The following is a 144,179-nucleotide window of genomic DNA, read 5'->3' on the forward strand; positions in this document are numbered from 1 at the left end:
GCCGCATTTTGGTCCTCCGATCCTTCTCGCCTCTCCTCTTCAGATGAAGAGGAGGACGACCGTGACAGAGTCACCCACCACAACAGGACCAAGCGGCGTGGTAAACAGCAGCTGCAGCAAGAGCAGCAGCAGGAGAAGGGACAGCAGCGGCAACAGCAACAGCGGCGCAATGAGGAATGGACATGGGACGATGTATTGGATGGCAAGGGTTGCTACACATGGGAGGAGATCCTGGCGGAAAAGGATCGCCTTCCATGGGAACAGGTGGAGGCAGCGAGGAGAGCAGAGGCAGCCGGAGAGAGGAGCCGGCGATATGAGGAGGCAGCACGGCAGTGCGACAGGTACGAGAGGCAGCCCCCCCTAAACAATTTGGGGGGGGCAGATGAGGTGTGGTACTAAGCCAGGTAGCAGACCTGAGCTCACTCCTCGAGCTTATTATAAGCAGCGCGTTACTGGGAAGGCACCGTGTTATGCGGTTAAGCTCACGGTGTCGCCAGTACGTGTCCATAGCCCGGTGCGCTATAGGGCAGCCCCCCGAGAGTGTCATGCGAGTGTGGGCTTCGAGCCAGGGCGTATGGTGCCTGCTCAGTGTGTCTGGTCGCCGGTGCGCAGTTTTGGTCCAGGGTAGAGTAGTTGTCCAGCCTGGGGAAGTGGTGCCAAGGTTGCGCACCAGAGCTCCAGTGCTCCCCCACAGCCCGGTCCATCAGGTGCCTCCTCCTAACACCAAGCCTCCTGAAGGTCTCCCCAGCCTGGTGGTTCCTGTAGCAGCCCCACCAGGCTGTCTCTCTGTCTCCTCCCTGCAGGTGGTCCTGTCTGTCCGGCGCTGCTGCCGGAGTCTCCCGCCTGTCCGGCGCTGCTGCCGGAGTCTCCCGCCTGTCCGGCGCTGCTGCCGGAGTCTCCTGCCTGTCCGGCGCTGCTGCCGGAGTCTCCCGCCTGTCCGGCGCTGCTGCCGGAGTCTCCCGCCTGTCCGGCGCTGCTGCCGGAGTCTCCCGCCTGTCCGGCGCTGCTGCCGGAGCTTCCCGCCTGTCCGGCGCTGCTGCCGGAGCTTCCCGCCTGTCCGGCGCTGCTGCCGGAGCCTCCCGCCTGTCCGGCGCTGCTGCCGGAGCCTCCCGCCTGTCCGGCGCTGCTGCCGGAGCTTCCCGCCTGTCCGGCGCTGCTGCCGGAGCTTCCCGCCTGTCCGGCGCTGCTGCCGGAGCTTCCCGCCTGTCTGGCGCTGCTGCCGGAGCTTCCCGCCTGTCCGGCGCTGCTGCCGGAGCCCCTCAGCCCAGAGGCGCCAGAGCCTCCCGCCTGTCCGGCGCTGCTGCCGGAGCCTCCCGCCTGTCCGGCGCTGCTGCCGGAGCCCCTCAGCCCAGAGGCGCCAGAGCCTCCCGCCTGTCTGGCGCTGCTGCCGGAGCCCCTCAGCCCAGAGGCGCCAGAGCCCCTCAGCCCAGAGGCGCCAGAGCCCCTCAGCCCAGAGGCGCCAGAGCCCCTCAGCCCAGAGGCGCCAGAGCCCCAGCCCCTCTGTCCCGAGCTCCCGCCCCTCTGTCCCGAGCTCCCGCCCCTCTGTCCCGAGCTCCCGCCCCTCTGTCCCGAGCTCCCGCCCCTCTGTCCCGAGCTGCCCCTCTGTCCATTGAGAAGAGTTGCCATGGTTAGGAAGCCACGGAGGCGGACTAAGACAATGGTGAAGTGGGGTCCGCGTCCCGCGCCAGAGCCGCCACCGCGGACAGACGCCCACCCAGACCCTCCCCTATAGGTTAAGGTTTTGCGGCCGGAGTCCGCACCTTTGGGGGGGGGGGGTACTGTCACGTTCTGACCTTTTATTTCCTTTGTTTTGTAATTATTTAGTATGGTCAGGGCGTGAGTTGGGTGGGCAGTCTATGTTTGATATTCTATGATTTGGGATTTCTATGTTTCGGCCTAGTATGGTTCTCAATCAGAGGCAGGTGTCATTAGTTGTCTCTGATTGAGAATCATACTTAGGTAGCCTGGGTTGCACTGTTTGTTTGTGGGTGATTGTCTATGTTGATGGCTTGTTTCAGCGCAGCTCGCATTAGCTTCACGGTTGTTATTTTGTTTACTGTTTTTTGTGTTTAGTTCTTTCTTTAATTAAAAATTTCAACGTGAACACATATCACGCCGCATTTTGGTCCTCCGATCCTTCTCGCCTCTCCTCTTCAGATGAAGAGGACGACCGTGACAGATCTACACATCTGGAGATCAAACTCATGGAGTCAGGGGCAAGGTTCATGAAAATATACAGTTCGCGGGCAGGTGTAATTGCCTCAATTTGCTATATAAAAAAGCAAACAATTTCTTATCGGAAGATAAGTTGGGGTGTGGCTAGTTACTGTGCAAAGTATTCTCAAAAACAAGTACCATATTAGAAAACTCAAATCAGATTCCTATCTTAACAAAGATATGCTCATACTTGTTCATGTTGTCTACACTACATATTGGATGGAGACTTCATACCTGTAGTGCAATTACTTTTCAAGTTACGAATGAATTCGAAAAATGAAAAACAATATGACATGATTCTTCTTTAGGTCCTAACTGACCATTCCCCACATTCTGATTTTAGGAATATTGTTCCAGTGTTCACTTTTTGGATGTTAGAGTTTTTGGCGGTAAAAGTCTTCTGGAGACAAAGTACATTCCAATCCCAATACTAGAGAGCCAGAGAGAGAGTTCTCTCCTGCTTAAATTTACGACCGGGTGTGGAGGTGTCAAAACCCCCACCGTTCCCTCCTCCCCTCTTTTGTGGTTGGGAGAGGGTCTGCTGATTGTCAGCCATTGCCAAGCTGATCTGACCCATTGTGATCCTCATGTGTAGTCATGACACTATATAAGGACCCACAATTGACAACGCATGTCAGAACAAAAACCAAGCCATGAGGTCGAAGGAATTGTCCGTAGAGCTCTGAGACAGGATTGTGTCGAGGCACAGATCTGGGGAAGAATGACAAAAAAATGTCTGCAGCATTGAAGATCTCAAAGAACACAGTGGCCTCCATCATTCTTAAATGGAATAAGTTTGAAACCACCAAGACTCTTTCTAGAACTGGCCATCCGGCCAAACTGAGCAATCGGGGGAGAAGGGCCTTGGTCTGGGAGGTGACCAAGACCCCGATGGTCCCTCTGATAGAGCTCTATAGTTCCTCTGTGGAGATGGAAGAACCTTCCAGAAGGACAACCATCTCTGCAGCACTCCACCAATCAGGACTTTATGGTAGAGTGGCCAGACAGAAGCCACTCCTCAGTAAAAGGCATAAGACAGTCCGCTTGGAGTTTGCCAAAAGGCACCTAAAGACTCTCAGACCATGAGAAACAAGATTCTCTGGTCTGATGAAACCAAGATTGAACTCTTTGGCCTGAATGTCAAGCGTCACATCTGTAAGAAACCTGGCACCATCCCTACAGTGAAGCATTGTGGTGGCAGCATCATGCTGTGGGGATGTTTTCAGCGGCAAGGACTGGGAGACTAGTCAGGATCGAGGCAAAGATGAACGGAGCAAAGTATAGAGAGATCCTTGATAAAAGGTCTGAATATTTAGGTAAATGTGATATTTCAGTTGATATTTTTTCAGAATTAACAATGTCTAAAAACCTGTTTTGGCTTTGTCATTGTGGGATATTGTGTGTAGATCGATGAGGGATAAAACAATATATATCAAACATTTTACAATAAAGCTGTAACGTAACAAAATGTGGAAAAAGTCAAGGGGTCTCAATACTTTCCGAAGGCACTGTGTCAATACAATACAAAATATAAAAAGATGAGTCTTACAGACAGGCATACGGACATCTCTCTCTCTCTCTCTCTCTCTCTCTCTCTCTCTCTATTCCCTTATCCACCCTAGCTCCGTCTCTCTCTTCTCTCTCGCCCTCCCTCCACTTCGCTCTACCTACTCTTTACCCCCCTCTCTCTTCTCTATCGCTCTCTTTACCCCTCCTACCTCCCTATCGCTCTCTCTCCCCTTCCTCCTTTCTCTCCCCCTCCATCCTTTACCCTCTCCTCACTCTCCCTCCTTCATCTTTCCCTCCTCTCTCTGTCTGTTGACTCTCTCTCCCACCTCCCTCCTTCACTCTCTTCCTTTCAGTTCAATTCAAGGGCTTTATTGGCATGGGAAACATATGTTAACATTGCCAAAGCAAGTGAAATAGATAAAAAACAATTCCAATGAACAGTAAACATTACCCTCACAGAAGTTCCAAAATAATACAGCAGTGGGGAGGGCATAAGGATATATACTAATCTGTATATATTTTTATATATTATCATTTGTAATTTCTTCAGTTTGTGTTGGAAAAAGAAGGGTTAATATCCAATAGAAAAATATATTTTTCTTTGGTAGTCTCTTGGTAGAAATCATTTAGCTGGGCTCAACACTCATTGGCTAGGGCCTCGGGCTTTGAATAGAAGGCACCAGCCAACGTCATTGACATTTTGGAATGACAGTAGAATCAACCAATCACAAAATGTCTTGGGTGGGACAATTGTATGACGCCTCAAGGCCCTCTAGAAGCCTAAGTATACATCACTAATTCAGAGCCAATAGAGAGCCTTATCTTGTTTTCTCACGCTTGAGCCTGGCTAGCTGGCTAGCTTTTTGCAGTGCATGTAAGTGCATGTAACAATGGCAATGGCAACTGCAGAGAGAGTAATCCTGGACGATGTGGTGGCTAAATTATTAGCATCACCCTTTTCAAGACTAACTTTTATGAAAAGTTCAATCTTACACAGGCCAGGAGACCAACGCCTGCACTGCATGATTTGGTGCATTGAGGAAAGAGTTTTGAAAGGCATTTTCAAGTGAATAATTACAGCGCTATTCGTGGATAACCGGCTGTGAGCTGACAAAAAAGCTTTACTGATGGAATTGCCTACTCTTCAGCACTGATAATAGCTCAACCTGGACAACTGGTTTCAAAGATTTAGCTTGTTTGACAAAGTCAGCACTTCAACACCAAAACTCAACTTCACACCTGAGAGCTATAGTGAGTTTAAAAACACTTGGTGAAACAAGAGCAGACCTTGGACTTAACGAGCAGCGGCGCAATGAGACACTTGCTCACAATGATAAAGTCAGGCATAACAGGGAGATTCTAAAGCGCCTTATTCATACGGTTGTGTTTTTAGGCAAGCAGGATTTAGCATTCAGAGGACATGATGAGGGTACTTGGAAATACTGGATTGCTTGGCTGAGAATGACAGCATGTTAAACTGCCATTTGGCTATGGCTATGTCTCAGGCACTTCCAGCTAAATCCAAAATGACCTGATACACGCGGTAGCGAATGTAATGACAGATGTCATGAAGGAAGAATGGAAGAAAAACCCCTTTGTGACCATCATGGTTGACGAGACGACAGACATCAGCAATGTAGCCCAAATCTCTTATGTGTTGCATTACACGACCGATGGTGGTGTGAAGGAAAGGTTTTTCAAATTTGCGGATGTAACTGAGGATAAACAGGCAGGCAGGAGCGGTTGCTGCCCGAATTGTCAGCTTTTCAGAGGAGTGTGAATGCACGGCCAAAGTTGTGGCACAGTGTTAAGATGGGGCCGCAGTCATGGCCTCTGGTATAAACCGAGTACAAGCCAAGGTGAAAGAATCTATCCCGCAAGCTCTGTTCATTCATTGCTATGTGCACACTCTTAATCTGGTGATGTCACAAGGTGCTGGTAAACTTAAAGAATGCAAGATTTGTTTTCCTTATCTCGGTAGCCTAGCATCGTTTTTCTCGAGATCTGTCAAAGCAAACAAAACTAATGGATGAAATATGCCAGGGAAGACTACCCAGAGTGGCGCCAACACGATGGAACTTCTCCTCACGCTTAGTTTGCGCTGTGCATGAAAAAAAGTGGATATATAGTGGAGCATCACGGTGACTTTGATGGAGACACCGTTCACAACGCAGATGGATACATGATACACCTGACAAGCTTCGAGTTCTGCTTCCTGCTATCCGCGTTCTACTCCATATTTGCATTCTCCGACGCGCTGCTTGGAAAATTTCAGAACAGAGAGTTTGACATGCACTTCTACCTGTCCAGGGTGGACGACTTCTACAACACCACAGAGAGGGGGAAAGGGAAAATTCGATTCCATCTACGAGGACACTGTGAGTGAGACTGGAGTGCCAAGGGACACATATGCAAGAGACGTTCGCGGGCAGTAACAACAGCTGCACATTGCGATCATCGACAACATTGTCACTCAGCTAAGAAACAGGTCCAATGACAATGAAAGGCTCATGTTCCTTGCCCTCCTTGACCCCCAAAGGGAAACCCCAAACTTTCCAAACGCTGCGTTCTCAAGCCTCGAGGAAAGCTATGGCCCTAATTTTGATTTGCCACGGCTTAAAACAGAACTCACCATTATGTACTTGTAACGGATGTGAAACGGCTAGCTTAGTTAGCAGTGGTGTGCGCTAAATAGCGTTTCAATCGGTGACGTCACTTGCTCTGAGACCTTGAAGTAGTAGTTCCCCTTGCTCTGCAAGGGCCGTGGCTTTTGTGGAGCGATGGGTAACGATGCTTCGTGGGTGACTGTTGTTGATGTGTGCAGATGGTCCCTGGTTCGAGCACGGGTATGGGCGAGGGGACGGTCTAAAGATATACTGTTACATTGGTGCCGTGACCCGGATCACTGGTTGCTGCGGAAAAATGAGGAGGTCAAAAGGGGGGTGAGTGTAACGGATGTGAAACGGCTAGCTTAGTTAGCGGTGGTGCGCGCTAAATAGTGTTTCAATTGGTGACTTCACTTGCTCTGAGACCTTGAAGTAGTAGTTCCCCTTGCTCTGCAAGGGCCGCGGCTTTTGTGGAGTGATGGGTAACGATGCTTCGTGGGTGACTGTTGTTGATGTGTGCAGAGGGTCCCTGGTTTGTGCCTGGGTATAGGTTGAGGGGACGGTCTAAAGTTATACTGTTACATACTCAATGTCTGACTTCGAAGGTAAGAGCCCGGCTGATCTGCTCCACTTGATAGTATGCACCAATTGATAGTATGCACCAATTGTATCTTCTTACCTGTCTAGTTTTGAATATTCCAGTGTCCACTGCATCAATAGAAATAATATTTTCTGAATTAAATAGGATCAAGACATATTTCAGGAACACCCCTGGACAGACCCGGCTGTCAGCCCTTTTTCTCAATTGAAAAATAACTTATTTCGTTTTTAAAATCAAAAGGCAAGCTATATGAACCTGCCATTGCCCATTTCATAAAGAAGGACAGTATAATGGACTTGGTTTTTAAATTATAGTCATAATGGTGAGTGGACATTTTGTTTACATCTACAGCTTGCTTTTTGTTGCTATCTCGTTCATATAATTTTGAATACAATGTGTAAAATATTATTTTAACTTTAGATCACTGATTGTGTGGTAAAAACAAAGGTAATGATGTTGCAATTGGATGTACTGGGTACATGACATTTCGTGTTGTGGTGCATTTTAAAAAAATTGTTGAATGCTGGAGATTGAACATCGAATACAACTCTTTTCTCTCTGAAAGCAAATACTGTCCGTGGTCTTCAAACAACGTGAGTCGTTGTGTGGTTGAATTTATTCCGCCACTATTTGAGTGACTGTTTGTTTTGGCAAATGTTTCTTTGAAACGACGCAACCGTATTTTCTTCTAACGTGGTTCCCGCTATCGATATTTGCAAACGTTGTGTACGTGTGCTGCTTCTGTCAGCCACAGCCGAGGTGTGGCTTAGGACCGTTTGACTCTGTCATTAAAGAATTACAACTCCTACAGAGGTCTGCAAAAGAAAGGTCTCAAGTCATGCTCTGTATACACAGGCATCCGAGTTCTCTATATGTATGACGTCAGATCTGTTTCCGCAACTGAGGGCCTAACTCCAATAGTCACGATTTGCCACTGGAATAAAGACAATTCAAATGTCATATTATGCCTATATACAGTGTTGTAGCAATGTGCAAATAGTTAAAGTACAAAAGGGAAAATAAATCAACAGAAATATGTGTTGTATTTACAATGGTGTTTGTTTCTCTCTCCCCTCTCTCCCCCTGTCTCTCTCTCCCTCCTCCACCCCCATTCTCTTTACCTTCTTCTTTCCTTCCCTACCCCTCTACTCATCTTTCTTCTCTTCTCTCTCCTCTCTCTCCCTCCTCTCTCCAACCTCCACAAACAGGACAATGACGCATAAATATGTGTCAAGGGGTTTGACACAGAGTAAGTCAAAAATGATATTCAATGCAAAACAGTTGGCGATAAAGATGCAATGGGTAAATTGGTGAAAGACAGACAGGCAGAAGGTTAGGCAGACACACAGGGAGACCGACAGAAACATGCAGGCAGGCAGAAGCAGGCAGCCAGGCACAGACAGACAGACAGACAGACAGACAGACAGACAGACAGACAGACAAGTAGATGCAGACAAACTGACAGACAGACAGGCAGTTTCAATCTAAATAAATGTGACCAATATCCTCTTCAGAATTCATTCTAACAAGGAACTTAGTTTCTAGAACTGCAAGACCATTGTGTGGAGGTCAAAAATGATTCTGGGTCAATTAACCCTTCAAAACCGCCCCTATTACCCCCAATTAAAGTCACTTCCTGTAATTGTGTAATGGCAGGAAGCTGAAATTCAATGTAAGGCCTCCTGGGGACACTCTTGAACAATGCCCTGAGTTAGTATGTTTGATTTGTATAGTTCCAGCCCAAGCAGCAGAACCATCAGGGGGCAATACCCACTGGGAACAGACTTCAGTTCAATGTCTAGTTTTGATTTACATTTGGTTGAGTTGTCAACTAATGTGAATTCAACGTGAAATAAACAAAACATTTCATTGTATTTAGGTTAAAGGTTGTTGAAAAAAGACAAAATGCAAGAGCTCCAAATATGTTCTCTCTGTAATTCCCACCACCGGGACCAAGTGACAGCTAGCGAGAAAGAGATTTTAAAAAAAAACTTTATTTAACTAGGCAAGTCAGTTAAGAACAAATTCTAAATCTAGGAACAGTGGGTTAACTGCCTGTTCAGGGGCAGAATGACAGATTTGTACCTTGTCAGCTCGGGGATATGAACTTGCAACCTTTCAGTTACTAGTCCAACGCTCTAACCACTAGGCTACCCTGCCTCCACAAGAAAGAGATGGAGGACTTGAAGAGAGAGAATGCAGGTAAGAGGCTTTTATAGTGTGATAACTTGGTCACAGTGTTGATGCCAACTAATTCTACCAGAAACAGAAACATTTTCACAAACTGTGTATCTATCATTTCCAGAAGTGGTTGGTGACAATCTATTTATCACCTCATCTATTATCATCCGAGAGTCACGTGATGCTACATGTGTTGTTTCCATTTTTCTTATAGAAGTCGGAAACAATTTATGAATGTATCTTTCAAAGTGTAGCAGCCTTAGGCTCTTTAGGTCAACAATATGAATGCTGTGTTGTTGGGAGCACTGGTTGGAATCTCAGGTACACCGTGACAGACATGGATCACATTACAGTAACACAGTGTATTGTATGCTCGATGGTTCTGTACAGTGTACAGTGTAGCTGAAATACTGTGGAGTTCACAGACCATCTGATGATTTAATTTGCGAAGGTAGGACCTTTCACTGATGATACCACTATGGTCTTCACCAAAGTCATCACAAACATCAACAATGATGTTAACAAGCTCAGTTACAGGTACTATTAACACATGTATGTACACATCATATCCAAAGAGTCCAATGTCACTAACAGGCTGTCTGAGAGAATGCCAGTGACATTGTTAATCCTTCCATGCAATTCCTCTGATGCAGGTACCTTCACAGCACCAGTTAGAGGATTGTAAATGACATTGCGAGGGTATACGAGGGTATGTTTGGCAGCATGAGTGAAGGAGGCTTTGTTGCGAAATAGGAAGCCGATGCTAGATTTAGTTTTGGATTGGAGATGCATAATGTGAGTCTAGAAGGAGAGTTTACAGTCTAACCAGACACCTAGGTACTTGTAGTTGTCCACATATTCAGTCAAAAAAAAAGAAAAAAGGTCAGAACCGTCCAGAGTAGTGATGCTCGTCGGGCGGGCGGTTACGGGCCGCAATCGGTTGAAGAGCATGCATTTAGTTTTACTAGCATTTAAAAGCAGTTGGAGGCCACGGAAGGAGTATATATATGGCATTGAATGTGTATATACATGCCATATATATATATATATATAAAGAAGGGCCAGATGTATACAGAATCGTGTCGTCTGCGTAGAGGTGGATCAGATAATCACCAGCAGCAAGAGCAACATCATTGATATACACAGAGAAAAGAAAATGTTCTAATGTTCTTACTTGATCTGATTTTAATAGCTAGCATTTCGATGACCATAAAGAATAGATAAATATGGTGACAGCGGACACCCTTGTTTAAGTCCTCACGTCAATTCAAAACTCTCTGAGAAGTAGCCGAGAGACCTTTACATGGCTATCAAAACGTCACGCCAGGGTAAGCCTACACAATACACAGCCCTTATTTTAAGTGTTTCTAAAATCCCCTATGGGAAAAATGAATGGTATCATTACCCTGTTTGACCACTAGGTTTTATGGGTATTACGACACTACTTTTTTTCAGACACATTCTGAAATTGCACCCCTCCAGTGTTATCATTGGAATGTCATACAAAAAAAAAAAAAAAAGCCAACTGTGTGCTTTAGGACCATGCGGATGCCTCCAAGCGGGTTGGCTGTTTAGAGTGTTTATTCGACAGGATTAAATAATAATAATGCCCCCCCCCCTACTTCGAAAACGAAAATTGCACCCCTGGAATGAAAACTGATATGAAACTGATTTTCATTCAAATACTTGGCGGCATGGATGTTTCACTGGTAAAACTTGAATTTTTATTCACGATTGACAGTGAGAACTGTTTAACGGCAGTTACCTTCAGAACCAAAGCCTCTGCCGTTAAATAACATCTGAATTATCATCTGAGAGAGTTGATGAAACGACAACGGTACAGACATAGCCTTACACGTTTTAGTGCCAATTGCACTTATCATGAAGTAGAACCCATCTACGTAGGCTACAACATTAAATATAACGTAATGATTCATGCCACAGGAGCGGGCACAGGTCAATGTCACCTCAGTTGTTGTTAGGAATTTACAACAAAAACCTGTGTCTGAATTTACACAGCCAAATGTTTTTGGCAGAAAGGAATTCCCGACCATGATGTTCTTGAACATGCAATTTTACTGTTAAAACAGAAGCGCGTGCCTGTATTTTCACCTCGAGATCGCGCATGAAGAGGGCGTAGTTAGAGGTGTTGGGGGGCAACATTTGTGCAAGAGGGAGGGCATGGAGAGGAGGGAGAGGTTCTGCAAACGGAAGGGGATGAACAGGAAGAGCAAGGGCCGTGCACACAGAGGAGAGGGGGAAACTGCAGTCTGTGTGGATTTTTCTAAATGTATTTATGCACCTCGTCTCCGTTCCACCTATGTTAATGATTTCTGTTAGCTATGTAAATGTCCCTTTAGTTTATTGGCGCCACCGTCAGCTCTTCCTTCTACCTCAACAGTAAGCGTATTATCAAGCTATCTTGACTGGATCCAGCCTGCCACTGAACTTCCCGTCACTGAGAAGAACGCAGACGGAGAGATCGAGCAGCTGAATAGGGAATATAGGGGTTGTCAATGAGAATACAGGTCAATCTACACGAAGACCAGATGGGTAGACAAATCGATATCATTGTCTTCTTTTAGTCGACGAGACGGGTCTCGACTGGCTTGCTTACCAACCTGCGTTGTATTCCTTGCTGAGCACCTAGCTGCAGTTTGCCCCACTGTCGTCGAGGCTCGATACAACCACTGGTGGGGGGGGTTTAATGGGATCCCTGTTTCAATAGAACTCCCTTCTCCCACCCCACGACGGACCTTCGCTCGAATCCGACTCGGGCGCTGTCTTCCCCGGGGGGTGCCGGTTTTTGCTCAGTCTGACTGGGGAAGGAGGGCGGCCCCCCCCCCAGCATTGACTGTCGCTCTGGCCGACCCCAGTGGAGCCTAATATGGCAGGAAATCTGAAGAAAGGCGGAGGACTGATCGGGATGATGAAGGACGCGTTTCAGCCCCATCACCACCTCCATTCCCATCACCAACCTGGGGCCGTGGACAAAAAGACGGTGGAGAAATGCTGGAAACTAATGGACAAGGTGGGTGACTAGCAGTCGGAAAACTATCTATCTAGCTACAGTACCCAGTTGATGATCAGTGGCCCAGGAAGTTAGCTTAGCTAACTTTAGCTAATTTGGTGGCTAGCTTCCTAGCTAACGAGACTGTTTCTAGCCAGCTAGATAAAAAAATAGTTAGCTAGGGGTACACCGACCAGCTAGGCTACGCCGAATAGTAGAGAAGGTGGTAGCTAGCTAACGTTAATGATCTATAATATATTGTATTCATCTGTAGAATATGTAGCTAGATGAAGGTAGCTAGAACTGGCTATATGGTTGTAACTAGTTAGCTTAATGCTGGTGTCTGGATTGCTAGCTACATTGGCCAGCTACCTTGGCAACTAGCTAGCCAATTCACATTAGTTAGCAACATTGACCAATATAATCTCGTGTGCATGGGGATGGTGACTCAATCATCATCCCAGATTAGGGTCATGAAAATAGTAGCTAGCTGAGTAGTAGCTAGCTGAGCAAAGTTAGGCTTGGGTTTTGATCATACCCACCGAGCTATATTTTACTGTTTAGAACAAGATCCATCCCATTGACAAAGTTGTTCAATAAGGTTGTAAAATGTGAGATTTAGCTAGCTAAATGAGATTTGAATCTGTCACTTGTATGATCAGATATTACACACAATCATTGTCTAAACAATGTGCCAACAATCTAACTGCTCGAGTCCAACACTTAGCTGTGGCCCCTGAAATCCAGAGTAAATGTGCAGCAATGAAATTAATACATGTGAGCATAATAAAGAACTAACTACATTTACAGCATCACTTCTTTGAAAAATGTAGCTGGCTGACCCCTAGTTTCCTGTGTAATTCACACTGAATTATCACAGTGATTCAGAGGACAAGACAGCCTTTCATGTTTGTTTCTCTAGGGGTAGTCTACAAATCTGTCATTCTTTTCTCTTATCCGTAAGAACCCAAGCCCCTGAAGATTGTCATAATGGCACTTTTTTGGGGGGCCAATTTGCATTTCTTTCCACCAGACAAGCACATCTGCATTGACTCATTATGAAGAAGAGGTCACTTCACACAAAGAGAAAAACAGAAGTGACACTGCAATGTCAGTTCTCCTTTTCTGTTTCAGAAAGTAGCCTGGGCTTTACAATCAGTGGCACAATGTCTAGTCTTTATGAGGCCGAGTTGAGGAAGAGGTGTGTGTGTTTCCACAAGACCTTTGAAATACAAGAGTTTGTTGAAAGGTTTTGTTGAAAGGAAAACCTCGGTGGAACCTGCGATACCTGCGATATGTGATCTTTGGCCTGCTGGCCTGCTGATTTTAGCAGACTGTTACCCAGTATCAACAGGTCTCTGTCAAATAGTGTGTGAGTGCTTCAAGGCATCAGGTTTAACCAATGATTAAAGCTGGTCTTCAGACAGTTAGGCTCCATGCACAAGTTGGCCTATCTGCTCATTCAAATATCATGAGGACAACCCGAACAACAGTGCATGCTTGTCATAGATCTCCCTAAGAACGTCAAAGTTCAGCAAAAGTGTTTGAATAGAGTATAAGTGGCCTTTAGGGTTATTATGGGCGTATTACTCTTCCCATGTTGATTGTGTGTGTCTCTCTCTCTCTCTGAATTAAATGACAATTTAAGGGGCTTTATTGGCACGGGAAACAGTCAATATTTTAGTGGTTTTATCATAGCTGGAACGTGCAGTCATGGGTTACGTCCCAAATGGACTCCTATGTGGTGCTGATCAAAAGTAGTGGGCTATATAGAGAATAGGGTGCCATTTGGGATGTACCAATGATAAAGAACACAGTGGTGTAGAGCTGAGGGAGGTCAGCTCAGCCCTGCAGTATTGGGGGGGGGGGGGGGGGGTTGGTTCTCTCCCAGTCTTCAATCCTGAGGTTAGCGAGAGAGCAGAGAAGGGGAATAAGGCAATCTTCTCTTCGTTTTTGGTTCAGTCCAGTCCACCACGACTGAATGTATCTGCATTATGCGTCTGTGCACGTTTAGCCGAGGGCTTATCTGCTCTCTGACAGGACTCATATTCTTGGGTTGGAAGCGCATTAGGGTGTACTGTGACCCCCTCTGTCTGACGTAAGCAGTGCTGCTGCTCAGCCAACCCCCCTCCCTCCCCCTCCCATTCTCAGCTGGCTACACTCAACACATAGCATGCTTATCCCTGTATCCATCTATCTCTGTTTCAATTCAAGGGCTTTATTGGCATGGGTAACTTATGTTAACATTTCCAAAGCGAAGTAGACAAATAACAAAAGTGAAATGAACAGTAGTTCCAAAATAATATTCCATATTACGTCAATGTACAGTGTTGTAACAATGTGCAAATAGTTCAAGTACAAAAGGGAAAATAAATAAACATAAATATAGGTTGTATTTACAATAGTGATGCACGATATGACATTTGTGGCCGATATCCAATATTTTCCTGGCCCCCAAAAAAACGATACCGATATTTAACATTTTTGCAGCCTTTTAAGAATTCTAGTATAGTTAAATAGTTAACACACACACATGGACGCAGCGGTCTAAGCCATTGCATCTCAGTGCAAGAGGCGTCGCTACAGTCCCTGGTTCGAATCCAGGCTGTATCACATCCAGCCGTGATTGGGAGTCCCATAGGGTGGCGCACAATTGGCCCAGCGTCGTCCGGGGTAGGCCGTTATTGTAAATATGAATTTGTTCTTGCCTAGTTAAATAAAGGTTACACACACACACACACACTGACCAAAAATACATTTTTTGGGCGTTTTATGTATGTCCCCATTACCAGTAAAACAATCATATTCTTCCTTCACTTACTTGCTGTGCTGTTTTGTTGTTCATTTGTTCAGTTGTTTCATTCTCAACCAGGATTTCATCATACATGTCAAGCAGTGAAGTTTCAGCTCTCTCTGTCCGTGGCTTCTCTTCCTCGGTGCACACTGTCACTGTGTCCGTTTCCATATTGTTCAGCTGTGTATGTAACAAGGTCCTTGTACATAGTATCGAGCATGGTGGCGACACAGTAAAGAGAGAGTGCCACCAAATCGCTTTGTTGAGCAGGCGTTTCAAGGCCATGACCGGGGGTATCACGTCTGCTTCAGGCGCGGTTGATGCGCTTATTTCTCATAGTCAGTTGTTCGGCTGGAGCTAGCTAGTGTGTTTATGTTCTCAAATGCCATTGAAATGGCAGCAGCGGTATGACATTTGATCATACATTTGGCAGGAGATTAGCAAGTGCAGCAGTTTCCACCTCATTTTATGGGCTGTGTGCACATAGCCTGTCTTCTCTTGAGAGCCAGGTCTGCTTATGACGGCCTTTCTCAATAGCAAGGCTAGGCTCACTCAGTCTGTACATAGTCAAAGCTTTCATTAAGTTTGGGTCAGTCACAGTGGTCAGGTATTCTGCCACTGTGTACTCTCTGTTTCGGGCCAAATAGCATTCTAGTTTGCTCTGTTTTTTTGTTAGTTGACACATTGGAAATAATTATCTTTTTGTTTTCTCATGGTTTGGTTGGGCCTAACTGTGTTGCTGTCTTGGGGCTCTGTGGGGTCTGATTTGTGTTTGTGAACAGAGGACTAGCTTGCTTAGGGGACTCTTCTCCACGTTCATCTGTCTGTAGGTGATGGCTTTGTTATGGAAGGTTTGGGAATTGCTTCCTTTTAGGTTGTTTGTCGAATCTAACCACTCTTTTCTAGATTTGGGTAATTATTGTGTATCAGCCTAATTTGACTTTGCATGCATTATTTGGTGTTTTACATTGTACACTGAGGATATTTTTGCAGAATTCTGCATGCAGAGTCTCAATTTGTTGTTTTTTTTCCCCATTTTGAGAATTATTGGTTGGTGAGCAGACACCAGACCTCACAACCATATAGGGCAATGGGTTCTATAACTGATTCAAGTATTTGTTTTTTGCCAAATCCTAATTGGTATGTCAAATGTTATGTTCCTTTTGATGGCATAGACGGCCCTTCTTGTTTAGGCCAAGCTATGTGTAGTTTTTTGTGTGCTTTAGGGCAATGGTGTCTAGATGGAATTTGTATTTGTGGTCCTGGCGACTGGATCTTTTTTAGAACACCATTATTTTTTGTCTTACTGAGATTTACTGTCAGGGCCCAGGTCTGGCAGAATCTTTGCAGAAGATCTAGGTGCTTCTGTAGGCCCTTCTTTATTGGTGACAGAAGCACCAGATCATCAGCAAACAGTAGACATTTGACTTCAGATTCTAGTAGGGTGAGGCTGGGTGCTGCAGACTTGTTCTAGTGCCCTCGCCAATTCGTTGAAATATATGTTGAAGAGAGTGGGGCTTAAGGTGCATCCCTGTCTTACCTCATGGCTCTCTCATGTGGAAAGATATGTTTTTTTGCCAATTTTAACCTCACACTTGTTTGTGTACATGGATTTGATAATGTTGTATGTTTTTCACACAAACCACTTTCCATCATTTGTATAGCAGACCCTCATGCTAAATTGAGTCTCAGGCTTTTTTTTAAATCAACAAAGCATGAGAAGATTTTGCCTTTGTTTTGGTTTGTTTGTTTGTCAATTAGGGTGTGCAGGGTGAAATTCATGGTCTGTCGTACGGTAATTTGGTAAAAATCCCATTTGAATTGTACCCGCAAAACACCAGTCTCAACGTTAACAGTGAAGAGGTGACTCCGGGATGCTGGCCTTCTAGGCAGAGTTGCAAAGAAAAGCCATATCTCAGACTGGCCAATAGAAATAAAAGATTAAGATGGGGAAAAAAACACAGACACTGGACAGAGGAACTCCCACTCCCCTTTCTATTCTGGTTAGAGCCCGTTTACGCTGTTCTTTGAAGGGAGTAGTACACAGCGTTGTACGAGAAGTGATGGTTGCTGATAATGGGCCTCTGTACGCCTATGTAGATATTCCATAAAAAATGTGCCATTTCCAGCTACAATAGTCATTTACAACATTAAAGATGTCTACACTGTTTCTGATCAATTTGATGTTAATTTTAATGGACAAAAAATGTGCTTTTCTTTCAAAAACAAGGATATTTCTAAGTGACTTCAAAATTTTGAACGGTATCTGTGTGTGTGTGTGTGTATATATGTATATATATATCTCACACACACTACATATAAGTACAGGTAAAAGAAAGGATAGTTGTAAACAAATTAGTAAGAATGGAATAATTTTGCACACAAAAATAAGTGCGATGCAATCTGTGTGTGTGTGAATTAAAGGGTGTTTCCAGCCAAGTAGTCAGCATAGTAGATGCAGTAGTTGGTGCACCTCTCAAATCTCTGATAGTTCTAGGTGTCTTTTGCCAGAGGTTACCTCAACATATGTAGCCTGATAATCTGAATGATAAATGGTGTGGACTGCATCATGTGGTGCACTTCTCTGAAGGACTATGTTCTGCCTGACCCTAGAGTAGTGGTCAGTGCTGTGTTGTGATGGGCCGGGTCTAGTAGAGCTGTGTTGTGATGGGCCCTGTCTGGTAAATCTATGCTGTGTTTGGCCATGTCTGGCTCTTCTCTCCGAGGGACGGTGGGGGTACTGTTGTTTCGGAAAGTGGATCGGGGGGCCACTGCTGCTGTGGTGAAGGGTGTGGGTCCCTGCCAAGTGTTGCTTCCTTTTAGGTCCTTAGCAAAAGGTTCTGACACTGTCCTGATCAAGATGTACATTATCGTGTAAGTGTTCACATGTCAGAATTGGATGGTGAGCCATTCTGACATTGAGCAGTGAGGCACAGTCCACGGTGATCTGTTTATTTATTCTGTTGATCAACTTTCCTGGGACGTCTTTTCTTGGTAGGACCCAACTATATTGTTTTTTTTTGGAACATAGCCTGTGACTGTTCTGCCACTCTTCTCACTTCCCCAGATACCTTTTCACCTTTGCCAGGTGTTGTCAGGAGTGTCAATCCTGGTCTGACTGAGTAGCTGCATTGCACTCTCAGTTGTAGGACGCCAAATCGTATACTCCTGGTGTCTAGGGAATAATATTTCCTGGACTAAGAATTTCCCATTTGAATCGATAAGGATTGCAGTTGTGGGTGATTGTCTGGGGTTTACCCCCGGTGGCATTGTCATGCTGGAGGGTCATGTCAGGATGAGCCTGCAGGAAGGGTACCACACGAGGGAGGAGGATGTCTTCCCTGTAACGCACAGCATTGAGATCGCACAGACAGGAATAAATAAATCTCTGGGAAGAAAAAAGACTGGAGTGTATGTTTCATGATTAACCAATCATGGTGTGATTGTGATAACATACAAAAACTCAAGTCCTTTTGTTCACCTGACCTAGAATACCTCACAATCAAATGCTGACTGTATTACCTCCCAAGAGAATTATCTTTGGTTATAGTCACAGCTGTGTATATTCCCTGTCAAGCCGATACCACGACGGCCCTCAAAGAACTTCACTGGCAACCACATATTCTGAGGCCGCAATTATTTTAGCTGGGGTTTTAACAAAGCAAATTTGATGAAAACGCTACCCGAAGTTCTACCAACACATTGGTTTTAGTACCCGCGCTGGTAAAACGTTGGACCACTGCTACTCAATTTTTCAAAATGCTTTCAAGGCCCTCCCCCACCCTCTCTTTGGCAAATCTGATCACGACTCCATTTTGCTCCTCCCTTCCTATAGGCAGAAACATAAACAGGAAGTACCCGTGCTAAGATCTATTCGATGCTGGTCTGACCAATCGAAATCCATGCTTCAAGATTGTTTTGATCACGTGGACTGGGATATGTTCCGGATAGCCTCTAAGAATAACATTGACGAATACACTGATGCAGTGACTGAGTTCATCAGTAAGCGTGTAGGAGATGTTGTACCCACTGTGACCTATTAAAACCTACCAAAACCAGAAACCGTGGACAGATGGCAGCATTTGTGCAAAACTGAAAGTGCGAACCACCACATTTAACCATGGCAAGGTGACTGGGAATATGGCGATCTCTGAACCAACTAATATTCATTTGGGGACAGGTCAAAAAGCATTAAACATATAAGGCAATTTAGCTAGCTAGCTTGCTGTTGCTAGCTAATTTGTCAATGGATATTCAGGTGACAATTAATCCACAGATAAAAGGGTGAAGGTTTCTAGTAATCTCTCCTTCTGGCTTCTTCTTTGGACTTTATATGGCGGATGGCAACGAACTTTAAGGTGCATTACAACTACCAAGTAGACTGGAGTTTGGACCATCTTTCAATCACCCATGTGGGTTTATGCTCCTAAAAAACATTGAGGAGAAGGGAGAAGTGGGATTTGCAGCGCATCAAGCATCACAAATAGAACCAAGTTCTATTTTAGCGCCTCGCTACGCAGACGCTCGTGAGCAGTGTGGTTGCAATGATTGAATAACATGTGCAAGACAGGTCAAAAGCTTTAGAACACCTACTCTATCAAGGGTTTTTCTTTATTTTCACAATTTTCTACATTTGTAGAAAAATAGTGAAGACATCAAAACCATGAAATAATACATATGGAATCATGTAGTAACCAAAAAAGTGTTAAACAAATCAAAATATATTTTATATTTGAGATTCTTCAAATAACCACACTTTGCCTTGATGACAGCTTTGCACACTCTTGGCTTCTCTCAACCAGCTTCACTTGGAATGCTTTTCCAACAGTCTTGAAGGAATTTCCACATGCTGAGCACTTGTTGGCTGCTTTTCCTTCACTCTGCTCTCCGACTCATCCCAAACCATCTCAATTTGGTTGAGGCTGGGTGATTGTTGAGGCCAGGTCATCTGATGCAGCAGTCCATCACTCTCCTTCACTCTCCTTCTTACACAGCCTGGAGGTGTGTTGGGTCAATGTCCTGTTGAAATACAAATGATAGTTCCACAAAGCCCAAACCAGATGGGGTGGCGTATCGTTGCAGAATGCTGTGGTAGCCATGCTGGTTAAGTGTGCCTTGAATTCTATATAAATCACAGACAGTGTCACCAGCAAAGCACCATAACACCACCTGCATGCTTTACGGTGGGAAATACACTTGCAGAGATTATCCGTTCACCCACACCGTGTCTCACAAAGACACGGCAGTTGGAACCAAATTGCAGAAATTTTACACATGAAGGCTTGATTCACACAGTCTCCTCTGAACAGTTGATATGTCTTACTTGAACTCTGTGAAGCATTTGTTTGGGCTGCAATTTCTGAGGCTGGTAACTCTGATGAACATATCCTCTGCAGCAGAGGTAACTAGTTTTATCATAGCGCTTGATGGTTTTTGCGACTGCACTTGTAGAAACTTTCAAAGTTCTTGACATTTTTCATATTGCCTGACCTTCATGTCTTAAAGTAATGATAAAATGTTGTTTCTCTTTTCTTATTTGAGCTGTTCTTGCTAAAATATGGCCTTGGTATTTTACCAAATAAGGCTATCTTGTGTATACCACCCCTACCTTGTCACAACACAACTGATTGGCTCAAATGCCTTGTGAAGGAAAGAAATGCCACAAATGAACTTTTAACAAGGCACAACTGTTAATTGAAATGCATTCCAGGTGACGACATCATGAAGCTGGTTGAGAGAGTGCCAAGAGTGTGCAACGCTGTCATTAAGTCAAAGTGTGGCTATTTGAAGAATCTCAAATATAACATATTTTGATTAGTTTTTTTTTGGGTTACGACATGATTCCATATGTGTTATTTAATAGTTTTGGTGTCTTAACTATTATTCTACAATGTAGAAAATACTAACAATAAAGAAACTCTTGAATGAGTAGGTGTTATAAACTTTTGACCGGTAGTGTGTGTACATTTATTTTACAACACTCGTGCATGCTACACGAGCGGTGTGGTCAGCATGTCCGTCATGAGACGTATGTGGTCTACAGACAATCACGGACTACAAAGGGAAAACCAGCCACATCCCGGACACTTAGGTCTTGCTTCTGGACAAGCTGAACACCTTCTTTGCCACTTTGAGGATAACACAGTGTCACCGACATGGTCCGCTACCATGGACTTCGGGCTCCTTCTCCTTGGCCGACACGAGTAAGACATTTTAAGCCTGTTAACCATCGTAGGGCTGCCGGTTACGCCTGGTTACGTCGTCAGAGCATACGCAGACCAGCTGGCTGGAGTGTTTTTTTTTTTATGGACATATTCTTTATCCCAGTCTACTGTCCCCCCTTGCTTCAGAAGACAGAAGCTGTTTTTCAATCTTAAGGCCATCAGACTATTAAACAGCCGTCACGAGCCAGCTTCCACCAGGTTACGCAACCCTGCACCTTAGTGGCTGCTGCCCTTTAAACAGTGACTTAGAATCACTGCCCACTTTAATGTTTAAATAATGTTTACGTACTGCTTTACTCAAATCTCATATACAGTTGAAGTTGGAAGTTTACATACACTTAGGTTGGAGTCATTAACTCATTTTTCAACCACTCCACAAATTTCTTGTTAACAAACTATAGTTTTGCCAAGTCAGTTAGGACATCTACTTTGTGCATGGCACACATCATTTTTCCAACAGTTGTTTAGACCGATTATTTCACTTATAATTCACTATCACAATTCCAGTTTGAGGGGATTGACAATGGGAAGTGCAAACCCACACACAGCTAAGATGCCAGCTTCCGACAAATACTTGTAAAAAAAACAAGTACGGTCAGCCCCTTGCATCAACATCTGCTGTACCGTGCATTCAGAAAGTATTCAGACACCTTCACCTTTTCCACATTTTGTTATGTAAAAGGCTTATTCTAAAAATGTATTAAATACATTTTTTGTTTTCATCCATCTACACACAATACCTCAATGACGAAGGGAAAATAGTTTTTTTATTTTTTATGTTTGCATATGTAAATAAGGTATCATTAAAAAAAGTATTCAGTCCCCAATTGGGGGAGACGCGTCTTGGTCAGGGAGGTGACCAAGAACCCGAAGGTCACTCTCACAGAACTCCAGAGTTCCTCTGTGGACATGGGAGAACTTTCCAGAAGGCCAACTATCTCTGGGGTGCTCCACCAGTCAGACAGGCCTTTATGGTAGAGTGGCCAGACGGAAGCCACTCTTCAGTAAAAGGCACATGACAGCCCGCTTGGAGTTTGCCAAAAGGCACCTAAAAAAACCTCTCAAACCATGAGAAACAAGATTCTCTGGTCTGATGAAACCAAGATTGAACTCTTTGGCCCTGAATGCCAAGCCTGGAGGAAGCCAGGCACTGCTCATCACCTGGCCAATACCATCCCTACAGTGAAGCATGGTGGTTGCATCGTCATGCTGTGGGGATGTTTTTCAGCGGCAGGGACTGGGAGAATAGTCAGGATCGAGGGAAAGGTGAACGGAGCAAGGTATGGAGAGATCCTTGATGAAAACCTGCTCAGGCCCTCAGACTGGGGCGAAGGTTCACCTTCCATACCCAAGAAGACTAGAGGCTGTAATCACTTCTAAAGGCACTTCAACATATAGTACTGAATAAAGGGTCTGAATACTTCTGGAAATGTGATATTTCAGTTTTTTAATACATTTGCAAACATTTCTAAGAAACTATTTTTGCTTTGGCATTATGGGGTATTGTGTGTAGATTTATGAAAACAATTTTTAAATCCATTTTAGAATAAGGCTGTAACGTAACAAAATGTGGAAAAAGTAAACTTTTGTAAACTCTTGAAGTTAGTTCAGTTAATGTTAGGCTACTTGTCAGGGTTGTGGTCAATTCACTTCCTGAATTGAAAAGATCTTCAAAGGAAAGCAATGTGCAACTTTCAATTCAAGAACTAGCATTTTTATTCACTTCCTAAATTGTATTTAAACAGAATGGATCCCAACCCTGTTATGCATTAGCGTGCTACTTAGTCTCTTCCTCCACGGTTGCCGGCTTCTTATTTGTCTCGGTAAGCTGATTGATCATCTCCCCTAACGTGTCCTATCCTCTCTCTCCATCCAGGTGGTGCGACTGTGCCAGAACCCCAAGCTGGCCCTGAAGAACAGCCCACCTTACATCCTGGACCTGCTGCCAGACACCTACCAGCACCTTCGCACCATCTTGTCCCGCTACGAGGGAAAGATGGAGACGCTTGGCGACAACGAGTATTTCCGCGTCTTCATGGAGAACCTGACCAAGAAGACCAAGCAGACCATCAGCCTTTTCAAGGAGGGAAAGGAGCGCATGTACGAGGAGAACTCGCAGCCCAGGTGAGAGGATTACTTTTAGGGAGATTGAGGTGGCAATCAAACTCGTTGTTGACGAAATATAGTTTATTTTCCTGTAATACTTAGGTACTTTTCTCGATCTCAAAATTGCCGTATACTGATTTTTACGAGACATCAAGAGAAAGGCCTCTGTTTTTGTACATCGGGCGAGAATTGGGTTTCGTCATCCTCCTCCTGAAATTCTCTTGTGAGGTAGGTCTGCACCCTGACCTGTGTTGGGCGATACTCAGTTCACTCACTACCAGAATATCATCCCTTTCATGAGCCCAGAGCTAAGCCGAGCTGTACGGCACTGGCCTTGGTTACACGTCTACCATAGGTCCAGAAAACCGTGATTTGAAGGTACATGGTGAAAAGCAAGTATCTGAGCCAGTACGGTTTGGGATGGCACAATAGTAGGAGAAACAAATTCAGAGCCTTTGCAGACTATGTCTGAAGTGAAGTGTGGTGGGGGGGGGGGGGGGGGGGGGTTTACTTTTTGTTGAACCCTTCCCAGTCATAGCATGCAGGTGTAGGGTTGGATCTCATCGGTGGGTATGTTTCTTCACCTATCTTTAAAATGGAGCAATTTAGGCTTGTACCGAGTAACAGCCAGAGAGAAGTGTGCTGTGGTTTTCACAAGTGAGCGTTTGTGGTCAGGATCTACTTGCCTGTGACTCTGTCTCTGTGTTCACAGCCTTTTCTCCGCAGTAGCCCCCAGACTTGCAGGTTATAAGGAGCTAAAGAAACTGCAAAATGTAGTCAAACACCTTTTTTTTTTCTTTCTTAATGACATCAACAAAAGTCGGTATATATGCAAAGGTATACATAAAAATAACATACAGATGCACACAAACAATGACAACATCTCACACCCCCATCCCTAGTGCCTGCATTATTGTTTGCCAGTAGGCCTTAAATTGAATCAATTTAACTAACACTTTTTTTTTTAAATATATGAAATTGTTCAACAAAATGCATTATAACGTCATATTTTGCCACAGCCCTTGCTGTCCATTCATTCCCTTTATGATTGGTAGGTCAGGGGCCAAAGAAATCAAGCATCTCAGAGAAGGAATTGTATGCGAAGCCCATTAGCAAAGTTGAAACATTTTTGACTGCCATTTATAAATCCCGTCAGAAATGCAGGATTTGGCCTAAATCTGGGGTGGGTGGGCTATTATAGGTGGTCATTCATCTTTGCCAATGGCACCCTGTATAATTCCTACTCTGAGATGCTTGATAACTACAGCCCCAGGTTATACAGTTAAATAGGATGACAGACTAAGCTTGATTTGCACATATCTATCTTATTGCTGGCCTCTCCCAGCCCAATCGGTGACACGCAGGGGGAGCATGATTATGATGGCTTGAGTCAAGTATCAATAGCACATATTTTGTCCATGAACTGATACACCAATTAGACCCCTGAGCTCATTCAATCTCCAATCGACTCGAAACACTACCCTTTTCTTTTCCCCCAAAACTTTTTATGAAAACTGTGGTTTAATTTCCTTCTTTTAATGGAATGAATCAGAGTAGCGATGACTGCCTGCCTGTAGTTTTTGCACGGCTTCTGTTTTTTTTCGGACAACGGGTCTCCTTGTGCTGAAACTAAGGGAGATGAGGCGCCACTCACAAGTTCATCTCTGTTCTGTCTTCCTCCTAATTGAATTGGCATGGGGCCCATTTTTGAGCTGTCTTAACCACTCCTTTAGAGAAATACATGTTCATCACTTCGTTACAGAGGGAGTGGGTTCTAGAGCCGGAGCTGGTAATAACCCATGAAGCTCCCCCACACGGGGACCAGAGACAAAGAGCGCTATTGTGCCTAGGGGAGGGCTCAAATTAGTAGGCTATTGCCCGGTAGTATGTGGTTCATGTGTTAACATTTTTAGAAAATGGCTTTAGCCGAGTAACACTCCTCCCAGCTCTACGTTACCTTTTTTAAATTATTATTATTATTATTTTTTACAAGGAGCACGTGTTTGCCTAAGTTGAAAAAAATGTAGGCGGACACAACACATTTAGGAGCACAATGGAAAATATTTGAGGCGCTAAAGCTCCTAAATTGAAATTCCATGTCGTGCAGTTCAATATTTAGGGGCGTATGCAATTTTAAAATGGTTGCACTATAAAGCCCTACTTTACCACTCTCTTTCCTTCTGGACAGGATGGAGATGGTTGAAACAATTTGATACACTGTTAGCTTCAGACTCGACTGAAACAGTTTCCTGTATCGACATAATGTGAGCTATTCCCTTTCCTCTAGTTGTTAAAGATTGAGCACCATTTAGTGAAAAATGGTAGATGGTAGTTATGAATGATATGTGATGATTACATGGTCGTTTCTCCTCGGACCATTTGCAGTACAAAGAGCGATAGAGTGGGTGGATGTGGCGCTGAGAAGCAATGTAGATTTTGCCACTTACCCCTGCTAAATTTACTCCTCTGTTTATTTTAATTTTGGCATCCAGCCCTCCATATTTAGATTTGAGCAGTACACATCGTTTTTGCTTCTCTTGTACACAGACACAGAGCCCCCATAGGCTCCCAAGTGGCGCAGCGGTCTAAGGCACTGCATCTCAGTGCTAGAGGCATCACTACAGACCCTGGTTCGACCCCTCCCGGGTTTGGCTGGGCAGTCATTGTAAATGTTGTTCTTAACTGACTTGAATTTGTTCTTAACTGACTTGCCAAGTTAAATAAAAGGTTAAATGATTATATATATATATATATATATATATATATATATATATATATAATTTTAATTGTTCCCAGGAGTGTGAACTTTACATTCAGTGTTTTGACTGTATTTCTGGTTGATTACCACAACCACAGTAGACTGTGTTAATTAGCCTTGTACTAATTTGAGTTCCGCTTTTTGTGCGGCGGTGGTCTGACATGGGAGTCTAGCTGCAACGCTGCTGTGTGAGGGGGTGAGGTGTTGTCTGCGAGAAGGGACCTAATTATTAACAGTGACACACAGTCACAAACTGTGTGCCCCACAGTTTCTTCCCGGTAGCCTGCAAGCTTCCTTTTCCTGTTTCTCACAGGCCAGCTAATTCCATTTTCTAACCTGCTCAAAGAGGGAGAGGGTACACAGCGAACACTCGCCTGTCTATAACCGCAAAGTCCAGGCTGCGTATGGAGTCGATGTGTGCAGAAAACAGGCACTTCCAACCTCCCCTATATCCAGATATCGTTCTGACCTCCCTGAGCTTTGCTGTTTGATCTGGCTTTCTTGACTAAGCCCATGACGAGCGAACCATCCTGACTGCTGGTGGTTAATATATCCTGAGGGGAGAGGAAGGACCTGGAATGGCGTCCTACTCACTATATAGTGCACTACCTTTAACCAGGGCCTATGCGGATTTAGTCAAAAGTATTGCACTATGTAGGGAATGGGGTGCCATTTGGGATGCTGCCAAGAGGAGAGTAGTCCCGGTGTCTGTAGTCCGAGGCGCGGCTGTCATTTTAACTCCTGTCGCCGTTTTCATGTCCACTGGGCAGGGAACCAGAACGAGAGTCCGGCTTTCCTTTTTAGCGGTCCTGCCCTCTCATCCTTCTTTCCCTCACCGCATGGCCATGATCCCGGCCTTGTTGGATTTGACTGTGCTCAGATCAACATAAGAGGAAGGACACTCCCTCTACGTTCATGTGTCCCCGCCACAGCCTCCTGCTGCCTGCTGCAGCCTCCGCTGGTTACAGCTGAGGGTATTGGAGATGGTGACACCCCAGTGACGTTGGGAGAAGGATCTGCGTGGTTGGCCCTGGGCCTCCTACTTCTTCTTCCTCACGTCTGCAGACACCCACACCGTCTCTATGCCATCGTTTCTCTCTGCAGACAGAGGAAGAGCTATCCTCTCCTATCTTCTTGCACCTGGCAGTCTCAAGCCAGTCTGCAAGATCCTCGGCGGCTCACACAACCCCTTTTTGTTGTGTCAGTCTCTTCTAAAACCACCTTTTACTCTGACATGTTCGATCTCTTCTCTAAATAAGACAAAAATGATTTGCAAATGGTTTATTTTGATAGCTTTAGAGAATGTTGACCAAACGGTTGTCATTACAGTATGTAGTTGCTATCTAAAGGGGCTTCTCTGCCTCCTATCTATGCTGCCGGAACTCTGTGGTATTCATGTCCCTTCCAACATTAGTACCATGACCATCACTGCGTTTGCAAAGGGCACTTGTGCCAGTTACTAAATTTGTCCCTCAAAGCTCTGGCCTAAGATAAAGTATGACTTCCCTTTTTCTATAAATGTGTCTGACTAGACGGGCAGACAGCTTGCTGGTGAAACAATAGTTTCTCTCTCAGGAGCAGGCTATTGGCTTTGACTATCTCTCCCATCTTATCTGCTGGCAAAGGTCTATGTGAACGGATCTGTTCCAGCAATAGGGAAATGCACTGTCGGATAACAATATCATGCAAAAAGGATGTGTACATTTTTGGGGTGCTGGCAGAGAATGTGATATAGCCCACATTTGCATAATGCATACTGTAGCGTCACTCATTGTCTGCTTATCTGTGTTTTGGGCTGCTGAATTTGACATTCTTTGCCACTTCATTCATTCATACACCATTCATGCTTTTATATAACTGTTCTGTCTGAAATGTGAGGCTATTTCTTGATGGGTTCTGTAAGATCAGACGGAAGGTTTGTGGTTGGTTTCTGACTAGTGATGTGACAAATGGGAAAACATGAAACGTTTTCAAAAGGAAAAAAAATCTTAAAATTCCAATACAGCTGTATTGCTTCCAGCAATGGTTTGTGTCCGAGTCCCTTTCAGAGAGATACACATTGCACCTGTACCTCAATTCCACCTCACAAAGTTTACATATCCTTCTCATTTAACTTCTCAAAGTATTGCCATACAGGGAGGGCTGACCCCATTTAGTCAACTGGTCTGTTGTTTGGTGGACAGGCTGTTGGTCGACCAAGATTTTTTTTAAATTGTAGAGCAGTCCTATATATATTATTGCACATGAGACACCTGTCTCAGTTGACTAATCCATTGTGGACGCACCAGTATCACCAGTAGTACATTTACCGTTAATTCCCATAATTTCTCATCTATAATGCTTGTTTGGTTACGGTAATTTCTGTTAATGCATGAAATATATTTTGATTACAGTCTTTTACTGTTTTCATTGTCTCGGTGGACACATTTGCAGACCGCACAACCTAGGCTACACTAGTTTTAGTTAATTTCATTCCATTTAGTAGTTGTTCATTTATTCATTGACATATTATATATATGTCAATGTAATTGTTTGTATCACTTCCAATCCCCCATACATTTTTTTTGCAAATTTTCCAAGCTTATACATACTATATAAATAGTTGTCATTGTCGTTTGTTTGAAGCGATCCTGTCAGTGTTGAGTAAAGACACGCACCACATTACACATAGATGTATGCCTGCCTGGCCTGTGTGCAAATGTAGGCCTATAAATGTGTTTTTACACCCATTGAGAACAGTCCCTTAATGTAGCCTATTTGAAAAATCTTTCCAGCTCTCTTTTCGATAACCACTCAGCGTGGGGGAAAAATGGTGGAAATGTCCTAAAATACGCCTAGCTGATTACTTCTTATTCCTTGCAGTCTGTCCAGAATATTTTATACAATGTTGCAAATTTGCTAGAGCTACAGTAGCTAGGTCAGACCCCAAGTTAATAGTTGATACAATGTTTCAAGTTCTTTGCAGATAGGTCATGCCTAGCCAATGTGATTTATAGGATATTTATGTTTAAATCAGGATATTTTCTACCTCCAGGCTGCAATGTTATTATTTGTATATGCGATTATTTTTTTTTTACGTAGTTGGCAATGGCTATAGAAGTCATTTTTTACATTTTGATTAACCACATGATAATTTATTTTGAGATTCGAAGACTTTGTTATACTGAAAAAATATATACCGTGGGGCAAAAAAGTATTTAGTCAGCCACCAATTGTGCAAGTTCTCCCACTTAAAGATGAGAGGCCTGTAATTTTCATCATAGGTACACTTCAACTATGACAGACAAACTGAGGGAAAAAATCCAGAAAATCACATTGGAAGATTTTTTTAAATGAATTTATTTGCAAATTATGGTGGAAAATAAGTATTTGGTCATCTACAAACAAGCACGATTTCTGGCTCTCACAGACCTGTAACTACTTTAAGAGGCTCCTCTGTCCTCCACCCGTTACCTGTATTAATGGCACCTGTTTGAAGTTGTTATCTGTATAAAAGACACCTGTCCACAACCTCAAACAGTAACACTCCAAACTCCACTATGGCCAAGACCAAAGAGCTGTCAAAGGACACCAGAAACAAAATTGTAGACCTGCACCAGGCTGGGAAGACTGAATCTGCAATAGGTAAGCAGCTTGGTTTGAAGAAATCAACTGTGGGAGCAATTATACTGGAGGCTGAGACCGGAGGGGTAAGGAGACACTGTGGCCCCATCCGACGATAACCCCGGACAGGGCCAAACAGGCAAGATATAACCCCACCCACTTTGCCAGAACACAGCCCCCACACCACTAGAGAGATATCTTCGACCACCAACTTACCATCCTGAGACAAGTACGAGTATAGCCCACAAATGCCTCCGCCACGGCACAACCCAAGGGGGGGTGCCAACCCAGACAGGAAGACAACATCGGTGACTCAACCCACTCAAATGACGCACCCCTCCTAGGGACAGCATGAAAGAGCACCAGTAAGCCAGTGACTCAGCCCCTGTAATGGGGTTAGAGGCAGAGAATCCCAGTGGAAAGAGGGGAACCGGCCAGGCAGAGACAGCCAGGGCGGTTCGTTGCTCCAGAGCCTTTCCGTTCATCTTCACACTCCTGGGCCAGACTATACTCAATCATATGACCCACTGAAGAGTCTTCAGTAAAGACTTAAAGGTTGAGACCGAGTCTGCGTCTCTCACATGAGTAGGCAGACCATTCCAGAAAAAATGGAGCTCTATAGGAGAAAGCCCTGCCTCCAGCTGTTTGCTTTGAAATTCTAGGGACAATTAGGAGGCCTGCGTCTTGTGACCGTAGCGTACGTATAGGTATGTACGGCAGGACCAAATCAGAAATATAGGTAGGAGCAAGCCCATGTAATGCTTTGTAGGTTAGCAGTAAAACCTTGAAATCAGCCCTTGCCTTTTAACAGGAAGCCAGTGTAGGGAGGCTAGCACTGGAGCAACATGCTAAAATTTTGGGGTTCAAGTCAGGATTCTAGCAGCCATATTTAGCACTAACTGAAGTTTATTTAGTGCTTTTTCCGGGTAGCCTGAAAGTAATTCATTGCAGTAGTCTAACCTAGAAGTAACAAAAGCATGGATTCATTTTTCTGCATCATTTTTGGACAGAAAGTTTCTGATTTTTGCAATGTTACGTAGATGGAAAAGGCTGTCCTTGAAACACTTGATATGTTCATCAAAAGAGAGATTAGGGTCCAGAGTAACGCAGAGGTCCTTCACAGTTTTATTTGAGACGACTGTACAACCATCAAGATTGTCAGATTCAACAGAATATCTCTTTGTTTCTTGGGACCTAAAACGAGCATCTCTGTTTTGTCCGAGTTTAAAAGTAAAACGTTTGCAGCCATCCACTTCCTTATGTCTGAAACACAGGCTTCGAGTGCAATTTTGAGGCTTCACCATGTTTCATTGAAATGTACAGCTGTGTGTCATCCGCATAGCAGTGAAAGTTAACATTATGTTTTCGAATGATATCCCCAAGAGGTAAAATATACAGTGAAAACAATAGTGGTCCTAAAATGGAACCTTGAGGAACACCGAAATGTACAGTTGATTTGTCGGGGAGGACAAACCATTCACAAAGACAAACATATCTTTCTGACAGATAAGATCTAAACCAGGCCAGAACTTGTCCGTGTAGACCAATTTGGGTTTCCAATCTCTCCAAAAGAATTTGGTGATCGATGGTATCAAAAGCAGCACTAAGGTCTAGGGGCATGAGGACACATGCAGAGCCTCGGTCTGACGCCATTAAAAGATAATTTACCACCTTCACAAGTGCAGTCTCAGTGCTATGATGGGGTCTAAAACCAGACTGAAGCATTTTGTATACATTGTTTGTCTTCAGGAAGTCAGTGAGTTGCCGAGCAACAGCTTCTTTCTAAAGTTTTTGAGAGGAATGGAAGATTTGATGTAGGCCGATTCGTTTTTAAATATTTTGCGGGTCAAAGTTTGGCTTTTTCAAGAGAGGCTTTATTACTGCCACTTTTAGTGTGTTTGGTACACATCCGGTGGATAGAGAGCCATTTATTATGTTCAACATAGGAGGGCCAAGCACAGGAAGCAGCTCTTTCAGTAGTTTAGTTGGAATAGGGTCCAGTATGCAGCTTGGAGGTTTAGAGGCCATGATTATTTTCATCATTGTGTCAAGAGATATAGTACTAAAACACTTGAGTGTCTCTCTTGAATACGCAGATTTAAAGAGGAGTCCGTAATTTGCTTTCTAATGATCATGATCTTTTCCTCAAAGAAGTAAATGAATTTATTACTGCTGAAGTGAAAGCCATCCTCACTTGGGGAATGCTGCTTTTTAGTTAGCTTTGCGAGGGTATCAAAAATACATTTTGGATTGGTCTTATTTTCCTCAATTAAGGTGGAAAAATAGGATGATCGAGCAGCAGTAAGGGCTCTTCGATACTGCATGGTACTGTCTTTCCAAGCAAGTCAGAAGACTTCCAGTTTGGTGTGGCGCCATTTCCGTTCCAATATTCTGGAAGCTTGCTTCAGAGTTTGGGTATTTTTTGTATACCAGGGAGCTAGTTTCTTATGAGAAATGTTTTTAGTTTTTAGGGGTGCAACTGCATCTAGGGTATTGCGCAAGGTTAAATTGAGTTCCTCAGTTAGGTGGTTAACTGATTTTTGTCCTCTGACATCCTTGGGTAGGCAGAGGGAGTTTTGAAGGGCATCAAGGAATCTGTGTGTTGTCTGAGAATTGATAGCACCACTTTTGATGCTCCTCGGTTGGGGTCTGAGCAGATTATTTGTTGCGATTGCAAACATAATAAAATTGCACAGATGCAGTCTCAATGGGGATAGCTGAGCTGACTACAATGACTGTGCTAGTGGCAGACTCCAATAAGCTGGCAGGCTGGCTAACAGCCTGCTGCCTGGCCTGCACCCTATTTCATTGTGGAGTTAGAGCCCTGTCTGTTGGTAGATAAGATGAGAGCACCCCTCCAGCTAGGAGTCCGTCACTCCTCAGCAGGCCAGGCTTGGTCCTATTTGTGGGTGAGTCCCAGAAAGCGGACCAATTAGCTACAAATTCTATCTTTTGGGAGGGGCAGAAAAGAGTTTTCAACCAGCGACTAAGTTGTGAGACTGTAGAGCTCATCACTCCCCCTAACTGGGAGGGGGCCAGAGACAATTACTCGATGCCGACACATCTTTCTGGCTGATTTACACGCTGAAGCTATGTTGCGCTTGGTGACCTCTGACTGTTTCATCCTAACATCATTGGTGCCGACAGGGATAACAATATCTCTATACTCTCTACACTTGCCAGTTATAGCTGTAGCCAGCACCATCTTCAGATTGGCCTTAACGCTTTCTATCTCAGAAAACCATAAATGGGAAAGGAGAAGGGAGCAGCCAGCTGCAGGTCAGAGGTCAGCGACGTATCCAGGGAGAGCTTGGCTCATCCCCGTGGTAACGGCGAGGATCTATGCTCAATTGTCGAGGCAGCTCTGGATTGAGGTGGCATATGTATCTGCAGGTTAACTAGCGCATGCAGAATAAGAAAAGGTCTGCATCCCAAGTGACACCATTTGCCCTATATAGTGCAATACTTTTGGCCATTGGGCGCTGGTCGAAAGTAGTTCACTATATAGGGAGTAGTGTGCCATTTTGAACGCAGAAAGAAATGCCATGCCGGGGTTAGCAAAACACCCAGCAGCCCACTCACTGAGGTTGCATTTACTCAGAAACATACTCTCTTTCTCTCTCTCTCTCTCCGGCTAATGATGTCCTTGGGTTTTTCAGAGGAAAAGGAATGGACATAAATAATAAATGGATGTATTTGTGAGTTGGTGTAGTTTGTCACATATTTCTAACTTGAACTTTTGTTGGGTGCTGTTGTTTGTATCTGTGTACACTGGTTTTGAGTTAGAGCAGATGACATATACAGACAGAGGAGTAAGCCTATTTATATTTTATTTAACTCGGCAAGAACGAGTTTTTATTTACAATGGCGGCCTACCCCGGCCAAACCCGGACGGCGCTGTGCCAATTGTGCGCCGCCCTGTGGGACTCCCATTCACGGCCGGATGTGATGCAGCCTGGATTCGAACCAGGGACTGCAGTGACGCCCCTTGCACTGAGATGCAATGCCTTACACCGCTGCGCCACTCGGGAGCCCATATGCACTTGTGAGGATCCGAGAGTATTCTAGACAATGTTTTAATAGCACCACCTTGCCCTCTGATAGGAGTGTGTCGACTAAGCAGTGTGTCTACTCCACTGTCCACTAGGCTGGTCTCTGTATCAGTCAACATACAGGCGATGCATTTAAGGGTTAGGGCTCCCTTGCCTCTCCTTGTCTACTCCACTGTCCACTAGGCTGGTCTCTGTATCAGTCAACATACAGGCGATGCATTTAAGGGTTAGGGCTCCCTTGCCTCTCCTTGTCTACTCCACTGTCCACTAGGCTGGTCTCTGTATCAGTCAACATACAGGCGATGCATTTAAGGGTTAGGGCTCCCTTGCCTCTCCTTGTAGCATTGGTGCCATGCCCAGTGGCACAGAGAAATACATAGCAAGAGTCCTACCCTAGTCAGAGATATGAGGAAAGAAATCACACACACACTGTAAACTCATAAGCTACAATATCACTCTCAGATTGACAGTAACTCATTGTTTTATAGAATGTTTCACTTAATGGTGACCACACACACACACACACACACACACACACACACACACACACACACACACACACAATGACTGAGCGCAGGTGTGCTTCACCGAGGGCACTTTGCCACCTACAGAGCAATGCCCTCACACTAGCCTCGTCAAGAACCAGGCTTCCCTAAAACTGGAAGCCTGGGGGAGTTCATGGTGAAAGAAAAAAAAACGCTAAATGAGGTGGACACCCGGTGTAAATCAGTGACGCCGCACAGCATATCAAATGCCTTGCTTGGGCAGAACTCAAAGTGTTTACTACATAAGTAGATTCAACAGTGCGCGAGGGTGGCTGGGAAACCGTTCATACCATTCTTGCAATACAAAATTCTCCAGATCTCTAAGGGAGGCGTGATAGCGATGTGATTTTGGCAGTATGGCAATGCAAGACTACCCTCACAGCAACAATGTTTGTGCACGCGCGCTGATGTGTGTAAAGGTGACTTCAATTTTCTTTCTGTTTGCCATCACTGCCCACTCTGTTAGCTAGGGGCGGTAATGCCCACGGGACTTCCCCTTCTTGAAATGTGAGCACTCATTGGCATAATTTTCCAGTGGAAAATAAATTGTTAAGATAAATTAAGTCCATTTTTGTTGATGCATTTTGTTGATGCATTTAAATTTTTAAAAAGTGTAAAGGAGGGATAAGAGAATTGATTAGTAAGACAGGCTGAGTTTTGCCAGGGTTACGACGCGGGGAAGCGGCGTAGGACTGATTTCCAGCGGGGCAGATAGAATGGCTCACTCGCTCTAAGGCTTAGCTGGAAAGCCATTCACAAAAAATATTCTTTCTCTTCTCGCTTTTACAGTTGAGTGTGAGAAATGCCCCCACAGGCGCGTGCGCGCACACACACTCAACTCGCACAATTTGTCAGGGTGTCTGTGTTCTCACTCCTCACTGTCTTTTCGAGCTCATCTTTAAGTCTGTCCTCTCCTCTCTCTCTCCCCACCCTTCCCTTCCCCACCCTTCCTCTGTGCTGGCATTGTGGAGTGAGAGGGAGAATCTGGTTGGAGGCAGCTGTGACGACGCTGCTGCCGCCAAACTCGCGCTCTCTTGTGCATGTCAATTTCTCCGGCCCCAAGAGCCTCGCACAATCCCTCACTGTGCTATCCCGTAAATCACGCGCTTTTCTTTCCCACTTTCTCCCCTCTGCCGCCGCTGCGCTCGCCCGTCTGCCCCACCTCGCTGCTCATGTGCCCAGGGGCGGCTGGAATCAGAAAAATGTACCAGGCATGTCGTGGCCTCACCTCCCTCAACCAACCCTCCATTCTGCCCATCAAACCCCAGCTTGCACATCCAGGGCCTTGGCTAGCATGTGTAGCATGATGGGGGTCTGGTCCCTCCTGGCGCTCTATCTCTCTCTCTCAGCTTCCACCATGAAGCTCAGCCCCTGGCTTCTATCTATGTTGTGGCGTGGAAATTACGAAGCCATGTTAACATGACATGTTCGCTATCGGTGGCTAAAGTTAGCTGATATGTGTAGTGGCTATTTAAAGGCAACCGATCCATGGGTTTGTTTTCTCCTGGCCCATAAGACTACTTTCAGGGTGAGGAACCATCTAACCTGAAGTTGTACAATACTCTCTCTCTGTTCCTCTTCTGTAGACGGAACCTGACCAAGTTGTCGCTGATCTTCAGTCACATGCTGGCCGAGCTCAAAGCCATCTTCCCCAACGGCCTGTTCCAGGGGGATAACTTCCGAATCACCAAGGCTGACGCCGCCGAGTTCTGGAGAAGATCGTTTGGGGACAAGTGAGTCCACCTCTACTCTCTGCAAAAAGTAAACATTTGCTGCTATTCACGGTGGAAGTATTGACATCTATGTGGTAAGACTGGATATATTTATGCACCACACGATGCACAGGAAGAAAGAAATGGCTTCGACCTTTTCAAGCTATGTGAGGTAGACTAGATAAGCAGATGGGAAGTAGTTACTTGAGTAGATTTTTTTTGTTTATGCTTGTTTTATTAGTCACATTTTTGTCAGTTGCTGTAAACACCCAGAACCAGGAAAAGGAACTGGCCAAATTAAGCCCACAAGATTTCATATGGCCTGACGAAAATGTCCATAAAAGAACAGAATCGGGCCATGACTTAATGTCATTGCTGACCCCTGCCCTGAACGCTATTATTGCACTGTAGCAAATGGCATTTTTGGAACGTCCATATTAAGGGTCAAATCAGAAGTGGGATCGGACATTTTAAGTGCAATAACAGGGAAGGTTTAAACTGCATCAATGTTGCTTGTTCGGCTCAATGGGTATAGTATAGTAAACATGTTGTCCTGATGTGTTTTCAGGACTATAGTGCCTTGGAAGGTGTTCCGGCAGGCACTGCACGAGTTCCACCCCATTAGCTCGGGCCTGGAAGCCATGGCCCTCAAGTCCACCATCGACCTCGCCTGCAACGACTACATCTCCGTCTTCGAGTTTGATATCTTCACCAGGCTCTTCCAGGTTGGGCCGACACTCACATGCACACACACACATGGACACACGCAAACACACACGTACATGAGCTTGGATTAGAGGTCGACCGATTATGATTTTTTCAACGCCGATACCGATTATTGGAGGTCCAAAAAAAACCTATGCCGATTTAATAAAACATAGACTAAATAAAAAAATGCATTTGTAATAATGACAACAATACTGAATTAACACTTATTTTAATATAATACTTCCATAAAATCAATTTAGCCTCAAATAAATAATGAAACATGTTCAATTTGGTTTAAATAATGCAAAAACAAAGTGTTGGAGAAGAAAGTAAAAGTGCAATATGTGCCATGTAAGAAAGCTAACGTTTAACCTCTAGCGACGAGCAATCCCGTATCCGGGAGCGTAATCATAGCCTCAAGCGCATTACCATAACGCAACGTTTCCTATTCATGAAAATCGCAAATGAAATGAAATAAATATATTGAAACACAAGCTTTGCCTTTTGTTAACAACACTGTCTTCTCAGATTTCCAAAATATGCGTTACAGCCAACGCTAGACAAGCATTTGTGTAAGTTTAGCATGGCATAATGCTATGCTAGGCTGTGCTGGTAGCAGGCAACATTTTCACAAAAATAAGAAAAGCAACCAAATTATATCATTTACCTTTGAAGAACTTCAGATGCTTTCACTCAGGAGACTCCCAGTTAGATAGCAAATGTTCCTTTTTTCCAAAAATAATATTTTTGTAGGTGAAAAACGTCACGTTTGTTCATCCTGCTTGGCTGAGAAATCGACCGAAAATACTTCAACTATAACGCCAAACTTTTTTCAAAATTTGCTCCATAAAATTGACAGAAACACAGCAAACGTTGTTTAGGATCCATCCTCAAAGTGTTTTTAACATATGTATTCAATAATATATCCGTGGAGGCAGTTGGTTTCTCATAAGAAACTATTGGAAAAATGGCTACCTCAGTATTTTACGCAACGTTTTCTCCGGGAGACACCATGCGTCCACTCGCCCAATATTGTTTCTTACAGCCATTCTCCAATGGAAATGCCTAAAGACGTCACAATGCTGCAGACACCTTGGGGAAAACGTGGAAAACGTAAGCTTACTCCAAGCTCCTTCACAGCCATATAAGGAGTCATTGGCATGAGGCTGTTTCAAAAAATGCGCCACTTCCTGATTGGATTTTTATCTGGGTTTCACCTGTAACATCAGTTCTGTGGCACTCACAGACAATATCTTTGCAGTTTTGGAAACGTCAGAGTGTTTTCTTTCCAAAGCTGGCAATTATATGCATAGTCGAGCATCTTTTTGTGACAAAATATCTTGTTTAAAACGGGAATGTTTTTCATCCAAAAATTAAAATAGCGCCCACTATATCCAAGAAGTTAAGTTCCTTGCTCAGAACATGAGAACATATGAAAGCTGGTGGTTCCTTTTAACATGAGTCTTCAATATTCCCAGGAAAGAAGTTTTAGGTTGTAGTTATTATAGGAATTATAGGACTATTTCTCTCTCTACGATTTATATTTCATTTTCCTTTTTGACTATGGGATGTTCTTATATGCACTTTAGTATTGCCAGTGTAACAGTATAGCTTCCGTCTCTCTCCTCGCTCCTACCTGGGCTCGAACCAGGAACAAATCAACAACAGCCACCCTCAAAGCAGCATTACCAATGCAGAGCAAGGGGAACAACTACTCCAAGTCTCAGAGCGAGTGACGTTTGAAATGCTATTAGTGCGCATCCCGCTAACTAGCTAGCCATTTCACATCGGTTACACCAGCCTAATCTCGGGAGTTGATAGGCTTGAAGTCATAAATGGCTCAATGCTTGACGGATTGAGAAGAGCTGCTGGCAAAATGCACGAAAGTGCTGTTTGAATGAATGCTTACGAGCCTGCTGCTGACTACCACTGCTCAGTCAGACTGCTCTATCAAGTATTAAATCATAGACTTAATTATAACATAATAACACACAGAAATACGAGCCTTTGGTCATTAATATGGTCGAATCCGGATAACATCATCTCGAAAACAAAACATTTATTCTTTCAGATAAAATACAGAACGATTCCGTATTTCACTAACAGGTGGCATCCATAAGTCTAAATATTCCTGTTACATTGCGCGACCTTCAATGTTATGTCATAATTACATAAAATTCTGGCAAATTAGTTCGCAACGAGCCAGGCGGCCCAAACTGTTGCATATACCCTGACTCTGCGTGCAATGAATGCAAGAGAAGTGACACATTTTCACCTGGTTAATATTGTCTGCTAACCTGAATTTCTTTTAGCTAAATATGCAGGTTTAAAAATACATACTTCTGTGTATTGATTTTAAGAAAGGCATTGATGTTTATGGTTAGGTACACGTTGGAGCAACGACAGTCCTTTTTCGCGAATGCGCACCGCATCGATTATATGCAATGCAGGACACGCTAGATAAACTAGTAATATCATCAACCATGTGTAGTTAACTAGTGATTATGATTTATTGATTATTTATTTTTATTTGGGAATTTTACCCCCTTTTTCTCCCCAATTTCACCTGAGACAAGGATATCCCTACCGGCCAAACCCTCCATAACCCGGACGATGCTTGGCCAATTGTGCCTCGCCCCCGGTCGTGGCCGGTTGCGACAGAGCCTTAGCCCACTGCGCCACCTGGGAGGCCCTCCTTGATTGTTTTTTATAAGATAAGTTTAATGCTAGCTAGCAACTTCCCTTGGCTTCTTACTGCATTTGCGTAACATGCCGGCTCCTTGTGGAGTGCAAGTAGGTGGTTAGAGCGTTGGACTAGGTTGCAAGCTTGAATCCCCAAGCTGACAAGGTACAAAATCTGTCGTTCTGCCCCTGAACAGGCAGTTAACCCACTGTTCCTAGGCCGCCATTGAAAATAAGAATTTGTTCTTAACTGACTTGCCTAGTAAAATAAAGGTGTAAAAAAATACTAAATAAAAAATCATCCAAATCGGTGTCCAAAAATACAGATTTCCGATTTTTATGAAAGCTTGAAATCGGCCCTAATTAATCGGCCATTCCGATTAATCGGTCGACCTCTAGCTTGGATGCATGGTCACACGTATACATGGTTGCAAACACACACAATCACACACAGCCCCATTTGTGCTACACACCACTGCGACATCGTACACAATATCTCTTGAGCGATAAGTCGAGAAAAGGGTCTAACAATGCTCATTACCATAGCCACACTTTCTAACTACACATGAGTTTGCCAAAGCAAGACTATTGTGGCAATTTCTCTGCTGTGTGTTATTGGGTGGCAGTTGTCTGCATCCCTGCCTGCTGAGAGAGAGACAGGGAGCCAGTGTTTTGAGTTGAGTGGCTGCTTCACGTGTGTCCAGGCTGAATAGAGGCCTCTTGCCGCCCCTTGTTGTTGGCATAATGCATGCTCCAACTCTTCTTTACAGAAGTGGTTCTCAACTGGTTTTGCTTCGGGACCCATGTTGAACCAGGTTGTCTAAGTCGCGATCCAATATTCGCATCGTGATTTTATTTATTTTTGCCAAAATGCAATCTGGAAAACTGTTTTTATTCTATATTGATAGTAAATGTGCCAATTATATGACAAGGGAACAACAGTCCCATCTTTTTCATTTTAAATAATTCAATTTTACCCATATTCTGGTTTGAGACTATAAAATCAACCAAATACTCTAAATGAATAATTCTATATTGAAAATACTGTGATTGAAGAAAAGTAATTTGGAGGTTAAATTATTTAAATGTAAAGGTTCTTTGTTATTTCTACACACTTTCTCCCTGGTCTTAGTCATTTCAATTCAGACTGGCGTATATATTTAGAGAACACTCACAACCCATTCAAACCTGGGTCGCGACCCACCAGTTTTGAATCGTTGCTTTGCAGGGAGTCAGGAGACTGGATGAAATTAAGTGCCTTGGAGAGGAGTGGTGTTTTTGGGCTAATTCTATCAAGTCGTTAAGTGGCCACTGTACAGAGAGTGCTTACTGGGCCTGCTGATCAACTGTGAGGCACAAACTGTACCACAACATTCGTCCTGACACAAAGGACCTCGGAATCTGACACTTCAGATTCTATTCTAGTTGCATTGAAGATTAAGTTTAAGCCTAGTCTTGGACTGGTTTCAATATAGATGAATCTGTGTCCGGGCTCCCCCCCCCCCCCCCCACCTCCGCTGCTCTTCTTCACATACGTCATGTTTGTTGCTGCTAAAGGACCAACAACCAACTAAGTAATTGTCTCACTATAGTTAGCTTTATGATGCACAAAGCACAGGGTTGTATTCATTAGGACACGCACCGGGAAATATTGTAAAACATTTTGCGACAGAAAATGGAAATAAGGTGTTTCTTATTGTACAAGTCCAAGTAGTTGCTCCTTGTTTCAATCCATTTTCTTCTGTTTGGTGCCTAATGAATGTGACCCACGCCACTTACATGGCAATTTCAAAACCTACAAGTGAAGGATTATATAAATGTTCCCCATTTAGTCATCTGTTTCTTCTTGTTGTTTCTCAGGGACAACTAATATTTGATTTGATGGTTTCTTTATTTCATTAGGCCGTAGCTAGCTCCCTGTGATTGTGAGTGGATTGGATGCGGTTCAACCGAGATGGCTGGCTGCGAGTCATGCTGAACAGCTGAATACAGGCTCTTTATTTGGGTTTTTAGAAGCGCCCTAGAAATAGCCGCTGCGTGTTTGCCGACAGCGGCTCGTGTTCTTTTGAAGCCCATGGACATCAAGGTCATGCTTCTCATCAGCATGTGAATCAACCTGAATGATGGATAGATGGCTGAAGGAGACACTGCAGTAGGATGGAAGCATCATTTCCAGTTAGTAACACAAGACAGGGTGGTCTGTTTAGAAGTAGTGCACTATATGGAATAGGGTGCCATTTGTGACGTATGCATTTGCTACTGGCTCCCTTCCTTTATACAATAGCCAAACTGATGATAAAAATGCTGGTATTAGTAAATGTATAATTAGGACTGCTGTCTGCCATTGATGTCTTATCTCTAACTATGGCTCCTCTGTGGTATCTGATGGTTAGGTTCAGTGCAGTATGTCGTGACGTGGCTTTGATTAATGTGATGAGTGTTCTTTATAGAATCAACTAACTTATGTGTAATTGTTACCAGATGTAATTAATCACGTAACAACTAACTCATTTGGAATTTCGGGCACCACGAAAGTTGTTGTTTAACGAGTTACCATCTCCCGAATCAAACTCATTCCTAAACTAACTCACAATGTCTGTTGTGTGGATCGAGCAGTCATTTGCAAGAGTAACAAAATTTCAGCGAGACAACTCAAAGGCGAAATCCATTAACGCCAAGATAATGGATTTCATTGCCCTTGACAATCAACCGTTCTCTGTCGTGGGTGATGTTGGCTTTTGCCGACTGGTCGAGCACCAGTACACACTACCAAGTGCACTATTTTTCAGGTGTTTTCCTACCAGAGTTAGCTTGTGTAGCTTCACAACATACATACTATGGAATGCCATTTGGGTCTTTGTGTGTCAAAAAAGATACAGTAGCACTGTCAAAGCTGTACAAAAAAGTCTGCAAACTAGCAAACACCGGCCACAAACTGTGTTTACAATACCGTGTTGGTAATAAAGCATCATTTGGTCAACCGCAACTTCTGGAGTAGCTAGCTTTAGCGTGGTACCTAGCTAGCACCAATACAGCCAACCTGAAAACAATGACCAGTAGAACCTAAAGTCAATTTCATTATTCTTAGCAATGATTTAAGAATTCTCGTCAGTAAGTATTAGCTAGGTTGCCACTTGTTGTTCGCCTATTGAACTTCAGTTCATGAAAATAAATAGCTAGTCAGCAACTTAACCCTGTTGCCCAAAGCTAACGTTATAAGCAGCCAGCTAGCTTCATCTGGCTAGTGAGGCTCAACCGCACCAGGTTGGTTATGTGTTGTGACGCTAGCCACAATAAGCATTAGGCACAATAACGGAATTTGCGGTTTGCCTTCAAAATAAAAGGTTTTATTTTGAAGGCTCACCGCAAATTCCGTTATTGTGCCTAATGCTTATTGTGGCTAGCTTCACATTGATGGGTCCGACAACCATTAATCAAATAAGAACTGTCTTATAAATTAGGGTTATTTTAGATGAGACCTAGCTATATAGTTAGCTAGCTAGCTATATAGTTAGCTAGCTAACTATAGCTACTGAAGTAGATGTTGTGTAATAACACTATTTGACGTGTATCTTTTTTACACGCAAAGACCCAAACGGCGTTCCATAGAAATTCTGGTTGAGAATGAAACGACTGAACAAATTAATAACGAAACAGCACAGCAAGTAAGTGAAAGAAACAGGTTTTGATTGTTTTACTAGTAATGGGGACATGTGTAAATGCCAACAAAAATGATGTGTGTGTAACCGTTATTTAACTAGGCAAGTCTTATGGCTGAGCCAGTGAAAGTGCAGGGCGCCAAATTCAAACAACAGAAATCTTTGAAATTTAAAATTCCTCAAACATACAAGTATTTTACACCATTTTAAAGATAAACTTGTTGTTAACTCCACCACAGTGTCCGATTTCAAAAAGGCTTTACGACGTAAGCACACCATCTGATTATGTTAGGTCAGTACCTAGTCACAGAAAAACACAGCCATTTTTCCAGCCAAAGAGAGGAGTCACAAAAAGCAGAAATATAAGATAAAATGAATCACTAACCTTTGATGATCTTCATCAGATGACACTCATAGGACTTCATGTTACACAATAGATGTATGTTTTGTTCGATAAAGTTCATATTTATATCAAAAAATCTCAGTTTACATTGGCGTGTTACGTTCAGTCATGTTTTGCTTCCAAAACATCCGGTGATTTTGCAGAGAGCCACATCAATTTATAGAAATACTCAAAGTAAACATTGATAAAAGATACAAGGGTTATGCATGGAACTTTAGATAAACTTCTCCTTAATGCAACCGCTGTGTCAGATTTCAAAAAAGCTTTACCGAAAAAGCACACCATGCTATAATCTGAGTACAGCGCTCAGAGACCAAAACAAGCCATACAGATATCCGCCATGTTGTGGAGTCAACAGAAGTCAGAAATAGCATTATAAATATTCACTTACCTTTGATTTTCATCAGAGTCCCAGCTCCACAATAAATGTTTGTTTTGTTCGATAAAGTCCATTTATGTCCTTCAGTTCACAAATCCAAATTCACGACGCGCAGGCCAGACAAAAAGTTAAACAATTCCATTATAGTTCGTAGAAACATGTCAAACGATGTATAGAATCAATCTTTATGATGTTTTTAACATAAATCTTCAATAATGTTTCAACCGGAGAATTCCTTTGTCTTTAGAAATGCAATGGAACGCAGCTCTCTCTCACGGGAGCGAGCGTGGTCAGCTCATGGCCTTTCGGCAGACCTCTTACTCAATCAGCTCTTATTTTCGCCTCCTTCACAGTAGAAACCTGAAACAAGGTTCTAAAGACTGTGGACATCTAGTGGAAGCCTTAGGAAGTGCAATTGGACCAAATGTACACCGTATCTTGGATAGGCAAAGAGTTGAAAACTAAAAACCTCAGATTTCCCACTTCCTGGTTGGATTTTTTCTCAGGTTTTTGCCTGCCATATGAGTTCTGTTATACTCACAGACATCATTCAAACAGTTTTAGAAACTTTAGAGTGTTTCCTATCCAAATCCTAATAATATGCATATCTTAGCTTCTGGGCATGAGTAGCAGGCAGTTTACTCTGGGAACCTTATTCATCCAAGCTACTCAATACGGCCCCCCAAGCAATAAGAAGTTAAAAATAATTATTAATTCCAAAGACTGCACGGATGATGCTGGGCCAATTATGCGCCGCACTATGGGAATCCTAATCACAGCCGGATGTGATACAGCCTAGATTCGAACCAGGGACTGGAGTGACGCCTCTTGCATTAAGATGGAGTGCCTTTGACCTCTGTGTGTGTTTGTGTGTGTGTTTAACTGTACTAGAATGTTTAAAAGGCCGCTAAATTTGTAAATATCGGGCAGCGTTTCTTTTGGCAAGTAAAATATCAGATATCGGTATCGGGCCAAAAATGTAATATCGGTGCATCACTAACATAACATATATCGATAACTGTCATTTTTTAATCATTACCTCATATCAGTCTCATTCTGAACGTCGCAGACTTCTTGAATCGGCAAGAACCCCAGCCTTTTCTGATTTATTCAGTTCTACACAAATTGATGTAATCATTTATTTACTAACTAAATAATTACACAGAATACACATACACACTTACATGAGACAAAAGTCCCTTGTGGACTGACAAGATCTGACGGCTTGTTACACAATGGAGAGGGGGTGGGGAAAGAGGGAGATAAAGGGACGTTTATCGTGGATACATTCTATAACTATTCTCACATTAATCATATACCTTGCACATGAACCACCGTCCGTCTGGGTAAGAAATGCAATGTACAGTTGAAGTCAGAAGTGTACTTACACCTTAGCCAAATACATTTAAACTCAGTTTTTCACAATTCCTGACATTTAATCCTAGTACAAATTCCCTGTTTTAGGTCAGTTAGGATCACCACTTTATTTTAAGAATGTGAAATGTCAGAATAATAGTAGAGAGAATGATTTACATACTCACAATTAGTATTTGGCAGCATTGCCTTTAAATTGTTTAACTTGGGTCAAATGTTTCCGGTAGCCTTCCACAAGATCCCCACAATAAGTTGTGTAACTGAGTCCTTGCTCGCAGACACTTTTTCAGTTCTGCCCACAAATATTCTATAGGATTGAGGTCAGGGCTTTGTGATGGCCACTCCAATACCTTGATTTTGTTGTCCTGAAGACATTTTGCCACAACTTTTGAATTATGCTTGGGGTCATTGTCCATTTAGAAGATCCATTTGCAACCAAGCTTTAACTTCCTGACTGATGTCTTGAGATCTTGCTTCAATATATCCACAATGTTTACCCTCATGATGCCACCTATTTTGTGAGTGCACCAGTCCCTCCTGCAGCAGTTCAATTTGGTTTAAATAATGCAAAAACAAAGTGTTGGAGAAGAAAGTAAAAGTGCAATATGTGCCATGTAAGACAGCTAACGTTTAAGTTCCTTGCTCAGAGCATGAGAACATATGAAAGCTGGTGGTTACTTTTAACATGAGTCTTCAATATTCCCAGGTAAGAAGTTTTAGGTTGTAGTTATTATAGGAATTATAGGACTATTTCTCTCTATACCATTTGTATTTCATATACCTTTGACTATTGGATGTTCTTATAGGCACTTTAGTATTGCCAGTGTAACAGTATAGCTTCCGTCCCTCTCCTCGCTCTTAACTGGGCTCAAACTAGGAACACATCGACAACAGCCACCCTCGAAGCAGCATTACCCATGCAGAGCAAGGGGAACAACTACTCCAAGTCTCCGAGCGAGTGACGTTTGAAATGCTATTAGTGCGCACCCGCTAACTAGCTAGTCATTTCACATCAGTTACACCAGCCTAATCTATGGAGTTGATAGGCTTGAAGTCATAAACAGCGCAATGCTTGAAGCATAGCAAAGAGCTGCTGGCAAAATGCACAAAAGTGCTGTTTGAATGAATGCTTACGAGCCTGCTGATGCCTACCATCGCTCACTGCTGGTGCCTACCATCGCTCAATCAGACTGCTCTATCAAATCATAGACTTAATTATAACATAATAACACACAGAAATACAAGCCTTAGGTCATTAATATGGTCGAATCCAGAAACTATCATTTCGAAAACAAAACTTTATTCTTTCAGTGAAATACAGAACCGTTCGGTATTTTATCTAATGGATGGCATCCCTAAGTCTAAATATTGCTGTTCCATTGCACAACCTTCAATGTTATGTCATAATTGTGTAAAATTCTGGCAAATTAGTTCACAACGAGCCAGGCTGCCCAAACTGTTGCATATACCCTGACTCTGCTTGCAATGAACGCAAGAGAAGTGACACAATTTCACCTGGTTAATATTGCCTGCTAACCTGGATTTCTTTTAGCTAAATAATCAGTTGTAAAAGTATATACTTCTGTGTATTGATTTTAAGAAAGGCATTGATGTTTATGGTTAATGTACACGTTGGACCAACGACAGTCCTTTTTCGCGAATGCACACCGCATTGATTATATGCAACGCAGGACACGCTAGGTAAACTAGTAATATCATCAACCATGTGTAGTTATAACTAGTGATTATGATTGATTGATTGTTTTTTATAAGATAAGTTTAATGCTAACTAGCAACTTACCTTGGCTTCTTACTACATTTGCGTAACAGGCAGTCTCCTCGTGAGGCAGGTGGTTAGAGCGTTGAACTAGTAACCGTAAGGTTGCAATATTGAATCCCTGAGCTGACAAGGTAAAAATCTGTCGTTCTGCCACTGAACAAGGCAGTTAACCCACCGTTCCTAGGCCGTCATTGAAAATAAGAATGTGTTCTTAACTGACTTGCCTCGTTAAATAAAGGTGTAAAAAAATAAATAATAATATATTTTTTTTAAATCGGCGTCCAAAAATACCGATTTACGATTGTTATGAAAACTTGAAATCGGCCCTAATTAATCGGCCATTCCGATTAATCAGTTGACCTCTAGTCTGGCTATCTGTCAGCCTTTTGCCAAGCTGATCTGAGGTCTTGGATCCTCGACCAGGAGAGTCATGACAAGTAGTAGGTTTGCTAATGGCTCATATTGGTGATGCTGCATGCATGACACTTAGCACCTGGTAGCGGTTGAGGTAAAGATGAACACGTAGCTTTCTTTCTGGTCATATTGTGACTGAAGCTGAAGTCAACCCTGAGTGCCATTTTGTTGTCTGTTGGGTCACCACACGTGCATAACCCATTGGTTAACTGTGTTGAACAAGGCTAGGTCTTTGGTCATTGTGTGTCCACTTTATTTTTTTGTTGTGTTTCCTCTAAACCATCAGCATGAATTCACTTCACAATTTCTTTCACTGTTTTTGACGTGTCAAAGGACAGCATAAACTCACTGGTGTGGATCCCCCTTTGTACCGCTATGTATGCTAGCTAATTGCTAAGTACATTTTTAAAGAGGTTTATAGCGCATTAGCTTCCATTGCTAGCAGTATAACTTTCACAATCACTGGCCTAACTCTATTTCCTCTTTCCACCACGCATACATTTTAAGACCAGCCAGCTGAAAATAGTTCCTCATGGTGTGTCAGTGTACTCTGTGAATCCGTCCGTCCCTCCTCCCACTCCCGGCGGAGTAACACTCTAATTTGAGTCAAGCAGGCAGGCGTGGTGCAGCGCAGGGTGATTGACTCTTAGTACAGTACCTTCGTAGCTTCTCACTGTCGTTACCACATTACCATCCCCGGGGCCAGATCTGATATGAAGACAGGGTTGCATCTCTGCAGAAAGTAAAGGGAGCTTTAAGAGTCAGTCATGATTTCGTGCATTGCTCTCAACGTTGTACCACGGTGTTGTACCACTCCGGGACGACGGGACTCACGCTCTGCGTGTGTGTGTGTGTGTGTATACAGCCTTGGTCATCTCTGCTGAGGAACTGGAACAGCCTGGCGGTGACTCACCCGGGCTACATGGCCTTCCTCACCTACGATGAGGTCAAGGCCCGGCTGCAGAAGTTCATCCACAAACCTGGCAGGTCAGTGAGAGACGACATACGTACACGTACACAGACGCATGCAACACTGACACGATCACGTCAACACACACACACACCCACACACACATAGCATATGTCAAAGCACAAACACAGTGACAGATGCTGCTGTTTATTATGCACTTTCAAATCAAGTTACCAACTCATTATAACCATTACTCTGCATATTTACAAATAAATGATCAACTCACTGACTTGCCCGTGCTGTCGCGTACTCTCACGCTCCAATACAGCTACTTAGACAACTGTTCAGCACACTGCATTCTTACACAGTCTGTCTGTCATGAGCTTACACACCACTAACAAAGCCAACCTTGCACCACCAACCTAACACACACTTACACAATGACCCAGAAGGCGCCAGTCACCCCCCTGTCTCACGTGCCCACTGTGGCACATGGAACGGCGTGGTACCTAGCATCAATAGGACGTATTGTAGAGACTGGGCTGATGTCAATACTCGCTCCAACAGAGCGCAAGTGTGTGACACAACGCGGCCAGTATTTAGCCTTCATTCACCTCTTAGGCAGAGTTGACAAATTTGGTGACGCTTTATAATGATGTTAAAATGATAAGCTTTACTTAGCTATTTATGGATAGTGTATATTCATACTGATAATATTTGAGGATTCTGTGATGTATGAACATTTACAAGCAGTGCATATATACTGCATTGTAAGCACACTCACACTATAAGCAGTACAATTTATAACCGTATATTGTTTACTAAGCTTGTAATGCCCACAATTGCTTTATAAAAGGCTTGTTACTGAAAATATGTCATTTAGTATTGAACTCAGTGCAGGGAAGCTCACCAGGAGTTTGTTTAGGGTGGGGATGAGCTGGGATATGGCATTTTATTTCGTCCCCCCCTCCCCTGTTGTCATTAGTCCTTGGTGTGTATGTGTGTGTTCCACAGCTACATCTTCAGGCTGAGCTGCACGCGGCTGGGCCAGTGGGCCATCGGCTACGTCACTGCAGATGGGAACATCCTGCAGACCATCCCCCACAACAAGCCCCTCTTCCAGGCCCTCATCGACGGCTTCCGGGAAGGATTGTGAGTTTACTAACCTCTCTCTCTCTCTGTGTCGGTCTCTCTCTTTCTGTCTCGCCTGTCTGTCTCTCTCTCTGTCGGTCTTTCTGTCTCGCCTGTATTTCTGTCTCCTCCCTCGCCCATATAAACAATGTGGATACGTCTCAAAGTCCCTACGCCACTGAACTCAAACCAACACGTCTCATGTTGCGTCGGCCACGACTCCATGTCCGCCTCATCTGTTTTCATAAGCAACAGGAGAGTTTGGTTTGCAACGTGCAGTAGTTTGGGTGGACAGTGTATATAATATCGTCTCCTACAGCAGTGCTTCCACACACGAGTAGCCCCAGCAGTACACCTTTCTCTTGTGGTCCCGGACAAGCACACCTGATTCTACTTGTCAACTAATCATCAACCCCTTGACAAGTTGAATTGAGATGTGTTTGTCTGGGGTTTCAACAGAAAGGTGTACTGTTGGAGGGTACTCGAGGACCGGAGTTGGGAACCACTGTCCTCGAGTATGCCGGTGTTCAAACTTCAGTTTTTTTTTTTTTTTTTTATAAACGCTGTGGTAAGTATCTTCAAACCTGTAATCAAATGCTGAATTAGTCTGTGGAAAGGTTTGCTTTGCAAAGAGCCTGATACATGTGTTCTATAAAGCCACTATGAAAGTATCACTTAGGCCTCAAGGTTACATGAAAGATATAGTCAAAAGCATGCAGTAAGGCTGTGACTCAAATTACACCCTATTCCCCATATTGTGCCGTGCTTTTGATCCTATGTGGCAGCCCAGTGTGGTTCTAGTCAGTAGTAGTGTACTTTATAAGGGGAATAGGGTGTCATTTGAGACAACCTATGTGTGTTGCTTTAACCTTGTGAGTGACCAGAGTTCCATCTCCTCTGCCCAGCTACCTGTTCCCCGACGGGCGCACCCAGAACCCAGACCTCACAGGACTGTGTGAGCCATCGCCACAAGACCATATTAAAGTCACACAGGTGGGTCTCTCTCTGTCTCTGTCTCGCTCGCTCGCTCGCTCGCATTCATAACCTCACAGGACATACTGCACTGAATCTTGGGTCCTGTTTAGTAGGGAAAAAGATTTGAAACTGAGTGAAACGCATATGAACTTGCCCAGTAGAAAATTCTCATTTAGTTGTCTGTTTCAAAATGTTTTGCCGTGCTGTGTCCTCCTGAACTTGACCCTGGCTCTTTTCAGTGGCCGCATACGGTACGAACCAAACTCAACTAAGGGTGCTTTAATGTGCTCTGTTTGTATGAATGTGTTACCCTGTGCTCAGGGAGGCCTCCTGAAATCCCATGGCTGACTGTGTGCATGTCCTCAGGAGCAATATGAGCTGTACTGTGAGATGGGCTCCACCTTCCAGCTGTGTAAGATCTGTGCGGAGAACGACAAGGACGTGAAGATCGAGCCCTGCGGTCACCTCATGTGTACCTCCTGTCTCACCGCCTGGCAGGTACTGTACCCCTAGTCTCTTTCACACTTGCTGGGTTGGGTGGATCAGTGGGTCAGCGGGCGGAAGTGTGTATGTGGGTGCATGTATATGCGTCCTCCATATCGACATGAATTTCCCTAATCCCCAACTCTGTCCCTCTCTCTTCTTTTCTTCTCCTTCAGGAGTCGGAGGGTCAGGGCTGCCCGTTCTGCCGCTGTGAGATCAAGGGCACGGAGCCCATCGTGGTTGACCCCTTTGACCCCAAGGACCCCATAGGCGGCTCCTGTAGGGGCCTGTTTGGGGCAGAGGGCGCCCCCTCGCCCAGCTACGACGATGACGACGACGACCGGCTGGACGACCCCCACCTCATGATGAGCAAGCTGGCCTGTTCCAAGGTGAGCGTGGTCTAGCTGGGGCCTAAAGCTGATTATGGAGCCCTCTTCTCTATAGCTCCCGGGTGAAGTTTTCTCTGGGTGACAGGTCTAGGATCAGCTTTCCCCCCCAATCTTAATACATTACTCTTCCTCTATCCCTGGGCCACGTTCAGCAAGGCGCAACACTGTGGAACGTTCAGATAGAAACGTATTATTTGTGACAGAATTTTTCTCTAAGTTTGCCTACTGAATTTGGGCACATAGCCTACTGTAATCCTTGTGGACTATAGTTGAGCACCCCTGCTGTGAACTGAACTGTTCTGAGGAACTCTCTCCCTCTCTCTTTCTCGCACCTTCAGAGTGTAAGATCGCATCGCTTTCATCTTTGACTTCTAAGGTCAGGGTTAGCTTTGCTTCTTCCAGGTATTTGATGTGGAGGGCCCCTTTCTTTTTCTCCTCTTGTGAGCCGGCATCTCTTGGCTGTCTGTCTGTAACACGTCAGAACTCAGCCAGTGGAGTAAGCTTGAATAGACGACTACTTTGAGAGTGAGACTACACACACAGCTTTGACGTGATGGGGGAAAGTTTTTTGTTTTCTCCCCCCTGGTTTTGAAGAGTAAGTGCAGTGAAAAGTATCCAGAACTCTCTTCCTGAGCTGTGGGGTGGGGATGTTGGTGCGTTGCAGGTGGAGCGTCCCCCCTCGCCCATGTCCCTGGCGCCCCAGTCCTCCCTGCCCCCCGTGCCCCCCGCCTTGACCTCCTGCAGCACCGACCACCTAACCCCCCAGGAGCATCCAGCCCAGGGGCCACATCCAAGGCAAGCTCTCTGCTCATCAAACAGCAATAGACAAATGGGAATGTCACAAGTTGAAATGTGTGAGAGAGGGGCCTATTTAGCCACTGTTGGAAGACAGTGGAGGTTGACTAGAAATAAAAAACAATAATAATTCAACCAAAAACCTCAAACAACTTTCTTTAAAAAAACCAAAGGCTTGACAGCTGTTAGTTAATGTGCTTCCGTAATAATTTGCTGTTAATTAATGTGCTTCCGTAATAAGTTGACAAATACTCATGTGAAGTAGGCTACTTCTTCCTTTGAAAACAGATTCAATTGATTGTCCTCGTGGTCTGTAATTGTGCTCTCCTTTCCCGTAGGCGTCCTCCCACCACAAGGACAAGCCTCTCCCCCTGCCCCCAGCCCTGAGGGACCTGCCACCCCCTCCTCCCCCAGACAGACCTCTCTCTGCCGGGCCTGACGGATGGCTCGGCAGACGGCCCCTACCCTGCACCCCCCTGGGGGAGCCCAAGCTGCCCCCGGCCCCGCCCAACCGCAACCTGGCCGACTGGAACCCCAGGCCAGTGCCCAAGGCCCCCGGACAGCCACCCAGTGTGGGAGACACGCGGGGGGTCCGGGAGCTCTCCAACAGACACTCGCTCCCCCTGGCCCTACCCTCAGTGCTAGACGGATGCACCGACGGACAGAGGAACAACAGTTCGCTCAGTCTGGACCATCAGCTGGAGAAGGGAGCCCAGGTCTAATACAATCTTCTGTTAGAGCCGTTGGTTAAATGTGGTTTCACAGACATGGATTTAACCTATGCCAAGACGGTGTACAATTTGTATGGCGATCACAAATTGGTATTTACAGAAATACGACTAGCTGTGTGTGACTGTGTGTCTTGTCGGTCTTCTCTTGTTCCTCGCCAGAGTTTTGGAGGTACGGCGTCTGGCAGTCAGGCGTATGACAACCCCAAAGTGAAGCCTTCAATCTCGGCAAATGCCATCTATGCTCTGTCAACAAGGTACCGTAAAGTGCACACACTCCTCTCCCTGCTGTGTGAATGTGTTGTATGATGTACAGTGGGGAGAACAAGTATTTGATACACTGCTGATTTTGCAGGTTTTCCCTACTTACAAAGCATGTAGAGGTCTGTAATTTGTATCATAGGTGCACTTCAACTGTGAGAGACGGAATCTAAAACAAAAGTCCAGAAAATCACATTGTATGATTTTTACATCAGAAAAGCATAACTTAATATTTGGTACAGAAACCTTTGTTTGCAATTACAGAGATCATACGTTTCCTGTAGTTCTTGACCATGTTTGCACACACTGCACTCCTAAGTTGCCCTGGCTGTGTGTTTCGGGTCGTTGTCATGCTGGAAGACCCAGCCACGACCCATCTTCAATGCTCTTACTGAGAGGAGGAGGTTGTTGGCCAAGATCTCGCGATGCATGGCCCCATCCATCCTCCCCTCAATACGGTGCAGTCGTCCTGTCCCCATTTGCAGAAAAGCATCCCCAAAGAATGATGTTTCCACCTCCATGCTTCACGGTTGGAATGGTGTTCTTGGGGTTGTACTCATCCTTCTTCTTCCTCCAAACACGGCGAGTGGAGTTTAGACCAAAAAGCTCTATGTTTGTCTCATCAGACCACATGACCTTCCCATTCCTCCTCTGGATCATCCAGATGGTCATTGGCAAACTTCAGACGGGCCTGGACATGCGCTGGCTTGAGCAGGAGGACCTTGCGTGCGCTGCAGGATTTTAATCCATGACGGCGTAGTGTGTTACTAATGGTTTGGTTTGAGACTGTGGCCCCAGGTCTCTTCAGGTCATTGACCAGGTCCTGCCGTGTAGTTCTGGGCTGATCCCTCACCTTCCTCATGATCATTAATGCCCCACGAGGTGAGATATTGCATGGAGCCCCAGACCGAGGGTGATTGACCGTCATCTTGAACTTCTTCCAATTTCTAATAATTGCGCCAACAGCTGTTGCCTTCTCACCAAGCTGCTTGCCTATTGTCCTGTAGCCCATCCCAGCCTTGTGCAGGTCTACAATTTTATCCCTGATGTCCTTACACAGCTCTCTGTTCTTGGCCATTGTGGAGAGGTTGGATTGAGTGCGTGGACAGGTGTCTTTTATACAGGTAACGAGTTCAAACAGGTGCAGTTAATACAGGTAATGAGTGGAGAACTGAAGGGCTTCTTAAAGAAAAACTAACAGGTCTGTGAGAGCTGGAATTCTTACTGGTTGGTAGGTGATCAAATAATTATGTCATGCAAATTAATTACTTAAAAATCATACAATGTGATTTTCTGGATTTTTGTTTTAGATTCCGTCTCTCACAGTTGAAGTGTACCTATGATAAAAAAATTACACACTTCTACGTGCTTTGTAAGAAGGAAACACTGCCGATTTTGCAGGTTATCAAATACTTGTTCTCCCCACTGTATAGGGCCAGGAGTTTTTCCTGACCAAGTGACCCATGAAAAACTCTGTCCTAGGTGTATAGCTCAGAACCCTGCGTTTTCCCTGATCAGGTCCCAAAATCTCCTGGCCCTGGTTATATGAAGTGTCCCCCTCTTTCTCCCTGCGTTGTCAGACCCCACCCAGGTCTGAAGCCAGTGGCTGGGGAGGAGGCCTACGAGAGTGATGAGGAGTCCGACTACATGATCCCCACCTCTCGGCCCGTCCTGGTCCCCATGGCAGAGACCCCAGTCCCCAAACCCCCCCAGCCTACCTCTCTCAACTCATGGTAAGCACCCTCTGCTATAAGTCAGCATATCCTCTCATTGAAAAACCCTTCACTGTAAGTTTGTTGATAATGATGATGATATTGTAGGCGGTACTGTGTACATCTTCTGTTATGTGTTTTCTTATTCTGACATTTGATTTGCACGTCAATAGTAAAAAACACAAGTTAAAAAAATAAAAATAATTACTGGCCATATGATATCATGTCCTATTAGTTTCCCCCCCCTTTCCTGTGTTTGGTAGGCCCATGCTGAATGACCTGGATGAAGGACCTCAAATGTATGAAGCCATGTATAACGTCCAGGTCCAGGCTCACCTGGCCAGAGACTCTGGTACTGCCCTACCGCAACACTGTCTACGTGCCAAATGGCACCATTTTCACTACGTAGTTCACTATTGACCAGTACTTTATGGCCACTCTGTTCGAAACCATATCTAATTCTGCTTATTATAAACACACATGCAGTATACCCCATCTTTACCTAGTTCAGCACTCCAGCTCTATTCTCATTTTAGCCCACTGATCTATCCCACTGTATTCTATTCTATCCCACTGTATTCTATTCTATCCCACTGTATTCTATTCTATCCCACTGTATTCTATTCTATCCCACTATTCTATTCTATCCCGCTATTCTATTCTATCCCGCTATTCTATTCTCTCCCACTGTATTCTATTCTATCCCCACTGTATTCTATTCTATCCCCACTGTATTCTATTCTCTCCCACTGTATTCTATTCTCTCCCACTGTATTCTATTCTCTCCCACTGTATTCTATTCTATCCCCACTGTATTCTATTCTAACCCACTGTATTCTATTCTCTCCCACTGTATTCTATTCTCTCCCACTGTATTCTATTCTATCCCCACTGTATTCTATTCTATCCCCACTGTATTCTATTCTATCCCCACTGTATTCGATTCTCTCCCACTGTATTCTATTCTAACCCACTGTATTCTATTCTCTCCCACTGTATTCTATTCTATCCCCACTGTATTCTATTCTCTCCCACTGTATTCTATTCTATCCCCACTGTATTCTATTCTATCCCCACTGTATTCTATTCTATCCCCACTGTATTCTATTCTCTCCCACTGTATTCTACTCTAACCCACTGTATTCTATTCTATCCCACTGTATTCTATTCTATCCCACTGTATTCTATTCTATCCCCACTGTATTCTATTCTATCCCCACTGTATTCTATTCTATCCCACTGTATTCTATTCTATCCCCACTGTATTCTATTCTATCCCCACTGTATTCTATTCTATCCCCACTGTATTCTATTCTATCCCCACTGTATTCTATTCTATCCCCTCTGTATTCTATTCAATTCCATTCTATTCAAAGAGATTCAAATGCCATTGTTTCATTTCACCCTTCTGACCCCACTGTGAATCTCTCCGTTCCTCAGATTACTCTGAGCTGCCCCCCTTGGCCAGTACCAATTGTCCCATCTGGGAGACCCCCTGCCCGGTCCGGGAGCCCCCTGAGGAGGTAGAGGAGGAAAACGGCTACGACATCCCCAAACCAGCGTTGCCCATGGCCCCGGCCCGGCGCACCCTGTCCGAGCTGGGGGCCACTTCCAGCGCCGCCTTCAACCGTCTCTCCATGGATAGCGAGCCCGGAGCATCCGCCTGTAAGCGTTCGCTTCAGAGCCACCTGTTTCAGACCCCTATAGTTAATTTGTAGGGCGGGGAGTTTTTTCCTGATCTGACCAGGGAACACTGGGCACTAGGTAGTTTGTTTGATAGAGACCATGTACGACAAAACGGTGCACCAGATTTGAGTTAAATAAATAGCTAATTCTGTTACTAGAGCCCAGAGTTTTTCCAGACCAGTCGTGTTGAGGAGAAACTCCTGGCCCTATGCGTCTCGAACGGTTACACAACCCTGTTTATTTAACAAGGTTTTCTCTAGTGTTGTATTCCTATATTTATACATATTATCTCAGAGCACCCTTATGGCGTCTTCAAGACCTCCGATTGCGAATCGAGATTTGGGCAGGAGTACAGGATTGTGAATGTGGATGCCGCTTGTCGTTCTGTGGTTTGTGATGGGAATGCTGTTCTATTCTCCTCCCTGTCCTTCTAGCCTTCTCAGATTCCAGCGACGCCCCAGAGCGGCCGCCCAAGCCCCTCCCCCGCCGCATCAACTCCGAGCACCGGCCCATACCTCCTGGATTAGGCGGCGGCGGTGGTGGTGGTGGCGGCGGAGGGGGAGGTGGAGGAGTAGCCAACCCCCAGATCACCAGTGAGATCGAGCATCTCATGAGGCAAGGCTACACCTACCAGGACATCCAGAAAGCCCTGATGATTGCACAGAACAATATGGAGATGGCCAAGAATATCCTGCGTGAGTTTGTCTCCATTCCCTCCACGGCTCACATTCTTACATAGTACCTCCTCTGCTCCAGCCCTGCCCAGCTCAGCCCAAAGTCCATCGCCTGCAGTACTAGCGCTTCAGTGCTAACTGGAGCCCCTGCAGTCTCCTGTCCGGCGCCCTCTCAAAACTAGCTCATTCCGAGCCCTGCGCTTCACGCTCTTTTTCAAGAGTGACCGGACGCCTTTTGTAATGTGCTGCAGGGCCACTCTCCAGATCCCATGGGGTGAAGTGATGATGATGATGATGGCTCATCGCACAACCGATGCTTCGATGGTCGTTTTCACGTCCTCTCGAGGCCTCTACCGAAATGTAATCGACCCCCCCCCCAAAAAAAAAAAAAAAAAAACAACAACACGTATGTGTGTCTAAGAATTTAATATATAACTAAATATATATTAAATGTGTGTAATGTATACATATATATTTCCAATGAGTTCCGCTTCGAAGGTCTGTTTTATTTCACGGCGTTCATGTTTAAGGATAGATTGCAGAGGATAAAGATGGTGGTTCTTTGGGAGAGAGCACCCTTCTGTCGTCCCCAGCCCTCACTTTGAAGAGAGCGGCGGTCTTCGTTTAGCATTCAGAAGCAGGCGTTTCCTAGACTCACAGCAGAACATTTGGCAACATGTCAAATATGGCCTTTATTAATGCTTCGGTACTTCTTTGGGGGGAAAAGAATGTGTGCGTGGTTTGCCTCAAAGTAGCATGATGTGTGTGTGTGTGTGTGTGTGTGTGTGTGTCGGGCCAATGACTTGGCTAGTAGGGTTGGGACGTGATGGCTGACCTCGCTCACTGGTTGACCATTTGACTTAAAACCCCGGTGAAAAGCAAAGCTGTGTTTGACTGTGTTGTTGTCTACGTGCATCATTTTCTACAGTGGGTAGCATTGTTTCCTACATCTAACCACCCCTAATCATCTCGTCCAGTGATTCCGATGCCCAGACTGGGAAGCCTGTGTTTTTGTTTTTTTCAGTAAGACGGTTTTTAGAGGCAAGTCCTGGCTCTGCTGTCAGAGCCAATCAATCGAAGCCACCTGGGAGGTCCCGGTTGGCCCATGTCCCAATCCCTCTTCTGTGCAAAATGAATGTGGAATTAATATATTGCTCAGACGTTTTCGTTCTTCTTCCTCCTCAAATGGTAGTGCTCTCAAGCAAGAGTCTGAATGGGAGAGGCAAAGTGTACGGAAATGGAATGGTGAGAGAAAAAGGATTGATGGATTCTCATAACGGCCCAGTACCGGGTCAAGATTCTATGATACATTGACAACAGCTTAGACATGAGGAGAGCTTCGTCTGCGATGTGCACCGAAGCTGTTCGGCGTTGTGGGAAAAAATGTGTCATCGATTACTTTAATAATATATTATTATTATGATCATTGTTGTTATTATTAATTCAGAAGTGCTTTACTGCTGCTACTATTGTTAGTGCTATACAATTAAGCCTTAAATGTACATTTTGTGAATATTGTTTAACCGCTCTTTTTTTAAAGTGACAGTATCTCATATTGTGTTCTTTATTTGGTGATGTAGCATACTTGAAAATGCAAGCAGCTTGGGGTTGTGCAATTCAAGCCGACTTCAATTGTTTCCCCATTTTTAGGAAAGCGTTGGACTGGATAGCCTTTAGAGGAATTATGATGACATCGTAAATGGCACTGTCCGCAGATTGACCGAAGTGGTAGCATCAGCAAAACAAACAATGTGATTGATGAAGAGTAACAGTGTCATAACTCATTCAGAAATCTGTATTGTCGATGCCTCCACTTTTAATCTAGATTGTAATTGTGCGAGCTTTGTCATTTAAGGATTGACTTAATTGCACAGCTTCAACTAAGCCCAGTAGCTTAGTGAAAAAGAACATCTTTGAGACGCACACCCAAAACATTGACGAGTTGCAGCCCCCCCAAAAAAGAAAATGGGGGGGGGGAGTTGCACATTCTATATGACTCTTGTTTATTTCCGTAAACCTTTTCGGTCACACAGTGATGGGGTTCTAAAGAGTGTTTGCCTTTCTTTTTCCTATAGAGGTATTACAACCAGTGTTTGGGTCAACGCAACAGCAGGGTTTGTGGACCAGTTGGGAGTGTGGGAATTTCTCTCTGGTTTCCCCAAATTTGTTAAAGCACTCCTCTGATGAACGAGGACTAACACATCTTTCCTCTGTAACTGGGGTTGAAATGTTACTGAAACCATCCCAGAATTCCCAGGTTTCCCAGAAATCCCAGTTGGAGGATAAGAAAGCCTCCCTGCTCATTACCTCCTGATTCCAGGGAAAATGTTGCAATCCTATCTGTTACTCAGAAATCCCGTTTTGTACCCTAACCAGACAAGACTTCACATGGACCGTTCAGACTCGTCTTGACTCTCTAATGAGTTGGCAACGAATTGTTAAACTAACCAATGCACTCATTGAATTACAGCAGGTGCACCTCGTTCCTGTCTGTCTACGTGGTAGGTCTTCAGTAGGGCCTTCGGAGTTTGAACGCAATCCACAAACCTCTGTTTTTAGGGAGCCCATACCGATGAATAGCCACACGTATTGAATTCACGAAAGTAGCCTATTACTAAATTGTCATTAAAACTTGCATATCATTTTGTGCTGACTTCTATTACATTGTTGGTTCAAATGTTTTAAAAAAATATAAAAAAATGGCACTGGCTCACATTCTTAGATTTTTCTCTCCGGGACCGGTACTATTGAGGTACGTTGGCCCCTAAAAGGTGGAGAAGCTCTGTTAATGGGATTGCCACTATGGGCTGTAGAATCATCGTATAGGCTAGCTTCTCAACTGTATCTCACCGTCTCCAGCCTGGAAGAGGTTTGTGGCGTCTTTTTTGTGTTTATTTTTCTTCTGTTCCTAGTTGCCTTGAGGGAAACGGTGAAGTCACTTTTGAATGCAACACCTTCAATAGGGATTGTGAGGTTTCAGAATGGAATCACGTATCCTTTAATCTTGATGACTGCACTGATTCTTGTCTATGTATGAACATGTATGTATGAACATGTATGTAAGAACATGTATGTAAGAACATGTATGTATGAACATGTATGTATGAACATGTATGTAAGAACATGTGTGTGTGTATGTGTGTGTGTATGTGTGTATGTGTGGTATGTATGTATGTATGTATGTATGTATGTATGTATGTATGTATGTACATGACTTATTCCACATTTTGTTGTTACAGCCTGAATTCAAAATGGATGACATGTATTTCTTGTTCCCACCGATCTACACACAATACCCCATAATGGCAAAGTGAAAGTGCTTAAAAATGTTTTCAAATGTATTGAAAATGAAATGCAGAAATATCTCATTTACATAAGAAGTCACACCCCTGAGTCAATACATGTTAGAATCGCCTTTGGCAGTGATTACAGCTGTGAGTCTTTCTGGGGAAGTCTACGAGCTTTGCATTCCTGGATTGTACAGTATTTGCACATTATTTTTTTCATTTTTATTATTCAAGCTCTGTTAAGTTGATCATTGCTAGACAACCATTTTCAAGTCTTACCATATATTTTCATGCAGATGTAAGTTGAAACTGTAACTCAGCCACTTGGGAACATTCACTGTCTTCTTGGTAAGCAACTCCAATGTAGATTTGGCCTTGTGTTTTAGGTTATTGTCCTGCTGAAAAGTGAATGAATCTCCTGGTGTCTGGCGGAAAGCAAACTAAACCAGGTTTTCCTCTAGGATTTTGCCTGTGCTTAGCTCCGTTATGTTTATTTTTTTAAACGATTACAAGCATACCCATAACATGATGCAGCCACCACTTAGCTTGAAAATATGGAGAATATTGTACTCAGTAATGTGTTGTACTGAATTTGCCCCAAATATAACACTTTGTATTCAGGACAAAAAAATATATATTTTTTGGTGGTTTTACTTTAGTGCCTTGTTGCAAACAGGAGGCATGTTTTGAAATATTTTTATTCTGCACCAGGCTTCCTTTTCACTCAGTTAATGAGTTAGTATTGTGGAGTAACTACAATGTTGTTGATCCATCCTCAGTTTTATCCTATCACAGCCATTAAACTCTGTAACTGTTTAAAAGTCACCATTGGCCTCATAGTGAAATCACTGAGCGGTTTCCTTCCTCTCCGTCAACTGAGTTAGGAAGGACGCCTGTATCTTTGTAATGACTGGGTGTATGTATACACCATCCAAAATGTAATTTATAACTTCACCATGCTCAAAGGGAAGTTCAATGTCAGCATTTATTTTTTACCCATCTACCAATAGGTGCAATTATTTGCAAAGCATTGGAAAACTTTGGTCTTTGTGGTTGACTCTGTCTTTGAAATGCACTGCTCAACTTAGGGACCTTGCAGATAATTGTATGTCTGGGGTACAGAGATGAGGTAGTCATTCAAAGATCATGTTAAACACTTATTGCACACAGAATGAGTCAATGCAATTTGTGACTTGTTAAGCACATTTTTTACTCCTTTTTGCCATAACAAAAGGGTTGAATACTTATTGACTGAAGACATTTCAGCTTTTCATTTTCTATGAATTTGTGAAAATGTAGAAATATTTTCCACTTTGACATTATGGGATATTGTGTGTAGGCCAGCGACAATCTACATTAACTTCAGGCTGTAACACAACAACAAAATATGGATAAAGTCAAAGGGTGTGAACTTTCTGAATGCACTCATAAGCATATTACTTTTTCTGCATACTATACCAATTTTTGCTACGATACTGTCACTTTAAAAATGAGGTGTATACTTACTGATTTAAAATAATGTGCGGAAATTGCTATGTTTTATTTTATTTAGCATTCCTGTATATGTCAGAATTCTATTTTGTATCCCCCCCCCTGACGGTTTTTGTTTACTTTTGTGAATAATTCTGTGAGCAGTGCCATATGTTTAGAAGTGTCGGTAATGTTCTACTGATGACTAAGAATAAGGCGTTGTCTGACGGTTTCAACCCTTTGGTCTCAGTTAGTCCAGTGTTCTTCTTACAGTACCTATGTTCCCTCTCTGCCTATTGGATGGCGTCACCACGTTACACACAAAACTCCTTTTCACAATTGGAATTGTTCCACTTTTTACCAGAAGAGGGCGCTGTCTGTCCACGTTGCCATGTTTCTCTTCAACAGTCAAGGCGTTTAACTTTTTGATGTTTTTTAATGCTCATATCACTTTGGAAGTATGCACAGTGCTGTACTGTTTATTAAATGAATAGTAAGACTTCTTGTCCCGGTCTCTGTTTAACGGTACTTATGCTTTCCTCAAGGACTGTGTTCAGCTCACTACTCTGGTAAACACCTGTGCCGCAGCAAAATATTTTCTTCATCCATCTCGTTTTTAAAAACCCATGTTTTATACATAACATGTTATTGGCTGTTGATTGTGCCCCAGGCTTGGGCTTTTGGAAGACACTTGTCCAATCCCAAATCAAGCCCTTGACCCTATGTGCCTTTTTAGAAGTAAAATGGTAATTGCTCCTGAGACCTCCGTCAGTGCATAAGGGCTATGGGTGGATTTGGGATTGGACAAGTGTCTGCCTCTCTCGCTGCCTTACTGCTTCAGTACCACCAGTACCGTCAGTACCACCACGTCCACTTTGGTTGAAAACATGTCTGTAAGTCGATGCATGTAGATGGTCCGATAACGGGGGCATTTCAGGGTCCGTTGTTCGTTGTTCCGCATTTTCCATTATAAACGTATTTATTAATTTAATGCTTTGCTGCTCCTCCAAAAACTTCATAAAACCGTTTTCTGGAATTAGAAGCATTTTTCATGTCTTGAAAAATATATATTTACATTGCTATGCTGCATTTATTTTGTCCATAATCATTTATCCTGTTGATTTATTTCTGCTATTTATCCATTATCATAGACATCCATTAATTTGATGCAATCCTGTCTTGTCACTTGAATCACGAAGAAAATAAAAAAGAAAGCCCAACTAGGGTTATGTCCAGATTCTCCACCCTTCTCCCGAGTCCAGAGACATGCAGTCGTGGATTTAACAATGGTGGAAACTACCTCAAACGCTTACTCAATGTAATTAAATCCATGATGCACATGAATGCTTCTTGGGAGAAGGGTGGAGAATCGGAACCTTGGAATTTAGTTTCTAAAGTGAACTTGAACTTGATTCAATGATCCACATTGGGGGGCGCTTGTCCTCCATTGCATCTCCCAGTGATAAGTGGATGCTCTGCCAGTCCACCGTCCTGTCCAACTACAACGATCCTCCCTGCAGTGATCACTAAGGGGACGATTGAGGTCTGACTTGCTTACTTGTCGTTTGTGCCTTTATCTGAATCTCTTGGTAAGAATTGTTAGCCCCAATTTTAGTGTTCTTAAAAGGCTAAGATCCCTTTATGAACACAGACCCAATGCAACCAACTCCTGTTCCCCCCCTCATCTTGGTATCAATTAAAAATGGGATAATTATCTAAATCTATTTTTTTAGTACTCTTTGGGAAGCAACGTGGGAAACATGGGAGAGGACCAAAACACTGCCTCAGCTACTGTAGTACAGACTACATTCCTGTCTTCACAAGCCAAAAGCAGTGTTTATATTTGAAGTATATATTATACAGTATTCTTTCTATCAATGGATGACTAGTCCTGTCAAAGAAAACGGGCTTAAAGACACAAGTTTTTCATTGAACAAGTCATTTTTATTTGGCATTTACTTCATAAAAAATAAATTACAAACAAAAGGAATCCATTCACCTGCCCTGAAGTTAATCTGTCTTTGCAACGCATAGATATTACCAAAAAAACAAAACATTTTTTTTTAAATAATCAAAATTAACACTGATAGTTCTTGTCCAAAATATTAACACAAAAATCTTCAGGGGGAGATGTTGAAGGGTGTAAATAAAAAAGAACCAAACATACATTTTACCTCAAACTATCAAAGATTGATGATTGTCATACTTTTCTCCTAACTGGACTGTAACATATGATTGGGAGAACCATGAGTAAAACCAAAACAAACTGGTGGCCCTAATGATTGATGCAGACTTAAGTTTGGCGCTCACTTAAGCATACCAGCTTTTATCCTGTGGTGTAATGAGAGGACATTCTGGGGTTTGTGTTTTAATATGGCCATGAGTGAGCTCTTCGGATCTTACTTTGTGAGTAAGAAAGCTCAAACTAAGGAGTGTATTGTTATCAAGTTATTCTCTCCTGTAGAAATTGTGGTAGTCTGACCAACAGATAAAATGAAGTCTTGCCATTTTGTTTGTACAATGAAAACCACTAGGTATGTGTATATACATATAAGCATAACATTTCCGAAGAGTTCTGTGTGAAACACTATCAGAGTTGAACATTTTAGTCCCTGTTCAGACGACTTTCATATCGGTTATGTTTGCCATAGGGGTGAGTAGAGTAAATTTGAACTGTTTTACTTTCAGCATCACGCCATCAAGGGAAATATAGTATTCTTTCTAACAAGGATATCTACATATGTCAGGATGTTGCGTATCCCTGGAAATAATCGGAATTCATATAAATGTTAGTTTTGAAAACAGCTTGTCCAAAAAAAAGTGCTGTCTTGGCACAACTTACATACTTACATTTCTTTACTGAATTAAATATGACCACTACGTTTTTATAAACCATATCTATCCTTATCCTGCTGTTACCTCATAGCCCAGTGATAATGCCTTGCATTACACCTGGGAAGAAAACACTTCGCTTTGCTCAACTTGGCATTGCCTCAACTTACCCCATGGCCAACATTTTGACTTTGTTAGCCCACACAGCTACAAGGATGCACTTTCATGGTATGTTTAGGAATTCATATTGAAGCTTATAGACCCCAACCAATGTATAGAACAATCTTAAAATTGTATACTTTGGTTTCGATACAAGCATCACGAAACCTCAAACCTAAATTCATTTGACTTGGTGAAAATCTGTTTTTTTGGACCTAACTTGTTTACCACTTTTTCCATGTGGTTCCTTCCTTCAGACTTCATGAAATGATGACCTCTTGCTAAATATTTGGTCAAATTATTAATTTTCTGAATGGTTTCCTAGAAACAAGGGTGGCTCAACTTACCCCATTCCCCACATTTTAAAGAGCCATTCTATCTTCACTTTCATGAGAAACGAAGCTGACATTTCACTCGCATTTACACGCGCAAACACTCCTTCACCCAACTTAAACCAGAGATTCACAGACAAAACATGACAAATCATAACAAACAAAACAAAATCAGTGCACTGGACATTCTCACGAATAACGCTAAAACAAGTGTGAAAGAAAGTCAGCTGTACTGCTCGCTGTGATCTGTAGAATAAGAGGCTGAATGTATACAAGGCAGACAGAACTGGAAACATATCAGCGTGATTCTTAACTCTTATTTACAAGGAGTACAAGAACTATGGAAGAATGAAAAAGTAACCAATGATGCTTTGGCTTCATCGGAGCTCTGCTATTGGCTATTGTAGTACAAAATAACCCAATCCGGAACTGATAGGAATGGGGACCCCTTATCCATGCATATTTCACCACATATCCTTCCTCCCATGAAGAAATCACTGATTTGACCTGATTGGATAGGCCTTCACCTATCCAAGTCGTGTCAGCTCATTGATTACTGCAAATGAGGGAAAGAGGAAAGGATGCATTCCAACATATTCAAACAGGGCCCATCTCTCATAAGATAACAGAGGATGAGACGAGGCTTTACATGCACATTCACAAAGCCAAAAACAAAGGGAAAACACATCTAAGATTTAGTTTCAGTGGTAAGTAAAAGCTACAACAACAAAAATACAAAAGACTAAACTCAAATGGAATCATGACCCATACTGGAGTCCATTTTGAGAACATAGCTCTAAAGGTTGAATGTTGGTTTACATGGGTAGATGAAGCGGGCTGTATACATGTAGACATGGTTGGTAAGACCGTCATTATGCACCCATGGTTTCAGTGTACAGACTTTAGCAAAGTAGGAAGTGAATGCAGCCAAGCACACGCAGAACAACAGCAGGTGGACCTCTAGAGTGAAGCTAGCTCTGGTCCAGGGCGTTAGTTCACGTTGCTCCACTATGCTGCAGAAGGAACGCGCACTAACGCCCTGGACTAGAGCTAGCGCGAAGCCTACACAGACGTCCCTCCATCAAAAAGCAACAAACCCAAAACAACTCCTAGCCATGTCTTTTTAAAAGGTTTGTCTCAGGTTATTTTAAATAAAGAAATTCATACAGAATATATTACACTTCATGAAGAGCAGTTCCGGGCTGCTCTTCAGTGATTGGTTGCCCGAGTTGGCATTTGGATTAAGGAAAATATATAACAAACAGTCCCTCTTATTTCATGCTCTAACTGGATTTTATGGGTGCAAAGAATAACCACATTCATTAAAATTGCTAGGCTGATCCCAGATCTGTATGTGCTTAGGCCAGCATCTCTGTCATGTTCTTCGTTATGCATATGAAAAACAGGATAAAGTATGAAATAGCATGACTTGAGAGAACATAGCCACGCCCTTTGTTAGCCACAGCCATGCTAAAGAACTACAAATCTGGGATCAGGTTAGAGAACTGCAACACATATCAGATGAGTTCTCCTGGAAGTTGTAGGCTACGAGGCATCAAAGGATCCATCCCACCCTGAGCGAGTGAACTGGCCTGGGAGCAGCTGCAGCAGTCGCCCCCTCACACACCTACGCTCACTTCTGCACGTACATATACTTATCACCCTTTACTCCAGAGGACACACACACACACACACACACAGAAGCGAAACCATATGTAAATGTGCTCATAGATTGTATCATAGGACAGCTGGTAAGGAACATTCAACACCAACACAACCTTACATTGTATTAACCCTTGAAGTTCAGATTCTAAAAAATACAATTTTAACTAGAATTTTGATGAGTAGTACAATTTACAAGGATGGAAAAAAATAGCCAGTGTCCATAGTTACCTGGTCACTAGGAGGTTTCTTGTCTCCGTTGACACTTAAAAGCACGGCCTCCTCTGTGTTGTCACTCTTCATCTCCACCACTATGCCGCCCTTATTCGGTTTGGTACTAGAAGGACAGCTCGTAATCACCAGCATGACCAATATATTACCTTTTTCACACTACTATGAGCTGGCCTGTTTATGCCTCCACCATAGTTGCGATACTAAAAAGAAAACTAGAAACTATCCCAGCCAGCACAGTACGGTTCGGGTTAGCACGATAGTGTGAAAAGGGTATCTGATAGCAACTATAATGACACATCAGGTAAAATCATGGACAAAAAAAATGATGAGCTATTGTAGAGGTATCGTCTGAGGCATATTCAACAAATTCTGGAATTTTGCAAACCTTAAATACATTTTTTTTTTTAAATGGAGAACACACTTACAGATCCTGCTTGCCCGAACGCCCACATGGGAGCTTGCCCTTCTTGTACAGGAAGTACAGCACACTGCCAAGGATAGCCAGCAGGAGAATACAGATGATGATGACAGCTATGATCACACCGCTGCCCTCTGGTGGGACAAAGAAGAAGAGGCGGAACCATGGGTCATTTCCTGTCCGGTAATTGCTTTATGATAACTTCGTTCTCTTAAGGAGTTTCTGATGATGATGATGATGATGGTGTGTGTGCGTGTGCGTGGGGGTCGCTTGTATCATTCAGAGACAACAGCATGCACAGATGGTGGTGGTGACGAACAGGTGTACAGTCTCTGAACCAGGTTGTTCATCATGGAAGAAGTTCTTCATTGAGGACTAAAGATCAGCCAGAAGGAACACTTTCCAGAGTTGGGCTGCTTGGTTTCTTTTTCAAAGAATACCAACCAGAACTACAGTATGACTACAGCATGACAAAGGGAGAGATAGAGAGTGAAGGAAGGTAAAGAGGCGAATGGGTGCACTTGGGGATGGACCTCCCCTGGAGGAAGGATGCAGATGTAGATGGATGGATCCATTTCCATCAAGGGAGAGAATGGGCGATACCCCTCCATTCTCTCAGGAGGGGGATTGTACTCAAAATGCTCAATATGCAAATTTAACTTTTTAGCCTGGTTTAACTTAGTTTTTTCTGATTATGTTTCCAATGATTCATGAAACATCATACAGAGAAAATATACAAAATATACAAAATATACAAAAAAAATGTTTTAAAAAATCTAGATTTCATAATTTTCCACTTTATCATTTATAAGTATCTCTCCACATAGATAAAGTTGTATAATACGGTACATTTTCATGCAGTATTAGAAAGTCACAAACCGAGAGATCCTATTCAATTATGAATTACTCCATATGTCACAGGTGTTGCCTCCTGAGTAGTGAGTACAAAGCCTGCCCCTGCATAGAGAACGAGGGTCCTGTGTTGAGAAAGCGAGAGCTGTGGTGGGGGGGTTGTGGAGGCTGATGGTGGTGGTGGTGGAGGTTGGGGGGGGAGGGGTTCAGTCTAGGCAGTGTGAGCTGGGTGGAGCGAGGGGTGGGCAGGGCAGCCTTCTAAGCGCGTTAGGTGGGTGGCAGCATCGACAAGAAGTCACAAACCTTTCTTGACTCTCTTCGGAGGAGTTACTGGCGTTACTGTTGTTACTGTCACTGGAGCTACCACTGTTACTGGAACTAATGGAGTTGTTACTGGACAAACCACATGGACACAGTTGTCACAATAATACACCAGCTCTATGGCAACACAACACTGTTAACGACTGTGCAACAACCGCCTTGTCTACTTAGCATGGCCCTAATCACTTAGCTCCGTGTTACAAACACAGATAGGCAGGAGACATGAACCAGACATGAACCAGGAAAGGCTCTGCAGTCTGCACTCCCCCCCCCCAAAAAAAAATGTCCTAATCGTTTCCAGGAGCGGCAGCGCTGGCTACTTAATCCAATTTTGTCTGCAAATGAAACAACAAACAGGATTTTCCCTCAGAGGGACGTAGGCAAAGATTTCCTGGCATGACGTGAGCGGTCCGCTTGAGGAAATGGGAGTCAGGAGACTGTGTTGAGGGCACTTTTACCATCAGCACACGGCTACAGTTTCAGCCTCGATCCTGATCTGTGTGCAAACAAGACAGCTCTAGGCTATATTTATGCAATAGGGCGATACGCAGCCATTTAGTGAACATAAGTCCGAAATAGGATGACAGCGTAGTAAGAGTTCTATGGCTGGTTTCCTGGACCCAGATTCTGGACTAAAAAGCATGCTCAATGACAAGCCCAGAATCTCCATTGAAATGGATTTTTAGTCCAGTTCAGGACAAGAGGCTTAATCCGTGTCTGTGAAGCCGGGTCATAAAGATTCAATTTAATCGAACATCTAATTATGACAGTTATCAAAGAACAGATCAGGATGTGTTCGTATTATATGACGGAGCAACATGTGGAAGATAAAACAGCTCTCTCACGGCAATTAGTCAATAAAAGGTTTCTCAACCATGACCGTCCTCATCAGTAGCAACCTTTAGTGCACCCATAAAGACCATTTATGGGTTTTAATTCAGATTTGGGTCATTTCTAAAAGCACCTGTCGCGTTTTTATTTTTCTTCCCTTTAAAAAACATTCTGCCTGACTCACATAGAAAGCTAAACTAGACCGTAAACCGTTCGAACACAAGATTGGGGGAAATATGATTGAGCACAGGGTGCGCGCTTGATTGATAAATGAAGTTGCTTGTTTCAACACCATGGTCATTTCTTATTGCATTCACAGGTGATCAGATCTCACAATGCTTGGGAAATGTTAAACACCCCGTTGATGTGATACAGTGATCTTCAAGGAATGTGCAGCATGACCGCAATAAAGGCTACGTGGAACTCAACCAATGCCACAGCAGTGATGACAGTGAGTGTTATCTACTAAAAGAGTGGTACACTTACCTGTAGTACTGGGAGCTGACGAGGTCGTTTGGACAACTGAAAACAGGCAAAGGGGAGAGAGACACTCTACTGTTAGCACACTGAGTTTGAGGGAAACTAAGAGAAGCTTTACTAAAGATGAGTTGAAGCTCAGGTTCAAGTTTTCTCTTATGTTGCCATGATTTAAATCCTTCAGTCGTTAGTATATTCTGCCTGTTGATTTTCTCTTAACAGTCAGACCGGACATGTTGACATAAAATATACACGATGTGACAAATAAGAAGGTAGACAGACAGGACTTACTGGCTTTGAGGCTGAAGGAGATGGAGACTGTGCCATGGTCGTTGGAGGCGTTGCAGTAGGCTGTGACGTCAGAGGTCACCTTGATGCTCACCACACTGAGAACCTCGTCCTCTGTCTCTCTTTGGGACAACTTCAGGATCTGGCACAAACGGCGAAATAAAGTACAGATAAGACCAGAAACCCAACAGCGGATGTGTCCCAAATGTCATCCTATGGGCCCCTGGTCAAAAGTAGTGCACCTACAATGGGATAAGACGGTCATTTGGGACGAACAATAAACAATATTGACAAATGTAGAGATGTCAGTTATGAAAGGAATGTTAAACGTGAGTGGCTTTGTCGATTAACATTGTTACAGGAAATGACCCAGGAAGCCAGGATTGGGAACAGATCTGTGCATAAATAGATCAAAAGCTAGTCAAACATTGTCTGTATGAGCTGACCCAGAGAAGCCCTCTTTTCCTGCTGGTCTGTCTGTCTACCTGTGATTTGTCAGAGGAGCTCCATGTGATAACAGGGGTTGGGTATCCTCTAGCGTGGCAGCTCAGCTTCTGGGACTTCTCTGGGCTCACCTCCTGGACTGGGTCTGCAGACTTCTTGATCTCTGGGCGTCCTGCATGGGAGAGGAGGAGGGTTAGTTGTGTGTGTGTGTGTGTGTATATGTTTGTGTGGGTGTGGGTTTGTGTTTGTGGGCTCACCCTCTACGAAGACACGTAAAGAGCCACTGGTCTCCAGTCCTTCCAGTGAAGACACCTTCACCACACACACGTACGTCCCCGCCATGTCAAACACAGCGTCCTTCAGGGTCAGTGTATGGCCCTCTGCAACTTTTTTTCCTTTCTAGACACACACACACACTAAATAAATCAAATGTCACAAGCGCAATGAAATAATTACTTACAAGCCCTTAACCAACAATTCAGCTCAAGAAATAAACTGAAGTAAATAATAATAAAAAGTAACACAATAAAATAACAAAAACAAGGCTCTATACAGGGGTACAGGGGAGTCAATGTGCGGGGGTACGGATTAGTCGAGGTAATTTGTACATGTAGGTAGGGGTAACGTGACTATGCATAGAGAATAAACAGCGAGTACCAACAGTGTAAAAACAAATGGTGGGGTCAATGTACAGTTGAAGTTGGAAGTTTACATACACCTTAGCCAAAGACGTTTAAACTCAGTTTTTCACAATTCCTGACATTTAATCCGAGTAAAGATTCCCTGTCTTAGGTCAGTTAGGATCACCGCTTTATTTTAAGAATGTGAAATGTCAGAATAATAGTAGAGAGAATGATTTATTTCAGCTTTTGTTTCTTTCATCACATTCCCAGTGGGTCAGAAGTTTACATACAATCAATTAGTATTTGGTAGCATTACCTTTAAATTGTTTCATTTGGGTCAAACATTTCGGGTAGCCTTCCACAAGCTTCCCACAATAAGTTGGGTGAATTTTAGCCCATTCCTCCTGACAGAGCTGGTGTAACTGAGTCAGGTTTGTAGGCCTCCTTGGGCTTTGTGATGGCTACTCCAATACCTTGATTTTGTTGTCCTGAAGACATTTTGCCACAACTTTTGAATTATGCTTGGGGTCATTGTCCATTTGAAAGACCCATTTGCAACCAAGCTTTAACTTCCTGACTGATGTCTGGAGATCTTGCTTCAATATATCCACAACGTTTATCCTCCTCATGATGCCATCTATTTTGTGAGTGCACCAGTCCCTCCTGCAGCAAAGCACCCCCACAACATGATGCTTCACGGGTTGGGATGGTGTTCTTCGGCCTGCAAGTCTCCCCCTTTTTCCTCCAAACATAACAATGGTCATTATGGCCAAACAGTTCTATTTTTGTTTCATCAGACCAGAGGACATTTCTCCAAAAAGTATGATCTTTGTCCCCATGTGCAGTTGCAAACCGTAGTCTGGCTTTTTTATGGCGGTTTTGGAGCAGTGGCTTCTTCCTTGCTGAGCGGCCTTTCAGGTTATGCCGATATAGGACTCGTTTTACTGTGGATATAGATATGTCTGTACCCGTTTCCTTCAACATCTTCACAAGGCCCTTTGCTGTTGTTCTGGGATTGATTTGCACTTTTCGCACCAAAGTACGTTCATCTCTAGGAGACAGAACGCGTCTCCTTCCTGAGCGGTATGATGGCTACATGGTCCCATGGTGTTAATACTTGCATACTATTGTTTGTACAGATGAACGTGGTACCTTCAGGCGTTTGGAAATTGCTCCCAAGGATGAACCATACTCGTGGAGGTCCACAATTTGTTTTCTGAGGTCTTGGCTGATTTCTTTTGATTGTCCATGATGTCAAGCAAAGGCACTGAGTTTAAAGGTAGGCCTTGAAATACATCCACAGGTACGCCTCCAATTGACTCAAATTATATCAATTAGACTATGAGAAGCTTATAAAGCCATGACATAATTTTCTGGAAATTTCCAAGCTGTTTAAAGGCACAGTCAACTTAGTGTATGTAAACTTCTGACCCACTGGATACAGTGAATGATAAGTGAAATAATCAAGTCTGTCTTGTTAATCTTGTTGGAAAAAGTATTTGTGTCATGCACAAAGGAGATGTCCTAACCGACTTGCCAAAACTATAAAAACAAGTTTTAATGACTCCAACATGGGCGGCAGGTAGCCTAGTGGTTAGAGCGTTGAATTAGAAACGAAGGTAAAAATCTGTCGTTCTGCCCCTGAACAAGGCAGTTAACCCACTGTTCCAAGGCCATCATTGAAAATAAGAATTTGTTCTTAACTGATTTGCCTAGTTAAATAAAGGTAAAAATAATTTTTTTAAATAATAATAAGTGTATGTAAACTTCTGACTTCAACTGTAAATAGTCCGGGTGGCCATCTGATTAAATGTTCAGCAGTCTTATGGCTTGGGGTAGGTACTATTAAGGAGCCTTTTGGTCCTAGACTTGGCGCTCTGGTACCGCTTGCCCTTGCGGTAGCAGAGAGAACAGTATATGACTTGGGTGACTGGAGTCTATGACAATTTTATGGGCATTCCTCTGACACCGCCTGGTATATAGGTCCTTCATGGCAGGAAGCTTGGCCCCAGTGATGTACTGGGCCGTACGCACTACCCTCTGCCTTACGTTCAGATGCCGAGCAATTGCCATACCAGGCAGTGATGTAACCAGTCAGGATGCTCTCAATGGTGCAGCTGTAGAACTTTCTGAGGATCTGGGGACCCATGCCAAATATTTTCAGTCTCCTGAGGGGGAATAGGTGTTGTCGTGCCCTCTTCACAGCTGTCTTGGTGTGTTTGGACCATGGTAGCTCGTTGGTGATTTGGACACCAAGGAACTTGAAAATCTCGATCTTCTCCACTACAGCCCCATCGACGATAATGGGGGCCTGTTCGGCCCACCACGATCTGCTCCTTTATCTTGCTCACATTGAGGGAGAGGTTGTTGTCCTGGCACCACACTGCCAGGTCTCTGACCTCCTCCCTATAGGCTGTCTCATCGTTGTCGGTAATCACTACCACTGTTGTGTCATCAGCAAACTTAATGATGGTGTTGGAGTCGTGTTTGGCCACGCAGTCGTGGGTGAACAGGGAATACAAGAGGGGACTAGGTGGGAAAGGGCAGTGTGGAGTGAGATTGAGATTGCGTCATCTATGGATCTGTTGGGGCGGCATGCAAAATGGAGTGGGTCTACGATATCCGGGATGATGCTCTTGATGTGAGCCATGACCAGCCTTTCAAAGCACTTCATGGCTACCGACGTGAGTGCTACGGGGCGGTAATCATTTAGGCAGGTTACCTTCGCTTCCTTGGGCACAGGGACTATGGTGGTCTGCTTGAAACATGTAGGTATTACAAATTCGGTCAAGGAGAGGTTGAAAATGTCAGTGAAGAAACTTGCCAGTTGGTCCGCGCATGCTCTGAGTACATGTAATGGTAATCCGTCTGGCCCCGGGGCTTTGTGACTGTTGACTTGTTTAAAGGTCTTGCACACATCGGCTACCAAGACCATTATCATACAGTCGTCCGGAACAGCTGGTGCTCTCATGCATGCTTCAGTGTTGCTTGCCTCGAAGCGAGCATAAAAGACATTTAGCTCATCTGGTAGGCTCGCGTCACTGGGCAGCGCGCAGCTGGGTTTGCCTTTGTAGTCCGTAATAATTTTCAAGTCCTGCCACATCTGATGAGTGTCAGAGTCGGTGTAGTAGGATTCAATCTTAATCCTGTATTGACTCTTTGCCTGTTTGATGGTTCGTAGCGGGATTTCTTATAAGCGTCCGGATTAGTGTCCCACTCGTTGAAAGCGGCAGCTCTAGCCTTTAGCTCGATGTTGCCTGTAATCCATGGCTCCTGGTTGGGATATGTAGGTACGGTCACGGTTGGGCGACGTCGTAAATGCACTTATTGATGAAGTCGATGACTGAGGTGGTATACTCCTCAATGCCACAGGATGAATCACGGAACATATTCCAGTCTGTGCTAGCAAAACTGTCCTGTAGTGTAGCATCTGCGTCATCTGACCACTTCCGTATTGAGAAAGTCACTGGTACTTCCTGCTTTGGTTTTTGCTTGTAAGCAGGAATCAATCAGGAGGATAGAATTGTGGTCAGATTTGCCAAATGGATGGTAAGGGAGAGCTTTGTATGTGTCTCTGTGTGTGGAGTAAAGGTGGTCTGGAGTTGTTTTCCCTCTGGTTGCACATGTGACATGCTGGTAGAAATGAGGTAAAACAGATTTAAGTTTGCCTGCATTAAAGTCCCCAGACACTACGAGTGCTGCTTCTAGAAGAGTATTTTCTTGTTTGCTTATGGCCTTATACAGCTGGTTGAGTGCGGTCATAGTGCCAGTATCGGTTTGTAGGGATAAATAGACGATTACAAATAATATAGATGAGAACTCTCTTGGTAGATAGTGTGGTCTACAGCTTATCATAAGGTACTCTACCTCAGGCGAGTAATACCTTGAGACACACACCCCAGCCCCTCTTCTTACCAGACGTAGCTTCTCTGTCCTGCATGGAAAATCCCACCAGCTCTATATTATCTGTGTTGTCGTTCAGCCACGACTCAGTGAAACATAAGATATTACAGTTTTTAATGTTCCATTGGTAGGATAGTCTTGATCTTACATCATCCATTTTATTTCCAATGAATGGCCAATAGAACGCATGGTAGTGGAGATTTACTTACTTAAATTCTCAGAAGACTTTTCTTCACCCAAATTATAGGAATTTGGGCCGGTTCCCAAGAAAGATGTACATATGTATATCCTATATATCGGACTCGTTAAATAAAGAATCTTTGTCCAGTTCGAGGTGAGTAATCGCTTTTCTGATGTCCAGAAGTTATTTTTGGTCATTAGAGATGGTAGCAGCAACATTATGTACAAAATAAGTTTAAAAAAAACAAGTTTAAAAAAAAGTTACAAACAACGCGAAAAAACAAACAAAATAGCACAGTTGGTTAGGAGCCCGTAAAACGGCAGCCATCCCCTCCGGCGCCAATCAAGCACAGCTACACCTCTTTTAGGAGAGTCGAAAGACACAGGGAGATTCGAAAGACACAGGCAGATTCGAAAGACACAGGCAGATTCGAAAGACACAGGAAGATTCGGAAGACGCAGAGAGATCCGGAAGATGCAGAGAGATCCGAAAGACACAGAGAGACCTGAATTATACAGAGAGATCCGAAAGACACAGGGAGATCCGAAAGACACAGGGAGATCCGAAAGACACAGGGAGATCCGAAAGACACAGGGAGATCTGAAAGACACAGGGAGATCCGAAAGACACAGAGAGATCCGAAAGACACAGAGAGATCCGAAAGACACAGGGAGATCCGAAAGACACAGGGAGATCCGAAAGACACAGAGAGATCCGAAAGACACAGGGAGATCCGAAAAACACAGGGAGATCCGAAAGACACTGGGAGATCCAAAAGACACAGGGAGATCCGAAAGACACAGGGAGATCCGAAAGATACTTGAGACAGATATCAGGGGGTTGTGGGAGCTGTTTAGTTAGACATTATCGATCATTGTCTTTTGCTGAAAAAACATGGCTTTCCTTTCTCTGCCACATCGTGGATTGAGAGTTACCTATTTAATAAAACACAGCAGGAGTTATTTAATGGAAGCCTCTCTAACATAAACCAGGTAGAGTTTGGTTTATGTTAGTGAGTAAACCTGTCTTTTGACCTTCCACCAGTATTGAGTAAAGCCTGTGTGTCTACGTATGTTGATGACTCACATCACCTACCACAGCAAGTGAAATCACTGCAACACTGAACAACGAGCTGTAGTCAGTTCTAGAATGGAGAGGGGGGGGGCAAGTAATTAGCTAGTCCTAAATATATCTAAAAAACTAAAAGCTTTGTATTTGTGACCAAATATTAGCTAAACCCTAAACCTAATATTGTAATGAATAATGTGGCAATTGAGCAAGTTGAGGAACTGCTTGGTGTAACCCTAGATTGTTAACTGACATGGTCACAACATATTGATGCAACGGTAGTGAAGATGGGGAGAGGTCTGTCCGTGATAAAGCACTGCTCTGATTTCTTGACATCACAATCAACCAAACAAGTCCGACAGGCCTTAGTTTTATCACAGATGAACTACTGCACAGCTATATAGTCAATGCCACAAAGAAGAACATAGGCAAATTGACTGCATCACTACTTGTGTTTGTGAGAGGTATTGCCATGTTGAAAGTAGCTAATACACAGCTCTGACACCCATACATACCCCACAAGACATGCCACCAGGGGTCTCTTCACAGTCCCAATGTCCAGAACAGACTATGGGAAACGCACAATACTACATACAGCCATGACTACATGGAACTCTCTTCCACATCAAGTAACTCAAGCAAGCAGTAAACTCTTTTTTTTAAATATAAAACAACACCTCATAGCACAACATGGAATGCGAAGAGACACACACACAAACACACGCACACACACACACATACACACACACTCTAAAACACACTCTACACACACGTTAATGTCGAGGTATTGTGTATTTTATTTTGTACATTTGTATTAAGAGAGTAATAATGTAACATTATATTGTATGATGTACTGTTTTATTTAAGATGTAGGCTGTTGTTGTGTTTTGTTGTCAGGTAATTGATTTAACCCCGTTTTGACCCTAGGAAGAGTACGGGGATCCTAATAAATACTAAATATCAGCATAGATAGATTGCCTCTAAAAATGAAATATACGGTAACACAGTCTAATATAACTGTGTAGGAGCATAGCGTTTGACTCAATGGGCTACTGTCATTTACCTTGAACCATACAGTGTGTGTGGGCAGGGAGGACAGAGCGTTGCATGTGGCCATCAGCTCCTCTCCCTGGGCCATGACATGGGTGTCTTTGGGAATCAATACTGCCGGGTCCAGATCTATGGACACACAACATCCAATGTTAAGAACACTGCTACACTACTCTATATACAGTAGGCCAATGTTGGTCACCAGATCGAAGGGGCAATGGTGTACATCCAGTTTCACATTCGCGACCCACAGTTTGAGAACCAGTGCACTCCATTACACTACATTTCACTACTACTGCAATAATTAGGCCAAGAGTTTTTCCCGGTCATGTCACAACTCCTGGTGCTACTAACAATGACAAACGTCCCAGAAATGTCCGGAAAGTACAGGACAGTTGCACCAGAGTGATGTCTCACTCACAGTCGACGAAGAGCTCTGTTTGCCCGAGGGTTTCTTCATACGTGTCCAGGTCCAGGGCTTTACACATGATGTCACCATTGCTTTGCCGCGTCACGTTTTTCAGGACCAATATGTTCAGATCAGATTCCAGCTCCTCCTACAGAGAGACAGTGGCATTTATAACATACATCAACAGTGTTGTGTATGAACAAAGACATGCACACACACACACACACACACACACACAATCCACATCCAGAGGTATAGGTCCATCAAATCACTTACAGTAAACACATGTATAAATGTACTTAGTTCTGTTTATAGTTGGAGACAGAAAGCATTTTATTTAACATTTTTACATGGGACTAGGAGATAGGCAAGGGTTTCTTACCATATTGTGCATGAATGTAAAGGGTGGTTGAGGATTCCCGTCGGCACGGCAATGAACCTCAACTGTGTCTCCTTCTTTGACACTACCCTTTGGTGACTCCACCCACACATCAAGGGAAGTGGTTGGATCTGAAGAGATTTTTACATCCATTTGATTTAACCTTTATTTATCCAGGTAAGTCAACAAGATTCTAATTCTCGTTGACAAATATCACCTGGAAAGTGGCAAGTATGGCCATATACAGGACAAGAGAAACTTGACAGAAACACGTGGCGACAGCACAAAGAGTCACAAAAATAAAAAACGTTTGCACGGTGGCATAGTTACTTGTATTTAAGATTCATGCTTCTCGTTGAGACTGAACAAGATTTGAGATGGCACTGTGCTTGTGTACATCTGTGACTGTGCATGTGTATAGTTTTCTACTGTCTCCATATGAGGGGGGACACATTAAGATTGTGGCCCAGTAGACTCACAGTAGACAGTGATGTTGATCTTGTTGGTTTCAGTCATCTTGGTTCCACCGGGGACAAGGTAGCTGACTTCGCAGTAGAAGAACGAATCCTTGTCTTTCTTGATCACATTCAGGTGAAGGTCACTCTGGACAGTGTACAGACCACTGGACTCCTTAGTGACCAGGGTCACCACACTGACCTCTGTGAGACATGCAGCACATATGGAAAACAGAGAACTTGAGTTACTGTAGAAGTGTAGCTGCTTACACATGTTGATGCATCCCCAATGGCATGGTTGGGGGAGAAAATACATGGGGTGGTTTACTATCACTTACTTTTGTCTTCTATTTTTTATATTTTCCACAGCCACATCTCATATTCAGGCACATGAAACAGACATCTATTTCTCCAACAGGCTGTCATACAAATCCGTAGATCATTGTTCTTCAATTTCACTGTCAAATTCCTGACTGACATCAATCTGCTTTTCATCTTTCATAACCCCAAAGTTATTCCTTGTGATATCCCGAGGCATGTTTACAACATTCTAAATGTGTTTATTATTGTCACGTTGCCAGCACAAAAAAAAGCAGGAAGAGCGTGAAGCAGATGTAGAATTGATAGCTGTTATTATCAACTCTGTTTCACATAGCGTAGATACTAATGTGTCTATGGACACTGTGGTCCAAGCCTTAGTAGTACTCACCGCCTGGCGTGTTCTGCAGTGAGCTCTGGTCACGGTACCAAGTGATGTTGGGCCTGGGGTAGCCGTTCTTAGCCTCACAGCCTCCTATCTGTGGATAAAAATGACGTTACACGGACAGTGTAAACCCTTTTCTCCTGAAAACCATGTACTCGATTTCGGGGATAAAAAGCTCAATGTTTTTGTTTTTACAATAAAACCGACATACTTTCATTTCGCTAAATGTCAAGTGTTACAAGCCCTCAAAAGTTACAAGCCCTTACCTTATCCCCATGCTATAACCTGAGGTCCTCACTGTCTATCGCTAACCATGTGTTTTTTCGTTTGTTCGTCTTTACCTTAGTTGGGTTCTCATTGCTGACAGAGATCCCAGATTCCTCCCCCATGATGATTGGACGATCAGGTGACGCTAGAGAGGAACAATGGATGACATCAAATAGAGAGCAATAGCTAGAATACGGAAGCTTTATAAGCATGCCACATGCTTTTTAGTCCAGGGCTAGGCTAAATTTGGGTCCAGGAAACTGGCCCCTAGGAATGGGTGCATCATGCTCTTACCGAACACCTTGAGCACAGTGCGTCCCTCGTCGCTACCGGCTGACATCCCGTTGACATGGCAGATGAACTCAAGCTCATCCTCCAGCTTCACGTCCCTGATGGTCAGCACCACCTCGCTGCTATTCCCCATCCCCTTCACACTGATCTTGTCTGTGAACTGCCCGCCCCGGTCGACTACCTGCATGGTGTCGTTTCCGTAGTAGATCCTCAAGCGGACATTGGTCTTCGTGATCTACGATCCAAGTCGAAAATCATCGCCAAAGTCAATTGGAAAACAGGGCAGAGACAGAGGGACGAATCCTTGAGATCCATGGGTGTAAAGTAAATATTTGTGCCCATGTAACTCTCCCAATTACAACAATGTTAGCTGATGCATAAATGTACAGATGTAGGTTAGGAATCAGCCCATAGAGCTAAGAGAGCATGTGTTCATTTGTGAAATAGGGATCTGAGATGGAAGGGATGTGTGCTAAAGCACCAACAGATTTTGCAACCAGGCTAATGTGCGTGTGTGTGCGCGTGTGTCCATGTTCATGCATTTGTGTGTGGGACTACTCACCATGTACCACTGGATAATGACGTTGTCGGGGCTGTCTGAGACCGTGAACATGCATGTGATCTGGGCCGTGTCCCCCAGAAACACCTCCACTCTGTCCTCCATGTTCACCTGCACCTTGGCCCAGGCTGCTGTAGAGACACAGAGAAACAAGCCACATGTTTGAGATAATTTACAGCAGGCAGAGTGGGCAGAATCAGTCACGTTTAAAGACCCTTTTCACAATGATGTGAAAGTTTGTAGTTTTGATCATACTTAGTAATAATTTCTGTACCACCATTAAAGATGGCCTCCGCAGTAGGGGGAAACAGCACCGATTGCCGCCACACCACCATCTTCTATCAATGAAAAAACTGTGTTTGTTGCTTGCAGTAACTTCTTTGTTGTTGTAATATCACAAACGGACATTGCTGTTTCACCATTAACACACACACACACACACACACACACACACACACACACACACACACACACACACACACACACACACACACACACACACACACACACACACACACACACACACAGGCCTGGCCTGATATGGTCGGAGCTAAAAAAAAAGCAACAAAAAGCTCATAATGGTCAAAGAAAAAAGAAGCAATGACAGGAATTCTGGGAGCCCACCCATGTCCATGGTAATGTTCTGCATTCCAGTGTGTCACCGTTTAGGAGGGAAGAAAGACTCAATTTACAGACAGCATAGTGAGCCAGTGTTCGGCTCTCTCACAGAGGAATGAGTGGTTTTTCCCTCCAAGCGTGTCTAGGACGACACACAGGCCAGAAGGGCCATTAAGCACTTTACACACAATATGAAAGCAGACTCCTTCCTATAGCCTCTAGGTTAGCAATGACCCCTTGCTGTGCCTATAGACTTTTCTGCCTAGATCCAGCGTTAATTAGCCACTTTCAGAAGCCTGAGTTAAGAGTTAAGGAAAAAATATGGCAACTCAATCATGTTTTTATTTATTTATTTTACCTTTATTTAACCAGGCAAGTCAGTTAAGAACAAATTCTTATTTTCAATGACGGCCTAGGAACAGTGGGTTAACTGCCTGTTCAGGGGCAGAACGACAGATTTGTACCTTGTCAGCTCGGGGATTCGAACTTGCAACCTTTCGGTAACTAGTCCAACGCTCTAACCACTAGGTGTGTGTGTGTGTGTGTGTGTGTGTGTGTGTGTGTGTGTGTGTGTGTGTGTGTGTGTGTGTGTGTGTGTGTGTGTGTGTGTGTGTGTGTGTGTGTGTGTGTGTGTGTGTGTGTGTGTGTGTGTGTGTGTGTGTGTGTGTGTGTGTGTGTGTGTGTGTGTGGGTGGGTGGGTGGGTGGGTGGGTGGGTGGACAGTGTGTCTTTGTGTGTCTTACTGGAAGCATGGTCTACGTACTGTATGTACGTTGGCGTGTCTTCCTTTTCCCTTTAACAGGTGAGACAGTTCACATGGAGGGCACATTAATACTCACTGAGCACGTTTGACCTCAACAACACATTGACAGGCAGGTTATTATCTCTCCGCCCTGTCCTGCACCAACAGTAAATCACACACACACCAGAGGCTAATGGAGGAAGAAGGATGTTGTCTTATTACAGTGATTCAATTAGGTATTCCCACAAAAACATTTCCTGTGCATTAGCAACGTAACAACAGGCCAATGCTGACTCACTCTGAACAGGCTTGTGTGTGTCCAGCGCTTGACTTGGACTGAAATAGGTGGTGGTACTCATGTTATATTAAGGTGCAGGAACTCCACAATACTTTTGAGCTAATATTCTGTAAGACGAACAGGAGATTCAGCAGCAGAACATTTTAGGTGCTTGTACTCAGCTCCGGTGAGCTCCTGCCCAAGTCAAGGACTGTGTGTGTGTCCATGTGCATGCATTTGTGTGTGTAAACAAAGGGACAGGGGGGGGGGGTTACACATTGCTCACCTTACTTACGAGATCTACAGTACCATTTAAAAGTTTGGACACTCCTACTCATTCCAGGGTTTTCCTTTATTTGTACTAGTTTCTACATTGTAGAATAATAGTGAAGACATTACAACTATGAAATAACACATGGAATCATGTAGTAACCCCAAAAAAGTTGATATTTGAGATTCTTCAAAGTAGCCACCCTTTGCCTTGACAGCTTTGCACACTCTTGGCATTTTCTCAACCAGCTTCATCAGGTAGTCAGCTGGAATGCATTTCAATTAACAGGTGTGCCTTGATAAAAGTTCATTTGTGGAATTCCTTTCCTTCTTAATGCATTTGAGCCAATCAGTTGTGTTGTGAGAAGGTCGATGTGGTATACAGAATATAGCCCTATTTGGTAAAAGACAAAGTCCATATCACAGCTGTCAAGAACAGCTCAAAAAAAGCAAAGAGAAATTACAGTCCATCATTACTTTAAGACATGAAGGTCAGTCAATGCAGAAAATGTCAAGAACTTTGAAAGTTTATTCAAGTGCAGTTGCAAAAAGCATCCAGCGCTATGATGAAACTGGCTCTCATGAGGAACGCCACAGGAAAGGAAGACCCAGAGTTACCTCTGCTACAGGAGATAAGTTCATTACAGTTACCAGCCTCAGAAATTGCAGCCCAAATAAATGCTTCACAGAGTTCAAGTAACAGACACATCTCAACATCAACTGTTCAGAGGAGACTGTGTGAATCAAGCCTTCACGGTCTAATTGCTGCAAAGAAACCACTACTAAATGACACAAGAGAAACTTGCTCCGGTGAAAATATGTACTTTGGTCTGCTGAGTCCAAATTTGAGATTTTTGATCTCCGTAAGTGTGGTTCCCGCCCTGAAGCATGGAGGAGGTGTGATGGTGTGGAGGTAATTTGCTGGTGACACTGTCAGTGATTTATTTATAATTCAGGCACACAGCATGGCTACCATAGCATTCTACAACGATACGCCATGATAGTCCCATCGCTTATTGGGATGTAGTAAAACGCCAAATGGATCTACCTCCTGGTCCTCTTCCCCGGCCTTACCCACCAATGGTAGAGACAGAGGAGACCTCACCTACTGAAATACCGGATTGGGCAAAGCCACCAGAAGATGACTCAAGCCAACCAACTGCTGAACAAGACTGGTGTCAGGAAGAATCACCCTCTGCCTCAAGTGACACCTCTGAATGGGAACAGCTGTTAGACTCATTGCTGATAGAGCAAGGGCACTGTCAAAAACGGATGCCCATATATGAACTGTTGTTAATGTGTGGTAAAGCAGCCACGTTTGTAGAGGGGAGGACACTCACGTGACCTCGAGTGAGAGAATCAAAAGGTATATAAAGAGACACTTGCCATTACTTTGGCGCTGACTTCTTGAATTCGGAATTCATTTAGACAACCATTTGACTTCGGGTAATTGCCACCTGACTCCAATCTCTTACAGATTCTAACTTGCTGGAACTTGGGCTCTTGCCGTTTAGCTATTGGACAGTAGGTTTGTCGTCAGAGTGCCTTTGGACTGGCAGAATCAGGATGCAAAATATCTTAATTGATTGAGCTCCTCATCCCGGCTAGGTATTTCTCGCCACAGACACTGTGGTAGCTCAGCGGAGAATCTCTGATCTCTCCAGTCTAACTTGAATCTCAAAATTTAGTTAAACTACTAAAATTATCTATAGATTCTAATTTGATGGAACTTGGGCTCTTGCCGTTTAGCTATTGGACAGTAGTTTTGTCGTCAGAGTGCCTTTTGACCTGGCAGAATCAGGATGCAAAATATCTTAATTGATTGAGCTCCTCATCCCGGCTAGGTTTTTCTCGCCACAGACACTGCGGTAGCTCAGAGGAGAATCTCTGATCTCTCCAGTCTAACTTGAATCTCTAAATTTAGTAAACCACCGACTCAAATTCAACCTCTCAGCCAGTAGAGGGGAGTCACAACCTAACTAAATTCAAAAATAACTCTGACCGATTGAAACTCTGCTCCTGATCTCGTTTAACAAATCAAAAACTGAAAAATTGGGCGTGCAAAATTATTCAGCCCCTTTACTTTCAGTGCAGCAAACTTTCTCCAGAAGTTCAGTGAGGATCTCTGAATGATCCAATGTTGACCTAAATGACTAATGATGATAAATACAATCCACCTGTGTGTAATCAAGTCTCCGTATAAATGCACCTGCACTGTGATAGTCTCAGAGGTCCGTTAAAAGCGCAGAGAGCATCATGAAGAACAAGGAACACACCAGGCAGGTCCGAGATACTGTTGTGAAGAAGTTTAAAGCCGGATTTCGATACAAAAAGATTTCCCAAGCTTTAAACATCCCAAGGAGCACTGTGCAAGCGATAATATTGAAATGGAAGGAGTATCAGACCACTGCAAATCTACCAAGACCTGGCCGTCCCTCTAAACTTTCAGCTCATACAAGGAGAAGACTGATCAGAGATGCAGCCAAGAGGCCCATGATCACTCTGGATGAACTGCAGATATCTAAAGCTGAGGTAGGAGACTCTTTCCATAGGACAACAATCTGTCATATATTGCACAAATCTGGCCTTTATGGAAGAGTGGCAAGAAGAAAGCCCTTTCTAAAAGATATCCATAAAAAGTGTCATTTAAAGTTTGCCACAAGCCACCTGGGAGACACACCAAACATGTGGAAAAAGGTGCTCTGGTCAGATGAAACCAAAATGGAACTTTTTGGCAACAATGCAAAACGTTATGTTTGGCGTAAAAGCAACACAGCTCATCACCCTGAACACACCATACCCACTGTCAAACATGGTGGTGGCAGCATCATGGTTTGGGCCTGCTTTTCTTCAGCAGGGACAGGGAAGATGGTTAAAATTGATGGGAAGATGGATGGAGCCAAATACAGGACCATTCTGGAAGAAACCCTGATGGAGTCTGCAAAAGACCTGAGACTGGGACGGAGATTTGTCTTCCAACAAGACAATGATCCAAAACATAAAGCAAAATCTACAATGGAATGGTTCAAAAATAAACATATCCAGGTGTTAGAATGGCCAAGTCAAAGTCCAGACCTGAATCCAATCGAGAATCTGTGGAAAGAACTGAAAACTGCTGTTCACAAATGCTCTCCATCCAACCTCACTAAGCTCGAGCTGTTTTGCAAGGAGGAATGGGAAAAAAATTCAGTCTCTCGATGTGCAAAACTGATAGAGACATACCCCAAGCGACTTACAGCTGTAATCGCAGCAAAAGGTGGCGCTACAAAATATTAACTTAAGGGAGGGGGCTGAATAATTTTGCACGCCCAATTTTTCAGTTTTTGATTTGTTAAAAAAGTTTGAAATATCCAATAAATGTCATTCCACTTCATGATTGTGTCCCACTTGTTGTTGATTCTTCACAAAAAAATACAGTTTTATATCTTTATGTTTGAAGCCTGAAATGTGGCAAAAGGTCGCAAAGTTCAAGGGGGCCGAATACTTTCGCAAGGCACTGTATTTAGATTTGTTTAACATTTTTTTGGTTTCTACAAATGTTTTATTTCATAGTTTTGATGTCTTCACTAATTATTCTACAATGTAGAAAATAGTTCAAAGAAAGAAAAATCCTTGAATGAGTAGGTGTTGCCAAACTTTTGACTGGTACTATATTAAGAGTTATTGATGGCCGGGAGGCCAGAATGTGAGAGGAGCTGTGCCCCTTGTCCACACTGTGCACATGTGAGGTGAGTACCTTCATGTGAGTACCTTCATGTGCAGAAGAGATACGTTCAAACATTATGTAGCCCTTATTAAGGCTTTATGAATGCAGCCTACTGTAAGGCATCATCTTACCTAACATTGAAGATAATTATCACATGGTATAGCATTATCTCGCAAATAAACAAAATGCTTGATACCAGCAGTTGAAAACATCCTTTCATCATTATGACATGAAACGCTTTGCAGGTTTTAAATGCGATTACCTAGTAGACTAGACTGGTCCCATTAAGAATGTCTTAAAAAAAGGTTTCATGAAAAAAAAACGTGGCTTCAAACACAGCATTGTTCACGTCAGGCAGTTGTCTGCATACCTAAGAATCAACCACCTTGAACATCATAATTGAGTCTAATTAGGACAAACGAGTCTGAGACATGTCTGGAGTGGGCTGACAACTCTGATTATTTCTCGGTGTTGACATGCTCTCTGACAGAAGATGAGAGATTAAAAGGGGTGTCATTACAATGCACTAGCAATGAAGTCACTGTTGATAGTTTAAGTGAGAAACCGGAAGTGTTCCAGCTGTCCATGCTCAATCATGTGAGATCTGTGGGCTTGCCAACAAAGCGTGGCATAATTACACCAGATAACAGAAACAAGCATTTTCAGGTTAACTATTCATTATTGTTACTGCTTTCAAAGACATGTAAAGGCGGAGCCCTCTTTTTCAGGCCATATTATATCAAATATTTTGCATATCTGCACACCAGACCTTGATGTATTTGTAGACGTAACTCCTGCCTTGCAAACACCTAGTGCTGAGCGATTACCTGAAATGTAGGTTATTTCTCGGTTTTTAAACGACTAATTGATGACATAGGTTAAATTATTTTAATTCCATTTGGTGTGGTTCGGGGTTTTTCTGTGACCGCAATGCGGACATCGTACAGCTCCTCTCGAGATAAACACTGACGTGTTTGACAACAGCTGGTAATTGACGCGCTATACTTAAATTACCTATGGCGGGAGTCAACGCAATCACGCACTAGATCATGCATTCGGAATAATGTTTTTGAGATTTCACATACTATAACGCTTTCTTTTTTTTCTTCCCCTAACCTGCAGTGCAAAAAAACAAAACAGAATCCCAAAACAGGTAGATGAGACATGGCACTGGCTTTTCAAAGCCTGGAATGTGTTTTGACTCAAAGGGATGGATGGAGGGACACGCCCTACCCGCCTCTCTCTCTCTCTCTGTCCATCTGTCTGTCTGTCTAGCTAGCCTGGCTTTAGGGGAGCAGGTGTGGGGCACTCACACCACCTCTTATCTCGTCATATACTGTATCTCCCCATCTCATCCGCTTCAAGGTCTCACCTTTCAACTAGCATAACCACTGGACCTTGACAGGATATATGGGTTTCAACCACACTAGCCAAAGACCTGCATTGTTAAATTACATACCATCAGAGTCTCCGCAGTCATTTTAGGGATTCAATTCATGTTGCCACTGAGGTTTTCAATGATGAGTTTTCAATTATGGATGATCTCCTTGTGATTTCCTAACTGAGAGACCTGTCATCTGACAATACTGCTCATCCCTATCATCTGGCTTGGGGGGCTATGGAGTGGTACAAATCCCTGTGAGGGGGAGGGTGTGGCGGTGGATTCAGATCTGTGTTGAGACTCCCCCAACAACCAACCTCCACCGCTAAATAAAGCTTCACCTTACCAATCAAACGTGAAACATTCAACTTAAGCAAGTTTATGCTCTGGGGGCCCGTGAACTTGACCTGAAGACATGATTCCACCAGTAAACAGACTACACACGTTAAAGGCAACCTGCCAGATTTACAGCATTTGAGATCGACACACATCTACACACACACATACACACACCACATTATAGTGCATATATACACGGTAAGGAATCTTTCTGCACATCCATTGGAGAGTCATTCTTCCCTTGACTTTACGTCTGTTTATGTTTTAATAAGTGATTGAGTATTACTCTCTAGAGGCAGTTGTGAAGAGAATCATTTGTATTTGAAAACTCTTCATATAAACTGCATATAGTACCACAAAGAATGTTCGTATATAATGCCTACAATGTATTTCATCTACTCTGATTGATCTTCCAGTCAGGTGAGTGTGTCCCTGTGTAGCTGTAAAGTCTGGCACGCTAGATGAATCTATTCTAAACAAGACCAGGGCTACATCTAAATCTTCTTTATAATATTTAGATATAAGCTGTGGATTCTCCCCACTAAAAATATATCCATTCTTTATTTATAGTGGACTTTACCCTGGTCTTCGGTAAACTGAAATTTCACAAATCTAAAATGATTCGTTAGGATGAACAGTACAGTTTAGGAACCAGGATGACAGAAAGCATCTATTCCATGCTTTCTCCTCATTTTCCCCATAGATGTTCGTTATAGAATTTGATCACTGCACGATACAGTGCATTTGGAAAGTTTTCAGAAACCCTTCACTTTGTCCACATTTTGTTACTTCACAGCCTTAAACACAAACAGGATGCACCTAAGCTCAATTTCGAGTCTCATAGCAAAGGGCCTGATTACTTAAGTCAGTAAGGTATTTTTTAATATCGATTTTTTTTAATACATTTCAAACATTTCTAAAAAAAATGATTTTGCTTTGTCATTATGGGGTATTGTGTGTAGATTGTTGAGGATTTTTATTTATTTGATTCATTTTAGAATAAGGCTGTAACATAACAAAATGTGGAAAAGAGAAGGGGTCTGAATACTTCCCGAGTGCACTGTATATGTTTCCATACATACTCATATACACCACTCATTGTTCATAATGACAGTTCACCTCTAAGAATAACAATACCATGTCATGTGTGTTTGCTTACACGATACGGTAGACACTGTACAATGCGTTGACCCCCTAAGCGTCATAAATAGACCCCCTACATTAGTGCCGTGTCAGTGTTCGTGAGAACCTAGGAACAACATGGCTGGGTTTGTCTGGCCTGTCTGGCTCTAGACCAGGAGAGAGTTGGCACTGGACTTGGCATTGAGAGTTGGCACAGAGTGGTGCTGTAGCCTAGATTCTTACATTTTGGTGTCATCCTTCGACAGGAGAAATATACTAGATGGCAAGTGGTGGAGTAACCTACTGAGAGGGCAACAAAGGTCAAAGTGTCAACCCAACACAGAACTGCCTTCTTGTACCACTAGTTTCCCCTGTTGCCTAGAGGTCTTAAAATCCTTAAGAGAGTAGGTCTCTCTCTGAGGCATTCCCAGAGATGCAAATATGAGGACCTTGTCAAGAGCTCGTCAATCAAATGAGTTCTGCTGCTCTACCCTCTGTCTGTTCTAACAGGCACCAAAGAAAGAGCTCCCCTTTAATCATCAGAACCATCAAATGCCCTTTTATCTGTCAAAACCACTGATCCTCACAGGTTACGCTGCGCAGGAGTACAATTCGCAGTCAGTCAAGCATGTCTGCACACACAGAACATGTTAAAAGTCACATCATCAAATATGCTTTGGGACTAGACCTTCAAAAGAGAATGGAAAAGTGATCACAGGCGTGCATACTTCAGAGCGAATGAGAAGAGGCCCACTGTGAAGCATCAGACACTAGGACTCTGGCCGTCCCCTAATTATTGCCTGGCTCATTAACTTTAAATATCCTCTTTTGGGATTCTGTTTTATTAGGAGCAGAGTGAAGTTGCCCCCCTAGACACCGGTCTTGAGTCAATTTGGGATTTTTCCCCCCACTAATTGGTAAGATTAGGTAGGATTGTGGGGAGGGGTAGCTGAATCTTGATATGTACCTAGCGGAAACTTCACCCCCAGAGCTTTTAATTAGGGTTGGAGGTTCCTACAACTTCCTGCTAGCTTTTGAATAGCAACAGCAGGATGACAGCAGTTATTACCTGACAAACATGTTTCACCTCTAGCTATAACCCGGGTTTTCACAAACCTCCCCCCGGGGGCACGTTTTTGTTTTTTTGCCCTAGCACTACACAGCTGATTCAAATAACTAACTCATCATCAAGCTTTGATTATTTGAATCAGTTGTGTACTGCTAAGGGTAAACATGCACCCGGGGGCAGGACCGAGTTTGGAAAACCTTGCTATAGAGAACTTAAAAACTCATACATACTGTATATCATTGGCACTGTGGCGAAGAACAACAACCCAGATTTCACTGGTGGGACGACTGCATGGGCTCCCTTTGATACATATGCAGTACCGTATAATATGCTACGTTTATTGTACAAATAAAAAACATAAATCAGCATCAGTGCACGAAATACACGTTCACATTACGTTACTGTAGATTGTGACATATCAAAACTGAACTACCACGTGAACAATTATTGTAATGGCAGTAGTTCTGTAAATGTCTGTCCTTTGCATTAAATTCCGAACAACAGCGTGGTAAGTGTTCGTCATATTCTTAATCAAAACTGAACAATACACAAACTTAAAACGAACCAGTTCTGTGTGGAAAACATAGACATAGAAAACAATCACCCACCACCAAAATGGAGAATACAGGCTACCTAAGTATGATTCTCAATCAGAGACAACGATCGACAGCTGCCTCGGTATTGTCGATGAGAACTAAGGTCAGAACGTGACAACAATAAAGTAGGCCCTGTCTGAATGGGAATGGCAAACAGGCAAAAGCCATTGGCCTTGGGCATAATGGACTCAATATACAGGACCATGAATAAGACATGTTTTCTCACCAAACTTGGTATTTGATACACAGTGGCTACAGAAAAAAAACAGCAGAAACTTAAAAAAAAAATGAAAATATAACAGAGACACAGAGATCAAAGAACTGTTTTTCTATGCCATCACAGTAACATTGGGTATATTCTGAAATCTCTTGAGACCTAATAACAATGTGTACTGGTCCCAATTCCAGCCATCATTTAATGACACTGTGTTAGCTACGGTAGTGGCGTAACCTTGGGATAACGCTAGTGTTATGGCTGAGCTTCAACTCACTACACCTGCTTTATGGTTCCAACTTCACTGTGCTGAGTTAGCTGCTAGCGAGTTGGCATTAGAAAGGCTAACTCCAACTTCACTGTGCTGAGTTAGCTGCTAGCGAGTTAGCATTAGAAAGGCTAACTCCAACTTCACTGTGCTGAGTTAGCTGCTAGCCAGTTAGCCTTAGGAAGGCTAACTCCAACATCTTGCGCTGCAAGAAGCTGTGACTAAGCTGATACTTTACATGCTGAGAGATAGTACTGACATGGGCAGCTACAATAGGCACATTTCCGTGCCAAAATTCAAGACAACATCCAGATGGACCAATAGAAGAGGAGTGTTATAAGTTTTTTTTAATCATCCACCCCTTACGTGATTTTAGGAACAGGTGTGCTGCTTGGTCACCATGACTCAAATGCTTTCCCCTGGGCCGTCATCTAATGCCTACTCTGGGGGCCAGTCAATATACCGTTACAGTCCAATGATGTATAAGAGAGAGGAGCAGAAAGTAAACATAAGATGGAGAAATGGGACCACACACACGCAACAGAAAAGAATGTCATCCAATTTTTTCTCAGTGAATCCGATCCCTTCTTACTCTTTCAGCAGCACACCTGTTCCTAAAATCACTTCAGGGGCGGATTTTTTTTAAAAACACGTAACACTCCTCTTCTATTGGTCCATCTGGATGTTGTCTTGAATTACATGTTCCATAGGGAGAAAAAGTTGTGAAACAGGGAGGTACTACCTGAACCTGTCCAATGAGGTTACAGGTTTTTTGTTTTCTGTTGCACTGTTTTTCTACAATGTACCCTAATGAAGACGACCCAGTCTAGAACATTCTCCGGCTCCCACTGTGACGAGACTGAAGACTACTACTGCAGATTCAGCAGGTTCACTGGCTCACTGCTCTTGAAATATTTGTTATTTGTTTGGCATTGTCTCAAAAGATGAACACCAAAGAGAGTTCACTGTCTTCTCCTGCTTTGATAACATGGCAACATATTGCTCTCTTCCACGCACACTCTCCAACACTCACTGTTTGGATAACCTCTGCATAAAAGTATGTGTTGTCCATGACTTCTGACATTATGTGGGATGCGGTCAGCTTCCCATGTCCAGCTCTGACTCCCACCCCCCAAAAATACAAGTGAAATCATAACAAAATGGACAGCTGCATTTTAACTGCAAACTCACAGGGTTCCCGCCTTTTGCCTTATCCCATGGTGGTACAAATTTCCCCTTCCATCCTCTTTCCCACATTTCAGGGAAAAAGTGGCCTCCAAAAGGATTTGTGTACTCAGGAAAGGGCAAAAATAACACTGAAGCACAAAAGTATGGGAAAGGCCATTAGGGACAATGTTATATTCGTGCCGCATTGACTGTGACGACAGAGCAAACCCCATGACATGCCTTCAGAAATATGAGATGTATGCTGGAACTCTCTCTCTCTCTCTCGCATTGTCTCTCGCCCAGTGGCAATTCTAAAGATAGCCACCTTTAGAAGTATTTGAGAGCGGCTCTCTCCTTTTTTGGTGTACCCTAAAAGTGGCGTGAATCAATGCCAGGTAGTACACAGTACTATACAAGGTGTTGAGTGTGCCTGAGAAGCAGCCGTTCACCCATTGGGACAGAGAAATCTTTTAAAGCAGGTTTTCCCAACAGATGGGCCGTGGGTGGTTTTATAAGGGCTTTATCGTAGTACGCTAGTCCTGAAAAAAGTAGCAATGTCGTGTTCTTATGAAGAAGGTACTAAGCTAACATATGGAATTGTTTTAAGATGGTCATACCATGGATCATTTAGTTATTTGATTGTGAATTTAAGGACTCCTTTAGATATCAATATATTTTTGGGTGGGAGGATTAAAATATTGAATTTGGCCTTTACTACTATAGCCCATAGAAACACATGAATAACACATTCATAAACAGCAAAAAAATACATTTAAAAAATTGCTGATAAGGGATAAGGTTTTGAAGTGCCTGTCCGATATCTAAGAGATATAAGAAAGCCAGGATATATATATATATATATATATATATATATTTTTTTTTTTACACATATTTAACCCTTTATGTTGTTGGTACAAAACTACCTCCATACTTCCATTAGTCTGACATTAGTGGGGGTCTCATGGTCGGACAAACACGGCTGTAGCTCGGCCACCTTCCACCGCAAATGCGGAAGGCTGACATAGGAGGATGCGGTGGATTGAGATGCAGCCCTGACGGATTTTGATGTGGATTTTTGGTATTATGTTACTTAGATTGGCGCATGGGTTCAACAACAGGCTTTAAACATTTAAACAGGATTTAAACATTTTACACTTGAAAGCGCCTTAGATTAGCTAAATGGCTACCGCAAAGATAGAATAAAATAATGTAGTGTCCACTTTGTATTATTTCATGTGCTTCCTCGTGAAAGATGCTTAGATGTAAATTACCTCGCCCAATAATACAGCTCTATATGGAGGAGTCATACAACGTATAATGGCGATAGGATCTTGTACAGTAGCTAATGGCTACTGTACAGTACGTCCAGAGAGAAGAACATTGTCTGGAATGTAAACAGACACGACCAGAGTGCTCTGCTGTATGTTCCATGAAACAGCACAAACACAACGCACACATGCACGCACACGTGCACATGCACGCACAAACACAATAAGGGAGTCAGTAGTCTGGTCTGCATTAGGCATTAGGGTTAAAATGCCTAATGTGCCTTAGATGAGCTGGGAGATGTTTGATGTTTCAGAAAACAGCATTCATTATTAAGCAGCAGTGTGTATTGATGGCAGTGGACGAGACACTGCTTCTGACACGGGCTGAGCGATCTCCCCCACTCCCACATTTCAACCAATCAAGTGAGCACCCCAGAGGGCCACTCCAGTACTCTCCAATACCTATACAGGCCGTCAGCTAAAAGCAGGGCTCTAAGAGGCTCTGCAAGAGGGACTCCGGTGTTCCCTCACTTTTGATCCGAGATCCGAGATGCAAACGGACGTGGCTGAGGCCAAAGACAATATTTGACACGGCTGTCCCATCAGCCCTTTCCATCTCTCACAGCAGGCACCAGTTTAGCAGGCCTACCATCTGAGTCTTATCTCCCAGGGAGAGAACACCTATACGGTGATATTTGATATAATACAGTAACTACTGTACATCTGAGTTTTCTCAAATGCAGCCCTCTGTAAAATATTATGTCTAAATATGGAACTTGGTGTAACTGTCAAATTCAATGTGTGTCATGTTCACCAGCAACTACAGAAATTGAACTTCTCTCCTTGTCTGGCTAGTCTGGCTCTGTGGTTCATCTATAATGCATTCAATCACATCTGCTGAATCAAATATACCAAACAAAAATATAAACGCAACATGTGAAGTGTTGTCACCAAGTTTCATGAACTGAAATAACAGATCCCCGAAATGTTCCATACGCACAAAAAGCTTATTTCTCTCAAATTTTGTGCACAAACTTGTTTACATTAGTGAGCAGTTCTCCTTTGCCAAAATAATCCATCCACCTGACAGGTGTGGCATATCGAGAAGCTGATTAAACAACATGACCATTACACAGGTGCACCTTGTGCTGGGTACAATAGAAGGCCACTCTAATATGGGCAGTTTTGTCAAACAACACAATGCCACAGATGTCTCATGGTTTGAGGGAGCGTGCAATTGGGATGCTGACTGCAAGAGCCACCAGAGCTGTTGCCACAGAATTGAATGTTAATTTCTCTACCATAAGCTGCCTCCAATGTCGTTTTAGAGAATTTGGCAGTACGTCCAACCGGGTCATGTAACCACGCCAACCCACGACCTCTGCATTTGGCTTCTTCACTTCCGGGATGGTCTGAGACCTTGACAGCTGATGAAACCGAGGAGTATTTACAAAATATATCTATAATAAATCCCTTTTGTGGGGGAAAACTCATTCTGATTGGCTTGAATTGAGAACCGTGGCAGGAACCCAGGGCTGGTCTGAGGGGTCAGAGGCCCTCTGCCCCTGAAACTGGCGGGGGAACAGAAGAGAAGAGAGAAGCAGGCAGGCAGGGGGAGAAATGTCTGAGGAATGCTTGGCATCTCAGTCCATTATGGCTGCCTTGGTTATAGGAAGGGCCCAACCATATTGGCACACACACATGCACGCACGCACACAAACACTCTCTCAGAAAACTCACAGTACCGAACCCAGTTGACGGACCACTGTCCAGAAGTGTCTAGCTACTTGACAGTGAGACAGGGGCGAGCACTCCACAGCGATTGGCCACCGTGTCTTTTGGAGTCAAGGAGAAAACATAAGGAGTGGTCGTACCAGGACGGGCCTCCTCTTCCTTATCCTGCTCCTCCTGGACTGCTCGATGGTGACTGGCTGGTGTTGAGTGTTTTCTCTCAGGTCATTAACCCTCACCACAGGAACAGAGAGCAGTGTGCGTTTGACCCCAGAGCAGAAGTCAAGGGGTTGAGAACCACAATCACAATCGGCCGAGCTGGAGAGAGAAAGCTATGGAAATGACCAATGTCATGACGTGAAAAACCACAGTTCAATAAGCGTAATAACAGTTAGTGTTCTGTAGTACACAGTAAGTTCCTGGTAGACTTAATATTGCCGATCTACAATATAATCCACATAGAAGATTCAACAGATTCTCCACACAGTGATGAAAATCCACACAAAGAGAGTATCTTAGCTTCTTCCTGGAAAATCTTCACTAGAACATATGTTCTAGAAACAAAAACAGCCTTCTAAACTCACATGGTCTAAAGTCATTTTCTGCCTTCACATTTGAGATGCTGTGGTTTGTTTTACCTCGCAAATCAGAAGCACGTGCCTTTTTTTTCAGGGGAACATTCTATCTACGTTAGCAAACCTTTCTGAGAACCTTTTGATGTTAAAGGTAGGAGAACTTTCCCGTAATGTCAAGCAGCACTGATCTGGAACATGGTTACAATGTTCTCAGAGTATACAGCATGAATGTTCAACACGAGTTTCAATAGGCACATTTCCGTTGCAAGAACATTAATGTGTCCAGTTTTATGAGCATTAGGAGAATATTCCATCAACTTTCCACCGAACATGGTTGCCATGTTCTCGCAATATTAGATGTTAATGTTCTAGACACTGTTCATGGGAACATGGCAGCAACATTTCAGCGTATCATTTGTCAGGACATCAGGCCCTGATTTGATTGGTGAACCATTGATCCTTTCACAGCTCTTGTTGTCTGTTGGCAAGGTTAGGGATACTGACACACTGCTTTTAACAGTGTTTTCAACTTACATATTTGACACACTTTGACTACATGGTGCATGTTAATTCATACAGTAATTATTGTTCAACATGTTCTCACCTGGGATTTGAACTCACAGCCTCTCAGTATTCAGATCTTCCTGCTACGCCACCATATCTGTGTAAGTTATCAGCTAATTTGGACTATCATTGATTTTGTTTTCTTAATGTTGTTGGGGCATATAAACCTGTTTTCAATGATTCTCCTGAATCACTATACTCAATAAAAGTTTTTTTTCTCGCGTGTACTTTTAACAGAGCTGAGATTTACTTCAAAGTGCATTCACCCTATTGCTTACACCTATCAAGTTGTTTCAAATCTACACAAGTGCGTAGGGAGGAGGGGATAGGGTGGTACTGGCCTAATAAGCACATGCCCTAGAGATATACGTTCTTGGGACAGTAGTGAGAGTGTTTGTCATCGGTGCTGGTGGCCTAGGTTTGAGACCCGCAAGGGGAGTCACCCTACTCTCACATTCTTAGCAACATACAGTATGTTAATGTCATTACTTGGCAACAGTTACAACACACCTATCTGTTCTAATTTAAATGTGTTTCTCCTTGAAAGAATGTAGAATTCTAGATAGCTGAGCATCTCAAAGAGAACTCTTGTCGTCTTTTTAAAAATCCACAGCACATATAACATTTGGAACAAACGTGTCCCTGATAAGGAATCACATCAGTTCTAGTCGTTGCATTTCTATCTGGAACAATGCTAATTTGTTGACAAAACATGGATCAGGTCACAGTGTTGCTTCTGATAGAAACATAACCAGAACATGGTTGCCATATTCTCAGAATATCAGAAATGTGTATGTTTACAGTAGCATGTCTGTACTTTCTCACATTTCACATTTATGCAATGACGATGACAGTAATTTTATTTATTTAACCTTTATTTAACTAGGCAAGTCAGTTAAGAACAAATTCTTATTTACAATGACGGCCTACCCCGGCCAAACACGGACGACGCTGGCTCAATTGTGCGCCGCCCTATGGGACTCCCGATCACGGCCGGATGTGATGCAGCCTGCAGTTATACCAAAACAATACACAGCACAGAGTTCCATCTCCAAATTTTAAAGGGATAGTTCAGGATTTTGCCAATGAAGCCATCTAGCCATTTATCTAATTCCCCAGATGAACCCGTGGATAAAATGTTTATGCTTCTGAGCGAAGTTTGAAGGAAGTTGCAAACTAGCGTTAGCACAATTGCTAACTAGTGTTTAACGCAATGACTGGAAGTCCATGATAACTCCTAGCATCCTAGTAGATACCATACACTTCCAGTAATTGTGCTAAAGAATATTTGATTGATTATAGTGATTCAGGAGTAACGTTAAAACAGGTTAATATGCCCCACCAACATTCGGTAACTATACAGAAAGCCCTTAAATTGCTGAAATAAGTCAATAAAATCAATGATGAGAATACTCAGATTAACTGATAACTGACACGTGGCATAGCAGGAAGATCGGAATGCCGTGAACCAAGAGGTTGTGAATTCAAATCCCAAGTGCGGACATGATGTATAATAATTACTTTATAAATTAACATGCACAGTGTAATCATGTGTTAAATTCGGAAAGTACTCAGACCCCTTGTTTAGTTACATTACAGCCTTCTTCTAAAATGGATTGAATCGTTTTCCCCCTTCATCAATCTACACACAATACCCAATAATGACAAAGTAAAAACAGGCTTTGTTGAAGAACCTTTGGCAGTGACTACAGCCTTGAGTCTTCTTGGATATGACGCTATAGACGCTTGGCACACCTGTATTTGAGGAGTTTCTTCCATTCTTCTTTGCAGATCCTCTCATTCTCTGTCAGATTGGATGGGGTCCTGATTACTCTGGAACAGGTTTTCATCAAAGATCTCTCTGAAGTTTGATCCGTTCATCTTTCCCTCGATCCTGACTAGTCTCCAAGCCCCTGCTGCTGAAAAACATCCCCACAGCATGATGCTGCCACCACCATGCTTCACTATAGGGATGGTGCCAGGTTTCCTCCAGACGGGATGCTTGGCGTTTGAGGCCAAAGAGTTCAATATTGGTTTCAGCAGACCAGAGAATCTTGTTTCTCATGGTCAGAGAGTCTTTATGTGCTTTTTGCCATCTCCAAGTGGGTTGTTATGTGCCTTTTACTGAGGAGTGGCTTCCGGAAGTTTTCATAATTATTGTGTAAGGCTATGGAAGGGGGTGAGAACCATGATCCTCCTAGGTTTTGTATTGAAGTCAATGTACCCAGAGGAGGACGGAAGCTAGCTGTCCTCCTGCTACACCATGGTGCTACCCAACAGAGGGCTGTTGAGGCTACTGTAGACATGTGTTTTAATCAATTATTTGGTGACGTGAATATATATAGCATAGTTTTATCTAAAAAGGATAACTTTTTAAATGTTTCACTATTTAAAAAAAAAATGAAATTCACTGAATTTCCTCCTATGAGGAGCCACCACAGGTGAGTATCCATAACCTTGCCAACAGACAAAGAGTTAAACATGGATCGGTGGTTCACCAATCTGGGCTTTGATTGGCTCGGTAAAAAGATGTGATGTATAATATATTTTTCTTTGAACACATGAATGTTCTTGCAATGTTCCCATGAAACGTGTCTAGAACATTAATATATTGTTTTCTGACACGTCAACCATGTTCTGTGTATGTTTGGTGGGACGTTGATAGAATATTCTCCTAACCCAAAGACAATTGGACACGTGAATGTTCTTGCAACGTTCCCATGAAACATGTCTAGAAAATTAATATCTTAAGTCCTGAGAACATGGTAACCGCAAGTTATGTTTGACATTAACGGAATGGTCTCTTGAAAACATTCCTTGCACATCACAGGAACATTCCTATCAAAACGTTAACGTTAGTTAATAACCTAAAGAGACTCTTAAGGGAACGCTGTCTAAAGTTGTGGGAACGTTTGCTGTTAGCTGGTACAATCCCGCTGTGTTTGTGTTTGCAATGCCATCAGTTGTTACTCAGCAATGTCACCTACATTTCCTATACCACTTTGTATGGTGATTCCTGAAAAGTGCCAGACTCAAACAAACACATATTTAGTGTATAAAAGGTCAATTAGGGTCAAAAAATAAATGCAATCTCACTCATTTAGCCCATTGTCTACTCTATGTAAGAGCATTATTCAATTTGATCTGGCTCCATGAGCTTAATGCTTAGACAGAGACAGGGCAGAAGGACCATTTTACCAAACACAAAGCCGCTGAGTGGCCTCAGATTCCAGCAAATCGCGTAATGAGCTCCGGGGTTTAGACGTGGCTTCCACACAACACAATTCATGTGACAGTGGACACGGGACAGTGAAGAACACAGAACAGAACAGGCCTCTTTCATTCATGGCACAAGCAGGCTGTTAGAGCTACCTTAGGTGTGTTAGCACTTGATATCTCTATCAAGTGTATCTGTATCTCCATCCATGATCAAAAAATTGGACGGTTGCATGGAATGTTTACAAATGTCATTTAGTTGTCGTTAAGATCAAAGTGCGTGTGCATGTGTGCCTTTCTGCTTCTCTCTGCATGTGTGTCTGTGTGTCGTCAGCTGAGGGGGTGAAGAGTTGAAACAAATGTCAGTCCCTTGGTTCACACAGACTCACACAGCACAGCTGTCATGCCTGACTCTCTCCGATCCGCTATCATCACAAGTCTATGGAAGGGGGTGAGAACCATGAGTAGAGCTATATTATCTAATAACCACATGAATACATTGAGAGGTGCTAAGCCACAAAATATGCCAATTACTGAAACAAATGACCTCAACTGCTCCTGAGGGGCAAAGAGGAAATAAAAGCTTGCCTGATTTGATTTAGCTCTCAGCATTTGTCTCCCAACATTTCATTCCTAAAATAGGCAGAGACAAGAATTGGCACATATAACATTTTAATGAATGAGAAATCTGGAGAAAACAACAATAATCTTTCACAACCAGGTAATGAGTCGAGTATTAAAGCAGCTGTTTCCATGCCAACTGGGCTTTGTCCCGAAACATATGTTTGGTTATTGTATCCAAAAGCATACAAACATTAAATAATGTCCTTCTGTGGTATCATGCCTTGTCCTCTGAGAAAACGGCAGACAGCAAAACAAACTGAGAGTCACAACTAATTGTGTAGGTGTGAAATAAAATCATAGAATGATACAGGTAGACAGTCTGATGAAGGTGCAGTCATAACAGGCTAGTGTGTAATATTTGTAATTTTTAACTGGGTGGTTAGAGCCCTGAATGCTGATTGGCTGACAGACGTGTTATATCAGACCGTAAACCACGGGTATGATAAAACTGTTATTTTTACTGCTCTAATTATGTTGGAAAACAGTTTATAATAGCAATAAGGCAACTCTGGGTGTCACGACTTCTGCTGAAGTTGGTCCCTCTCCTTGTCCGGGCGGCGTTCGTCGGTTGAAGTCGCCAACCTTCTAGCCATCGCTGATCCACTTTTCATTTTCCATTGGTTTTGTCTTGTCTTCCATTACACCTGGTTCCAATTCCATCAATTACATGTTGTGTATTTAACCCTCTGTTCCCATTCATGTTCTTGTCGGTAATTGTTTCTTTGTAGTGCTTATGCACAGGTATGCTGGTATTTGTTTGATCCATTTATTGTATTGTACGGTTGACGGTGGTTTATGGATATTAAACGACACCGTTGTAAATCAGTTTTCGCTCTCCTGCGCCTGACTTCTCTGCTGCCAGTACGCACCTCACTACACTGGGGTTTATGATATATGGCCAGTATACCTTGGCTAAGGGCTGTATCCAGGCACTCCGCATTGCGCATAAGAACAGCTCTTAGCCGTGGTATATTGGCCATATACCACACCTCCTCGGGCCTTATTGCTTAATTATAAACAGGGTAGTCCTGGATGCCAGAGGGGGTGTGGTATATGGCCAATGACGCAAAGCGGAGTACCCGGGTTCCTGCCCTTAGCCGTGGTACACTACATGACCAAAAGTATGTGGACACCTGCTTGAAAATCTCGTTACAAAATCATGGGGATTAATATGGAGTTGGTCCCCCGTTTGCTTCCATTGCCTCCACTCTTCTGGGAAGGCTTTCCACTAGATGTTGGAACATTGCTGTGGGGACTTGTTTCCATTCAGCCACAAGAGCATTAGTGAGGTCGTGCACTGATGTTGTGCGATTAGGCCTGGCTCACAGTCTGCGTTCCAATTCATCCCAGGTGTTCGATGGGGTTGAGGTCAGGGCTCTGTGCAGGCCAGTCAAGTTCTTCCACACCGATCTCGACAAACCATTTCTGTATGGAACTCGCTTTGTGCACGTGGGCATTGTCATGCTGAAACAGGAAAGGGCCTTCCTCAAACTGTTGCGGAAGTAATTACTAGTTTTGAGAATCAAGGTTTACTAGAGGACAACACCAACAATCCAAAACCAACTTTGGACACTTACTGCCACAACTGTAGAGCTAAGTTAAACTGGTATGAAAGAAATTGAACAGAAATTCAGTTCTCAGATTTTTATTTCATACCTTGATCAAACACCTGTTTAATAATGACCAACTTCAGAATACCAATATTACGGATTTTGCAAGAGCAGAGCAACATTTTAAGTGATCGCTGATGTTTTTGGCCAGGAAGAGAGCTCTCTATTTGTCAAAGAAAAACCAAAAATATTTTTCCTCAGTGGACAAAGCATCAGTTTATGGCTGACCAGTAGTGGCATACAGAGTTTGACTTGGTTTGGTTAGTTGCTTTAACCCAGACCCAAGACTGTCTAAGCAAGCACACAAGCTATTCAGGAAAGTAAAATTACTCTACTGCGATAACACTTTTTCTGACCTCATAACAGAAACACCTAGCTACCACAGACACCAACAGGAACACTTCCTAAGAACTAGGTTTCTTCTCAGGATCTCAGGTGAAGACTCATATTAAAGTGTTGATGACACGGCAGCAAGTCACAGGAGAAGAACAGCAAGAGGTGAAGAGGTGGTTAGTCCCTTAATGTCCATGTTAGCTCCTCCATGGGAAGCCCTCCGGTGCCTCAGTGAGGGCAGTCTCCATTGAGATAAACACAATGCGAAAGTGCTCTGGTAAAGCTGGGGAGGAGTTGAATGGAGGCGACTTTGTTTACACTGTTCAAGAGCATTGCAGCAACAGGCAATCAGAGTGTTGATGATGAATTTAAACGTGCTGCGGACCACCCAGGCAATTTCTCAGGGTAAACGTGTATTCTGTGTGAAAAGCTGCTAATAACCAATCAAAGGATGTGCACCCTGATAGATCCCCCCCCCCCCTCTCTCTTACGAAGCAGGCTAGCTATTTGTTATTCCAACGTTCAGTGATTTGAAACAGTGAATCAAATGTCTCTGTGATCTCTTGTTCTGAGAGTTTGATGAAGGGGGCTTTACATGACTGTTGTTGTGATGGTGAGATCACACCATCAACAGGCATCAATAGACAGAACCAAGAAGGCCCAAGCCTGTAACATGTGTGGGCAGTGCAGCAATTCTTGCAGTAATATATTTAGCATTTTCCGCTAAATTGTTAGGCTCGATCAGAGGAGGCCGTTGGGAGGAGCTATAGGAGAATGGGCTCATTGTAATGGCTGCTATTGAATGACTGGAACGGTATGAAACACATCACACATATGGAAATCACATGTTTGACTCCGTTCCATTAATTCCATTCCATCCATTACAATGAGCCCGTCCTCATATAGCTCCTCCCACCAGCCTCCCCTGGGCTCGATAAATGTAAGGTAGGTAATTGGCAGGTAATTACATCCAATGCGGTCAAGCATTATGTCAATGACACCAGTCTGGCACTTATTCAGCTCCAATGACAGAACACTTGGTCTGTATCAAAGAAAACGACAAGAGATCAAATCAAATCAAATCGTGTTGGTCACACACACATGGTTGGCAGATGTTATTGCGGGTGTAGTGAAATGAGGTAGAAGGAGGTGTGGGAGTGGGAGTGGGAGTGGGTGGCCAATAAAGGAGGATTCCAGAGGCTGGAGGATTTCAGAGGAATCAAGTAGCAGCAGTGCTTGAGACATGACCCCAGGGGGATGCGGACAGACATGCTACTGGATAATGAAGACTTCAGTAACCTGAACCTCCGTCTGGGTTCTCTCAGACAGTTTTGGCGCCTGGTGTATGCAGCTGTGTGTGCGTCTGTCTAGAGATCAGGTCAATGGGAATCAAAAGAGCTAAGGTATAAGGGCAGCTCTTCTGATTTCTGTTGAACCGATGGCAAGATAGTGGTTTCAAACACACTAAACATTCATGGATCAATGGACTGTCCGACAGCCAAGATGGAGAATACATATTAATGCAACATGTGGCAGGTGTCTTATATACGGGCTGCCTCATTGCACATCTGGAGACATTGAAAGACTGTAATGGCAATTTCACATCAAGCCAATCTGTAAATGCATTACTGAACGCAGCGTTGAACCAATCGAAATCAAAACCAGATCGGAACCAGATCCTTTACACCTGGAAGTAATACAAAAAAACACAAGAATTGACTTTCTTTATCATAAAAAAAACAAACATTTGTAGGCTGTTTGAAACATTTGCTGATGACAGAGATTTCATTCAACGAGCCTGATTGCTTAACTGATCGAGCAGTGGTTGTGTGCTACTTTCTTTATCATAAAAAAAACAAACATTTGTAGGCTGTTTGAAACATTTGCTGATGACAGAGATTTCATTCAACGAGCCTGATTGCTTAACTGATCGAGCAGTGGTTGTGTGCTACCAATTAGCTTAAGCGAGATAGCCAGTGCTAACAAAGTGTCAACAATGCCCCGACGTCAACAGTGGAGGGGCCTGGGAGGGAGCCTCCACACAAACAATCAATCAAATCAATGGACTGCTCCTTTCATTTCTCCAATCTGATCCAGCACACCATGTATTGATTGTGGTAATGCCTGTCTTTGGGGGCAGATTCATACTCTCCGATCTGGACTTTACACAGGACATTTCCTTTCCTGGCTTCTGTCCATTGTTGTCTCTACTCGTGCCATCTCTAGTATTGAAAGTCATTCCCTACAGCCTAAAAATCATTAGGCCATTTCATCCTGACAACACAGCAAACGTAATGCTCCGGTAGCCGCTGCTATACTCTCTAACTTGTTTCACACTTCAGATGGTGTCCTCTACAACTTAATGGAGAGAGTAAGAGCGAGCAACAATAAAAGTTAATGGTTTGGAAGATTGATTCTTTTTCAAATTCTATATATAATCACTAAGCTCGGCTTGTGAAACTTTCCTGAATCCTTTACACCAGTGTGGCTGCAGACTACTGCGAGAGGGTACTTCATTCAGGAAACCTGGCTTCGTTCAATAGCTTTGACAGGCTGCTCAAGATAAAGAAAGTGTGCTCCATTCTAGCTAGCCAGATACAGCAGTAATCCAGTTGAAGGAGAGATCCTTTGGGGTCCAATTAAACTAATATTACGCTAGCAGGTCCCTAACGGACTCTGGTTGTTGTTCTAACCTAATTCTATCATAGGGTTGATTTGGAAAAGCCCCCAAGTTTTCTTGACAACCCCAAAATTCCCTCAAAACCAGACCCCTGACAACGGCCTCTAGCCATTTAGCGCTGAGGACAGCAAGTTTTTACAACATTGTGACTATCTGATCAATCAGGCAGTTTCCCCAGTTAACTTTGATGTGTCTTCAGACTTCAGAGCACCATACCAGTAACCAAGCAACATCGTCACAACTCAGCCTCACTGTCCTCTTTTTGAGTCAGATTCCAAGTAGGGTCCAAGATGACGCTAAATGCTGAAAAAGAAATCATTCATGTTTCTGTTCCTGACCTCCTTCCATCTTCCTGTACCATCCTGCTAATTCTTAGAAATGATCAGCTTTGCAAGATGAATGTGTGTTTATTTTTTTTATATTTCTATAAAAACAATGTATAGCATTGCTTGGGATATGATGCTAACTTTCTCTCCGGGCATACATCGGAAAGGCTTCTTATCCTTTGAGTTTATAACTTTTCCTGTTGATTTCGCACAGAGATCTGGACATTTTCACACAGGTCTAAAACCGATGAATGACAATTGTGTGAAGAATGAATATACATTTACACAAGCATTTCAGATGGATGTTTCACAGTAACAACTGAACAATATCAAAAAGCGGAGGTGGCCTGTTTCTTGACTTTGTCACAAGGACTTTGTGTTGAATGTGAATATGTAAACAACGTTCGGAGAGCTGAGCTAAAGTTTATTTCTGGACTATGATGATAAGGGGCAATGTGGCCTAATCTGGGTACAGCGCAGGACATTACGGCATTAAAAAAAACAACCACAGCTACATTTCTGAGCAGGGTGGCTAACCAGTTGCTATTTATCAAACATATAAACCTACTGCACTGTTCTCAAAAGCATTGGTCATGGCTTGTTTTCAAATGTAAAATGATAAAGCATTTTTATAGGGTTAGACCTGCATAACATAAACATAATGACACATTCCTAACCTCTTCCAAGTGATGTAATTAGATCTGTTACATTTGTTACATCACACATTTGATTGATGATGTACATGTTGTTATTACACATGCATTAATGATTTATAAAAGAGGTAACGATAAATATGTGGAATATTGAGATTTTATGAAACACTTATGATGGCATCCACTGATCTATCACTAAATGTTCATTATTGCACCTAGCTACATACAGTGTACGCTCCCCAACCACCATATCTGATATCTGATAGTACTGTGTTAACTAACCTCCAGGCGAGCTTCAATGCCATACAACTCTCCTTCCGTGGCCTCCAACTGCTCTTAAACGCAAATAAAACTAAATACATGCTATTCAACCGATCATTGCCCGCACCTGCCCGCCCATCTAGCATCACTACTCTGGACGGCTCTGACTTAGAATATGTGGATAACTACAAATACCTAGGTGTCTGGCTAGACTGTAAACTCTCCTTCCAGACTCACATTAAGCATCTCCAATCAAAAATTAAATCTAGAATCGGCTTCCTATTTCGCAACAAAGCTTCCTTCACTCATGCTGCCAAACATACCCTCGTAAAACTGACCATCCTACCGATCCTTGACTTCGGCGATGTCATCTATAAAATAGCCTCCAACACTCTACTCAGCAAACTGGATGTAGTCTATCACAGTGCCATCCGTTTTGTCACCAAAGCCCCATATACTACCCACCACTGCGACATGTACGCTCTCATTGGCTGGCCCTCGCTTCATACTCGTTGCCAAATCCACTGGCTACAGGTTATCTACAAGTCTCCGCTAGGTAAAGCCCCGCCCGATCTCAGCTCGCTGGTCACCATAGCAGCAAGCTGGAGATTCCCATTTCCCTCACTAGCTTTAACAACCAGCTGTCAGAGCAGCTCACAGATCACTGCACCTGTTCATAGCCCATCTGTATACAGCCCATCTATCTACCTCATTCCCATACTGTATTTATTTCTTTTGCTCCTTTTGCACCACAGTGTCTCTACTTGCACATCGATCTTTTGAACATCTACTACCATTCCAGTGTTTAATTGCTATATTGTAATTACTTCGCCACCATGGCCTATTTATTGCCTTAACTCCCTTATTTGACCTTATTTGCACTCACTGTATATAGACTTTGTTTTTTGTTTTTTCTACTGTGACTGTATGTTTTGTTCATTCCATGTGTAACTGTGTTGTTGTATGTGTCAAACTGCTATGCTTTATCTTGGCCAGGTCACAGTTGCAAATGAGAACTTGTTCTCAACTAGCTTACGTGGTTAAATAAAGGTGTTAAAAAAAGATGTAAAAAAAAAAAAAAAAAAAAAAAAAATTCAAGACATCAAGCAAAGTGTCTGTGGTGAGGCTTCATTCACAAGGATTCCAACCAGTGTGAAGAAAGATATTAACTATTCAAGATCATGTCCCAGGCTACTACTTTGAATTCCTGGATACATTTGACTGTAGGAGGATTCTACCTAAAAACTTAACTGTTACATAAACAGGATGAGGATGGAGAATGTGTGCCACTGGTTGTAACTGGTTGCTCTTATCAGAAGGCTAAGATGAACAAGGCTTTACAGTGTAAGAACTCTGTCACCGTGAAAATTTAAGTGGGGCTTGGAAGTGAAACAGTGGCATTCCGCACTCTATCCCCTTTGCCAGAGGCCCGAATATAGGGACTTCCGTTTCAATCACAGCTCTCTGCTGATTTGCTGCCCAGATCTACACTTCATTTTATCTAAGTTCTAAGGTGGTGCACAATCATTTTTATTGTGTACATTGATTGGCAGCCCCTCTCAACCAGCATTCCTCAAAAAAAGAAAAGAAAACAATGTCATTTTAATGGGAGATGTCTTTGTGATGAGCATGCCGTTTGCCCCTGCATTTGGCTGGTGTTACAGGAAGTACATTCTATCATTATCAAAAGGTCATTATTGGAATCGCTGATGATACCGCCACTCCTTTGATGCCTTCACTATTGTGAAGGTTAATTTAGGTATTACTGTAAGCAGCTTCATTAATGTATTTGGATAAGTTATTAAAGTGATGTTGCTCCTTTGAGGGTAAATGTCAAAGTATTTGCTGGGGCCTTTGACGGTCAATAACAAGCTGGCATGCTGGCATCCTGGCACAAAGATATCTTTGAAGTCTGTGTCCAATATGACACTTGTCCTCCATAGCAACCAGATGAGGGCAAACCCTTTTGATCACTCTGGCATAGTAATCAATTGAGGCTAATATGAAATCCAACACAGCAAGACCAGACTTTACCTGTTTTTTAGAATGAAAAAAACATTTGATGTGGCTGACTATTTATGCGGCTGTCAAATGTGAATGTGAAGGATGCCCATCAAAAAATAGACCAGATAGACAACATATGGACATCAGACAAACCCATGGTAAGAAATCAAGAACATGACCAACAGTAAACAATGAGGACGTAGCCTATAAAGTCATATGATGTAACCTGCTCTATCATCCCATGCTATATGTATGTTCAACATGATAGCTATGGCATTCCCACCGTAGTCCAAAACTAGCATCTACTTCCTGAGAAATAAGGAGTGTGGGATAAGAGGGGCGGTGGGAAAACACCGCAATTGGTCCCCCGAGGCCAAGAAGTAAGGCAGGGGTTTAGGAAGTAAGCTCACCAGAAGCCGGGAGGTCAAGGAAAGGATGAGATTAGGAACAATAGCCGAGCGTGAGCTAAAACAATAAAGAGAGGGACTTAGCCGAGACGAGTGTCCAAACAGGAGGGGAGAGAAGGCGACCAGAGATGTAAAGGGGTAAGAGGGGAGGGAAGTCAGATACGCAAAGGATTATAAGGGAAAGACCGGAGACACCTGTCTAAATAAACAGAAACAGACAAATATGATGAAAAAATGCTTTGAAATGACGGAGCTGTAAAATAGGATATTATACGCACCACGCTTCCTACAACATGCCCCCCCCCCCCATCCTCCCACCCCACCCAGGCAGTACGCCCTAAAATACACTTATAAGTCATCATTCCACATCTTAAGGATCAGATCCTTTTTTTTCAATCTTCGCCTTAAATGACATACCCAAATCTAACTGCCTGTATCTCAGGACCTGATGCAAGGATATGCATATTCTTGATACCATTTGAAAGGAAACCCTTTGGCATTTGTGTAAATGTGAAATTAATGTAGGAGAATATAACACATTAAATCTGGTAAAAGATAATACAAAGAAAAAAAACTATTTTTTTGTATTTCTTTTGTTCCATCATCTTTGAAATGCAAGAGAAAGGCCACAATGTATTATTCCATCTTAGGCGCAATTTAGATTGTGGCCACTAGATGGCAGCAGTGTATGTGCAATGGTTTAGACTGATCCAATGAACCATTGCATTTATGTTCACAATGTTGTATCAAGACTGCCCAAATGTGCCTAATTGGTTTATTAATACATTTACATTTTCAAGTTCATAACTGTGCACTCTCTTCAAACAATAGCATGGTATTCTTTCACTGTAATAGCTATTGTAAATTGGACCGTGCAGTTAGATTAACAACAATTTAAGCTTTCTGCCCATATCAGATATGTCTATGTCCTTGGAAATGTTCTTGTTATGTAGGACATCATGCTAATCACATTAGCGCACGTTGGCTCAACCGTCCCATGGCGGGGACACCAATCCCGTAGAGGTTTTAAAATGACTGGTGCTCCTTTTGTATCACAGATTGAGTTAGTCCATTTAATATATATATATATATTATAATCTCAGATGTCACTAAGGTATAGCCTAGCAGAGGGACCTGTATCCTTTTTCCTTCATTTCCTCTTACATTTTCCCCTAAGAATCGTTCTGTGTAGATTTGGTAAGAGCATGCATACTGCATCCATCACAGAGTGATCATATCTGACTCCGTATAAAAATGTATGCACTCACTACTGTACTCTATGTCGCTCTGGATAAGAACGTCTGCTAAATGGCGTAAATGTAAATGTTGTCAGAACATGACTGACCAAGATTAACCCTGGTAGGAAGACATAACCTGACAGTGAGCAGCTCAGCAGCTGATTTTCCCTTCTCAACAACATATTCGACCAAATGACCAAAAATGCATTTGTAACAACCAGTATCTGCGAAGCATATAACAAAAATATAGCTGTATTTGATGGGCTTACTGCACAAACACTCATAGACCATAAAATCTGAAATAATTGAGCTATTTCATTATGGACAAAAATACAATCGCATCAGTGGAATGCTTTTCACAATTGCAGTTGTGAATAAATGTGAATAAATAGTTTTTGATCTAAAAGAAGCAAGCTATAGAACAGACTAGAAAAGTGGTCTCTTTGCGACAACTTTCATCTTTCTCATAGCCCGTTACAGATTGCATTCCTCAAGAGTCACACATACCTAAAATTACAGTATTTGGGTATTCAGTCAAAACAAAATAATGACCCAAAAACAGTAATAGTGAGGGCATGCATACAACATGAAAGAAGAGCTTTTTGGCTAAGTGATACAATCTAATGACCATCTTTTAAGACAGAATTTGCTGTATATGGGTGACTAATTGAATCCACTTATTCCATCCACTTACTACTACTATTTATATGATGACAAATAAATAACTACTTTATACACATTAGACGTGCACATGTGTTCTGATGTAAATCTCAAACACTTAAATTACTTGAATTATTGTAACTAGGTTACCTACAGTATCTTTTAACTTTAACTGATGGTAGAAAACTGATATGCTTTAAACATCCTAGGCAGCTATATTCATCATTTGTGAAAATAAGCTACCATTTGCTTTTCAGCTTTCTTAAACAATTGACCAGAAAAACGACCGAATAAAGGGAGCAACATCACATATTTGCAGTTTGCCGCGTCTACGCAGCCTTATTCGGAGCGGAGCAGAGAAGCTTTCCATCAAGAAGCCAGCCTTCAGTTGACAAGCAACCCCGCAAAGTTTCCAATGTACCGTACAGTAGTCACCAAACGATAGACCGCAGAAAACCGCGTCCTATGCAGTGTTTTCAAGAGGTTAGATCTGTATTAGGTCACATACCTTTCCAGGCCAGAGAAAGCAGGACAAGTCCCACGAACATGCAAGCCTTCATTCGTAAAGCCATGTTGTTGCTTCTGCCCAGTGTCGTCCTGAGAGTGAGTGTGACGGCTGGACGATGCTGGAAAACTGCGAGACAGACGCAGGGTGCGAGAGGGGCAAGAGATCTGGATGCAGATATGGTCGAGAGGGACAGTGTAGTTGGTAGGAGGAACTTGTAGGGGAAAGGCGATAGTACAGACAGTAGTCTAATCTTTCTGAACAGGTAGCCTTAATGATAACATGGTTGGGTACATGGGTTCCTTGATTGTTTAGAATGGAATATAATAGAATATAACATATAGCTGCGAGCAGCAATGAACGGGGTACACAAGATCAGTTGGATAACAAAGCAAGCGCTCATACTCAATGTATTGAGTTTCAGTGATGGGGAAGCTACTCTAGAAATCTAGTTTACCAAGGTACCAATTACTTCACACTGGAAGAAGTTAAGCTAAACTGAAGCTACCCATAAGAAAAATATAGTTTACTAAAACTAAAATGACTTTGAAAAAGTAGTTCACTACATCCCAACTACTTCATAAATGATCATATCTAAATATAAAATGTCATAGACTTGAAATTGCAAGAACAAATCACTCTGAAGTAAGATGTCAACACAATGTGTAATGTAGCATATTAAACACAAAAACTATGTTTCAAGTGAGAATTAGGAATTTTATTTTCTATTTGCAAAAAAGGATTGTGTAGTTTCAGTAGTTAGCTACAGTACTACATGGCAAGAAGTGAATTAACTACTGAAAACAATACCTAGATTTGAATTTAGTTAAACTATGACCAAGCTACTGCAAAATGTAGTTAAATAACGAGTTGAAGTACGTGTAGTTCACTTCTCCCCAACACTATTAAATTTATATACCAATTCTCGGGTTAATTTGACTAATGTTAAGATATGTGAAATATTTTCAGCATTCGTTTATTTGTATATTGCCGTCATCTTTGTAATCTGGGACTTTATTTTGTTGAAATCTGTTTGTGTAAATGATTTAAATCTCACTAAGTACACTCAATACCTGGATTTCTGCATAAATTGGTCATAAAATTACATCTGATCGTCATCTAGGTCACAACAATAGACAAACACAGTCTATTTAAATGAATAACACATAAACAATTATGCATTTTCACGTCTTTATTGAACACACTGTATAAACATTCACAGTGCAGGGTGGGGAAGGTATGTGAACCCTTGGATATGTTTTATTTTACCTTTATTCAGCTAGGCATGTCAGTTAAGAACAAATTCTTATTTTCAATAATGGCCTAGGAACAATGGGTTAAGTGCCTTGTTCAGGGGCAGAACGACAGAATTTTTACCTTGTCAGCTCTAACCACTAGGCTCAAACCACTAGGCTACGCTGCCACCCCAGTGTAGCCTAGTTGACCCTCCTTTGGCAGCAATAACCTCAACCAAACATTTTTTTGTAGTTGCGGATCAGACCTGCGCAATGGTCAGGAGGAATTTTGGACCATTCCTCTTTACAAAACTGTTCAGCAGTATTCTTGGGATGTCTGGTGTGAACTGCTCTCTTGAGGTCATGCCACAGCATCTCAATCGGTTTGAGGTCAGGACTCTGACTGGGCCACTTCAGAAGTCGTATTTTCTTCTGTTGAAGCCATTCTATTGTTGATTTACGTCTGTGTTTTGGGTCGTTGTTCTGTTGCATCACCCAACTTCTGCTGAGCTTCAATTGGCGGACAGCTAGCCTAACATTCTCCTGCAAAATGTCTTGATAAACTTGGGAATTTATTTTTCCATGATAGCAAGCTGTCCAGACCCTGAGGCAACAAAGCAGCCTCAAACCATGATGCTCCCTCACCATATTTTACAGTTACGATGAGGTTTTGATGTTGGTGTGCTGGGCCTTTTTTTCACACATAGTGTAGTGTGTTCCTTCCAAACAACTCAATTTTATTTTTATCTGTCCATAGAATATTTTGGCAGTAGCGCTGTGGGACATCCAGGTACTTTTTAATGAACTTCAGACGTGCAGCATTGTTTTTTTAGAACAGCAGTGGCTTCTTCCATGGTGTCCTCCCATGAACACCATTCTTGTTGAGTGTTTTACATATTGTACACTCAACAATAGAGATGTTAGCATGTTCCAGAGATTTCTGTAAGTCTTTAGCTGACGCTCTAGGATTCTTTTTAACCTCATTGAGCATTATGCGCTGTGCTCTTGCAGTCATCTTTGCAGGACGACCACTCCTAGGGAGAGTAGCAACAGTACTGAACTTTATCCATGTATAGACAATTTGTCTTTCTCTGGACTGATGAACATCAAGGCTTTTAGAGATACTTTTGTAATCCTTTCCAGCTTTGTGCGAGTCAACATTTCTTAGTCTTAGGTCTTCTGAGATCTCTTTTGTTCGAGACATGGTTCACATCAGACAATGCTTCTTGTGAATAGCAAATTCAAATTTTGTGAGTGTTTTTTATAGGGCAAGGCAGCTCTAACCAAAATATCATTGATTGGACTCCAGGTTAGCTGACTCCTGACTCCAATTATCTTTTGGAGAAGTCATTAGCCTAAGGGTTCACATACTTTTTCCAACCTACACTGTGAATGTTTAAAGAATTCAAAATCTGTAGTGAATCTGAAGTATGGTTCATGATGAGAAGATGATAGCAGATGATTCTGAGCATAAACATTGCATATGCAAATAATGCATTGTTAATAGTTTCTTTGTTTCAATACCAAATTCAATGTGGGTGATCTTTGGGACGTCCATGATAGCGATGACAAGTTTCAAATTGATAGGCATCTGTGGTTTAAATGGACATGTAAAAGATATTTTTTAATTTGTCAATAACTCAGCCATCTTTTGACCAATGCCTTGGCTTTCTTTATCATAATATGTGCTGATATGCATCTACTGGTGGCCATCTTTGAACACATCAGCTTTATTTTCTCAAACTCTTTATGGATTATTGTGATTAGTTCAAAGACCAAATTTGGAGTGAATCTGAATGTTATTATTATTTTTAAGTATTAGCGTTACATAGTCAAGAAAGTGAATTGTTAATAGTTTCATTTTTTTTTAAAGATATGCCAAACTTAATATGGTTCATCATGGTAATGTATTTGATGACCCTAAAAAGTTTAAAGTTGATAGGCCATTGTGGAGTAGATTTACAATGGATTGATCAGATTTCCTTATTTATCAATAATTCAGCCATCTCTTAATCCAATTTCGTTATTTTTGACATATGGTTCATGAAAAGTTATTTATTTGATCGGCATTTTTCAGCCTTCCCTGTAGTCATGGCTGTCCTATCAGATCTCAGGACTTACATAACATTTAAATAAATAGTGGGAAAAACCATTTGACGTGTATGAGTGAAAAATACGCTACATTACCAAAAGTATGTGGACACCTGCTCGTCGAACATCTCATTCCAAAATCATGGGCGTTAATATGGAGTTGTTCCCCTTTGCTGCTATAACAACCTCCACTCTTCTGTAAAGGCTTTCCACTAGATGTTGGAACATTGCTGCGGGGACTTGCTTCCATTCAGCCACAAGAGCATTAGGGAGGTCGGGCACTGATGTTGGGCACTGACGGTGGCCTTGTCATGCTGAAACAGGAAAGGACCTTCCCCAAATCATTGCCACAAAGTTGGAAGCACAGAATCGTCTAGAATGTCATTGTATGCTGTAGTGTTAAGATTTCCCTTTACTGGAACTAAGGGGCCTAGCCCAAACCATGAAAAAAGCCCCAGACCATTATTCCTACTACACCAAACTTTACAGTTGGCACAATGCATTCGGGCAGGTAGCGTTTACCTGTGTGATTCATCACTCCAGAGAACATGTTTCCACTGCTCCAGAGCCCAATGGTGGTGAGCTTTACACCACTCCAACCTGTACTTGGCATTGCGCAAGGTGATCTTAGGCTTTTGTGCGGCTGCTCGGCCATGGTAACCCATTTCATGAAGCTCCCAACAGTTTTTGTACTGACGTTGCTTCCAGAGGCAGTTTGGAACGAGGTTGTGAGTGTTGCAACTGAGGACAGACAGACTGAGGATGGACATTTTTACGCGTTACACGCTTCAGCACTCCACGGTCCTGTTCTGTGAGCAACTGAGCCATTGCTGCTCCTAACCGTTTCCACTTCACAATAACAACACTTACACTTACACTTGCAGCTTTAGCAGGGCAGAATTCTGACGAACTGACTTGTTGGAAAGGTGGCATCCTATGACAGTGACACGTTGAAAGTCACTGAGCTCTTCAGTAAGGCCATTCTTCTGCCACTATTTGTTTATAGAGATTGCATAGCTGTGTGCTCGATTTTATACACCTGTCAGTAACGAGTGGAGCTGAAATAGCCAAATCTACTCATTTGAATGGGTGTCCACATACTTTTGTATATATAGTGTATGATCGGACTGAGGGTCCCTTAAAATGTAATTGTGTTGAAATGATACATGGGCCTGTTCTCTTGCCAGATTCGTAAAGCATACACGGCATGGAATTACATTTCAGTTGGTTCCAGAGCATTCCCGAGCATTCAATTGCTTGACCAAAAGCTGTTCTAATTGATAAATCAAAGCCTATTAGAAAACTTAGATTGCACTGCTTATTCCTCTGTACTCAAAATGTGCTATATCTGGGCCTTTGGAAATCATGGATTTAAACTACAAGCCTTAATACATTTACCACATGATAAAGAACTTGAAAAGAAGGAACTACTACTCTGCGCTGAAAGAAAACCTCTGCTACAGGTAGACAGAAGTCTTTTTTTTAGGTAGTCTGAAAAAAAACAGGCTGGCTCCAGTACAAAACACGCAGTGTGCTTGCTGCACTAGAGCCAGGAGTTTTATCATCAGCATTGGAGCTCCTCCTGCGGTGTGAGACCAAGTGTATCGAGTGGACAGTCTCAATATACACTGTGTTTGCATACAAAGCCGCTGACTGTTTGTACACCTGTGGGAGAGCACACACACGTCACTGCTGTCAAGTAATGAAAGGTTCCTTCTGACCATTAGGCACTGGCAGCAGTAGGAAAATGCAATAGCATTTTGGCTCCTCTGCATTTGTGGGACTTTGAGTCTAACTGAACTACTCCTTTGAAGTGAAGTGGACTGTTATGAACCAATTTGATTTATTTGATCAGATTGCTCTTTGTCTGTCTATCTGTCTGTCTGTCTACCCCCCCCCCCTCTCTCTCATCCTCCTGCTTTCTCTTTCTGTGTCAGGGGATTGAATGGATGTAGGAGCACCGAGGTTTCAATGAGATATGAAGAGTTTATTTCCAAAATGCTATGTCCACCAATTTTTCAGATTTGTGTTTTTTCATGAGAAAATATTGCCTATGTGTAAAATATTACTGTTCTCTGATTTTTATTCATATATTTTTACACGTGTATGAAAATGTATTTTTTTGCAAAACGCTATATATCCATTGTTTAGCTGGAAAGGCGTGTTCGTATACAGTATGTGATATGTGGTTGTCTCACCTAGCTATGGATGCACTTACTATAAGACGCTCTGGATAAGAGCATCTGATAAATGACTTAAATGTAATTTCATTCACTACATATTAATGTCACAAATGAAGGTTGAGTAATGCGTCCTCTGAAAGTTGACCCGCCAAAATGCAGTCTTTTACACCTACACACTTAACCCAAAAGCCAGCTGCACCAATATATCGGAAGAAACACTGTTCAACTGACAACTGAAGTCAGCCTGCAGGCCCTGGGCCCACCACAAGGAGTCACTGGAGCACCAGGAGCCAAGTAAACAATGCTGGGCCAATTGTGCACCGTCCAATGGGACTCCCGGTCACAGCCAGTTGTGGCACAGCCTGGGATCAAACCCGGGTCTGTAGTGACACCTCAAACACTGCCTTAGACCACTGCGCCATTTGGGAGGAAATTTGTACTGTTCTTTATTAAAAATGTTATTTGTTACATTTGACTGTGTTAAACCTAGCAGTACTAATTTATCTGAGAGTGAGGGGGATATTTAGCATTTAGCAACAACAAAAAACATTTCCATGATTATTTGTCTCTCTGAAATAAAACCATCAAGTGACAGATTTTAAACAAATGCATGTCTGTCATTCAACAACCATGCCATTATTAGATAATGAAAAACACACCAACCTCTTTTATAATTTCTTAATACAAACTAATTTGCCAAGATTTCTGAAAATGTAGATACACGGAGTGTACAAAACATTACGAACACCTGCTCTTACCATGACATAGACTCAACAGGTGAATCCAGGTGAAAGCTATGATCCCATATTGATGTTAAATCCACTTCAATCAATGTAGATGAATGGGAGGAGACATTTTCATTAAATAAGGATTTTAAAGCCTTGGGACAATTGAGACATGGATTGTGTATGCGTGCCATTCAGAGGGTGAATGGGCAAGACAAAATATTGAAGTGCCTTTGAATGGGTTATGGTAGTAGGTGCCAGGTGCACTGTTTTGAAAGTGTGAAGAACTGCAACGCTGCTGGGTTTTTCACACTTAACAGTTTCCCATGTGTATCAAGAATGGTCCACCAACCAAAGAACATCCAGCCAACTTGACACAACTGTGGGAAACATGGGAGATAACATACGCCAGCATCCCTGTAGAATGCTTTAAAACACTTGTAGAGTCAATGCCCCGATGAATTGAGGCTGTTCTGAGGGAAAAGGAGGGTGCAACTAGTAGGAAGGTGTTCCTAAGGTTTTGTACACTCAGTGTACAGGATTTTGGAATGAAACTCCTGATATATTATAATAAGTTATACAATGACTAAATAAAAATGTAATTGGGATATGATATTTTATGAGGAACTGTCATTGTTACGATTTCAATATTTCATCATTTATTTGTATACGTTTATGGCTTTGTTTTTAATGTTTCATAGTCTGCCATTCATAGGCTCTATTTCAAGTCTGTGTTCTTTAAGATATGTATTTTATTTATTTATGTTGTAGTGACCTACTGGAGGCTGTGGGAGAGGCCTCTGTGAAGCTATTTTCTCAGCTAGCTGCCAAGCCTCCCCAGATCAGACTACTGTGCACTTAAAAGTCCTTGAGGTGAGGTACAGTACATGTAGGGGGCATCAATAATAATACCATGATTAAAGGTGGAAGAGGTGTTCACGCTTCCTTCGAGACAAAGGCTTTTAGTCTTTCATCGTTGCCTTATCTGCTGTGTAGTCTTGTGTAGTCCTGTGCAGGGCATGTGTGTTGCCGTCTGGGGGATCAAGCTTTCTAAAACCATAATGAAGGCCATTCAACAGACCAGACAACTCCTTTTATGCTCAGTAGACTTCATTGCACTCTGTTTTTCTTTCCCCATGATATCAGGCGACAATCTGTTTGCGGAGACGTTGCTCTGTTTTGATGGAAACATAAGTTAAATGCAGATAAATGACCACAACTGCCTCCTCCTCTTCCTCCTCCTCCTCCCTCCATCTGTGTTTACAGCAAATCCATTTTCTCTGGTTTGGTTAAAGCTCCGATCCACAACACTCACTCATAGTGTACTCCTACAGAGGGAATACACGTCTGTCTATGAGCAATGCGAATCATCACACACAATACATGAATATGTTTGACATTATTTGAAAAGGCTTCATCCAACATATTTCTTCATGTTGCAGGTGAAACTTTGATGTAGACTCTAGAGTATCTTTGTTCAGTATTTTTGCGTGTGAAAATGTATACTTTACTATAGGAATAATAGTGCTGCGACCTTAGGTAAGACAGAGGCCAACAGAGTGGTGGCTGGTGTGTGGATGACCTTCAGAAGTTTACCAGAAGTCAAACAGGGAGATCACGACACCTCTGGATGAAAAGGGGACGTAAACAAAGAGGCTGTTGATGCTTCCACTTCCTGTATGGCTTGGCAGAATCCTTACACTGTGTAGTGATAGGTTAGCAGATGAAGGGGCCCCTGTTCCCAGACAAACCAGTGAAATGTAACACACGTTCAGTTTAGGCAAAGTAACAATTCTGATGTCAACAGAATGTATCATATTAGATTGTTCTGTTATGAATGACCAAGGTGAAGGAAATACTTTTTGTATCCACAATGTAATGTATGCAAACAACAGCCATGAATACAGGCAGGGGGGAAATGGGGGGATGTGAAATAAATGGTCATCTTTTGTAAAACAGAGCTTGTATTTTGTAAAACTGATTCCAAGGATTTTACATGGGTGTATCCCCAGACAGATTTTGTTCTCCTTTCCGACCCCTGAATAAGGGTACTTATTTTGCTACTACAGAAGCAGCAGTGGACCATGCCTCGCCTTGTTGGCTTTCACATGATAGAATACAATGTGCAGTATTTTTGTGAGACAAATGATTTGATCTAAATTACAGTAGAGCCGTATGGTCAATGGACAGTCTGGTAGTAGTGAGATGAGAGGCCAACCTAAGACACAGCTGTCAATAATGTGATTAGATTGGGAATTTGTTCCTGCATTTCTTTCAGCCCAGCACAGACTAGTCTAGCTGTGGTGTGTAGGCTATGGTAGGTTACGTTTCACAGTCAGTGGGTGGATGGACAATTCTCATCATTGTGTCAGAGCTTGCGCACATGAGGAAGGGTGGAGTTTTATAGTTGACATGTAGAGGAGAAGAAAATGGAAAAACATCCAAAAGTTTCCTCCAATCACTCATTGTTTTACTACTAGGTCATGTGACATATGTTTACTGTACATGTGACCATTCCTGAAATACCTAGAAGAGAAGAGGCTTATATTGAAATGATATGTCTGTCACGACTCCGACCGAAGGTGGCTCCCCTTCCCGTTCAGGTGGCGCTCGGCGGTCGTCGTCGCCGGCCTACTAGCTGCCACTGATTATTTCCTCCCCCTCCTTATGTGTTTATTGAGTGCACCTGTTTTGAGTTGGGTATAATTAGTGAGGCTTTATTAGTCAGCCGGCCCGCCTGGTTCCTTGTGCGGGATTAATTATTGTGACCTTCTGTTTTGTGTAACTTGTGTGCACGTCTGTGGGTTACGTGTTTTCCCATTTCGTGGGTTTTGCTGGACAGTTTAAGTCCCCCTGTTTGGGGCGTTTGTTTTGTTATACGCCCTGTGTTTTCGTGGGGTTGGCTTAAGTTCCCCATTTTGGTGCATTAAAGTAGCACTCCCCTGAACTCTCTGCTCTCTGCGGTATCGTGAATGACGGCCATGTTGTGGGTTTTGAAACAATAGTCTTACCGTCTCTACCACTTTGTCATGATAGGTTGTGTCAGCCTCATTCCTCTGAGGTTATTGATAGTAAGTCAGTTTATGCTTACATTATAGCTGTCATCAGCTCTTTCCTTGACCATTAATTTAAAAATTATGTAAATATGCAAATGATACAAGTAAAATAGTCAGTAGATTTGCTGTATATTTGTGATGTACAGTATAAACAGAGAAGATGCCGGTGTTATCTTTTCGTCAAGATAAATCTCAAGAATGAGTGCTCTTTACCTGTAATATAATACATCCTAGGCAGAAGGTTTGGGAAGATTGGGAGTATTCAGTTTGGAAAATAAAATAGACTGGGACTAAGTAAGGAAAAGACAACACAAAAAAGTGCCTGGATGCCTCTCCCCCTTTCAGTTCCCAGGGACTGCAAAACCCTAGAAGACCCAAGAAACTAACCTTTTGACTTGGCTGACAGAGAGGGACAGAAAGTCAGGATATTCTCGAATTTTGTGAGGGGACACAGAAAAACCCCACATAAGGTGTTCCAAACAAACGTCCTGCTTTTTCATTCAGGATCTTCACAACTTGAGACCTGCATAACTTATTTACCTTGAGTAGGTGATGTTTTGGAAGTGTTTTCTTGACGGTTGTCTTTGTGTCCCTTTACATTAAACTTTAGACCCATGACAATCTTAATCTACGTGTCACGATCGTTTAGAGATTGATTGGGCCAAGGCGCATCGTGCATAGAGTTCCACATGTTTATTAAAATGAAACTCACCAACAAAAACAATAAACAGCAAACGAGACGTAACGACTGAAGCGCCCACAGGCACTACACAAAAACAAGATCCCACAAACTAAAAGGTGGACAAAAGGCTGCCTAAGTATGATCCCCAATCAGAGACAATGATAGACAGCTACCTCTGATTGGGAACCATACCAGGCCAACAAGGAAATAGAAAAACTAGAATGCCCACCCAAATCACACCCGGACCTAACCAAATAGAGAAATAAAAAGGCACTCTAAGGTCAGGGAGTGACAGTACCCCCCCCCCCCGGACTCCGGCCGCAAAACCTGACTCCATGGGGGAGGGTCCGGGTGGGCATCTAGCCTCGATGGGGGCTCCGGTTCCGGATGTAGACCCCGCTCCGCTCGCTGATCCCTCCGCTTCAGTGGAGCTGGACTGTGGATCGTCGCCGGAGCAACCGGACCGTGGATCATCGCCGGGGACTCTGGACCGTATATCGCCGCAGACTCCGGACCATAGATCGTCGCCGGAGGCTCCGGACTGGGAACCCTCGCAGGAGGCTCTGGACTGTGGACCGTCGTTGGAGGTTCCGGACTGTGGACCGTTGCCGGAAGCTCTGGACTGGGAACTGTCGCCGGAAGCTCTGGACTGGGTACTGTCGCCGGAAGCTCTGGACTGGGTACTGTCGCCGGAAGCTCTGGACCAAATAACCAAATAGATTTGGCTCTCTAAGGTCAGTGCGTTACACTACATCTGTTGGGAATAAACACACCAAAATGTTGTCCTTGAATCCGGTTGCCCTGTCATTTCCCCTTTGGCGTATTGTCTAGCCTAGAACCCTCAGCATATAACCCAGCGTACCCTGGTCCCTGCATGAGTGTGATTGATGATTGGACGGAACTCCTGTTTGTTATCGCACTCGCTCTCTGTGGTGGAAAGAGACTCTATAGCTCATAATCTAAGAAGAGCCTAGAGGAAGGAAAGTGGGAAAGAAGTCATTCTTTCCAGGCCAGGCCCAAGCGCAAGTTGTTTTGGTCGAATGAGTGAGGGCCATTGTCCAATGCGCACAAGGGTGGGAGCACGGAGTGTGCGCAGGAGTCCCTTTTTTCTGCTCAACTCTGTCACTATAACTTGGATTGTGACAAAGGGACACTTTCATAAGAGACGCAAGCTTTTGCAAATCCCTGTCTCCATGGTGATTACATGTAATTATAGGCTATTAACCTATTAAACATCCCACAGACAGTGTTTCAGGGTATGTCCAGTCCTACCCAACGCCATGAAGAGTGAGAGAGTGATTTAGGCTGTTCTTTGTCCAAAGTCCATCCAGTTGTAACTGAGTTAACTCAGTTTATCACATCTGTGATGCCTATTTTTGGAATGGCAAAATTTGCACATCTCTGAACTCATTTCTAAAATGTTAAAAGAAGCATAACATTGAGCATTCTAACATTCTAAATTACATTGAGCTAACAAGTGACCACCATGTCAACCTAGTAGAGCTGCTCCAATGGTCCTGGGAAGGAGAACTTTCACAGACCAAGAATGTCATCCTGGGGGACTTCCACATTCAACAGTCGTCTTACTTTTTCAGATCTTTCTCTTTCTCAGTGAGTCAGTGCCTCAGTCCCCCCCCCCCACACCCCCCCACACTCTGTTTCTGTGTGTCTCTCTTTCTGTCTGTCTTTCTTTCTCTCTCTCTGCACATGTATGGCTCTTTCTTACCCCTGTGGGCTGCTGTGGTATGCAGGGTCTTAGCCTGGGTTGTGACCAGTCTGCTCGCCAGTGATTTCTTCTGTTTGGAGTTTGTGTTTTCCCATAGAAGCTTCTGGTCTGCTGATTACCCCCTGCTCGCTGTCACACCCTCTCCCAGTCTGTGAATATTAATAGTACTCTCCTCCAGTTACACTGGCAGGCTGCCAAAGTCAACAGAGGATTAGATGGTCGCAATACAAAGCTACCCGAAAACTAACCACAAAGTCCTAAATGAAAAAAAAAAACACTGTCACACATCTCAGAGATAGAGACGCCTAAAGGTCAAAAGAGGAAAGTTAAATAAAGTATTTGGGGTTTAACTGATTTCCTTTCCTTTCAAATTATGTCATAAAACTTAGTTATTTGCCGCATGAGAAATATAAAAGTGATATATTACTTCATTCTTATGAGTTATTGATAATAGTTCAAGCTTATTTGATTGCAGACAGTGGACAGTAAAATATGAATAAATTACCATTCATTCTCGTTAACTTTTCCCTGCATGGCGAAACAAAGAGTTGACAAGATCATCACAACACCCAGTTGTTAAACAGCCATTTAACGCAGACCAGGGGACGCCACCCATCAGATCACTTCCTGTGTTAAAAGGGGTGACCCTCTTTTTTTACAGCCAGAAAATGTGTCCTTGGCGGGTCCCCTCACCTTGTAGGAAATGTATCAAGCGTTTGCTTATTATTCCCTGGGACCCATCCTGCTGGTTTCTGTTGTTCTCCAATCTGGGACACATTTCAATATTGTTTGTTTATTTTACCCAGGGCCTCTGACGAGACCGTTTCCATTTTGGCCCAAGAGCGGGGATGGGCAACTGGCGGCCCGGATGTAGGTACGCAGACCCATGAGCCACTATGGCCCAGCATGATAAGTTGTGTTTTTTTGTGGCCCCCACCTCCATCAAAGTTGGTCATCCCTGCCCTAGAGCATGATGTTGTAGATAGTGGGACTGTCATCACTGACAAATGTTCAATGTGTGTGTGTGTGTGGGGGTCATCGGCTGTTTGTCTTGTAGAGACACGTACCTCCATAATACAGATAACCCTCTGATTGGGTTTTGTAAGAGTATGGAAAATAAAACATATTTTTCTTGGTTAAGATGAAAATCTAGAACAATACACTCCTCCTTATTGGAAATGCCCCTTTGGAGCTGAAGTAAGTAGCCCTGTGCCTTGGGGTTGTGATTGAGTGTCACACTTATCCCTAGTGGAATGAATCCCAGATGTGAAGCTTGCTGGAGGGGTGTATCTACTCTGTAAAGTCTAAACAATAATTTAAGAGATGAATTTATAAGTGTATTGAGGCCATCATTTTTTGGGGTTACCTCATTGATGGGTTTATTACTGGTTTATTACTTTGTTTTTTTGTGGATAAAATAATCAAAGGCAGGCAAAATTGCATGACATGTATGCCTAATCGTCATCTGAGATAGTTTGGTGGTCGCATTGTAATCTCGGCAACCCAGAACCAAATCTCGCCAGGTAACCTATAGGATGCACGTGCACCCCCGCAAAATTATGATTAGTCCAAAAACACCTGTGAGAGGCAAAAAAACAAACAGTAAACACCAGTAAAATTGTTCCTCATAAGCCTGATATCCCACTGCCTCTCAACAGATGTAACAATGTAATGTTACTGATGGTACTGCAAATGAAGCATTTGGTCCAGCAGTAAAACAAACATGGGAAGCTAAGTCCTGCCCCCAGACAAACTGTTACCATAAAAGGCATAGAGTACAAAGAAACACATCGGACTCTTAATAGGCTAAAGAAGTAACTGAACTCATGCAACTGCTCTTCCTCCATACTGTGACATTAATTGCTTAAACAAATGGTGTCTTTGTTGGTTCCAATGATTCAATCTGTTTCCCATGATCATATCAGTTCCTTTTTGGCATCTGCTCTCCTTCCACACTTCCATACCCTCAGCTGGAGAGGATGATCCTCAGACAAGGAAGGAAACTTGGTTGAAGTTATTGTTCAGAAAAACAGAGTTTTTATTGTCATCCTATATCAGGTGAGGTAATGGGAAGCTCAACACACAGAGTGCGAAGGGAATTTCAGTTACCCTTACAGCGTGCATGAAACGATGGCTGTAGTGTATGATTAAAGCCCAGTTTAAAAAAATATAAGTTGCCTAGTCAAAGACCTAGCCCACTAAACGTACTTTCATTTAATAAATGAAATATAAAGTTCTGATGAAAATGTTACTGTAAATTAAATTAAATGTGTTGAATGTTGTTTCATCAATTATTTTTTTCCAACTGTATTGGCTTCAATGAAGGAAATTAATTTTAAACCGGTTGAATTTACATACATATGCGTCTTGCTTTTGACCGTGATGCTGACAGGCGCAAAAAGCTCGCCGACGTGATTCGTTGGAGGAGAAGATCATGTGACCAAACCGTTACGGTGGCCAGCGTGTAAATATGTAAATAACAATTTCATTTATCTTGCATTGGATTATGGTGGACTTTGAACAAGGAGATGAGAGATACGTTATTGGCGACGGGACATGAGTAAATGTAACATTGTGTGAGCCTAAGACGGAAATGTAATTTAGCAAGAAAAGTTGAACTACTAGCCAGTCCGAGTTTGAAAGTAAACGTATGCTGATTACAGTGCGTGCATATGTTTGCACTTTAGCCAAAACAAACGCGTTTGCACAGCTGTTTATTTGAAATGGCAAGTGGAATGTGCCCTACCAACGTGTTTGGCAGGTAGCTATGCTAGCTAGTTAATAGAGCTAGCATTGTTATGCTAGATCGCTAACTAGTTTAGCTAGCTGGAAAATTGTACCAAACGAGAGGTGGACAACGCATCCGACAACCTTGTCTATATGTAACCTTTACTGGCCAGACAAAAAAAACGTGATTTTATCAAGACAGTGAAGCAACTCGAGGAAGAACTTTGTCATGGGTCTGGTGAACCTAGTCTTTTGCACCATTGGGAAATGTTTCAATTTCAGATCTTTACTCCTGGACCTAAATTTCTTAATAGTCCATTCAGTGATACGTCTCCTGGCGGCATGTATCACCTTTGTGAATAACCTACCCATGTTACTGACCAACTCAATTGTGAAGTGCTGGAACTTCGCTGTGTTCTGCATGGTCACCATGATGGACAGCGTAACACTTTTGGCCCAGGGCACAGTCAACATGTTGGGGCGCTGGCTGCACCTCTTGGGAGGTGTTCTGGAGAGTTTCAAAATGGTGTGCTACTTGTCCTCACATGTTCTCCTGCGTGTCAGGGATCTGTTCCACCGTGGGCTGCTGTGTGGCCACTGCTTGCTGCAGCAGGTGCGGGAGGGCTGTGGCATTGCGGTCAGCCTGGTGTTCTACCTGGTCAACACGGTGGTCAACCTGCTGCTCATCGGGACACAGAACGTCTACTCTGTTGTAGTCAGCATGTGGGAGGCAGTCTCCTGCCCCCTGCAGAAGGCTGTGGAGCTCACCCTCACACTATTCACCTTTCTGTACAGCAGCCTGGTTGGCACCTCAGTCGTTCTCTGGACTCCCATCAGGCTGGCCCTGGAGTTCCTGGGCTCGCTCGGACACATCTTCGTCAGCGTCTTCCTCCTGAACATCTATGGCCTCATTCTCACAGTGACCATTGTTGTCACCGCCACAGTCTATATGAACCCTGAGCTGACCAGTCTTGGAGCCCGGCGCGCCTTCGGTTTTGTCAACTCTGTCCCCACCCTGCATCTCATACAGAGGGCGCTCCATCGCCTCTACGTGCTGGAGAGGGGCGTGTGGCAGAGGCTTCAGCGGCAGGCCAGCCGCCTACACCGAACGATAACACCAGTCTACAGGAACATCAGTGTGAGGGGTGACGGCCACTCCAGGCAACCTGAGCCCAGTGACAGAGAACAGGGGGCTCTTACGGACAGTAGGGAAGGAGATGCAGCACCACCCGCTGAACATGCTGCCCGGCCACGCCAACTAATGGATGACCTGTGGGACCTAGCGTTCCCCAGCTCCAGCAGCACAGACAGGCCTTTACAGAAACTCTCATCGGGGGAGGGGTGCTCCAAGGGTCCCCCGGCCGACAGCCTACTGACTCTGCTCAAGGAGCATGAGGAGAGGAAGAAGTGCGTCATCTGCCAGGACAGCACCAAGACAGTGGTGCTGCTGCCCTGCCGCCACCTGTGTCTGTGTCGGGACTGTACTCACATACTGCTGCGCCAGCCCATCTACCAGCAGAACTGTCCGCTCTGCCGCCATATGATCCTTAATACCATGGATGTGTATCTCTGAGGGACCAAATGGGGGAGGGGCATTACCCAGAGTGCTGCATTGTTAACATGTTGAATCTCAGGTTTAGGATGTGCAGAGACTATAGGCTACATCTACACCTGCAGTACATTGCAGCTCAGACGCACGCTATCCAAGTCCAGTGCACTGCTGAAATGGCTTGTCGTCCGTGGCTGATGTCATAAATGATACCTCTATTTTGTTCAGACCACCATGACAGTGCTTGCCAAAATGTTTATACTTGTTTGTTCATATTACTGAACACTTCATGTTCTATACACTTCATGTCGTTCCAAACTGTGTGTGAACCTAATAAGGAATGTTTGCTGTATAGCAGTTAATTTACTTTATTCAGCATATGTTCAGTTTGAAAGCATTCCAATTGGCAGTTTAAAACACTGGAGACAATACCGTACGTACCAAATGTTGTCGTAAAAGCACATTTTGTAGCTTTTGAATAGGTTTAAATGGTGACAACCTCTCAAATGCAATTTGTTAATAGCCAATATTGTTCCAAGCAGTTCACATCCAGAGACCCATAAAAAGTGTGAAATGGTTTTGTATTGTGGGAAAGGGTTAATTTCATAAGCTATGGTTGTCTAAAAATATCAGTGTCAGAAATTATTAACCAGATCTATCTGTCTTGTCATATGAAAAAAAAAAATGTTGGTTTTGTTCAAATTATTATTCCATCATTTTTGTCACTATAGCCAATTCTTTCCACTATGCTGACACATGAAAACTACCTAATTTATGCTCCACACAAGGTTTATTCATCTTTATAGTTCTTAAAATGTTTTTAACTTGTGATCAAACATTGACATGTTCACAATTACCACCATTAGTCAGTAATGGGTTCATAATTCCCTGTTTCAATGTTGTCTCTTTGCTCAAAATAAGTATTGATCAAAGCTCTGTGAAATGCCATGTTGAAGATTTACAGCACAAACTGCAATGGTTATTGAATTAGATTGCAAGTGTTGGAGAAAGGCCTGTTAAGTGACAATAAAAGCAAAAGGCTGGTGAGTCATATTTGATATGGCTTTTTTGGGCCAAGGTTTCATAAATGTTGGATAGGCTCTGCCCGTAATATATTTTGGGGTCAAACACGATGGACTGACTTCAATATTGTGACAGAGGAGCCAGAACGTGAACCACAGTGTCACTGATGTCCTGTGACTCATGTCCTGTGACTGTCTTAGTCTCATTGACTTTGTGTAGCCTATAATCATTTCCCACTGTCCTTGTTCCAATCAGAAGTCTTAATAACATGTGTCTGTTATTTCAACAGATACTGTAATCACTCATTCAATACTTTGCCTTTTATCTAGTGCCAAACCAACATTTTCCAAAAGGCCTGCCATTTTCTTAACACCCCATCTAAAAAATATAATAACTATAAAACCAACAATGGTCTATGATGTGAAATATTGATACAAATCTGGAGAGAGAAAAGGTTGGGCCCATTAATTATCTGACGTGACATTATGTTGATACAATATGAAAAATGATTAGGCATATTATATTTTTGATGTCCATAGTAAATTCTAGGTTATATTCTGAGTTGACCTCTTTTCCCAAAGCCCTTTAATCGTTGTGTGACATTCCTGTCTACATATACAGTGGACTCTTACCACAGACCACACGTTGCCATTCATATGGCTTATTTTGTCTAGGAAGACTGACCTGTGTATCCAGTGGACATGGCACAAAGTTATGGACGTTGCAATAAGCCATGAATGGGGTAGCAGGTGGTTAAGAGTAGTGGGCCAGTAACTGAAAGGTTGCTGGTTTGAATCCCTGAGCTGCATAGTTGAAAAATCTTAACCCTAATTTCTCCTGTAAGTCTCTGGATGAAGGAGGATAAATGTGTCATGTACACATTTATTTTGTTTTATAAAGGTTTCTGAATGTGGTCATACTCACAAATGAGAATGACAATAAACAAACAATCTTTCGGTATTGTTTTTTCTGTTGTGAAAAAAAATGTCTGATGCATTTTCACTATTTACTTTGCATCCCTGTTCAGAGCAGTCAATTGACTGGGTTTTTGTTACAGATTGGGTTTACCAGCTTGTGTGAGCAAACCTAGGTTTGCCACAATCCACCAGAAAGAGAACAGCGTCACAGCCAGTTCTGCTTTACAGAATGCTTTGCTCATCATAATAGATCATATCAGCACTATAGATGCGTCAGCATCTTTGAGATAATCAAGGCTATTATTTCCTTGTGGATAAAACCATGTTTAATGTATAATTGATTCCGGTCCTCTTGACCAATGAATCCCCAAATAAGTGTTTGACATTACATGCACCAGACATTGGTAATGTCTTGAGTCAAACTCCGAAATGATAGGGCAATGTTTCCAACATACATTTTGAACTTGGATTAGTTAAAAAGTCCTATTTCCTACCATTGCTATGCCACCATTGCCAAGATTTCTATTTTGATCCACCACTCTGAAGTTCACTAAAACTGCTAGATTTTCTTGAAAATCAAGTAGGATGGGGATGTTGAAGACGCCATATAAATGTAGCCATTATGCTAACAGTGGTGATAGTATCTCTGAATGTGAGAAAGTAGCCATCCCCTGTACCAGACTTCCCCATCTGTGAGGAGAGGGAACCAGTGAAGAGCAGCAGCTGGGGGTGATGGGTGTAGGAAGGGGTCAGGAAAGGGGGCTCTACTGGACATCGGGGACCACTTCCTCCAGGAACTAGTTATTCACTAGAGTTTTGTGGTTTATAACTTCTGGGACTCAATTCCCAAAGTCTTTTCTAAATATATCCAATCTGTGACATGTAAAGTGTTGGTTCCATGTTTCATGAGCTGAAATAAAGATCCCAGAAAAATAAGCACAAAAATCTTATTTAAAAAAAAATGTGTATGTGCACATTTGTTTACATCCCTGTTAGTGAGCATTTCTCCTTTGCCAAGATAATCCATCCGCCTAAACGGTGTGACATATCAAGAAGGTGATTAAATAGCATGATCATTATACACGTGCACCTTGTGCTTTTCACCTTAATTTAACCAGTAAGGCCAGTTGAAAACAAGCTCTCATTTACAACTGCGACCTGGCCACGATAAAGCAAAGCAGTATGACAAAACCAATAACACAGTTACACTTAAACAAATGTACAGTCAATAACACAAGAGTGGAGAGGTAGGCAATGTAGAGGTGGAAATAATTACAAATTAGCATTAATACTGGAGTGATAAATGTGCAGATGATGATGTGGAAGTAGAGATGTGCAAAGGAGAAAGAGGTTAAGTAATAATATGGGGGTGAGGTAGTTGGGTGTGCTATTTACAGATTGGCTGTGTACAGGTACAGTGATCGGTAAGCTGCTCTGACAGCTGATGCTTAAAGTTAGAGCGGGAGATATGACTCCAGCTTCAGAGATTTTTGCAATTTGTTCCAGTCATTGGCAGCAGAGAACTGGAAGGAAAGGCGATCAAAGCAAGTGTTGGCTTTGGGGATGACCAGTGAAATATACCAGCTGGAGCACGTGCTACGGGTGGGTGTTGCTATTGTGACCAGTGAGCTGAGATAAGGCGGGGAATTACCTAGCAAAGACTTATAGATGACCTGGAGCCAATGTAGTGAGGGCCAGCCAACGAGAGCGTAGAGGTCGCAGTGGTGGGTAGTATATGGGGCTTTGGTGGTAAAAACGGATGGCACTGTGATAGACTACATCCAGTTTGCTGAGTAGAGTGTTGGAGGCTATTTTGTAAATGAAATCGCCGAAGTCAAGGATTGATAGGATAGTCAGTTTTATTGGCAGCATGAGTGAAAGAGGCTTTGTTGCGAAATAGGAAGGCGATTTTAGATTTAATTTTGGATTAGAGATGCTTAATGTGAGTCTGGAAGGAGAGTTTACAGTCTAACCAAACACCTAGGTATTTGTAGCTGCCCACATATTCTAAGTCAGAACCGTCCAGAGTAGTGATGCTAGTCGGGCGGGAGGGTGGGGGCAGCAATCGGTTGAAGAGCATGCACTTAGTTTTATTAGCATTAAAAACAGTTGGAGGCCACGGAAGGAATGTTGTATGGCATTGAAGCTCATTTGGAGGTTTCTTAGCACAGTGTCCACAGAAGGGCCAGATGTATACAGAATTATGTCGTCTGCGTAGAGGTGGATAAGAGAATCACCAACATCATTGATGTATACAGAGATGTATACAGAGAAAAGAGTTGGCATGAGATTAAAACCCTGTGGCACCCCCATAGAGACTGCTAGAGGTCCGGACAACAGGCCCTCCGATTTGACAAACTCAACTCTCTCTGAGAAGTAGTTGGTGAACCAGGCAAGGCAGTCATTTGACAAGACAAGGCCATTGAGTCTGCCGATAAGAATGCGGTGATTGACAGTCGAAAGCCTTGGCCAGGTCGATGAAGACGGCTGCACAGTACTGTCTTTTATCGGCGGTTATGATATCGTTTAGGACCTTGAGCGTGGCTGAGGTGCACCTATGACCAGCTCGGAAACCAGACTGCCTAGTGGAGAAGGTACGGTGGGATCCGAAATGGTTGGTGATCTGTTTATTAACTTGGCTTTCAAAGATTTTAGGCAGGGCAGGATGGATATACAGTGGGGAGAACAAGTATTTGATACACTGCCGATTTTGCAGGTTTTCCTACTTACAAAGCATGTAGAGGTGTGTAATTTTTATCATAGGTACACTTCAACTGTGAGAGACGGAATCTAAAACAAAAATCAAGAAAATCACATTGTATGATTTTTAAGTAATTAATTTGCATTTGATTGCATGACATAAGTATTTGATACATCAGAAAAGCAGAACTTAATATTTGGTAGAGAAAACTTTGTTTGCAATTACAGAAATCATAAATTTCCTGTTGTTCTTGACCAGGTTTGCACACACTGCAGCAGGGATTTTGGCCCACTCCTGTATATAGAACTTCTCCAGATCCTTCAGGTTTCGCTGGGCAATACGGACTTTCAGCTCCCTCCAAAGATTTTCTATTGGGTTCAGGTCTGGAGACTGGCTAGGCCACTCCAAGACCTTGAGATGCTTCTTACGGAGCCACTCCTTAGTGTGTTTCGGGTCGTTGTCATGCTGGAAGACCCAGCCACGACTCATCTTCAATGCTCTTACTGAGGGAAGGAGGTTGTTGGCCAAGATCTCGCGATACATGGCCCCATCCATCCTCCCCTCAATACGGTGTAGTCGTCCTTTCCCCTTTGTAGAAAAGCATCCCCAAAGAATGATGTTTCCACCTCCATGCTTCACGGTTGGGATGGTGTTCTTGGGGTTGTACTCATCCTTCTTCTTCCTCCAAACACGGCGAGTGGAGTTTAGACTAAAAAGCTCTATTTTTGTCTCATCAGACCACATGACCTTCTCCCATTCCTCCTCTGGATCATCCAGATGGTCATTGGCAAACTTCAGACGGGCCTGGACATGCACTGGCTTGAGCAGGGGGACCTTGCGTGCGCTGCAGGATTTTAATCCATGACGGCGTAGTGTGTTACTAATGGTTTTCTTTGAGACTGTGGTCCCAGCTCTCTTCAGGTCATTGACCAGGTCCTGCCGTGTAGTTCTGGGCTGATCCCTCACCTTCCTCATGATCATTGATGCCCCACGAGGGCCATGTATCGCAAGATCTTGCATGGAGCCCCAGACCGAGGGTGATTGACCGTCATCTTGAACTTCTTCCATTTTCTAATAATTGCGCCAACAGTTGTTGCCTTCTCACCAAGCTGCTTGCCTATTGTCCTGTAGCCCAAATGTAGCCCAAATACTTGCTCTCCCCACTGTATATAACATTCTATTAGTTGCAAGAATTTTGTATAGTAATTTAAATTGAAAAATTAGAAGTTTTGAATCCGGCGTTATTTTGCGTATCAATTCATAAACCATGTGCCATGGAATGGGTACATCGAAAATCTCTTCCCAGCTATATTTTAATTTATATTGCACAGCTGTCAGTTTTTTGGTCCTTAAATGAAATTGGTATATGTTTTTATTCATCACACTTTTCTTTAACCATTTATACTTTTCTTTAACCATTTACATTTTTCTTTAACCAAATAACTGAAGACAAACACAATATACTTCGACCAGGGCGTGACAGTGACATAACTCCACCAGTCCTATTTATGATATCATTCACAAAAATATACCTTTTTTAAAAATTTCTTCGAAAAATACAATTTTTAATCAATTAGAATATTTGAATTTAACCACAATATTTGTTGTATCATTTGTTCTGTATTTTCAGGTGGATTAAACTGAAATTGCAACCAACTTTCTAAGGCTTGTTTAAAAAATAAAGATATTTTGGAGATTATTTCCTTTTCAAACAACCGAAAGTGGGCAGGTGTAATCTGAATAAAGGGGAAAAGGCTCTTCTTGAACATAGAATGAGACATTCGTACCAATTTACTAGAGAACCAGTTTGGATTTAAGTATAACTTTTGTATGACTGATGCCTTTAGTGAGAGGTCTAATGCCTTAACATTTAATAATCTCTGCCCTCCAAATTCATATTCGTTATATAAATAGGCCCTTTTAATTTTATCTGGCTTGCCGTTCCAAATAAAATTGAATATTTTATGTTCATATAATTTCAAAAGCAGGTCACCAGGTGTAGGCAAAACCATAAGCAAATAGGTAAACTGGGATATGACTAAAGAGTTAATCAGGGTGATTTTTCCACAAATAGACAGGTATATTCCTTTCCATGGTAGCAAGATCTTAACTATTTTTGCTTTCTATAAAAATGTATTGGAGTGAGATCATTTCTTTCTTTTGGAATTTGTATGTTAAAAGTTTCAGAGATTTGTTTTTTAAATTTTTATAATCCACCATGACTTTGAGAGAGGATCTGGGTTTCCTGTTCCTTGGAGCTTGAGAGGCCGTGTACATCCTAGACCTAATGGACATCTCGAAAAAGGCTGTGGTAAGAAACGTAGTCTAATAAAGCTCAGGTAACTGTCAAAATGAAGGAGTGGTCTCCTCCAGGATGACAATGCCCCAATCCACAGGGCACCGGGTGGTCACTGAATGGTTTGATGAGCATGAAAAGGATATTAGCCATATGCTATAGCCGTCTATGTCATCAGATTCCAACCCAATTGAGAACTTCTGGGAGATTCTGGAGCGGCGCCTGAGATAGAGTTTTCCACCACCATCAACAAAACACCAAATGATGGTGTCGCATCCCTCCAATAGAGTTCCAGACATTTGTTGAATTTATGCCAAGGCGTATTGAAGCTGTTCTGGCGGCTCGTGCAGTCCCAACGCCCTATTATGACTCTTTATGTTGGTGTTTCTTTTATTTTTGGCAGTTACCTGTACGTGGTATTTTCTGCTCTCCAGAGTGCTCCTGTAGATGTGAAGCTCTCTGTTGTTGCAGGTCTACTGGCAGGTCTCAGAGCAGCAGTAAAAGGAATGCAAGACCAAGGGGGAAAGAAATCAGAAGCAAGTGGATTCTATGATGCAGCATCTCTCCTCACAGACAACTCTGAAGCAATATGCTGATAGATGTTTTAGAAACAAACCACATAATTATACAAACCTTATCCTATTCCAGTTGGAATGCTGAGACTGTATCAAGACCCTTAAGACTCTGGACAAGTTGGATGTTTGTTTGTGGGACCCACGCCTACAATATCACATATATAACCTAGTCAGGACAGAACATCTCTATTCTTGTTTGACGCTATCATGTGACTTCAAGCAGTTGTCATACTCTGGATATTAACACTGAACTAACTGTACACACACATCACACACCTTCCCTCTGTCTGTCTGTGAGGGGCTCCACTACCTTTCAAAGTGGTTAAAGATAACAGCAATAATGTACACCTCTACATCGCAACTAAACATGGATTGTGATCTCCAAACATGCCTACTCAAACGAAAAGGTGACCCTAGAAGGGAAGAGGGAAAGTTTAATTTGACTCCTTCCCCGAGATCAACCTCGTCATGGTTGGTGAGTACTGTAACTTTATGATGTCTACAGTGCCTCCACACAAGGACAGAGTGTTAGACTAGTGCACCCACACCGAAAGTTGTGTTTGTGATCTAAAATACATTACGGATAGACTTCTTTACATTCTTTTGAGATCCGTCATTTCTCGTTCTGATGATTGCTACTGTTCCTCATCGATCAGAGGCAGACCTTTATTCAGCCACAGCAGTCATCTTCCTGTGCACTGAGCAGGTGTTCCGATATCACTCCTCCCCGGGTATTGAAGGGAAATTCCAACATTTTCAACTTCATATTCATCGTCTCCAGCACCACCCCAACATCAACATATGTGGGAAAAAATATAGAGGAAGATACGTGTTTCCAATAACATCATCAACCAGTTAGTAGGCAATGCCTACTAAAATCACATGATATGCACAGATGATATCATTGGACACACATCTTCCTCTATTTTGTTTACTACAAAACATGGAAACACGCCATTTTATCTATGTTGATGCTGGGGTGGTGTCGGAGATGATGGATGTGAAGTTGAAACACTTTTGGAATTTTCCTTTAAGAGTTAGCTCTATTAACTCAGTGCTACAGAATACTATGACAGTGTGTCCAAACGTGTCTTAGGCCAGAATTCAATCCGATCATGCGTTGTAGCATGCTTGATATATAGAGGTACATTTCTATTCAGCCGACTTATGCAGCATTTGCTGTGAATATGATCTCCAGCGCGGGAACATTCCCTTTAAAAGGCGCATTGTTCGACAATGCACGATCAGATTGAATCCTGCCCTTATTTGTATAGCTAAAAGACACCTCAACAGAGAAATATTGCAGTTTTGATTTGGATGTTTTCTTGATTCAATATGCCTTAAATAATAAAACCCAAGTGGCATTATTTCTGTGTTTTCAATCTCCTTGAGAAAACTGAACTGTATCTTATTTCAGAACACTCCTTGGTACACTTGGACGTTGTCCCCGAGAGCATTAACAGCCTTAGCGGGGATGACAATGAAGTCTGTTATTTAGTGAAGAGGCCATGGAGTTTGACCTGTCAAACCAGCTCAAGGTTTCTCGAGTGGCACAGGTCTGCAAGGTACAGTTGTATAATATGCTCTAACGTCATCATCTGATATAAATGTGTTGGCTCCACTGACACCAAGCATGTCTACCTCTATGTGGTTGGTTGGTTGGTGTGTATGGGGACATGGGTGGCCAGAGAACCCTACAGCGGAAGTGGACATCCTACCTGAAGGCTCGGTGCCTTTGGAACTTTAGCCTGCCAGCTAACATTCTAGACATCTTCCTCCTCAATGACCAGGACTGGAAGAAGAGCGTGTTTTATGCTGATTTTTACGCCTCAGACGTGAGTTCTGCTATTCCTTTAATAGTACATACCAGTAGAAGTGCTATACTGTCAATTCTGTCAAACAAAATATTATCAGAGATGAGCACATTATGGGATAGATTTGAATGTGTGTGGAAGAATCAGAGATGTTTTGATGATTGTAGGACCACGTTGGACCAGTGTTCAGTGTTGATGACATCGGCCAAGTCTTTGGTGAGGGTAGGTTTTTGACAGTGACAATCTGTAGTAGGCACCATCACATCACCAAAAGAAACATACTAATTCTACTGTTTCTTGACAGAGGGATATGCATAGATACTGTCAGCAAAGAGCAAAGGAACATCGGAGAACAAGATTCGTCAATCCTAATGTATCCTTCGTCAATCCTAATCCTAATGTAGTTATCATCAATGGGATGGCGCTATTTGGCAATGACATACAATGTCCAGAGGTCAGAGACAGACTAAGTGACACAGAATTTTAAGGAGGGCGCACACAATTTTATATATAAATAGTTCAATCTCGTGGAATAGTTCCCTTCTCATTCCCGTTTCTGAGTGCAGCACCAATGGACGTGACCTGTCCTAAGTGTTCATCTTACTCACACCGGAGACAGGCGTTCACAGTTGGCTCGGGGCCTCGTTCTAAAAGGAAGTGTAGGCCTATCTCTGCTTCATTTTCTCTTACCGTTGTGCAGCACACACATTCCATAGTTCCTGAGCCAATGGGAACTATTTAAAAAGCTCTCTCAATGCCCACGCCCCCACACAGTAGGGCCATGGACTGCTTCAAACTCTAAGATCCCCCTTCACTTTGTGATGGATTCGAAGTAGAATAGGAATCTAGGAAAGGATGCATTGCATAAACATTTGTCCATGAATAAGGCGACGAGAAGAGAGTTTATGGGCTGGAGCTGGGCCGGATGAGGAAAATGGAAGTGGGCCATAAGTTCATGTCTTTGTAAATGTAATTTAAACATTTAGCTACTGTTGTTATAACCAGCAGGGCACTTCAGCCCCTAAAGACTGTTATCTTACATATTCTACCAAGATAAATTGGCTCACAAATTACTTGTGAATTCTTATATTTGAGGCACTTGGTAACAGATGTTCCCTCCAGGTTGCCTCCAGTAACCAATGGGCACAAATCGTTTTGAATGAGGCACTGCTGTGCTGTGGTAATACAACTCTGCCATCATGTGGACAAAGTGACTCTCCTTCTCACCATAGGATCAATGAGCAAGTTACTCTTACCATTCTATATCAGTAACCCCAGGCAGGCAATAGATTCAGCTTCATAAAGGTTTTTAAGACACAGGATCTGAATGTGTTGTGATACAGTATCTTTGTATTTTTTTTTATCTTGTTCTTTGACTTTCCTCCTCTAGACACTCACCCATGCTTGCTATGTCAATGAATGACATCACTGTCTCATTCATCACTGTTTGGCATTCTTGCTGTCAGAGAGAGAGGGGGAGAGATTTACAGGGCCTGAGCTAATGGAAAAGAGTGACGTGAATAGTGAGAGGAAGATTGTTTTACTCTCCCTTCCCTCATTTCTTCAGGGCAAAAACTATTGAAGTGTATTTTAGGAAACATCCTTTTGCCCAAGAGTTTGAGGCAAATGGGGGAAAATATGAGTTCATTGTCTCAAAGTGAGAATATTTAACAGTTAGAGAAGCATTCCACTGGTTTTGGCAGCGCAAGGTAAAGAGTGTCTGCCTGTAGCTACGAGTCTGTCAATGTACTTTGAAGTTTAGATCCCCAATGGTGAAACAGCCACCTCCATGTGCAATATTACAACAACAAAGAAGTCACTGAAATCAAAGCACACTGTTTTTCCCCCTCAGACATCATTGCACGCACAATAGAAGAGCACAATATATGACGCAATTTTTTTCATCATGCTGCGCGACTTCTCCTCACCTTGAAAACAATAACAATGCTGGTGGGGCGGCTGTGGCACTAGTTCCACCTACTGTGAGTTCTGCTTTAATAAGAGAGGAGCCCATGTGTTTGGTGATGCCATTAGACTGAAGTAAACAGGGGCCTCGGTGGAAAATAAATCCACGCTGATAGTCTCTTTTCACTTTTTTGGGGGTCTTCTTGGATAATAAACATTATAATCTTAGAAGTAATACAGCACCATTATACTGGCAGACAAGCTGTCGGCTTGTCATTGAATCATAATCATTAATATGTAACGTGGAACCAGGCATATTGTCCTTGTTGAGCACATCGTGCCTGATGTCGACTCTCTTGTGGGTCCTTGTTCGTTGTGTTGCCATAGATGTACTTACCTGGCCACAGTATTAGGTATTAAAGCCAGTCATGAGAGTTGACATTTTTATTGGTGACATAACTGAGGGCTGCACAGACAGAGACGTTAAAAGATTGTGAAAAGCCTATTTTAGGGCTTCCGTTTGAATACTTTACAACTCTTTTTTTCTTCTTCCACAAAATACTGTCTAAGTACCATGACATCAGTCAGCGATGTCACAGTTGGAAGTCCTAAACAGCTCACATACCTGTATGATGCCTTCTTGAATCCTCTTTACCTCTCCACCACTAAACTGGATATATAACCTTCTTATGTTGCTAATTCCTACAAACTGCAGGAGCCAACATGTCTCATTTAAACCCATGTCCTTGTTTGTAAAGGCAAAAAAACAATGATGCATGTAGATCAAAAACTGTGTAGGGCCATCGTCAGGTCGTCTGTTAAAACGATTCACCATCGCACAGCAGCAGTCAAATGGCTAACCCGAAGCACAGCTGAAAGCACGACAGTTCACCTGATTCATCATCACAACTCATCAGTATGGTATGTGCCATAGTCTACTGCTTAATGTGTTTATGCAAAGACCAGAGTTTCCTTCTAAAGAAGCCACGAATCATGTAGAATGGCAGTAAATGTGTTTAAAATGTTCAGATATTTTCTGAGGCAGGACCCCCAGCCCCCATACTAAACTTGGTCCCCCCCATGTCTATACCCCTTCGCCCTTGGCGAAGACAGCAGAGTTTTTCCAGTCTGAGTACACCAAGAAGCCAGTGAAGGTGCTGTCAGTCTTAGAGCTGGTGTAGAAACCACTGTACTCTCCCAATGCCATCTGTACCCACACCTGGTCACCCGGGATGAGGTGCAGCAGCGAGCCCCCGGACAAAGACGCTGGCTTGGGCCAGTTCCCATAGAACTGGAAATACGACGCCATCGTGTGACCGTTTTTCATCAGGTCAAACTGCAGGCTGGCCCGGTAGACGGTGGCGTGGACCGCAAAGTAGTAGACGCCGGGCACTTTGCAGGTGAAGCGTCCTGTTTCCATGTCGTAGTCGCCCTGCTCGTTGAGTATTACCTTGTCAAAGCGCACAGCGTCTTCCGCCGCCACAGGCTTGGTGCGGCCCTCGGACAACTTGGCGCTGAAGGCTGATTTGGGAGCGATGGCGCACTCCCCCGACTGCCCCCTGTCTCCTTTATCTCCAGGGTTCCCCTGGTCTCCAGTGAGGCCCCTAAAGCCTGTGTCACCTTTAGGGAGAATAGGGCAAAGACACAGTCCTGTTACTACGGTTCATTCAATAACACTTGAACCAACAGTAAACCAATTGAACCAAGGGAAGACTCATGGATCATTATAGTCCACAGTATGTTGTAGAAAGTATGGTGCCCTGATGTGACTGTACCTGGCTCTCCCCCGACTCCCTTCTCTCCCTTCTCCCCAGGGGCAGAATCACGCCCGTCCCTCCCATCTCTTCCTGGTTGGCCAGCACCTCCGTGCAACCCAGGGGTGCCTGGGATACCTGGGTGTCCCGTACACAGACTGGGCGGTATCTTGTTGTCTTCTAATTGGTTGGAGAAGTTGACCAGTAGAACGGGGAGGAGGAGGAGGAGGAGGGGCCATAGCCAGAGTGATTTCATTTCAGTGCTACTATGTAGAGAAGAAACATTCTCTGTCAACATAAAGGAATAGAAAATACATTTTCTACTTGATACTCTTTTCTCTAGAACTGACTTTTCAAGGGGATCCACATAGTGTTCCATCCGTGAGTTTATAAATAGATATGGAGCTCATTGATTTGTTCTGCAGATGATAGGAAAAGCACCATACCGCAAAGGTTACATAAATGACAAGGAAATCTAATAACACAAACACTTGAACCCATAAATGCTATGTGCTGAAATGAGTGGAAATATCCTTCAAAGAATGTTGATATGAAATGAGAGCAGAAAAAGAACATGTAATATAGTGTAACATATCATATAGTAGAGATTGAATCAGCTTTTCTTATTGACAGAGTCATGTATTGTGAATACAGACGTCCAACTCCTTTCCCATTGGTCGCAGGTCTTGGACTCTCACTCAACTGGACACATCTAAGAGGAGGGGTCAGATGACCGGGAGAAAGCATGCAACTGGAGAGAGGGAGTAACCATCTAAAAAATAACAGAAGACGCCTCATACCACGGACACAAAGCATTGGGAATTTAGGCCCACAGTACATTTAATGAGAGCGTACACCTATGGCCGACAAGGCATTACACCTTTAAAAGGCTATAAGAGCAATCAAAATATGACCATACCCTATATCTGCTTGTAGCTGTTGGCATCAGTAACCTGCACTTCAGGAAACTTGTTTTCTCTGTTTTTAAAACAGCTGTTTCACATTAAATGTTAAAGAGAGCAGCAGTGCCAGAATGGAAGCAATCATTATTTACACAGTTCAAAACAAAAGCTCAGTGTTAATCCCTGCTTTCCTTTGGCGTGAGTTCAGGATCATCTTGTCCGTCCCGTGCGTGCGTGCGTGCGTGCGTGCGTGTGTAAGCCTGAGCGTGTTGAATTGAGGGAGAGTGTCTCCGCCCCCTCCTTTAGCAGTGCTGGGAAAGAGAGGAGCCAGCTGTGAGAGAGTATGTCTCCAGACTAACACTGTTGGCTACCATGGGACTGCAGCACAAGGACAAGCCTCACAAGGCCTGAACATACAGACACTGGGAACGACAGGGCATGTCTCCAGAGAACCTCACAATCAATTTGCCGATAGCAAGAGCGGACCCTGTGGTAGAGAGCTGTGCAACTTGATCACACAACATTATGCTCACATTGAACATTTGAAATCACTGCCACAGCATATGCCCATATTCAAACATCCGTTTTAGCCATACCATAGAACAATCGTCGAATAAGGACTTCCAGAGTGTAGTGTGCTCACTACGAGCAAATATTACTTTAAGGCCAGAAAAGACCTTTGATAAAAGATGAAATCCTCAATGTCTTCCAGGTTATTTTCAGCTCACTGCCACCTTCGTGAGTCAGTAGTATATATTTCGGCCTCAGCTGCTGTATTCTTTATGGCAGCATTTAAAGACCCGTGCAGAGCAGAGAGGGCTGGCCTGTGGAGAAACTAGCCGAAAGCTGTGTCAGCATTCTGAGGAAGAACAGACAGATAAGATAAACACTGGATTCTGAGACGCTGCAGACCTCTGTATCCCTATCCCCTATAATCACCACAAACTCCCATCTTGTTTGCGTGGGATTACGATATGCAAAGTACAGTAATACATTGGTATGTATTGTTGCAACTTTCTGAGCAACTAACCATCCAATAACATACAGGGGATGTTAGCAGTATCACAAAGAATCCCAGTATAAAACGTTTTTGATAAGGATAGCAGCAGTGTTATCACTGGTTCGAAAAAATTTATGCTATTTGAATATGATAGCCAGTGTGACGAATAGGCTACATTATTTGTTACTTCAATAAGACATTTATATTCCAATTATATAGGAATTCATCAACACATTTGCAAAACAAAATTTGTTGCCTATGAAACATACACTCCTCCATTCCTTTACTGACTGTTTGCGTGGCAGCAAAATATTCTCAATGTAAAATAGATGATTTTCCTTATTGTAGATTATGTTGAGCCACCCCTACTCACAGCAGACAGCAAACATATACAACTATTTTCAATCAGGTATTATTTGAAGAGAAAGTTTACCAGTCAACGTCCAAAAGTCCTTAGGAGCAGCAGTCTTTGCCTTGTGCTGAAGTGAAAACAGTCAAAGTTATCTTTGCTGCTTTCAGCCAAAGAGCCTGGGAAAAGAGGAGAACTCTCAGCCTGGGAAGGACACGGCAATGAAAGCAAATTAGAAAGAGGGAGGGTGTGAGACAGAGAGGAAAATATAGTGAGAGTAGGAGGGAAATATTTGAAGTCTCCCCAGCACAAATAATAAAGAGGAAAATAAGTTGTCAATAAGTCAAACAATAAGATCAGGATCAGAACAAGAGAGATGTTGAGAAATCAGGAAAGCGAGGGAGTGGGAAAAAGGAGGTGCAGCGAGGATAACAAAGGTTGGCAGATTACATACGATTTAAAGATTTGAGACTGGAGGAATTTCTTTCCCAAACATAAACAGTGGGAGAAGATCAAGGGGTTGTGGTCACTGGTCAGGGATATGTATCCACTATACACCGAGTCAAAGTCCTGGAAAACTTGAGCAATACTGTTAACTGCTGTTACAGCCTACGCGTCATATTGTGAACTCCTCAAAAAACAGTAAGGCCTTCGAATCAGAGGATTCTTAATTATTAGCCTTAACGCCGAGACAGTTGATCAGTTTTGTGAGAGTTAAGAGACAGGGAGAGACTTGAAGTTATGCTATGTTATCTTAGAGTGAAGCAACGTTTTTCATTCTTCTGATTTTCTCCCGAAATTGAAACAATAGACTTTGGCTGGAATCCTCTCCTCCTGTCAGTTTTGAGCTGATTGAGGAATGTGAAATAAACATCCCACATCTCACTTAACCATTTGCAGCCACTCTTAAAGAGGATGTGACCTATTTTACTGAACTATCACTCACTTTGATTGCTGTCTCTCCATGCACACCAGCATGTACAGTGGGGAGAACAAGTATTTGAAACACTGCCGATTTTGCAGGTTTTCCTACTTACAAAGCATGTAGAGGTCTGTAATTTTTTATCATAGGTACATTGTGAGAGACGGAATCTAAAACAAAAATCCAGAAAATGACATTGTATGATTTTTAAGTAATGAATTTGCATTTTATTGTATGACATAAGTATTTGATCACCTACCAACCAGTAAGAATTCTAGCTCTCACAAACCTGTTAGTTTTTCTTTAAGAATCCCCCCTGTTCTCCACTCATTACCTGTATTAACTGCACCTGTTTGAACTCGTTACCTGTATAAAAGACAACTGTCCACACACTCAATCAAACAGACTCCAACCTCTCCACAATGGCCAAGACCAGAGAGTTGTGTAAGGACATTGGGGTTAAAATTGTAGACCTGCACAAGGCTGGGATGGGCTACAGGACAATAAGCAAGCAGCTTGGTGAGAAGGCAACAACTGTTGGCGCAGTTATTAGAAAATGAAAGTTCAAGATGACGGTCAATCACCCTCGGTCTGGGGCTCCATGCAAGATCTCACCTCGTGGGGCATCAGTGATCATGTGGAAGGTGAGGGATCAGCCCAGAACTACACGGCAGGACCTGGTCTATGACCTGAAGAGAGCTGGGACCACAGTCTCAAAGAAAACCATTAGTAACACACTATGCCGTCATAAAATCCTGCAGCGCACGCAAGGTCCCCTGCTCAAGCCAGCGCGTGTCCAGGCCCGTCTGAAGTTTGCCAATGACCATCTGGATGATCCAGAGCAGGAATGGGAGAAGGTCATGTGGTCTGATGAGACAAAAATATAGCTTTTTGGTCTAAACTCCACTCGCCGTGTTTGGAGGAAGAAGAAGGATGAGTACAACCCCAAGAACACCATCCCAACCGTGAAGAATGGAGGTGGAAACATCATTCTTTGGGGATGCTTTTCTACAAAGGGGACAGGATGACTGCACCGTATTGAGGGGAGGATGGATGGGGCCATGTATT

At 43.0% G+C, this 144,179-nt stretch overlaps 4 protein-coding genes across 12 annotated transcripts; 2 read left to right on the forward strand and 2 right to left on the reverse strand.

Annotated features, from left to right (window-relative positions):
- Nucleotides 1-11,339: 11,339 nt before the first annotated feature.
- Nucleotides 11,340-57,447, forward strand: LOC135552535 (E3 ubiquitin-protein ligase CBL-like). Its single transcript, XM_064984213.1, is given in 17 exon segments — nt 11,340-12,145; nt 23,019-23,266; nt 35,793-35,939; nt 36,487-36,643; nt 48,183-48,304; nt 49,242-49,379; nt 50,264-50,351; nt 50,700-50,831; nt 50,993-51,205; nt 51,870-51,930; nt 51,933-52,000; nt 52,339-52,716; nt 52,891-52,985; nt 54,570-54,722; nt 54,965-55,053; nt 56,142-56,366; nt 56,822-57,447. Coding segments are annotated over 17 exon segments (2,763 nt in total). The 5' UTR covers nt 11,340-12,001; the 3' UTR covers nt 57,127-57,447.
- A 6,293-nt stretch (nt 57,448-63,740) lies between these two features.
- On the reverse strand, nt 63,741-111,157 carry LOC135552536 (cell surface glycoprotein MUC18-like). 5 transcript variants are annotated; one of them, XM_064984216.1, is made up of 17 exons: nt 110,983-111,157; nt 80,560-80,684; nt 80,001-80,232; nt 79,781-79,851; nt 79,446-79,533; nt 78,761-78,940; nt 78,285-78,412; nt 77,915-78,050; nt 77,507-77,622; nt 70,926-71,067; nt 70,710-70,840; nt 70,228-70,366; nt 69,946-69,981; nt 68,611-68,700; nt 67,463-67,589; nt 67,035-67,140; nt 63,741-66,804 (listed from the first exon to the last, which is right to left on the reverse strand). In XM_064984216.1, exons 1-17 carry the CDS (start codon nt 111,044-111,046, stop codon nt 66,775-66,777), a joined length of 1,941 nt encoding a protein of 646 aa, XP_064840288.1. In that variant the 5' UTR covers nt 111,047-111,157; the 3' UTR covers nt 63,741-66,774. The 5 variants fall into 5 exon arrangements, with proteins under 5 accessions (XP_064840288.1, XP_064840289.1, XP_064840287.1 ...); XM_064984217.1 differs by having other exon boundaries at nt 68,611-68,685; nt 80,560-80,687; nt 110,983-111,156; XM_064984215.1 differs by having other exon boundaries at nt 80,560-80,687; nt 110,983-111,156.
- Nucleotides 111,158-125,135: 13,978 nt separating this feature from the next.
- On the forward strand, nt 125,136-129,682 carry LOC135552537 (E3 ubiquitin-protein ligase RNF26-like). Its single transcript, XM_064984220.1, has one exon. It carries the CDS (start codon nt 125,634-125,636, stop codon nt 126,975-126,977), a length of 1,344 nt encoding a protein of 447 aa, XP_064840292.1. The 5' UTR covers nt 125,136-125,633; the 3' UTR covers nt 126,978-129,682.
- An 8,931-nt stretch (nt 129,683-138,613) lies between these two features.
- LOC135552538 (complement C1q tumor necrosis factor-related protein 5-like) lies at nt 138,614-143,024 on the reverse strand. 5 transcript variants are annotated; one of them, XM_064984222.1, is made up of 4 exons: nt 142,644-143,024; nt 142,274-142,368; nt 139,960-140,204; nt 138,614-139,804 (listed from the first exon to the last, which is right to left on the reverse strand). In XM_064984222.1, the coding sequence occupies exons 3-4, from the start codon at nt 140,192-140,194 to the stop codon at nt 139,269-139,271; spliced, it is 771 nt and encodes a 256-aa protein (XP_064840294.1). In that variant the 5' UTR covers nt 140,195-140,204; nt 142,274-142,368; nt 142,644-143,024; the 3' UTR covers nt 138,614-139,268. The 5 variants fall into 5 exon arrangements, with proteins under 5 accessions (XP_064840294.1, XP_064840297.1, XP_064840296.1 ...); XM_064984225.1 differs by lacking the exon at nt 142,644-143,024 and adding an exon at nt 141,437-141,699 and having other exon boundaries at nt 139,960-140,201; nt 142,274-142,619; XM_064984224.1 differs by lacking the exon at nt 142,644-143,024 and adding an exon at nt 141,437-141,699 and having other exon boundaries at nt 142,274-142,619.
- Between the last annotated feature and the right edge of the window lie 1,155 nt (nt 143,025-144,179).

This window comes from Oncorhynchus masou, chromosome 13 (genome assembly GCF_036934945.1).
Source record: "Oncorhynchus masou masou isolate Uvic2021 chromosome 13, UVic_Omas_1.1, whole genome shotgun sequence".
Lineage (NCBI taxonomy): Eukaryota > Metazoa > Chordata > Actinopteri > Salmoniformes > Salmonidae > Oncorhynchus > Oncorhynchus masou.

Coding starts and splice junctions, on each gene's coding strand:
- LOC135552536 (XM_064984215.1), bottom strand. CDS start 111,046: ATGGCTTTACGAATGAAGGCTTGCATGTTCGTGGGACTTGTCCTGCTT. Junction 79,852..80,000: donor CACTGTGCTCAAGGTGTTCG/GTAAGAGCATGA, acceptor GTTCCTCTCTAG/CGTCACCTGATCGTCCAATC. Junction 69,982..70,227: donor CTCCTTCAGCCTCAAAGCCA/GTAAGTCCTGTC, acceptor GCCTGTTTTCAG/TTGTCCAAACGACCTCGTCA.
- LOC135552538 (XM_064984222.1), bottom strand. CDS start 140,194: ATGAAATCACTCTGGCTATGGCCCCTCCTCCTCCTCCTCCTCCCCGTT. Junction 139,805..139,959: donor GGGAGTCGGGGGAGAGCCAG/GTACAGTCACAT, acceptor TTCTCCCTAAAG/GTGACACAGGCTTTAGGGGC.
- LOC135552537 (XM_064984220.1), top strand. CDS start 125,634: ATGGGTCTGGTGAACCTAGTCTTTTGCACCATTGGGAAATGTTTCAAT.